This window comes from Rhinolophus sinicus, linkage group LG12, assembly GCF_036562045.2.
Source record: "Rhinolophus sinicus isolate RSC01 linkage group LG12, ASM3656204v1, whole genome shotgun sequence".
NCBI classification, from domain to species: domain Eukaryota; kingdom Metazoa; phylum Chordata; class Mammalia; order Chiroptera; family Rhinolophidae; genus Rhinolophus; species Rhinolophus sinicus.
In genome coordinates, this window is record NC_133761.1 from 63,617,123 (window position 1) to 63,739,018 (window position 121,896).

General features: G+C 41.9%; 3 protein-coding genes and 1 long non-coding RNA gene across 7 annotated transcripts; 2 read left to right on the top strand and 2 right to left on the bottom strand.

Annotated features, from left to right (window-relative positions):
- Nucleotides 1-14,643: 14,643 nt before the first annotated feature.
- On the top strand, nt 14,644-20,332 carry LOC141567882 (uncharacterized). The gene is made up of 3 exons (XR_012490825.1): nt 14,644-14,782; nt 15,098-16,692; nt 20,269-20,332. It is a non-coding gene; the product is annotated as an uncharacterized LOC141567882 (long non-coding RNA).
- Nucleotides 20,333-60,700: 40,368 nt separating this feature from the next.
- UCHL5 (ubiquitin C-terminal hydrolase L5) lies at nt 60,701-81,971 on the bottom strand. Of its 3 annotated transcripts, XM_074317049.1 has the most exons (12): nt 81,760-81,948; nt 77,756-77,954; nt 75,510-75,573; nt 74,028-74,133; nt 71,174-71,299; nt 71,031-71,092; nt 70,818-70,948; nt 69,182-69,245; nt 66,922-67,024; nt 65,950-66,060; nt 63,558-63,656; nt 60,701-61,359 (listed from the first exon to the last, which is right to left on the bottom strand). In XM_074317049.1, the coding sequence occupies exons 6-12, from the start codon at nt 71,090-71,092 to the stop codon at nt 61,315-61,317; spliced, it is 615 nt and encodes a 204-aa protein (XP_074173150.1). In that variant the 5' UTR covers nt 71,174-71,299; nt 74,028-74,133; nt 75,510-75,573; nt 77,756-77,954; nt 81,760-81,948; the 3' UTR covers nt 60,701-61,314. The 3 variants fall into 3 exon arrangements, with proteins under 3 accessions (XP_074173150.1, XP_074173149.1, XP_074173148.1); XM_074317048.1 differs by lacking the exon at nt 77,756-77,954 and having other exon boundaries at nt 65,950-66,057; nt 81,760-81,971; XM_074317047.1 differs by lacking the exon at nt 77,756-77,954 and having other exon boundaries at nt 81,760-81,971.
- Nucleotides 81,972-82,201: 230 nt separating this feature from the next.
- RO60 (Ro60, Y RNA binding protein) lies at nt 82,202-103,163 on the top strand. The gene is made up of 9 exons (XM_019745651.2): nt 82,202-82,333; nt 90,262-90,861; nt 94,524-94,744; nt 95,124-95,270; nt 95,534-95,671; nt 98,838-98,954; nt 99,909-100,022; nt 100,305-100,451; nt 101,789-103,163. Exons 2-9 carry the CDS (start codon nt 90,282-90,284, stop codon nt 101,939-101,941), a joined length of 1,617 nt encoding a protein of 538 aa, XP_019601210.2. The 5' UTR covers nt 82,202-82,333; nt 90,262-90,281; the 3' UTR covers nt 101,942-103,163.
- Nucleotides 103,164-113,602: 10,439 nt separating this feature from the next.
- GLRX2 (glutaredoxin 2) lies at nt 113,603-121,375 on the bottom strand. Of its 2 annotated transcripts, none has more exons than XM_019745782.2 (4): nt 121,229-121,375; nt 118,217-118,280; nt 115,409-115,585; nt 113,603-113,867 (listed from the first exon to the last, which is right to left on the bottom strand). In XM_019745782.2, exons 1-4 carry the CDS (start codon nt 121,303-121,305, stop codon nt 113,700-113,702), a joined length of 486 nt encoding a protein of 161 aa, XP_019601341.2. In that variant the 5' UTR covers nt 121,306-121,375; the 3' UTR covers nt 113,603-113,699. The 2 variants fall into 2 exon arrangements, with proteins under 2 accessions (XP_019601341.2, XP_074173151.1); XM_074317050.1 differs by lacking the exon at nt 121,229-121,375 and adding an exon at nt 120,815-121,198.
- Between the last annotated feature and the right edge of the window lie 521 nt (nt 121,376-121,896).

Sequence of the window (121,896 nt, forward strand, 5' to 3'; positions counted from 1 at the left end):
TCGGTGCTTTTTACACTCTCCTGGTCTAAGCTGCTACCTCTAAGCAGATGACTCCTGAACCTATAATTTTAGCAGCTGTACTTTTTCTTTGAGCTGTCATCTGAACTCCAGACCTGTATTTTCAGTTGACATATTCAACTGACATTTCAAATTCAATGAAATCATACTCCCTTCCCCTCATCTTCCAGGAGAGATACCTCAGAGTTATTCGCTTCCACATTGCAAGCAGGTCCTGAGTCACCAAATTCAAAAGGGTGTTCAGAATTCTCAAAGCAAATGCCCCTCGAAGCAAATGTTATTGTACTCAGCCTAGGAGAGGGGTCCAAAGCATGGGTTATGACATCAGACAGAGCTGAGTTTTAATCCCCACTCTGCCACTGCTGGTGTGACAGTGGGAAAATTATGCAGTCTCTCTACATCTCAGTTTTAACCCGATAACGGGGATAATAAAACCCATGCTTTAGGGCCACATGAGGACACGCTCAGGAATTACCAGTCCCGGCTCAGCTGAGTAAGTGTCTCATTATCTCTCTTTTCTAGAGGACGGTAATAGACCACGTGACTCTCTCTGCCTTCTCTCATCTTTAGTCCCTCCTCCATAATCTACACTATTCCACAATGAAGAGCTAATTGCAGTATCCTTTTCATTAAAAGCTTCCTGGGTGTTTTTTTTTCTTTCTTCTGAAAATGTTAAACTTTGGTAAACACCTCTCAGCTAAGACAAGTTCTCCTCTTGCTGGAACTGGACTGTCTTCTTACCTTTTCTCATTAAAATGATTTGTCGTAGCTTGAAGGTCTCATGTGAAATGATTAGAAAAAGATGTCTTCTCAGCATCCTCAGGGATTTTGCTGCAGATTTACAAGAGACTTGGAAGCCGTATGTTAATGAAGTCACTGCTAAATGGGGGAGATGCTGAAAGTAAGCAGAGGAGGAGATCTGATCTGATCTAACTGCTGAAAACAAAGTAAGGAACACCTGGCCCCTCACTTATTTACTGGTGAGGACATAGAGGTTGAAGAGGTCACGTGGCTGGTTCGAGGCCACACAACTGGTGAGTGGCAGAGGAGTGGCAGCTCGGTCTCCTGCCTCCCACATTCTCGCATTCATTCCTGCAAGAGCGCTTACAGAGCACTCACTTGGCACCAACTGTGCCAAGCACCGCAGGGAACCCCAGCCTGCATGAGCCAGGCTCTCTGCTCCTTCTCCTTCCATTTAATGCTGAATGTCAAGTGCCTTTGGCGACACAGACGAAGAGTTAGTTGGGAGAGACCATTTGCCTGAAGAGAGGAGATGAACAAAATTTCAAAGTCTGGATTAATATGAAGACACAAGGTGACAGGTGACATGAGTCCTCGGGGTAATACAATTAATTAGTCATCGAATATTGGTAGAAACAAATGAATATTCACACTAAGCAGAATAATAGCTCAGGGGAGGTGGAGTGAGGATAAGTGACCTGAACTGCACCTTAGCTCTTAATCTCAGGGACAAAGAAAAGACAAAAGAAGCAGTAGGGAAACAGCTTTCTACATGAAAGATTCAGGTAAAGGCTAAGAGAGGAAAGTTGTTACTGTCCACTGATCAATCAGAAGGAGGTGGAAGATTGACCTTGTGGGCCCTCTATGCCCAAGTCTTACCCCAACAGAGCCTAACTGCAATGCAACTGTATTAGAATTCCCATTAAAATCCCATTAGGTCAAAAAAAAAAAAAAAAAAAAAGTATATGAAAAGAAAAAATAAATCTCTGCGAAGACTTTGTTGAACCATTCCTGGATGTGATTCGGTGAGTTCAGCCGTCAGACAGAACGGGTGTGAGAATCTCAGTAATAACTACCTCGTTAAACTCTAAGAAACTGCGTTCCCACGTGAAATCTCAAATGAAAGGTGTTTGTCGCTCCTTGTCTCTTTGGCCGTTAGAATCTGTATAAGAACTTGGCCACTAGTTGTCATCCTGTTTGACACAGGGACCTGCACAGACCAGATTACCCAGGGTGCTTCTGGTTTCCCCAGATCCCAGATACTGAAAATTTGGGACTTGCCATTCTCATCCGTTTTCGACCTTAATCTTCTTTGGATACTATGGCTGAGTAGGCATTACATACCACCTCCTTTGTTATGATTAAATGGTCACAACAACAAAAAACAAACACCTGATCAGACCCTTGGAGCAGACCAGTCAATGTACATACATCTCTTTAAATAAAGAGGAAGTTTATGCCTGCTGCATAGCACCTGTGACATGAGAAAGTAGCTAAATACAGCAGTAAAGGTCACAAGTGTGTATTTTCTTGTGTGAATTCCTCCTTTTCCTGTCACGGCCAGGCAGATCACATACCTACCTTCTTTTCTAAGGGAACTTGCACACGAAGTGGGGGAATACACAAGACTCGGCTTCATAGAAATATTCAACGTTAATCCTTCCCTAATACAAAGAGCATGACAAATGCCCTTTGGCCAATACCTTCATTTTCCCAATGAGTCACAAAAGAGAGAGTAGGATTATCACAGCCCTCTTTGGGAAGGAAAAAAAGGTGTGTCTGGCATAAAACACGTCCACGCTGCACCCAACGTTTTCCACAATTGTAGGGATTTTTTTCAGGAGTCCATACCCCAAAGAGGTTTTCAGAAATGGAGTGTGGCACCAGTAGCCTACCGATGTCAAGTGCCATTCTGCAAGGTGCACCAAATGCAATGAATAGATTTGGGCTGTAAACCACATCCAAACAGGTCCTGGCAATATTTCTATTTTATCTTCACCCAAATCTCTGATGAAAATAAGAACTGGACAAGTGCGCATTCTTTATTTTGAGGGTGTGGAGGATCTTTGTTGTTTTGATTTTTTTGTTTAACCTGGTGCTTGGGGAAGCTCTTACGAGTTCAGCTATCAGTCAAGCTTTGGGCTGAAACAAGCTGAACTGGGCCCTCTTTCCCAACATGTTTAGTTCCTCAGATCAAGGACATCCTGTGCTTGCAAAAACTATGCACGCGTGAGAAAAGGGTACTAGAGCGTGACCACAAAGCAGACGGGGTCAATTACCATAACGCAAGGCTACCAAGTAGGTCTTTGGAGGTGACGGACCCCTACTCTCTCCTGTCTCTGGCCCTTCTCCCCACCTTGTGACACGGGTACTCTACAGGATTTGTACCAGGAGCAGTCAGACGAACGCCACCACCTTTGTTACCATGTCAACAGTTCCAGCGTGTCAACGAGACAGGCTTTCCTGCTCACCCACTGTACCACAGAGGTTTTCCCTTGTTCAACCATCTATAGTCCAGCTATGTGAACCACTCCTTCTATTAACTAAAGTTTTAAAATTCAATGTGGAATGCAGGATTCGTATAATGCAGTGAAGTCAGATGGACTGGCTTCCAATTCTGAATCCAATCTCTTTCTGACTAGCTGTGCGATGTTAGACGTCTCTGCACTTCCACTGTCTCAGCTGCAGGGCCATTCATGTCAATTCAATAAATAGTTACGAACTACCACACGGGGCTCGGCCTGGGGAGAGACAGGCAGCGTCAACATGCAGCAGCCTCGGCAAGTTGGGAGAGCCACAGAAGCCACGTAAGAAGCTGCAGAATCTCCAAGCATCGTATTCAGAGGGCTCCACGGCAAGCCGTGTACATGTCACGACTGCCCAGGGCCGGGCATAGCCTTGCTGCTGAACACCCACGGTGGACCACGCGGCCGGGGGGACTCACGCAGGATTTCCCCAGGCCTCGGGTGAGACCAGCGCCTCTCCCGCTGTGGATGTCCCCAGGCAGCTCCTGGAACCGAACTAGACGGCCCAGGAGGAACCTTGCCAGGAGCTCTTGTCAAGTTTGGAAAAACTCAGACCTGATTCCTCCTCTAGAAACCACAGCCCATTCCTCCTCTGAGCAGAAGAAAGGAAAAAAAGGGGGGCCTGTGGAAGAGGGACCTTCCGTTTCGGAGGTTAGAGAAGGAGAGAAGGAGAGACGGGAAGTGGGGAGGGCGGTGTATTCTCCCGGCAGACGGGTCCCTGGGATTCCCTCTGCCACGGGCCCACTGTGCAGCGCGAGCAGAGCAGCAACGGCAATACCGTCAGCAGTCCCACCGGGTACGAAGCCTGCTGCGCTCGCCAACCACGAGATCCCAAGTTCTATCCTGCTGTGCCTCCTTCAAAATGCCTTGCTTTGCCATTACACCCCTTTCCTCCCCCCAGGTCTTGACAGGCACCGCGGAGCTCGGTTCGCTCTAGAAGACTGGACCCGAAACCTCCCGGGGAGTCTGTGCACCCAACGCCCAGTCGTTTCAGGGCAGTTACGGGCAGTTCAGGGCCATTCAGGACTCTGCAGACAAAGTCGTATGAAATGTGCTAAGCTAATCCCACTACAGACAATGTAGATCTTCTGGCTGCAATGACTGGATTTCTGGCAGTGTTTTTACAGCCCTCATGGGTGTCACATGACCATGACCTTTTTAACTAAAGAGGCCAAAGGCCAGGCGTGAAGCAGAATCTGTCCCATGCACAGCTGAAAGCCCGGTGACAGGGCACACATTCATCGCATTATACAGTTTTGAACCCCAGTGGCAAGAGTCAAACACAAAGACCCAGACAGTCACCTGGGTTCAAATCCTAGTTTGGCCTTTGCAGGCTTTGGAACAAATTCCTTTGACACTCTTTGGTTTCCTCATCCTCCCTACTTCCCAGGACTGTTGGGAGGGTAACTGTGGTAGTCGTTAGGTAGGGCTCGTCACAAATATTCTGGTATTTTTTTTCCTTCCAACATAATAAGATTGACTTTCCCTCCTCACCTCTCCCCCACAACACATAAGGTGTGGCCATGTCACCTGATTTACTAATGAAATGTGAGCAAAAGCAGCATGTCATCTCTGAGCAGAAGCTTTAGAGGCGGCCGACAATTCTTTGTGACGTGCCCTGCTCCCTTCCTCTCTGCCCGGAGGCCAGTGGTGTTTCAGATCATGATTCAGCCGGAGTTCCAGAGTCCCCAGCTGACCTACGATGGTCATGTAGCATAACTTTGTTGCTTTTGGCTGCGGTCCTCTGGGGATAATTGTAATAGCAACATAAACTAACCCAGGCAATCTTAACAAGGGGAATATTGATGAAAACTGGTTTGGGAGTCGTGCATAAATATGCAATGGTCCATGGCTTTCCCAAGGGCCACAGTACATACACAGACATACGGTATATTTGTGGTCTCAAAACTTCACGTGCGGGAGGAGGTTGGCAGGAGTTTAGGAAAAAGAAATTCTAAGAAGCTTCCTCATGGGTACAGTAATGAAAAAAAGCTTCAGAAGTACTGATTCCAGTCCCGACTGAGAGAGCGGCATATGGATAAAAGAGCTGGCATAGAGTAAGTTACTTCCCTTTGCCTAAAAGAGACTTGGAGACGGCCACCATAAAACACGCTATGTACTTTATCTATTTCTCTGGTTTACTGTCTTTTTTCCTGGCTCCATGAAGGTAAGGCGTTTTTTTCTACTTTGTAACTTACTGAATCCCTAGTGCCTAACAGAGCACTGGTACATAGTAGGTGCCCACTAAATATTTGTTGAATCAATAGAGAAACGAGACAGAAATGACCCCAATCTTCTAAGCATCCAAGGCAAGGGCTGTAAGTCACATGCTGATGGCAACAGAACAGGCCACAGCTGGGGGACATTGGACAGGAAATTAACCCAAATCAGAGAAAGCTCCTGGGAGGAAACGATATATAAAACATGACCTGAAAAATGAGAAGTTAGACAAACAAAAAGCCAAGGGTTGGGATGGAATGAATTCAGTAAAAAGAGAATATCGCAGGCCAAAGGGATAAGAAAGGCAAAGATTGCAAACTGGCAAGCAATGAGCTGAATTTCATCAATAGGGATGTTTTATTTGGCCACGGAGTTGGCTCACATTGAAAAATCAGAATTTATATTAAAACCTGTAATTACAGTTTCTCTTTGAAAATTTGAAATAAGCCTAAAGACAGCTGATAGCTGAAAGGGATTAAGGCACATTTAAGGCATTGAAAATATTCTCTGTCTGAACCATAATGCCTAACATGGACAGCGAACATGGAGTAATGTCCAAAGCTTGGAGGCCTTGAAATGCCATTTTGAGGAGTTTGAACGTTACTGTAAGAGCAACAAAGAACCACTGAGGTGGTTTAAGCAAGCGAGTGAATCCCTCCCATTTGAGTCCAAGGGCGACAGATCACTCTGGTTGAAGTATGAAGACTGGAAGGGAGCTGCACACGACTAGAGGTTAAGTGACCAATTACAAGACAATCACAGAAATCCAGACGAGACAGGACATTGGCCTGGAGCAGGAAGGGGTGGTAAGGAAAGGAGAGACTCCAGAGGTGTCCATTCTCCACTCATCGTTAATGTTACCCTCATTTGTTTAAGGGGGCAGTCAGCCCAGGGAGACACCTCCCCAGATTCCTTTGGAGAGTCTTGTCAGTTACCCAGAACCAGTCCTGGGTACCTTTCTGCTCACTGTTAGGTAAGACCAATAAATCTACTTCTGGTCAATAAGCATGTAATACAATGCATCTACCAAGAGACAGAATTTAGTCGACATAGGACAGATACTTACCCTGCAGAGCTGTTATAAGAATTTCATGTATAGAGTACCTAACACTGTCCAAAATAGAGTCAGGCGACAAATACTAATTTTACAATAGTCTCTCTTCCTGTCCCTGATTAGAAGGAAGCATCCTTAGGTCAGAAACCAAAAATCCCACTCTTGCTTTCACACTTATTTAGTGTTAAGCTTGTGAAACGCACCTAACATGGCACACACCAAGCCCCCGGTACTTGCTGTGGCTCATACAGTGTTTAAACGTTACTCAGACACAAAGAACGCAGTGTTGGTAGCGAATGTTTTCAGACACTCAGACACACACACACACAGACACTCACACACACACACACAAGTTCCATACGGATTATTCAGGCTGATATAGCTACAGAAGAAAATGTACCAAGAGAATTAATTCTATTTTTTTTCAGCTCTCCTAGCAATTTGCACAGTTTTGACTCATAGTCACCAAGAAAGCAGAAATGAAATGTATTTTGAAGACTTTATTTTGATTAGATAATACTTTGGGTGACTATGAAGTGTGAATGAGGTAATACAGTGAAGCGGAGAAGAACAGAACCATGGACAGAAAGCACCCAGCAATATTAACTTTAGAAAGGTGTATTAATAAACCAAGGAGTGCTTTGAGTTTGAACTTTCACAATTATTTTGAGATATGAAAATCCATCACACACAATGAAACAGAATTACAATGTAAACAAACATGCTGTGAACAGTCTGTGCTTTGTCTCGCCACACTAACAGTATATGAAATCTCTGCAGTGACGGGGGAAACTGGATGAGTAACTCTCTATTGGATGGGTGGTTCTGTTCGGTGAAATTTGACCCCTTGCTGTTAACTAATTATATTTACCAGAGAAAAGCACATTAACTGAAAAAAATAAATCAACCTCTAAAAAGAAATGTGATCTTCCAAGCATGTCTGGTAAGCTGTATTTTACTCACATATGGATAGTCTTTTTCTTTCTGTCTTTCTTTTTTTGGTCTTTGGGCACAAAGATTTGACGACTTATTATTTCCAATGAATAAAACTATTCATCAACGGGAATAAATTCAATAAATAGTCACTGAGGAGCAAAATATTGGGTTAAAGAAAAAGAGCTAAGATAATTTCCTTTCCTGAGGTAATAGAATAAAAAGAAAAAACACTGAGTTAAGAACTCTTGAGGGGAAAACAAATGAAGTTGGTTGGGTTGGTCTGACATTTCTCAGAAGTTTGCTTTTGACCTCTCAAAAACAAAAGCCATGCTAGGAAAGTGAGCTAATAAAGTTCATTGTTACCGTGTGCTCCAATGTTCATTGCAGCTTTGTTTACGGTGGCCAAGACATGGAAACAACCAAAATGTCCTTCGATAGATGAATGGATGAAGAAGTTGTGGTATATATACACAATGGAATACTATTCGGCGGTAAGAAAAGATGATATAGGAACATTTGTGACAACATGGATGGATCTTGAGAGTGTAATGCTGAGCGAAATAAGTCAGACAGAAAAAGCAGAGAACCATGTGATTTCACTGATATGTGGTATATAAACCAAAAGCAACAAAAGAACAAGACAAACAAATGAGAAACAGAAACTCATAGACACAGACAATGGTTTAGTGGTGACCAGAGGGTAAGGGGGAAGGAGAGTTGGTAGATGAGGGTAAAGGGGATCAAATATATGGTGATGGAAGAACTGACTCTGGGTGATGAACACACAATGGGATTTATAGATGATGTAATACAGAATTGTACACCTGAAATCTATGTAATTTTACTAACAATTGTCACCTCAATAAATTTAATTTTAAAAAAAAGTTCATTGTTACGTGCATAGCCATGCTGTGATGTCCTTGCAGGGTTGGAAGGAAGAGCACCAGGAAGCAGGACAGCACACGGGAGCTATAAAAGCAGAGTTGAAACAAAAAGCAAGGTGATAAAGTGAAAGGAGACTCAGAGGAAGCATGACTGTCAAAGAGGCAGTGCGATCTCAGATGCTATCAAACTTGACAGGAAGGAGGTACAAGAAAAGGCCAATGGGGACGACACATGACAAACTACAATATCGAAAGAGAAGTCATATGTCCTTGTGTGACTACCTGGATGGCGCCCAGACAGGCTTAGTTGCAGCAGGACAATGCGATCACTGATTTCCTCCCTCTCTGCTTGGCAAAAGGCATGGAAGCCTTGTCTCCCATTTTGACCTGAATTCTGTGACATTCTTTTGTTTCCACCCAGTTCATTTCTGGCACTACCCACCCCACAAGTTAAGGGCTCAGGCCTCCATAAGCCTCCAGTTCATATGCCAGCCACACCTTCAGGGTCCCCAGGTCGCCTGCATGTCTGAGTAACTGGCTACAGTGTGAGGGACTCTCATGAATCATCTCAGGTTTGATAATTCACTAGGATGGCTGACAGAACTCAGCACAGTGCAATATTTACAATGGCCTTTTTATTACAACAGTTAGAGAGGACCAGCAAATGAGGACACACATAGAGCTGGGTCTGGGAGGGGCCCGAACGCACAACTTCTGTGCCTTCTCCTCACTGAATCGGGCACCCCACTCTCCTATCATATCAGTGTGTTCACCATCCTGGAAGCTCCACTAAGCTTTGGTGTCCAGAGTTTTTATTAGGGTTTTATTATGTAGGTGTACTTAATTAAATCATTGGCCATGTGACTGAACTCAATCTCCAGCCCTCCTGCCCTCCCCTGAGGTCAGGCTGGCTCAAAGTCCAACTGTCTAATCATGGGGTTGGTCTTTCTGGTGACCGGGACAGTCCCCATCCTGAAGCTATCTGGAGACCCACCATGACATGACTCATTAGCATAAACTAAGGTGTGATCTAGGGAGCCATGAATAACAAAAACCACTTCTTTCAGTTAGGAAAGTCCAAGGGTTTTAGAAGCTCCTTGGCAGGACCCAGGGACAAAGACCAAATTCTTTATTACGCAACAGATGTAATAAACTAAAAATTGCAAGTTGACACAAAACAAAAGATATTGAAGTATGAGAATGACACAGCTTTTGTGAATATACACTTCTGGAGTAAGAACACACTGCTCCTATCCCCAAGAGGGTTGGCTTAGGCAAAAGAAAAAGACAAAACTGTTTTTTCTTCAATGCACTCACTTCCTATTTCAGTGCCCTGCCATGCCCAAGGGTGACATTCAATAAACACTGTGTGTCCCCAATGTACACAGAGCTGTCATGACCAGGTCCCTGTCCTCACAAAGCTCTCAGTCTAAAGAAGATGAGAATCGTGTTAAATATGAAGTGGCACGATTAAGGTAGACGCCAAGGACATTGGGAGTTGGAGGCATAAGTATTTAATGAGAAAAATCATGAGGCTGCTGAGGAAGAGGCAGCATTTCGAAAAGGTCTTGAAGAATGAGTAGGATTTCAGTACCTCATAGAAAAGCAAGAACTTTCCTAGCTGAGTGAAGAGACACAAAAACCCAGAAGCTTGAAAACATGCTTGGTGACCCCACGGGGCTGATACAAAAGGCCCTTGGCTGTGTGTATCAGGAGATGGTGCTGGAAAGGTGATCGAGGCCATAACATGGGGGTTGGGGTGGGGAGGGGGGGCTCTAAAGTCTGTGCTGAGGAGTTTGAATGTTATTCTTCAGGCAGTGGTGAGACCCTGGAGATTTTTGCTTCACTATGCCTCAAATACCACTTCTGTAAGTCTTTCAGGAGCTCATAGACAGAAATGGAGCCAGTTAAGAGATTACTGAAATAGTCCAGATGACAAATGGTGAGGAACCACGGTCCTGAACAGTGCGGGAAAAACCACAAAAGAGAGCCAACAGGATTAAGTGATGGATCGTGGAGGCGGAAACAAGAGACCATCGATGAAGATGATTTCAAACGTCTAGCCTGCCTGGGAATATGGTGTCATCGAAAGAAACGAGGAACTGTCTTAGCCGGCTCAGGCTGCTCTGAAAACACAGAAACAATGGGCATTCATTGCTCACAGTTCTAGAGGCCTGGAAGTCCAAGATTAAGGAGCCGGCGATTCGGTTCCTGTGAGGGCCCTCTTTCTTCTTGCCATGTCTTCACATGGGGGAGAGAGGGAGAGAGGGAGAGAGGGAGAGAGGGAGAGAGGGAGAGAGGGAGAGAGGGAGAGAGGGAGAGAGGGAGGGAGGGAGGAGGGAGGGAGGGAGGGAGGGAGGGAGGGAGGGAGGGAGGGAGGGAGGGAGGGAGGGAGGGAGAAAGCAAACTTTCTGCCTTAGTAACAAATACCACCATTTATCATATTCTAGAACTTGGCACTGAAATCATCCCAAACATTTCCAATCAAGCATCTCCAAGATATAACTGACCTGCCGCCAGCCTCTTTCATTGGTGTCACTTAGTATCTCTCTCCCTTTCACTTGTCACTCAATAATATTGAGGTAAATATAATTCACGGATCTGTCACAGTATTGTATGGTTCCCTATTCTCACTCATGCGAGTCCCTGTCTAGAATGCTCCTTTTCTTTTTTAACTTTTTAAAATTTATTTTAAGTGTGTTTTCCCAGGATTCATCAGCTCCAACTCAAGTAGCCACTTCAATCTACTAGTTGCAGAGGGCGCAGCTCACAGTGGCCCATGGGGGGATCGAACCAACAACCTTGTTGTTCAGAGCACCGCGCTCTAACCAACTGAGCTAACCGGCCACCTCTAGAATGCTCTTTTTATGTCCAAATTTGTATTCTCTTAATGCAACCCATCTTTCAAGGTTCAGTTCAGGCATCATCTCTTTGTAAAATTTTGCTGGGACATATCTCACAAGCTCAACTGGAATGCCACCATAAGATACAGTGTGCCATTAAGTGGGCAGTGATTCATTCGTGTTAGTCCTTGAGTGCAGGGATTTGGTTACATTCTGGTTTCTACCTCCAACAGCTAAGACTATGTGGCCTGTCACCATACGTTTAAAGAAAACAACAACCAACAAATAGTGCATCCAGTTAATTGACTTTAAATATTCAAATAAACATTCATTAGATGAATTCGCAAAACAGCACCCCCCAGGGTTGTACCCCTCTTCCCCATAAGCTGCCCTTGTGTTTTAAAGGTCTGTGGAAAAGGGCCATGTCTAGATTGGCCAAAGAAGGCGAGAACAAAAAAATTCTACATGTAATCCCTCTCTCTCAGGAAACGTGATCTATCTTTAAAACAACCCTGTGGGCCAGTCCCAGGAGACCATAGTAGCATAGAGCATCTTCTCATGAATCACCTCATGAGTGATTCTCTACGAAGAACTTGAAAGAAGATTTGAAATGAAAACACTGGAACAGGAGAAACACAGAAGACTTCTGCGGACATGGGTCAACAAGCCAAGGATGCTGACTACTGAAAGAGATCATTCAAGTTTGGCACGAAAACATACACCAACCATGTTTCGGAAAGAGAAGAAATGGGATCAAAGGGATTAGAAGGAAAGATGATTTGGGCAGAAAAATCTAGAAGACATTAAATTAGAGAGTTCATTTGTTCAGACTGTATTGTATGTATTTTCTTAGAGAATGCAAGTGCCTAACCGCATGACTGTTTTTATTGTAGAAGCACAGCAAACGGGCTTTGTTCAGCCGTGTCTAACAAAACACGAGTGTAAATCATTCAACAAACCTGGCCAAAGGACCACTATACCAACAATTAATCAGGCTTTCCATCCCTTCTCCTTTCCAGGGGCTGAAAGCATTATGTCTAATAAATTGAAATCTGCTAAACATCTGCTAGGTCCAGAAGAATCCATTTTTTTTTTTTAAATGCCCCAAACAGAACTATTTGGCCACTTGCATTAATTTCGAACATAGCCAATCTAAAAATAGATTTTTAAAACAAGTTGTTATCAATTTTAAGAACAACACAAAGTTAACGACTCTGATCTTGGGCATAAAGGGTCCATTAATTGTACAAACTTTAAATTAGCAAACCCTCATTGTGGTTCCTGCTCAACTTCCTGTAAACAAAACATACTCAGTGCCTGTAGTAACAAATGGGTAAACAGCTTCAGAAAGGGATTCTACGGCCAAGAACCATATAAAAACCTCCATCAGTGAAAGGCTTGTTGGAATTCATGGACATTTAGAGAAAGACAAACCTCCAACCTCCGAACACATCTCCAGGTAACCCCTTCGACACTGCATTTAGAGCACACCCCCAGATGTCATTACAAGTGCTAAGGTGAGATCCAAACTAGCCATCAGCTGGATACCTCACAGTGTCTCACCCCACGTAGGGCACATTATTACAAGCACCCTATTATTGGGAGAAGATTTCTGCGAACAGACATCGCCCTCTTCTGCGCCAAAATCAGGCATTCACTCAGGCATAACCCAATAGAGTCCTTTTCTGTGACTCTCACGGAAAGTTTTAGAGCAGAGGTTGCACACAGACGACCATGGCCTGGATTCAGCCCTGGAGGTTATTTGTTTGGCAAAGAGTAAGTGAATATTTTCGAATCAACATTTTTTAATTCAAGACATTTGCACTGATAATGACAACGTTTCCCGTTGAAAAGAAATCATAGTTGCGTCAGCACTGGTACTATATTCCCCCGTGGCAACAATCCGTAGAGCTGAGTAGCTGCATTGCCTTTGGACGTGAGTTCTCTTCTTAATCACACTCCACACCCCCTTCTCACGGTCTTTTATTCCAGCTGGCTTCTTTCATTTCTGTTGCTTGCCTGGGCCCTATGACATCTGAATTTGCAATATATGTTTTCGAGCTTTGGGTGACCATCTTTTTCCCACACTTTAAAAAGATATACTATAAAAGATTCAAAGGCTTTTAAAGGATGAAAATGTCTGAGGACGAGTCATGCATTAATGGCACACCAGGAATGTAACTCATTCTGGGCTATTATGAGCATGTGATCGACTTACAGTATCTCTATTAACATTTGCAAGACCTAGGGCTGAATCGAGACGGAGGGACCCAGGCTACACAGCCACCCTCCTAGCTCCTCCCATCTCTGGTTCCCGCCCACACTGCACGGGGCCTCTTGTATGCACATGTGGACAACCCGGATTTATGTCCAAGGTCTGCTGACAAGCCATGCGTTACACAAAAGCAGCCTTGCCTCGGCCCTAGAAGTGGATGCACTGGCCAGAGGCCTGTGCTCCCTGTGGGCCCTTTGAGCAGTGAATTCCAGGAGCTGAGGTCCTTGGAACATGGCCAAGAACAGGAGGGAGGGTCTGGGTGGGCACTGCCCTTGGCCCCCTGACTTCTCACCCCACAGAAGGGAGAACTGGAGGAAGGTTAATACATCGTTTTCCAGCTTTTTGATCTTTGCCCATCTGATAGGTGAACTACTTAACCTCAGAATAGTTTTAACTAACATTTCTCTTATTGTAAATAAACTTAAGCATATTTGAGTTTACTTCTAAAGTAAATTATTCAGAAGGCCAGGACAAATATTAGGAACATAATCAAGTCTAGATTTCCGGGGACAATGGGTGGACGTGGTCATTTTTGAGATCAGCCCTGTAAAGCACGAACTATACTTCGGCCTGTAGTATCCCCCACCTCCCTCCATCGTCTTCGCATGGTTCTGTCCTTCTAGTCCTTTGGATCTCAGTTTAAACGCCACCTCCTTAGTACGGCCTTCCTGACCACCCAGTGTAAAAGAGCCACCAGTGATTTCCTGTTACTCACAGTCCCGTTTTGATGTTTCTGTTTGACGCTTATCATGTTCCAATGCTTTTCTTGTTTTTATACTAGTATATTTACTGTCTTTCTCCTCTGCTAGAATATGCTATATGAACATTCAAGGTTCCTATTTTTCCACGTACAGCTTCTAGATTTAATAGAGCAAGGAAAGAAAAAGTGAGGACGTTGGCTGCATTGTTCATGACTCGATTGCATTGCTTATTATAAACTTAAAGCAAGGACACCATGTATCTAGCTCACCACTACATCCCCAGAAAATGGAAAGTCTCTGTCATAGTGTGGGAACTCAGCTGACAGACTCTGAATCAATGATGAATGCTTCCTATGGTCATGCTTCTAGGCTCAAATTGAAGAAGTAAATTGTGCCACAGCCGGGTCTAACCGGCCTGTCACTCCAGAGCTCTGTGAACTGTTCTAGCGATTCCCTGGGCTCTGGTACATCTTTCATGCCTCCCTAATCTGGCAACAGCTTCCTAGTAACCAGAGCAAGTCGCGGAGACTAACAGCTGCACCACCGGACTCCCCAGCAGGGGCCAAGCTTAAACACAGGCTACAGGTGATGCCTCTAGTGCTGCTGGGAAGTGGGACCGCAGACAACAGAGGGACCCCACTGGGCCAGGGTCGCTGGGTGGACATTTATGTTTATGTCACCGAGGCATCCCCAGAAGGGATCTCTCTCTCAGACCATCACTTCTGCTTTTTCTTGTTTTGTTTTGTTTATAATAGTAGAAGGTAAAGAAATTTCTTGGCAGTCCATGTAAGTTGTATAAAACTACATACTCTATTCCTATTAACTTTAGAGTACTCTAAGAGTCTTAAGTCAACCCCCAATCCCCAGACCTCATAGATGGCCTTTTTACTCTTTTTCTAGTTTCCAAGTCTTGCTAAGAGTTCACAAAAGAAAAGTTCTTGCCTCTGTTCTCAAAGCTTTCACAAAACAGCCGCAGCTTCTCTGATGGAAGAAGACAAAACCCATGCTTCCCAAGCTGCTTAGGAAATTGAAAGTCCAATTCGACGGTGCGGCTCAATCTGCTACGAATTTGGAAAAAAGAAAGTCCTTCTCAGCTCAACACACTAGATGGTCGTCTCAGGCACAGAGGGATCGCGCTGCCCTGAAAATTGCCGAGGAAATAGCTTCTTCCATTTCCCTGGGTAATGAATGCGTTTGTCTTTTTCAGTCTCAGAACTGAAGACTGAAGAAAAGCAACAGCACTTGAACTTGTGTGGTATTTCACAGTTTAAAAATGAAGCTTTGTTATTTAGTGACTTAGGATACATGACTCATGTAAGATGAAGTGAGGTGGGGGGGTGGAAAACAGCATATCAAATGGATATGTATTTTTGTTCTCAAAAAGAAAGAAATGTGAGGGGTAATCTCTCGGTACAACAATACATTGCTTTGGTTCTTTATACTTTTTTATAACTAAAAAAAATGCTTCCACCATGAATATGCACTATTGTACAATTTAAAAAAACTATTTTTCAGCACCTTAACATATTTCAACAAGTGCTGACATGTTCTGTAAGTATCAATATCCTCCATCGTACAAATGACAAACTGGCTCAGGTAGCAGAGGCAATCACTTGCCCCAAAGTTCAACTCACCTGTATTTATTTTATTTGCCAACTTGTCAATGAGTCCCCCTGCCAGCTCCACACTATCAGAGAAGGAGAGATGGGGTGCAAAGAAGGCTGAAGGAAGAAGGGAAGTGGGGGCGTGTACACGTTCTATTCATGCTGTTGACAAATGGGAACTGAGTCGGGGCTCAGCGCCCATCTCAGCCTTTTCGAGAAGTCAGCTGTGTGAGGCATACAGTGTCCTGGGATCAGAATGCTCCTAGCAGTTTGCTTTTGGCGATAAAGGCTCTAACTGCTTGCTCAAACAGTAAAGGAAAGCAAAAGGAACAAACGTCACTGGCTGCTAGCTTACGGACAGCAGCCTAGGGAGAGTCATTATTTTGGCAAACATACTAGAGATAGTGTTTTATTTAGAAGTTCTGTACAGTTTAGCAATACGCAGAAGTCATGTTTCACAGGACTTCGCCAGGGGTACGTCACGTCAGTTTCGCAAATGTATCCAAATCAATAATGAATGAATCCCTCAATTTAGGTATACAATATAAAATAACCTACTTCCTTATTTTTTCTTCTGATATTTATCGAGGAGCTATAACTAGAAAAAGATGAACCTTAGCATGTTTCTTAAGCTGATTCACTTATCTATGTATCACATTCCACTACTTGCAAGGCATTTCTAAACACAAATGACAATTCTTAAGGGAAATCATGAAATTCTTTACCACTATGCTTGACGTGGACTGGGAAATCAATATGCAATAGCTACTGGCTTTGAGGAAAAGCAATCACGTTCTTTTAATCTCCTCTCTCTCTCTCTCTCTCTCTGAGAAAATATAACTCTACTAAGAATACATAACGACATCAAAACTTTGATTACCACAAAGTTTGGTAAGTATGACCCTATTCTGACTAGAATTTCCTGTATCAAATGTTTATAAAAGTGTGTGTGTGTGTGTGTGTGTGTGTGTGTGTGTGTTGAGAATGTTATGTCGGTTTCATATAAAGTATGTAAACAGACGGCCGGCTGTCTCTATTGTTAACCTATTTCACCAATGAGAGTGTTGAGGCTCAAAGTGCTTCGGTTTCCTAAGGTCAGGCACTAAGCCAGTGGGCAGGCCTGGGGGACAGAAGGGGTGAAGGTGACACTGATGTCTGGGAGGAAGAATAGACATTTTGACACCTATTTTCAGGTGGGTTCCCCCAGGAGCAGACCCTAAGGAAAGGATGCTGAGTGTTAGTGGTTTGTTTGGGAAATGATCTCAGTGAGCGGGGCCAGTGCAGTAAGTACCGAGTGAAGTCCACACAGGGTGCTTTAACGAGATTAATTCTGTAAGCGGAAATAAATTCCACCGTGGACCTCCAGGAAATGGTGGAGACCACTCCTGGACGTTTTTCACCCACAGGGGGCTGAGATATTTATTCTCCCAACTCTCTCCTCTATTAGCTGAGGGCTATTACCGCAACCGTGTACCATCCAGGCATGGGGAGGGAGAGAAAAGCCCCCATGCAGAGGTCTCAGGGGCTTGAAGTCAGAAGCCTTTGCTATAGAAGGGCTGGTGCCCATGGAACAGTAAGTGCCAAGAGAAGGGAAGGGCACAGACAGCTTCTCTACAACCAGGACAGACAAAGATAACGCATGGTATTTGGTTGTTGTTCTGTCTGCCACATCTCCATCTGGAGTGGCTCTCCATGTCCCTTTTTTCCATCAAATTGACTTTTGGCTGGAAGTAGACCAGTTTGTCTTATCGCTGATCCCATTTCATGCTTTTGTCTGACAGTTTCTCACATAATATTTTACCATGGCCCTCTAGATCCTAGATTCCCTGCCAACTGGGTATTAGATCTAAAGACTTGACTAGATTTCAACATTCTGGCAAGAATCCTTCATAGGGGTGACTGTACCTTATATCTGGTCACAAGGGGAGGCTCACCCTGTCAACATCAGGTCTGCTAATTCATCAACGGGTAAGGTCGTCAGTCACACCCAGGTTTCTCTCACACTCAGTTACACACTCAGATTCTCAATTTGCAATAAGGAATACAAATAGCCATGCTGCTGGGTTCCTATGGGAACTAATGATACAGTCAAAGCACCTGATCTACTGTGTTTCCCTGAAAATAAGACCGGGTCTTATACCGTGTTTCCCCCCAAAATAAGACTGGGTCTTATATTAATTTTTGCTCCAAAAAATGTATTAGGGCGTATTTTCAGGGGATGTCTTATTTTCTCATGTACAACCATCTATATTTATTCAAATACAGTCATGTCATCTTCTTCTGGAACATCGTCATAGAGTACTAAGTGCATCCATGTGGCCAATGATCTTAAGTGGGGCTTATTTTCGGGAAAACATGGTAATTCAGAAATCCAGTAGGGGTGACGTTACTGGAAAGTGTAATGGAAAGTGTCATGCATCTGGAATAAGTACAATGGGAGGAGAGAACACAGAACTACAGCCGAATGTGCCCTTCACGGCTTCACAGAAGGATGGAAGTCGACACTGAGTTTTGAGAACAGATTAGGGAGAATTGCCGTCTGGTGTGAGTAACAAAGGAGAACAAAAATAGTACAGAGTGCAAATGGGACTACGGTTTGGGAAACAGCATGAAAGTCAAGAAGGGAAAGCTGTGCTGTGAGGACACTGTGGGAGGGTTTGCATCATGTTACATACTTTGGGTTGTGTTTTGTAGGCAATAGGAAGTCGTCCAAGGAGAGATTTTAAGAAACATTTGACTTGTGTTTGAAGTGTACAGTGATGCCAGAGATCTTTTGTTTTCTTATCAAGATCCTCTCTCTCCTTATAAACAGCCCCTCTGGGAAGCCCTTCTTTATTTACCAATTTCAAGCATGCCATCTTTTCCCTCGTGGGCTTTGACTCATGACCAAAGTCTAGATTTCATGTGAAAGATGAAATGAAGAATGCAGGAAATTAGAGGCAGGGGGACTGGTTCAGGGTCTTCTCTCCTTGAACCAGTGTCCTCTGAGCACACGCCTTGTACCCGGCAACCGTTCCACAGCAGTAAGAAGAGAGACAAATTCGCTGCCCTCAAAGAGTTGACATGCCAGTATGGGAGACAAATAATAAATAAGTAAACATATAAATGAGGTCATTTCAAGCTGCCCCCTGAGCTATTAAGGAAACACACAGCATGATGAGATGGCAAATAGTTGGGTTGAACCTGCTATCAATGAGTTGGCCAAAGAGGCTTTGGAGGAGGTGACAGGAAAGATACTGAGAGGGTGGACCCCACAATGTTGATTAATGATTGCACGCAGGAAATAAAGGGGAAAAGTTGTTTAAGGTAATCCCAAGGTTTCTGTCTGGATGAGCAGGAGAAATAGCACCTCCTGTATCCACAGTAAATGCGCAATAGGTGTAAATTCTCTGGCAGGTGTTAGCAAATGGCAAATTCACCCTCCTCCTCTTTTTGTCAATTAAATGTTGAAATCCAGCCACACTCACTCATTTACATATTGTCTGTGGTAGCTTTCAGCCTACAACCGCAGAGCTGTGTCGTTTCTCAAGAGACTGTGCAGCCTTCAAAGCTTAAGTATTTACTATTGGCCTCTTTACAGAAAATGTTGGCTGTCACCTTCTCTATGGCATGTTGCCATAGTCTCGTGTGATATCGGTCCATTTCCTCTAGGAAGTTTCTAATAACTAGAGTGATGATCGAACTCCCCCTCCCCCTCCTCGAGTGGGTTGGAAGAAAATTCACACTCCAGTTTCATCAATACACGGGGAGTGGGGTAATTCTACTTTCTCACCCCTTGAATAAATGCGTCCAGGCACTCTGTTGGAAATGCCCATGTGAGCGATGAAGAAATAAGCAGACATGCCAACTCCACCCTCTGGCCTTGGGCCGAACTCCAAGTGAATTTTTGCATGACCAAGCAGCTTCCATTTCTCGGCTGGCCAGCTGCATAGTTCCCATGTCCCCACCCCTCCTTTCTATGCTGTAGGCTTGGTTCTAGCTGCTAATAACACTTAATGCTCCCAACAACATCTACATCAGAGAAAATGATTCCGACCAGAGAATGCTTTCCCGCCTCCCACCTTGCAGCCTCTGAAAAAAGCTCTACCTCTGTCTGCAAGTTCAGACTCGCACAGCCTTCGCTGGAGGCCAATCTGCTGACACAGTATGTCGTCTGCAAAGGCACTTGTTGCAAAGCTGAGTTCACATGTGCTCCAAGGCCAGCTGATGTTTGAAATGATATGAAGTATTTTATTTCAAAATAAGACTGTGTCCACAAGACTATCCCTGTTCCTATTTTAAGATGTGAATCTAATAAACAGAACAGGCTGCTCTACCATCATTTGCTTACCCACAACTTACCACTTGTTTGTATCTACTTTTCTGTGTTGCTATTTTAGGCCATGCTTTTAGCCACAGGATTGAGTCTCGGAGCAGGAAAATAGGGACTCAGGAAAAATAGATGATGGTTTATATTTATTCTCACAGGATGAAGACCCAAACGACCTCCTCCTGTTCAAACAGCACTCAAGGATGGTGAGCTGATTGCCAATTTTAAGTAACGTGGAAAAAAACGACGTATTTACCAGATTCTAGTCATGGTGCTCACAGTATAATCTCTCCGTTGGATAATCCCCAATTCATACATTTTAGAGCAAAATAGCTGTAGCGGTTGGTAGTCAGGTGAAAGCACACTGGGTTTGGGTGTTAAAAGACCTGGGGATGAACTATGGTGTTGTTTCTGTTCCCCGCAGGACAAGTGTAGCAGGTGCTTTCCTATGTGGAACTTGAAGGGACTCCACTGATTCCCCAAAGGACCTTCCAGTACTGAGAGTCCAGGAATCCAAAACCCGGTCTAGTTTAACCCTTTACATAACAGACGCAGAGGCTGACACATACAACGTGAACTCTAAGACAACTAAGCTAGTTACATAGGGCTAGAGCTGAGTTTGGAATCAGAGGCTGGGATATTGGTTTTAAACTGTGTGTGTGTATACAGGTGTAGGTATTCTGAAGAGCTCAAAATCATAAGAATGTACACTAATACCCTCTGCCTTGGGCCTAACTCTGAGAATTTCTGCATTTTTCGGTTCTTAGAATGGAACGGACCATAGAGATTTTCCAGTGGCATGAGGCCTAGTTAACTTATAGGTAAGACTTTCTAAGACACCCCAGCTGGAACCCCAGAGCTGGGGACACATCTTGGGCCCCAAAACTTCCAAGGGCCTGAACCACAATGTGGTTTGTACTAACTTTTCAAAACAAGTGGCATTTCTCAAATTGTCTTCCTAGCTCAATAACTTATGAAAAAAACTACTGATGAAATGCCATGTTTTGGGTTTTCTCTAATGAAATAATGGTTTTCTCAGAGTCACTAACTGCTTCGTATAACGACAGTATGGTAGCATTGTTTTAATTTTACTGAGGAACTAAGGATTGTACCAGTTGCCTTTACCTCTGAAGTCCTGGAATAGAAACTCCTGCTTGTGGAATTCCATGTTTTTTGAATAATTTTAAAATAAAATCGGACTTTCAAATAGCACTGGTGTCCACCCCGGGACCTTTCATCAAGAACCATTTAGTAAATTTGTTGTTCTGAAATGCAAATGTACTTTTACAAATTTCCATCGGTGACAAAGGAAATCCTGTCACCAAACAATAGGAATCCAGCCTATTTAACTCATGAGGCGTGGTTTGGCACTATGCATAATTAACATCAGAAATGGCACGACCCTGGAAATAAATGTTGAATCGAGAATTAATGAAACACAGTACAGACATTCATAACGTGGAAGTCCATCCATTTAAGGAGGCGTTTTAGAAAAAATATACTTGTATAAATGAAAATATTAATTATTCATTTAAAAACAGGTTGCAAACTGTTTGCACCCAATCATCCCCATTTTGTAAATCTGTGTGTGTAAAATGCTAAAAATGGATTGCATCAGAAATTTCAAGTTTGAACAGTGTTTTGCTGAGAAACAAATTTTAACATGATCTTATTTTTCTTTTTGTAACCTGGAAAAAAGTATTCCCATCTTCCTCCCTCCCCATTTCACTTCCACCCACTCGACAAAAGCCGCCATTCCCTTTGTCCTCATCAGAATTTCTATGAACTTGAAACTGTATCATTCCATTTCCTTTTGCACTTAATGTGAAAAGTTTCATGGTTCAATGGCGTTAAGAAAATGTAGGAGTCTAAAATAGATTTGTCTCTGGTTTGTTTTCCTACTTAATGAGGAAGTACGCTGTTCTGATACCATAAAAATGACTCAATGTGAATCAATTTTCAAGAAACCATAAATCGCAGATACTGTAACTTCAAAGCCCACGTTACTTCCCTGTACAGCTAGACAAGAGGAAATCTATGCACAGCCTGTCCCAATTCCTGAGCCCTGGGGCTGTTTGTACTGAAGCACCATAATTGCCTTACTTGGTTTACAGAGAATAATGCTGGGACAGCCTGCCCTGCCAGGGAGAGCCATCCGCCTGTGGCGAGGAAAAGTGTCACAGCTTTGGGCTCTTCTGTGTATCTCTACCCATGAGGGCTTTGTGATGGGTCCTGGCTTCGTATGGAGGGGAACCTGGGGGCTCACTGTGGGCCCAAGGAGGTGAGTTAGGATGAAGAGTGACATTGAACTGCATTATCATAGCGTAGGTCCTGTCCTGCTATCGCAGTAGATGCTGCGGGGTACTTGCCCAGTCCTGCCCAGACCGACGATACTGGGCGTAGGCACTTAGCTGCTGGCAGCTCACACCGCCCTGCTTCTCCAAGGCCTCTGCTGACCAGAGCCATGCCGCACAGCTCATTCTCTCCTGTCCTCCCAACGGCATCCACAAGCCCTATCTGACGCAACCTATAAAAGCACCTCAAAGAAGGCCCACTCTGCAGTGTGACCTCATGGTCCAGGACACAGCCCCACCACTCCACTGCACCCCTAGATGGGGCCAGGGCCCGACATCACCTTCGGGTACATCCATACCCAGCCCCACCCCTCTTCTCCCCTACTTCCCTCTGTCTCTGAGCTGACCCTCAGCAAATCAGAGGAACCCCATCCTGGCTCAAGCCCTGCCTTTAGGGAGCCAGGCCTAAGACACATATTTTGACTTGAAGAAATGGTTCTATTTCCTGGACAAGTATCTGGGTTGCACTGGATCTGAGACTGAGGTTTCTCTTTGGGTCTGTGTGTCGGAGCATCCCCTGCCTGTGGAGGGAGGGCTGTGGGTGGCTCACGAGTTCACTGCTGACGGTGATGACAAATCGTCCTTCTGTCTTACACACTTGAAGGGACCTGGCCTTGGAATGCCGAGCGCCAGGCTGGAGAGTCCGGCAGAGCCTCCCATCAGGACAACAGACGAGCACAGCTCTCATCACAGTGCCCCTGCGGTCACCTCCAGCAGGAATGGCTCCCGGGGGCAGACTAACTCGTGGGAAGGGGCTGGAAGTTCTTAAAGGAAAAGGTGGACGAAGATTCTGTGGCTCGTGGCAGATTTCTGAGACGCCGTGGACTGTGTGGACTCCACTCTTTGTTTATTCATTCTGCCTCTGAAAAGCACTCCCTCCTCCGAACACTGCCTCTTAACCCTACGCACCCTTCAGTGCCCCAGGGTCTTGTGCTCCATGTTCTGTGCCACCCCAAGTCCTCCTTGCCACCGAAGCGTCTCCTGCTGCCCACTTTCTACAACCCCTGTGCCAGTCTCACAGCATCTCACATCTACCGGCTTGCACTGCTCCTGACAGCTGCCCCGCACGTCCCTGGTCTCCAACGTATCTGAAAAGCCCTCGACGATCAGCACGGTGCCTTACAAAGCATCTCTCTAAATGTGCTGCACATTACAGATGCTAAGTAAATATTTATCAGTGATGTTGACGTGTATACTCATAGCTGAGCTTGCAAAATGATATGCCTTCCTGCGCATAACAGGATTTTGTGAGGTCTGCTAATTAAGATCTCTTACTGCCCTGGGAGATTACCAAATGGTCACAGGGATTGAAGAGGAGTTAGTGTTTTGTTGAAAACAGAGATACTCAAGTTCAAAGAGAGCTCAGTGCTTACAGGTAGACGCCCCTCCCCCAGGGCAAATAGAATGATCTGGTATGACAGCCTTCATCCACAAGAGATCTAAAAGGGAACTCTGTGCCCCCAAACCACAGGGCTGTTTGGGGGAGGCGGGGTAGCAGTGTCTGCAAGGGGAGGCCATCCTCCTCCATTTACAGCCTTTTTCGACTGGTTTCTGGGTCAAAAACTGTGGTCTAAGTTGCTTTTGAAGTTTTGGGATAACAAAGAGAAGGTGACAGTAGAGTTTGGTTCCCCAGCTGGATGTCCTCTGAGCCACCAGAATGGCCATTTGCCCCATGCTGTGAGAACAGGGGCGGGGGGTGGGGCTGGCATGGCAGACAGGGCCGTATGCCTGCGCCCTCAGGCTCTAGCACTGCGACCCCAGAGGACAGCCTGGGGTCTCAGTGATCAACAGGGTCCCACCTGCTTCAGGTGAATGCTGTAAGAAATGACCAGCTAGAGGTAAGCAAAGGCGGTACCCATGCCCTGGGAGAGGCCAGCATCACCTCAAAGAGCTGCTTGGAATGAAGTCCCTTATCAGAATATAAAATGGACTTCACCCTCCTCCTCCCAGATCTAACCAAGCCAGACTCCTCTCTGCCAGGAGAGAAGGAATCTTATAATTCAGCATAATTGTGTCATTTTCCTCATGGGCAGATTGCCTGGAAGCCCTACTAGATAATTTATCCAGCAGGGCTGCCTGCTAAGATCCAGTGTCATCCCTCTTATATGGGAATATAATATTTACCCATCAAGGAGGCGTTGGGTTGGGGCCCAGAAGTGCTGTCACTGACCAGTGAAGGACCTTAAAAGGGCAGGAACAGAGAAGCCCATGAGATAGATAAAATCAGAATCGTAACCAATGAAATACTCTAGCCATGTCCGAGGACGCTTAAGGCAGGCAGTAGGATTTTGTAGATATAGGTATAATGCACTCTGGAGTAGGAAAAAAATCTGAGTTCAGAGTTCTTCTGCTAAGAATGCATTTTCTCTTTTGTGTTGCATAGAGTATTCAATAGAAAATGTTATTTAAAGGCTATCCTTCGTATGTTCAAGTACTTACACCACAGACAATCAATGTCAGAGAGAAGGCAGAACATTTTAACACATGTATTTGGGGTCACAGAGAGTTAGAAACAAAAACCAAAAAAACAGAAGTCAGTAAATCAATGTTTTTTTTAAGAGTTTGAAGGCCACGTGTAGGTCAAGCCCATGATTCTATGGATGTGGCTATTTAGGAAAAGTTGCCCAAAGTAGGTAATGACAGAGCAAGGATAACAGAGTCCGCTGCCTCTGGAGACAACACATGTCCATTCCTGCAAAGGGTTTCTGCTGATGCAGACCTTTATGTGACATAACTGTTGAATTGATACATACATTTTACTTATGTCTCTTAGAGTTGTGAACGTTTTTGATATTATGTGTATAGAGTCTTCACATGCGTCCTTTTATATGGTTTATATGCCATATATCACTTGCAAAGAAATAAACATTTTCTAGCTCTACACTGTAGGATTATATGTACGACCTATATTACTATCTATATAAATAGAGGCACCCCACAAATTCACTTATTTCTGTGTCCCCCACCGCACTTGGAAGAACACTTTGCACAAATGACATACTTGATAAGTTTAATATACTAATAAGTTAGAGTTAATCCTCTCACAGATTTACTGCTCTTGGGTCTCCACCCAGGTCCCACCCACCTCCATAAATTCTGATCAAGATGAGGAAATCTGAGCTCCCTGAATGGCATGGCCATTGTCACAGCACATTAGTGGTGACACAGGAGCTAGTGTCCAGGTCTTCCTCATGCCAGGCACCATTTATCATTTGTCACTTTTGCCTCCAAAGACACTCTTGGTTATCTGTTCTTAGGAAAGTATTATCTTTGCCAACCAGATGGCAGTCTCCCCGAGGGCAGACATGACGTCTTTTTTGTTGTTACAGCTGTTCCCCCTACCTCACCATATTTACAATAACTTGTCCGTGCTATTGATTAATAAAGAATCTATAATGAGGCTTGGAGAGCATGATGGTTTTAAAAGCTTCCATGAAGAGATGGCATCTGTAATTCGCTCCTTGAGTACAGGTGGCCATAGTGACTTGCTCCTAAAGAATAGAATGCAGAGGAAGAGATACTGTGTGCTTTCTGAGGTAGATCGGAAAAGGGGATACACCTTCTGACTGGCTCTGTAACTTCTAGGACACAAGCCTTGGGTGCACCTCACCCATTTGTAAGAAGGCCACGGATATTATTTAAAATCTGACAACATCTCTAGAAGGCTAATGGTACCACTACCCCCACTTTACAAAAGAGGAAACTGAGGAATAGAGACGCGTTCCCTGAGGTCACACGTCAGAACCAGGAACGGAATCCAGTCGTGTGTGACTCTTCAGCAGATACATGTCTCTGCTAAATTGGACTTCAGACCATTCAATTAAGTTCTCTGAAGTTCAGTCTGGTCATTGGCAAGGTGAAGTGATTATAACTACTCATACCGTAGGATTTTCATGAGGACGCAACGAGCAAATAGGCAAAGTTATGCATTATAAGCTAATCTATAAATAGCATGAAATTCCACTAAATTTAGAATACTACTTTACAAAAGGCTTCCAGATTAATGTAAGTATTTAATATGGCATGATTTCTGACCTATTTGTTACAAAACTCAAAAACAAGTCCATTTCAATTATCTTTGTGCTGTGTTTAAATTAATTTGGAGGAAAATGCTACTTCTTGAAGCATGACTAAAAAGCATCTTTAGTTTTTGATGAAGGCTTTCATTATCCAAAAATCTTTTACGAGCAAGAAATAACCCAGAGTAGTAGTTTTCAAAATTTGATCTTTGGGGAACTAGAGGGTCTTCTCCCAGACCTGTTCTCTTTGTATCGATTTTTCATATCAACTACAGGAAGAAACGGTATCATACATGCATTTGTTTCTGGAGAGAAGGGTAACAGCTTTCAGTCGAGCTTCAAAAGAATTCAAGACTAAGAAAGATCAAGAGTGACTCTCCCAGAACATAGAAAGAAATGGAAGGGATGGGAAATATCTTCTCCAATCACCCAACTGACAGTTAAACCTGCCCAGCCTATGCTCCATCAGCTTCAGGAATGGTGGGCGCCCTCTCCCTGAAGCCTCCAGTCCTGTCTCCAGGGGATTCAGACGTTTGGAAAGAAAATCATTTTCCTGCCACATCATCCAACCCTTGGTCTGAATTCCTGGAATTGCCTACAATACCTGGTCCTAATGGTACCACTTGGCATTCACCACAAGGCTCAACTGTCATCCTCACCTTTAAAATGTGGGAAGTATTATGCTCTCCCCTCTTCCTAATTCTTCTTTCTCAAGAGATCCGCCTAAGAGTGCAATACACTCAGCGCATTACCAAGTCCACGTGGAGAGGACTATACTGCCCTTTATTGGCCCCAGGCATAGTAATACAACCCAAAACTTAATTTGCTTCCACAACTTTATGGATATGAACCTGGCATTCTAGCATTAGAGATATTAAAACTTACATTTCCGCCAAATGCCTCACCACTTAGATACCAAAGGAGGGAAGGAAGGAAGGAAAAGAGCTTGAGGATTGAGAGTCAGCAAAGAGAGTTCTAGATACATATGAAAATGGCCATTTATTCTCAAGTCAGAAAATGACTAGAAGGGTAATTTGGAGGGTCAGATTCAGGTTGAAAAGGGGGAAGTAAGTATCTGCATAGGATCAAATAAGAAAAACTTTTCCGTGACACAGTCAGACAGTAATTTTTAAGAAGCAATCGTCACCTGCAGCTGCCCCCTCACCCAGACACCCCCACGTATACACGCATTTTCATTCCACCACCACCATCACTTTCATAATAGAACGCAATACTGAGAAGCTTAAAGGTATCCATTTTTGTGAGTTAAAACAGTGTTTTCACTGGGAAATACAGAACAAAAGATTGCCACACTTTACGGGCAATGATATTCAACGATAACATTTATAAAATTCTGAAATAAAACTTTGGGCAATAATAGTAATACTATCTCCTACAAAAAAGTGTTTTAATTAAAAATTAATCTATCCTCTCAATTGTATCTAAATCAAACATTCTATCCTCTTTTCCCTTCTTCGTTGCATTTTTTTTCCCTTCTCTTTCCATTTCTCCGGTATTACAACAATTTTAGAAGTATGTCAAGTTCACGACCACCTCCTACTCCACATAATTCTGCCCTGTTATGTGGCAGAAAGGGATCCATGAGCCCCGGGTCCCTTTAACATTGTTTTACTAATGAATTAAATTGTGTAGTGAGCCCTGTTGCTCAAAGTGTGTTCTACAGAAATCTCAGTGGCTCATCCATTGTTTTGCACACCTGAAACTAATAAAAAAAAGAAAAAAAGAGAGAGAGACATCTCGGTGCCATTGTTCAGGGACCAGTGAGCACTAAGGCTGTCATAGTGCTCTGTGGCTGAAGCCACCTAGTGACTCGTGCAAAAAGGTTAGTGACACCAGACACTGCAGCAGCTGCCAGTTTGCCACCTCCTCTGACATCATTCAACCCACCAATATCTGATGTAGGTGTGCTTTCAATTTATTTTGAATAGGTAATATATTGACATGGTGAATAATTCAGAAGATCTGAAAGGACCTAAATCTTGTTCCAGCCACAAGTCTTCAAATAACATTTATAAAATTCTGAAAGAAAACTTTGGGCAATAATAATAACACTTTCTCCTACAAAAAAAAAGTGTTTTGTTTAAAAATTAATCTATCCTCTCAATTGTATGTAAATCCAACATTCTATCCTCTTTTCCCTTCTTCGTTGCAGGATAAAATTCTTTATCCCTGTCTTCGAATAAACTCATGTTCTGGGGCTTCCTCACAGATTTTATGCATATACAAGCAAGTACCTCCTTTTTCCTCAAATACTAGCCTTGTCCACATGCTCCTTTGCACCTTGCTTTTCTGCATTGCATTACTGGCTCTCAGACTGTGCCATGACGTAGGAAAAGCAGTACAGACTGTATCCTGGAAACCGTGTAGAGAAAGTGTTTCAGGGAGGAGGTTGTGCTCAGCTGTGTGAGGTGCTTAAGTAAGAGGAGGACAGAGAATTGACCACTGAATTTGGCCAAAAGGAGGCCATTTGTGACTTTGGCAAGACTGTTATTATACTAGGGAATGGTGAGGGCAATACCGGACTGAAGTGGATTCAAGAGAGAATGGAGCAAAGGGAATGTAGACAGCTCTGTGACACAGTCACCATACGCAGTTTCTAAGGAACTTCGCTATTAGAGGAACAGGAGAGCTGCGAGGGGGGTCACGAGAGAGATTTTTTTTAAGGTAGGATAAATTATAGCATGTTTTACGAAATTAAGAATGACCCTTGACAGCAGGAGAATTGCATGATGATGAAAAAGAGACAATTACAGGAGCACTGTCCTTCAACAGGTGAGGGGAAGGGATTCAGGGCAACCTAAGGGACGGCTGGCCTGTGATGGGCAAGCAGTCAGCCTGTCCAGTGTGACAGGACGGAAGCAAAGTGTAAGAGCACAGGGGCAGGGAACACAGAAGACGCGGTAGTGGGAGCATGGGAATGTCATCTGCCACTTGCTTCTCACTCTTAAAGTCTCGCTTTATGAGACAGTGAGGAGCGAGGGGTGGGGGTCCTCCAGTGGAGTGCTCACCCAGAGGAGAGAGAGCACAAACAGACTGGACAGCTGGGGACCCTGACGGCCCAACTGAGGCTAATGGTGAGGTTTGTGGTCATGAATTTAAAGCGAGGTCAGTTAGTATGTTTGTGTGCGTTTTCTCAAGCATGTGAATGAATATAGACTCAGGGGAAGTGTTGACTGCCCCTGGGGGTGGTGTTTCAATGGCAGTGCACACCAGGCAATGTGGCAGACGGGCTGAGATGGCCCCGAGGTCCCCGGGCCCTTCCCTGCTGGACATGCTTTCCCCTTGAGTGTGGGCAGGGCCTATGGGTAGGATGGAGCATCCCTGCCAGGATTATGTCATGTGACAAGGGTGACCAGATTTTGCAGGGCCCGCATCAGTTGACTTACAGTTCATCAAAAGGGGATTCTCCTGGGCAGGCCTGACGTATCCAGCAAGACTTCAGATTCAGATAGCCCCTCCCTGCCAGCTTCCAAGAAGCAAACCACCATGAGTTCTGTAGCTGCAAGAAATGAATCCTGTGTGTTTGGAAGAGAACACAGCCTCACCAGCATCTCGGCTGGTTGCAAGCATTCTAGGATTTAAGAAAAAGGACTCGGCGAAGGTGAGCTTGGACTCCTGAGCCTTGGAAACTGGGAGACACTAAATGGTTGTTGTTTTGAACTCCTAAGTCTGTGATCATTTGATACTGCCATGTAGAAAGCTAACACAAAGTGAGACAGAGGCAGCAGAGTGAAGGGTGTAGAGAAAACCTGATCAGAGAAGGATCACAGAAACCAAGCTGAGTACTGAGGGAAGAGGGAAGGCAAGAGGCAGTGAAATAGTGGGAGTCCACACAGGTTGGTTCAGCAGCTGGTTTTCATTGGGAAGAAATGGCCATCAGCCAAAAACAGAGTTCAGTGCAACACTACGGACATTTGTTCTCACCTTCCACTGCCGCAGTTTGCCCATGTTTGGTCTTAGCTGCAGGTCACTCTGCCTAACTCCCCAGGTGGTGTCTGGGTCTGGACAAGCCTCAGCAGGGTCTGCTTCAGCAGGTTCAGTACCGCACCTGTGTCACCTGGTCAAGAAGGGGATGGAGCTTCCCCACTCTCCCCTTTCCACCTCCTGCCACAGTCTTTGTTTTCTGCCTCCTACTGTCTCCGCCACTCCACGCCCCACCTCCTTCTCGTCTCTTCAGGGGAACCTGCCAAGGAGCTCATGTGGACCACGACACTATTTCTCATGTGAATCAACAGAACTAATTGAGGAAGTGATAGAAATACGAGCAGAGCTTTGGTCCAGCATTAAGTGAAATCAGAACACAGAGTCTCTGAGAGTTTTGTATGTGCGTCTTTCCTATGTTCCTAAACCTTAGAGGTAAATAATTAAGGGGTAATTTTGAGTCCTTGAACCTTGCATGCTTTTTCCCCTCTTGTATTTCTTTTGTGCCCATCACTTAACCTACACAAAGAGAATTCCACAACAGGGAAATCCTCCATGAACAATCACACGAGCAGATGACTACATTTTGACTTGATATATTTTTACATCTGCATTGCAAGCTTATCCAGCGATACGTATCTTGGAAATACGGTGTTTCCAAGTCTAAATGTCAAAGCAACTTCAAAAATAGCTCAGTGGAGTGTTTCCCTAAAGCAAAGCAAACAAATCCGCTCCAACTCCAACATGTCAGGGTGTGCAAAGTTGAAAACAAGGGCGGATAACTCTCCAGTAAAAACCAAAAATATTGGCAGGCCTGTAAAAGGTTTCTGATTGGCACATATTACGAGATGCTATTTTCAGCACATTCCTCCCAAATGAGGGGGCTTTCTGCAGTGGCAAAGAGCCATCCCAGATAGTCATCTGAAAGTAAATATCATGAGTAAAGACTTCCAAAAATACAAGTATAGTTTTAAAAACATGACTCCTAAAAAAAAAAAAAAAAAGTTAATTTGTATTTCACCACCACCCACAAGTAGGGATTTTCTTTATTTCCTTTTCAACTCTCAAACTTCTATCTCTCTCCAAGAATCATCATTTCCTTCACTTTAGACATGAGCCCTGACCCTTAGTGTCAGAAAGGGTCTTAAGGATCTTTTATGCCAACCTTTCATTTCACACAGGATGAATTTGGCAAATTATATGGAGGCAATAGGAGAGATACTAATAGGAAAAATACATGATGCCTTGAATCATTTGACGAAAACAATTTCATTCCTTCCTTAAAAAAGTTTTATATTTACATGAGGAAAGTGATAATGTGTGCATATAGAATAAAGCAGAGACAGCTACCTGCAAAAAGACTGACCTGAACCAAGCACCATACATAGACTGAAGGGAAGTTATTCTGGCTGGTGGAACGATGGAAGGTGATAGGATTTGGACTAGATTTGAAGAATGGATAATTTTCACTAGACCTAAGTGCAATAAAAAGTTATTGTCCATAGATGGAATACTGTTGGTAAGTACTCATAAATAGTAAAGAATATGTGTGTCCCAGGAACTCTAAAATCTGATTGGTAGAAGCAATGGGGAAAGTACCTAAGGATGGAAAGGAATAGAATGTGGCCAGGTAGAGAAATCTAATTACTTTTTCACTTTTTATTTTTGTTTTTGGGAAGGAGGGGGGATAACATTCTGTATTAAGTGAAATTTTTTGATTGGAGAAAGCAAAGAGAATAGAGATTATATATAGGAAAGCATTTGAGTCCAAAATTAATGGATGACTGAGTTTCTTGGTGTCCTAAATCAGGATTAGGACTTCCCAATGCTGAGAGTTTTAGCAGGAAGAATGTTTCTGACTGCAAGTAGACAATGCCAGCTTCAACAAATAAGTCAACTTGTTACCTCCTGAAGAAAAGAAGTCCAGAGGTAAGTACTTCCAGGATATGTTAATTCTGTGGCTTATCAATTTCACCACGGAACCTTGTTTTTCCCATGTTTCTCTATTCTGCCATCCTCACCATGTTGGGTTGAATCTCCCTTCATGTCACAAGGTGGCCTTCTCAGTTCTTGACATCATTGCAGGTACCACAGCATCCCATAGAAGAAAAGGGACGCTTTCCTCCCTGGGTCTCCTTTGCTGAATGAGGAGACCCCTCCCAGAAGTTCTCCATCTGTCTTCTCATTGGCTAGAGCTAGATCATAACTCATCTTCCCCCGCAAACCAATCTCTGACCAAGGAATAGGATTACCAAACCTAACGAGGATTTCGCCCTTGATTCACAGAGGGAGAAATGGACATGCAGACAAGGTCAGGGCTTCACCAGCACATTAAAAAGCAGGCTGGCTTTGGAGCAGGCCACTCATAGTGCTAAGTGACCCTGGCTATGAGGAAGTGACCATGGCTATTCCCTAAAAACCCTGTTTCGGGAGACAGCAAGGGCCCTCCCTCCCTAGTCAGAATAGCTCATCCACAAAGGCTGGGAGTTCCTTAGGGGACAGCAGGCTTGTTTAATAGGCAAATGTTTGCAGCTGGGGCCATGGTACCTTCACCTCTTACTCAAATCACTAGGTAGTCAGGTGCATGAAGAGATAAGAAGCAGAGGGAAGGAAGAGGTAGTTCAAGGTGCCAAGTAAAGGTTAAGAGTATGAAGAGGTAGTTCAAGGTGCCAAGTAAAGGTTAAGAGGCTTCAGAGAAGACGTTGGGAGATAAAGCAGATCTTTCTCTGCTTTCCCGGTGCTGGGTAAGAATGCCCCAGGCCCTCATTCACCAACCTTAGGTATTTGGAAGCTAGGTTCTTCCTAACTGCATGCCTCTTGCCAGTCATAAAACGGCCAATACATATATTTAAAAAATTTCTCAAGTCGATTCATTCGTTTCTCACCTTATTTCATTGCATGATGTCAGAACTTTTAATACCTCGGTGAAGCTAATGTTTTGGTGAGGGTAACTGTTGCATCTGCGTCAAGGGCATATAATCTGGGCACCAAATCAGTCTTCATAATTATATGTTGCTACATTGTCCTTTGAGTAAGGAAATGATGATAATGGTTTGTGAAACCACATCTCTCATTTTTCAGCCACTGTTTTTTACTTTACGACAAGAGGAAATGAAACACACAAACAGCATGAGTCACGGCGTTGCCACCACTTCCCTTTCGTTTTCCTGCCTGTTTGCCGGGTGGGGGCTGCACGGAAGGTCACTGCTGGACTAATTAGAGCCTCGAATCAGGCTTAGATAAAAGGACTGAGGACATATTTTGTCCTTCATTCAGCAAATGTTTATTCCACACATTATGCCGGAGAAGAAAAACATCCAAATAAGACATAGCCATGTCACCTAACTAGGCAGCTATTCAAAATGAGAAAATAAAAGTACATCTATTGGCATGGGAAGATGTCTATAGTAAATGAAAATATATACCTATCGCCACCGTTTACTTTGGGTTGTATGTAGATATCCATCCAGATATTTTCATGCATTGGTCATATACACACACAGACACGTGGGGGGGTTGGAAGTGCTATTTTAAACAAACAAAAACACTTGATTGCACTCACTTCGTCTTCTAAGGGCTGGTGGGGATGGTAGGGAGTGGTGCAGATGGTGGCCAGAATAGCACAATTCATGCCAGTAGGAGAATAAATCTCTGTACTACTCTCTTTGGCCTACACACACCAGTACAAACCCATCTTGCCTAATATTTTCATCATGCTAAAAGAAAGGTTGTAATTTTAAAACCTCAGGTAGATTACTTTTGCGTAATATATTTTAGCTTTTTTGCAACGTACATTATTTGCATAACAAAAATCTAAAAGGCTATACTTTCTACCTTCAAGGAGCTCTTCTGTAAGAGAACATATTATAGAAATAAAACCTTGCCACACGATATTATATATAGGGGGGTTAGAGGGGGGATACAGATATATATTCATGGGAGCACAGAGGAAGAAGCCACTAGCTCTGCTGGATGTACCAGAAAGACTTCCCCTAGGACGTGGCCTTTGAATTAGGTTTTAAACCAAAGTCTCTCCGAGAGAATACCATGTGTTAAAGCACCAAGGAGCCTGACCATCCAGGAGGACTGGACCTTGGATGGGCATGTATGGAGCCCCGCACAGGAAGGGGAGCAGAAGCCGTAGGAAGAAGAGGCGGGCACCGTACATGGGACCAGATAAGGAAAAGACAAGCCGTCACCACAAATGCAGACTTCATCCCAAACACAATGAAGAGTCATTGACTCTATTTTTCTTTCACCAAGAAGTAGACACAATTCTGAAAGACTTTTCACGTAAAATGTTTGTAAACGTAGCACCGAGAAGATCCGTCTGGAGCTCTGTCCATAACCCAAAGTCCTTGACCCTTCAGACTAATTCTTGCAGATTAGAGCTGTACGTCCAAAGTGGGTTCCCAGACTGGGGTCCACTGGGAATAAATTGCTCACCAGGGTGAGAAGCAATAAAAGAAGTAAGTATGATGTGGGGAATTTTGTGTAAAACTAAGTCTATGCTCCTTTTCTTTACGTGTTTGATGTCTTTCATTAGCAAAAATAAATAAATAAATAAAAATTTAAAAAATGATAATTCTATATCGGTGCCCCCTGATTTTTTTTTTTCTTTCAGTTTTTCATCCATGAAAGGAAGCTTAAGTTTAGGGAAACACTAGTGTCACTGGACATTGAACATAGCCAGAAGAAAGGAAAACAAGCAGAGCAAAAACACAGGATAAAGCAAGAGAGAAATCCGAGTTAGAGGAAATGCAAATGGTCAAGAGAAAGCGTGGAGGTAAAAGAGAAACAAAGTTGAATAAAAAGCAAAGCATTTGTTCTGTGCAAGGGTGGAATACATCTTTGATTTTAAAACAGACAATAGTATATCCTTCTTTTAAATTTTTCATGCCAAACCTCTAGTTTACATGTTTGTATTTTTAGGAGAACCAGTTGGGGCCTGAAATAAAGGTGCGTGCATAAATTTCTTTTATGAGAACTGTGCCATCTGCATAGCTGGCCATAAGGAAAACTTGTACCAAGGGAATCTTTATTCTCCCAGTTTTTGTGGCGTTTATTTTAATGCTGAACCCCGCCTGCCCCGCCAATAGACTGTGCTGACAAATCTAGAAAGGAAGGAATTAGGACCATGTTCTGGCTTGTGGAATAGAGAGGAATTGCAGGGTATTTGCTGGACGTTTTACCTGACAATTCACTTTCCCTTCACGTGATCACTTTTCAGTGTTGTTCTGATCCCCACCCTGTAGTCAGTTCACTTTGTTCCTAGTTTATTTCCTGAGTGGTTGTATCCTCTCTGCCTCTAGCTACAAACTCCTTCGGGGCTGTCTGTTCCTGCAGGGCACTCCTGCCCACAGATCCATTGGAGGTTGTTTACTGACTTCTTCCCACAGAGAGCAATAAAGAAAATGACCTTAGTCCCATAATCCTCAACTCTGATTAATAGACTGAGGTCTCCCATTAGTGGTTTTAATTTCAATCCCATCAATCAATCGTGTTTTGGTAGGATATCTCAAAGCTAAACATCATAAAGTGAGATTTAATGTTAACTTACGGCTATACAAATGGAACGAGCCTTTTCATATTTCACTTTCCATTTGAGCTAGAGCATAATAAAAAATTAAATCCATCTGCCTCTATCATCAGCATGGTATGTTTAGTTAGAGACAAGAAGAACAGAAATCAGAAGGGTAGATTGGAAGACAGGTTTGAAAATAAACATAGATATTCAACTCAGACTTCACCTTATACAGAGCAAACATTTGTGCTTTGCAAAATCCACTGAATGTGTTTGTTTCCTTATAAATAAAAAAAGAGAAGGATAAAATTTAAAGCTGTGCATGAAAGATTTAGAAACGTTCGTTTTTTGCCAGGTAAGAAAATATTTCGAGTGTATGTCACTATTTTATTTTCTTCTTCTCAATTATTTTTAATATACAAACAACTTGTAAACATATTTGCATCATCAATAGTTTAAAAAGTTCGTAAGTATTGTTAGCAAAATATGTAAATCCCTGCTCATTTCTATTATGTCTTCTCTACTCTCCTACCGAAAAATAACTTCAGCAAGAGTTGTGTGTAGTCTTTCTCTCTGGGGTATATTTTAAGCGGCTAACAATGAATCCAATTTCTCAGTAATTCAGAGCATGTATCAGACAGATACATAAATTAAGCCTAGAGGCCTGCATTGAAAAAAAATCCCACTACCACCACCTCTTAGTTTAGGATTAACAATAACCACCATTTAGCGAATACTTACTATGCAGCAGGAATTGTGCTAAAAACACTACATATATCTACATACATATGTAAATACAGACACATATAATTTTGTTTATTCGTTATAATGACACTACGATCCCATACGACAGGTAAGGAAACTGAGACTTACTGGATGGAGACACTTTAATAAGAGGCAAAGCCAGAAATGAAATCTAGGTCTGTGTAAATTCCATAGACAGTAGCCTGGATAACCGTAAAACAAGCAGGCAGCCAGGAAGCCCTAAAAATCATGATCAATCAACTCAAAATGACACCCACCACTGTCTGACAACCGTACTATAAATTCTCTCATGAGAAAACATTCCCTCTCTTTGAAAGAACTATTCCGTACATCCTCAACACCTGACACATAGAAGCTGCTCAATAAATGTTTAGTAATAATAATAATAACAAACACTAAGATAACACCATACTCCAAGGGCTTTTCTAACCTTTATATACTTTAGCTCACTTCATTCTCACAACAAACCTAAGAGGTAGTTACTATTAGCATCCCCATTTTACAAATGAGGAAACCGAGGCACAAACCAGTTAGGACACTGGTCCTGGGTCACACAGAATTAGACTTCAAACCCAGGCAGTCTTGTGCCATAGTTCCATAGTCTGTCGCCTAAATAGAGGGATGCATGAGGTCCAATGATTTTTGGCAACATAAATGAAATTGTATCATTGCCTTGTGTAGACCCTTCAGGCACGCCCCCAATGTAGGTAGGATAAAAATGTTAACGTCTTTGCTCAGCCTGTAAGGTCTTGTGTGATCTCCTACTGTGTCTTTTGCCTCACACATTAGGCCCCTCACTCTCTTCCATCTGACACAACAGATTTGATTCAGTACTTTTCCAGTTTGGGCCCTTCACACCTGCTATGCCGCTGCTTCTCCCTGAAGACTCATCTCTATACTCTGTTTTCCGTTTCAGGTGTATAAAACAATGTAATAGAGTTAGGCATTTATACCCCTCACAAATTGATAATCCCCCTCCCCTAATCTACTACCCTTCTGATATAGTATGTAGCTGTTCCTGTTCCACTGACTGTTCCTTATGCTGTCCTCCACCTCCTGTGACTATATATGTATTAAATTGTAGTTGACATTCAGTATTGTTCAGCTTCGGCTTCAGGTGTACACGGCCGTGGTCAGGCATCTACACCATCCTCATCACTATACTCTTTGTTCCTACCCATCATTCAAGACTCTACCTAAACATAACTGCATGTGCGAGAGCTTCTGTGATGTGGCAATATTACCCGGAGGTCCACTCTTGTTATAAACCCGACAGCATTGAAAATGACTTCCAACTGTGTCTGTGTGTGTGTGCATGTAACTCTTTCTCTTTATTACCCTGTAAATTTGATAAGGTCAAAAAGAAAGACTTTTTTTTTCCTGTTTGTCCTGTATTAGGTACTTGATAAAAGTTGTTGAAAACAGCAGTGAATAGATGGATGAATGAATGAACAGCTTAGTCAAAAACAGAATTCACAATGAATTCTCATAATAATGCATGGGCTGTGGGAAGATTTAAATTTAAGGCTGCTCAATGGCCATCTTCCCAAGTCACATGGAAGAAACCTCTTCATATTACAAGAAAAAGAGACGGAGGTGCTAACAGAAACAGATATAAACAGAAATGAGAAACAGAGAGAGACAAACCTCTAATGGCATTTGAACCCTTGCACCCAGCGATGCCTGGTCAGCCACAGCCCAGGCAGGTGAGCTACCAAGTATTTCTTTTTGACACAATTGACTTGGGAAGGCCTTCCTGTTCCTTGCAGGCACGGGCCCTGATTCACACATCTACCAACCAACCAATTAACATTTCTAATACTTGAAAGCACAAGGCTTTGATGAGACCTGTCTCAAGATTTACCGATCACTGAAAGGTGGTCTGCTTGGCTCAGGCTTCTGGTGGGCTTCCACACAATGTATACAAACAGAAAATACTCTCCTGATTATCAAGTCATAGCACGCCATACAAAGGCTAGGAAAGAAGCAAAAAAAAAGACGAAAAAAAACAGGAAGGAACCGCCCCCTTCTACACAAGCTCTTCTGTCCATTTTCCAGGGCTGCTGTTACAGGTGGGGATCGGTGTGAACACCCACCAGGTTCCTGGATGCCCAAGTGACAACACCATCAGCTCAGGCCTGGCTTCCTTGAGAGAAGCATGACTCCAGGGGCCGCTGTCTGTGTCAGCCCAAGCCTGGGTTACCACTATTTTCAACCTTGAGAACAGATAATCCTAGCATCATCTGACTCTCTGGTAGCTCTCATGACAGTGAAGATTTCACATCTGTTTGTGTGATGGAACAGAGTGGGGCGTCACCTCCCGAGGTGTTTATCTTTCTTGTTCCACAGTGTTCCTCGGTGGTTTAGGAGAACGGGCAAAACCCATGCAGACAGAACAGAGAAGTTAAGTGAGCCTCTGAGTGGTTTTTTGTTTGTTTGTTTTTTTAACTTATAGCATAAAACCCAGTCTGAAAGCGAAGGTTGGGCTCATCTACAAGTGTGGGCTTTTGACATAGAATTCTGGTGTATGTTTTTTTTTAACGTATTTTGTTGTTGTTGCACGACCTTGGTTTTTCACAGAGAAAAAGGACTCAAGTACTATTAAGTGCCGACAGGGAGCATGTACTGTAAGGCAGGGGCTGCTGCTTTTGCCAGTGAAAAACGACAGAGGTTAGATCAGCTGTGCAAATCCACACAACTTTGTAACCACACGCTTTCTCTAGGATCCCCTGTGCGGCTACTGCTTCCAGAACCTCCGCACTACCTTCCAGTCTTGGGTATCTCCAGTCAGCTTTTTCTCCCTTTTTTGTACATAATTTAAAATCTTTATTACTCTGCATGAACTCTTTACCCTACACGTAGCCCCTTTCTTCTTTCTGGAAGATTCTTCATCTTTCTCTTCCAATTCTTTGATAGGATGTTTTAGCAAACATTTTGAATTCCCAAGACCTCTTCTTTTGTTCTCTGAATTGTCTCTCTCGGGCACCCCTCATTCCTCCTGCAGGGACACTTCATAGAATTTGCATTTCTCTTCTGTTCCTTGCACTATATTCCCTCAGGGACACGCTGTCTATTTTCCACTGGCGATGGCGTGTTACGTCAAATGCACGGTGATCCCCTCTTTTTTGTTCCTATTTGAGTATAAGATTCCAATAAGCCAGCTGAAGGTTTCGTTCCCACGGATGAAGCTTTTCCAATGGACTCGATTTGCTTTAGTGTCATAATTGAGTGAACAAGACATTACGCTGGTGTCCCTAAGCGGCACCATTTGCAGGTCATTTGTGTGGGTGGAGGGGATGCCGTCCAGCTGATTTAGAGAAGAAACATCTGATCTTCCGACTGAGGCTTGGCGGAAGTTGGGCCAGCGTGATGCTGGTGGCAGCCCTTGACTCTTTCTTTCATAGCCAGACCTCCATCCCTTGTTGACAAGCCCTGTCTGCTGAACCTGACGTCTCTGAGCTCTGGCCCTGTCTGGATTCCGCCAAGCAAATCCGCTTCCTTCTTATTCCTTTCTTTCCCAAGACTCTCTGGGCTTCAGCTTTCCTGCTCCATCGGGGGAAAACTCTATTCACTATCCACCTTGTAGAATTCTGTTGATCTCTCTCTCTTCCTATGGCACGTCTCTCATTCCCTCCTGTAAATGTGTACAAATTTACTTTTGTGATTGTTTTACTACAGGATCGGGGGAGAAGTGATCACTGCTGGTTTCCGACACAGAAGTCTCATTCAAGTTCCTGGGTACAGTCAGGGGGTCCAGGCTGCCTTTGGAATTCCAATTTACATAGGCCAATAAATTCTATTTTGTTTGACTAGTGTGAGCTGGGTTTCTGTCACCTAAAAAGACACCTAACACAAAGTTTCACATCACCACCTTACACCCACAATCATCCCTCTGAAGACTCAATTTCCAGCATCTTTTTTTCCTCTGAAAATAAAGGCAAGAGCCATTCTATTCTACCCTCATCCAGACTTTCTCCCACCATTTCTCCACCCTCCTCAAGCTATTTTCCTTATAACACCTGATATTTTTAGTTCGCCAGTGCCCATGTTCACTCATAAAGCAGTACTTTACAATTTTACAGCAAATATTTGCCACTTTCTGACATACCCCAGTTTCTATTCAACAGACAAGTCCCGGTGTGCTGCATTTTCTTTGACTTAACAATGTGTCTGTATGCAGACAGGACTTTAGACCATGAAACTGCAACCACAGGCAATGATAGCAATGTCCTCAAAGCCTGACATGTTTCCTAATTAGGAGAAAAGAGCCTCCCTGGTGCTAAATTTGCAAACCTAAATCTGCGGAGGCAGCCAGTACCACAAGCTTCATGAAAACAGTGAAGGGAAGTCAGCCCTAGGACAATTAATTACGGGAGTGCCTGATAAATAAGCATCTTGAAGACTCCATGGGACTGGCTTTCATGCCACCTTAAACTTGTTCCAAGAATCCTGGTGACAAGGCTAGTGCACAAACATATTCGTTTTGCAGTTAGTTCTACAGTAACAGTATTCTGCCAATGAAAAGCCTGTGACCTGGGTCATAAAGCTAGCCAAGCTGATGTTCCACCAGGCTGTTAACTGCTGACATTTTCACAGGTGCTCAAGAGGTGTGAACGTGGGGGCTAAACTAGAACCATAAGTGGGACACACACAGTGGTGTCCCTTTGGTAGTCAGTAGGGAAGCTTTATGGCTTATAAATAAAGTGTGATTTGTACCCTATTTTTATAAGCAATTCTCAGTTACAGAATCACAGGATATTAGAATCAGGAAGCACACAACAGATCTTGAAACTGAGGCTCAGGGAGATAGAGTGACTCAGGTAAAATTTCACAGCTCGTGAGTGACAGCCCAGGAGCAGACCTGAGCTGCCTCTGCAATGGGTCTGCAGCCACCTCACTACTTTCCTAAAGTGTTCATTCACCATATCCCGTCGGTTTGCTCCAACCTCTGGCTGTGGTTTGGTGGCAAAAGCACTAAATCTAGGGTTTGAGGACCTAGATTTAAGTCCTGGCCTTGACATTCTCTAGATTAGGGATCTTGGTCAAATCATACAAGGTTTCTGAGCTCCCTTTTTCATACCTTCCTCTTTTCTTCCATCTCACTGGTCTGTTACAGAATTAAATGAAGTGACCCATAAAACACTTTGTAAACTATAAATCATTCTTGCAGATACAAGGTATGCCCACTGTAACCAAAGTATAATAGTGGTTAAAAGGAAAACAGACGTCATCATCCGTAACTATTCCTTTCTCAGCATAGCACCAAGCTAATTTTTCCACAGGAACTTTTTTCCAGAGAATCCTACCCACACATGGTTTACATCCCGAAGGACGAGAAAGGAACAGACTTCTGGCGCTTACGTTAAGTCAGAGTATTTTGCCTATTAAATAAAGCCACGGTGAATTTGGGAGATGGTGTCATGTAGGATGCTTTGGGCTGCCAGGAAGCCCTTACTCACAGTGTCTGAAACAACTCCAGCTTCGGTTTGTCTCAGCTCAGCGTCTCTGCAGGACTCTTGGATCTGACCTTCTCTGCATACTGGCTCCATCCTCAGATGGCTGCAGCATTTCCAGGTGTCACGTTCTGACAGGAGGAAGTGCAGAGGTTAAAAAGGTCTGCTTCAGCAACGTCACCCACTGAAAACTAAAAGAAGCTTTTCCAGAAGCCCCCAGCAGACAGTTTCTCCTTCCTTCTCTTTGGCCTGAAATGGCTACCATGGACCTACTACGAATGACTTCAGATAATCAGAATGCTTTTGCCTGAGATGGAGCTGGAACCATCCTTTCCTTATGAGTAGGCTGCATGGTGGATGGGTAGACACTCAAGCAACATTTGGAAGGAGAGATTCAGAGAACCCTGATGTGATACCTTTCTCACTGTTTTGCATCTTTGTCACTAGGTCTGCCTCGCTGGCAGCAATTACTAATAAAGGTGATCGCCCTGGTTGCGAGCAGCAGAGGGGAAACCGCCTGTGGATACCAGTTCAGTCCCCAGCTTGTCAATTCTAGAACAGTGGGGTGTACCTAGAAATTATATCAGTTTGAGTTTTGCCTGCTTTCTGTTTCTCAGTTGTATAGCACCTTGCTGTTGTGTGAGGCTGAGAAGCCATGCTGGGAAACAGAACGGCAAGTTATAAATAATTATGGTAAGTGTGATGGAGAAAACAGATTTTTGGAAATCTAGAAATAAGAGCAGCATCCGTTATGAAGGTGAGAAAAATCATTACCTGAGATAGAGATAATGATCTCAGAGGGACCCACGAAAGACATAGGGCTATGACCGAGCGCGTGAAGAAAGTCAAGGAAAAAGCGGGAAATCAAAAAGCAAGGTTGGCAGGACAGACCAATTGGAGAATAAAAGACATTCACATTCCAAACAAGTTTAAAGAAACTGGGAAAGACAAAGGAACACACTGGGGAGCTGGAGGTGGCCCCTGGGTTGCCAATCTGTGGCTGTTAGGACAGGAACAGAGGAAAAGCATTGGAAGATATCTGATTTCTAAAACCCAAATGTGGAGACATTTCCAAATATCTGAAGTTTAATCGTTTTTCTGTTCCTAAAACAGTTCCATCCTTTATTTGAAAAAAGAAAATAAATAAAAATGTCCCTATGTTCAAAGCCAATTCCATTTGTCGAAACAATTTGGCATCCATAAGTGCATGAAGACAGGACAAACACACCTCAATCTAATTTTGGCTGGTGAAAACTCTTAACCACGTTTGGTGGTATGAACACACGCGCGCTTGCAAGCTCAATGCAAACACCAGCAGTAGCTTTGATTTGTTTCTATGGTTTCAAGGTGACGCCTGTGTTGTAGCTGCAGCTGACAGTGATACCTCCTGCGGAAACTCTGGTTCCAACACCCTCCTTCTCCATTAAGAAACACTATCACAAAACCAGCAAATCTGATTTTCTGAGTGTTTTTCTTTTTAAATCACTACTTTAAGAAGATAACTCCTTTAAATGCTTGCTATTTTTTTGATTCTGATCTAGAGAGGAGAGTTTGGGTTCGGTTGATGAAATATCTAAGTGACAAAGGGAAGAAATGTGAGTTTTAAGTGTCAAGAATAAAGCACTAGGCCTCCTCTTTTATTATCTGGCTGATTCTCTTGGCTCAATACTTATCATCCCTAATAGTACTTAATGAGGTTTCAATGAGCCAGCGCCAATCTTCTGTTTGGATGCTATTTTGCTATGGAAACCACTCACTTTGGTCAGCGAAAAACATTTAAACGGGACACTAGATGTATTAAATAAATGAGGCTGTGCCTAAGTAATTTAAGAAGTCACAATCAAAGTTAGATGTATTCATTATGATGAGGGTAGCCAGGGGAAAAAGGATTTCTGAATTCTAGACCCACCACGTCCTGACATCATACATTTGTGAGAGACATTTGCAGAACGGATCCACTACAAAAATATACACTTTACTCTACAGGGCTTTGACTGAAAACTCCTGAGAGTCCCATCCTTATGGGGTGGGTTGAATGAATGTCCACGAAAAATCCATGTCCATTCAGAACTTTGGAACGTCACCCGACTTGGCACGAAGGTCTTTGCAGATGTAACTAGTTAAGATGCAATCATACTAAAGTAGGGTATTAGGGCCCTAAATCCAATCACTGGTGACCTTATAGGAAAAGGACAGACACACTGGGAAGAAGGCCAGGTGACAACGGAGGCAAACAGTGCCCGGATACGCCTATAAGCCAAGGAACACCCAGAATACCAGCAGCTAAGAGAAGCTAAGAGAGGGGCATGAAACACGTTCTCCCTCACAGCCTCTGGGAGGAACCAACCCTACCTACTCCTTCATCTCAGCCTTCTGGCCTCCAGAACCACGACAGAATAAATTCCTAGTGTTCTAAGCCACCTGCCTGTGGTGTTTTGTGACAGTGGCCCTAGGAAACTGATGCACCGTATAGAGGGCTGAGCCAGGTCCATGCCATAAGGACTCCCTCTGCCCACGTTTCGAAGGCCTAGACTAAACGGGGGCTCTTTTCTCTTCACCGACATCTTACCTTAGCCATCAAGGTCTTCTACCCTCACAGAAGAATGACCAGCCCAAAGAAAACAGTGTCTTCCTACAGGCTTGTGTCCAGCCAGCCTAGCAATCCATCCTCGCCACTGAATTCCACACTGACCCTTAAGAAGAGCTAGAGCATCGCTTTGAAGCCGGAAGCTCCCCCAATCCCATGGCCTTCCTAGGATATCGGCTGCACGGGAATTCAGAGAAAGCGGCAATTTAAAGAGCAGTGCAAATCAAAGAAAGGGTTCTTAATTTAGTTTCTCCCCACACTCATCTCTCTGAATACTAATAGTCCATGAGCTTCACCCTCTCAAGTGGCATGACTGGGAGAAGTGTTGCGGTGCCCTTCAGGTTGGACTAGGTCCAAGGGACACTTCTGTCTGGGTGGGTGGTACCCATGTTCAATTGCAGTCTAATTCCAAACATACTAACCCTCATCGTCAGCATGCCACGTGCTGTGCTCGGTAATGGGAAATCAACGATGATCAAAACATGAACTCCGGCCTCACTCAAGGGACCAGTAAGATGCATTTAATTGTTTTATTGGTGTTAAGAGCAGAGCACTGAAACCTAAGGGGAAACTTGCCAAAGGAGGTGATATTCTGAAAAAGTTTTTCAAGCTTGGCATTATTGTCATTTGGGGCTGGATAATTCCTTGGGGGTGGGGGGGTTCCTGCCCCCGTAGGATGGTTAGCAGCGTCTGTAGCCCCTATGTACTGGAAGCTGGCAGTGCCCCCGCCCCTCCACCATCATGGCAATCAAAATATCTTCAACCCAAAAAAGACAAAAAAAAAACAAACACAAAACTCCTGTGCTGGGATGGAGCAAATTTTCCCCAACACTGAGGACCACTTTTCTAGAAGAGATAGGTGATGGTGGTCAAAAGATACAGTTAGCAATTCGTAGGCTGCAGATAAAACAAATGACCTGAGTTGTTTAGATGGGAGTAATTGAAGTAAAAGTATCTCAACTTGATCAAATGAATCCCTGTTTTCAGTTGTGAGTATCCCTGGGTAAAGATGTAAGGTTTCCCAACCCTCAGTTTTCTAATCTTAGAAATCTGTCCAGTGAATCTCAAAAAAAAAAAAAAAATAATTCTCTAATGTTTAAATATATGAAATAACCAACATATTAACAGCAGTCTTTAGGAGTTGAGACAATGGAAAAACACTGTTTATATTTTCTACATTTTGAAAGTTTTTCTAATGGGCTACTACTACTTTTTAAAATAAGGGAACTCTATCTTTGTTTAAATCCATCGTAGTGATGCTACAGTCACAAAAATGTCCCCATTCCAAGGATACACCTTGATACCACTGATTATTTTCCTAAACTATCGAAGATGCCCAATTGATTTACACGTTTTGAAAGAGCTGTCAGAAAACCAAAAACTTGGTGCTGGCCTGAAAACTTTATTTTTCAGTTTACATCACTGAGGCTTGTGGGACCATTAGGCTCCTCCTTCAGATCTGAAAGCCTCTTCCTCAGGACTAAAGCCTTCAGGGGACACAGCACCTTCCCGGTCGCTGTCACTGCCTAATCCTCATGCGTGTGACTGGGGGCGTTCAGAGACTCCCATCTTCCTGCACTGACCTCACACCACCGCTGAAAACGGGTCACGTTTTGGAGTTAAAGTGGCCCAGATAAAATTCTAATTGTGCCACTCACTTTCGAGCTGTATGAACTGGGATAATCCCCTAAACCAAAGTTAATTTCATGTCCTCACACATAAGATGAGAATTATCATACTGACCTCACACATTAGCATAAGGAGTCAAACGAGATAAAGACATAAAAGGTCTACAAGGCGCCTGGGACAGAAGTACTCCATCCACGTAAGCTCAATTCTTATTATGAAAACTTTCTACTTCCCATCAGAAAACAGCTCGGGCTGCACCTACGTGTATGATGCCAACCACAGATGAAAATTTAAAAACTCATTCCGTCATTCGGGAGTCTACGAAGGACGACTTTCAATTAGATTCACTGCGCACTTGCTACATGCTATCACCTCTAATGCTGAGTGCCTGGACCTGGAGGTTATTTCTGTCTGTTTTACAGGTGAAGAACCTGGGGCTCAGGGAGGCTCAGTGCCTTGTTTAAGGCCACACAGCAATGAGAAAGTCATGACTCTGACCCAGCTTCACCTCCCTCCAAAGCCTGTGATTTTACCACTGCACCATTCCGTTTTCATTTTTACTCTGTGATTCATCTACGAGAGACGAGACACTGGTTGCCCCCTAACTACTTCTCCGGTCCAGAAACAGCGGTTGCTGGAACACAGGTTGCTACAGAAGCTTGGATGAGAGAGCAGACACGAGTGGGAAAACATGACAATCTATATCTGTGGTTAGTACTATCGCTGACACCATGTGCAGACACCAGGCCACCCGTTCAGCCCTGGAGGTAGCAGCCTGTAAACGGGGTACTCACTCTGCTGATAACTGCAGTAAAACATATAGGGTGCAGAAGATACATGACCCGATGTGAAAATGTTAACGATGACCCTGCCGGTAAGGGTGGTGGCATGAAAATGCCACGTGGTGATCATGACTCAGTAGAACTTGCTCCACAAGACGGCCCGGAGCGTAGGCGGAGGAAGGCAGAGGGAACTCACAGATGACTCCCTCATTTAACTGTTGGTGTCTAGTAAGGGAACAGGTAAGTCAGGAGCAAAGATGTGAGTGCGTTTTGGGTCGTGATGGCTTTGAGATTACAGAAGAACATTTAGATGGAGGTGGTGACTAGGTGGTTGGACAGGAACGTGGGAGAGAAGCCAGACCTTGGGAGTCTGCATAGAACCTGTGAGAATGGAGGAGACTGACACAGAAAATAGAACATCGTGAGAGGGGAGAAACAATGTGCTTTTCCTTAAAAGTCATAGAATCTTTTTTTTGCCTCCGTGTCATGCTAACAGAATTAAAGCCTTGCTACGTGCTTATTATGTGTGTGGGAGAGAACTGAGTGTAGATGATAATTCAGGGAAGATGGGTGGATGGGAGCAGGGGTGGGGGGAGGCAGAGTGCAAGTACAGCAGGACATCTCATGTATGATTCTCCCAGCACCTCATGCAGGAGCCTGGATTCTTCCTGGATACAAGTGTAGGCATCCTGTTGTTGCTGGGAAATCGGCTTTCAGACTCCATGGGAAATAGGTTGACCTGTTTCTGAAGAGGGCTCACCCTTGTGTGGGGGCAGAATATGAGAGAACAGAGACAGGGCCCAGGCACGCTGTGGGAAGGACAGATAAGCTGAAAACCATGAGTCAGAAGACAACTAAGTCATAACTCAACTCTGGCCGAGAGAGGTCACCCGAAAGACACAGATGGAGACATCAGTGGACAAGAGTGTCCTCCAGTTGGGGAAGAACCCAGAGGGGAGGGAGAAAATGGGGAAAATGGTACAGGCGTATGTAACAGCCACACTACCTGTTTCACAGTTTTGTTGTGTGACTTTGTGAAAACACTGTAAAAAGACATTTGGAGAGACTGCCTGAGGGGCTATTAGTCAATAACCAAAATGGAGTCTCTCTCAATTTCTCTTTAAATAACTAGAAGAGGCAGAAAAAGTGAAATGTGTTTCAAGAGTAAGAGCAAGCTGATGTCAGAATCTTAGAGGGTTTGACACCAAGTACCAGGGCTGAGTGCAAACAATTCCAGCTTAGCTCCTGGTACAGTCTGGTCACTTCCTGGTGAGTTCCTGGTACACCCTGGTCACTTCCTGAAACAGAGATGGCCTGAGAAAGAGGAGTCCTATTCTAATCCATCCATGATTCTGACACCCACAGAAACGGCGGAAGTCTGCTACCTTTCGGGGAGAGCTCTGGACTCCATGAGGTCAGAATGAATCTCCCCATTGCCTGCCTTATTTCCTTCCCCCCACTCCTCCCCCACCAACTAAGTGAGTTTCTTCATCTCACCATCTTTCTACAACCAGGCAATCCAGGAAAATCCAGGAATTAACTTGGCAGGAAGGAGTGGGAAATTGGTAGTGACCGAGTACTTTCTGAAAGGGGAAGCCCCAGAAAACTGACGTCACCATGAACGGAAAAGTATGCTAGGAACAAGCACACCTTGGACGTTACACGCTTCCCATGACATGCTCTCTCAAAACACCAAAGAAGCAGACAATACAGGTAGAAGAATGACCAAGCAATAATTGGAAAAAGTTTTACACCAGGAGAAACCCTGCTAGAAGCTGTTTCTTGGTCTGGTGTTGCCTATAACTGCTATCAACTCAATATGAAAGGCTGCTAGTGGGGTGGGGGGAAGGGGCGTGTGTGTGTGCGTGCACGTGTGCGTGTGCGTATGTGGGGAGGGGAGGGGAGGGGAGGGGAGGGGAGGGGAGAGAGACTGGAGTTTGTTTAGGAAACGCTGGATTTGTGATGTCTGTAAGACCTCCAATTGGAGATAATTCCTTAACAGTTGGATGTATAAGTTTGGAGTTGGGGATCTGAGACAGAGATATAAATGGGGGTGTCATTGGCAAATAAATACGCAAAGCTGTGAGTGAACATGAGATCACCAAGGCAGTGAGTTAGAGAGAGTTGGGAAGGGGAATAAGGACTGAGCCTTGGGGAATTCCTACCTCCAGTGTCCAGGAAAAAGGAAAAACCTGCAAAGGAGAATGAGTTGCTAGTGGGGTAAGAAAATCCTGGAAGCCACAGAAAGAAAACTTGCCAAGGCAGTAGGAGTAATGAACCATGGCAAATACTACTGATGGGTCAGGCAATATGAGGACAAAGATTGAGCCCTGGAATTAGCATCATGAAGGTCACCAGTGAACTTGAAGAGAGAGGTTTCCGTGTGGTGATGGCCAATACCAGTTGGTATGGTTTGAAGAGAAAAGGCAAGGGGAAAAGTGTTGACAGTGAGTACGGACAATGCATTTCAGGAGGTTTGCTACAAAGGGGAGCAAAGAAATTCAGGGAAGTCAAGGACTCAAGATGCTTTTTTTTTTTTTTTGAAAGCTAGTTGGAATGGTCCAGTAGAAAGTGAAAAAAAAAATGATGATGCAGGAGAAAGAGGAAAGAATTGCTGGAATGCATCCTGGAGTAGACAAGAGAGGAAGTATGCAATGCACAAGCAGAGAAACTGGCTTCACATAGGAAGACAGGTGGTAACAGGTAGGAAGGCAGAGGGAGGTACTAATGCTTTTAAGTAAGTAGATGCAGTGGCGGGAGCCTATGTGTCACGCGGGGTCTCAGCTCCTGCTCCCGGCACAAGAACGCAGGACATGGTGAGGCCAAAAAGGAACAACAACAGAACCACAGATAGGGGAGTCATACCACTATATTCTCGATGGCGGCTGGTCCAAACACAAAAGCAAACATCTGCCAGTACCCCAACAGGGGGTCTTCCTGCACCCGTCTCTCTGGTGGCCGGGCAAGACACAGGAAGTAGGATCCACACAATCCGCAATCCGCCATCCACGCTCGCTAACCCCACTTGCTGGCCGCAATTCACCGTCCGTTTCTCTGCCAACCAACCAACCCCCCCACAGCAGTAGCCACAGCAGTTCTATTAATGGCTAATGGCTAACTGGTAACAGCTGATGGCCACGCAGCCATAGTGGAAGGCCATCTGATTACAGCTGATGGCCATCTACGACCCGAGCGAACACCTTTCCACATGAGGCCGCGAGCCTGCAACCTGCTCTCTGGGACTCTGTCCCCACACTATGAAAGCTTTCTTCTGAGTGGTTCCATTTCTCAATAGAGGAGGATGTGTGATCATCAGCTGAGCATAGGAGACAGGTTGAGGTTTCAGTAAACGGGAGAACATCTCCCATAATCATCTAGAATAAGAGACGGAATGGCCTGGGACTGGGCAGAACGCTCACCGGCAGCAGGAAAGGCCCTTCTGAGGCCAGTGACCAGAATTTCAAGTGAGACCAGGTGATGTGGTTGAGTATTTTTTCGCCAGCTTCTGATTCAGCGGATGAGGTGCAGGTTCGGCTTTGGACTTAACCAGGATGTAGTTTTGCCGAGAGAATAACACCAAGAGAAGGGCAAAGAAATTAAACAGTATATGCAAGAGAGGGTCTGTACCATGAAATTTAGGCTGAGAAAAGAGAGAATAAGGATATCAGAAAAGGTGGGACAGTCGAAAAGTGGTGGAACCAGTGGAAATGAGGGCTCCAGTATCCGACACTCAGTATGTTTTCAATAAACATTTATTAAATGCCATTAGCTTTAGGCCATCCAAATCAGTATTACTAATGGAGTAAACTGATGGGGAGAAGCATTAGAAATATAATTTCAGCTGCCTGGGAAACTAACATTTCTTAATATCTAAAATGCCACTACAAGCGAATAGGAAAAATATTAACACATCCACAGAAAAATGGGCTAAATACATGACAGGTATTTCACTAGCAAAGAAATCCAAATGGCCATTAAACACACAAAAGAGAAACTCCACTAGTAATCAGGGGGCACTGAAACGCAAAGTACACTGCTACTGCAGAGATAAGCACTACAGATATTTTGATGCTTTTGTTGAAATTACTATCATTTTTTTAAAAAAATAATTAGGGACTGCTAGTAAACCCTGACAGCTTTTACACGTACAGAAGAACAGAGGGGAGCTCCATGGTTTAGTAACGCTTTCCTGGTAGTGGACTAAATTTCCTGCCTACAACAACAACAAAAATGGATGAAATGAACCAAGTACCAACAAGATAATAAGGAATTCCAGGCCAAAGAATAAAAAAAATCTTCAGGAGAGAAGAGCACATGTATCATGCAGGTGTCATGGGGGTTCTCAGCTCCCGCTCCCCACATAAGAACACAGGACACACCCACGGAGCCATAGATAGGGGAGTCATACCACTATAGTCTCGCTGGCGGCTGGATTGGAGACACAGGAGGCAGGAGCCACACAATCCGCAACCTCAAGTCAGCTTCTCTGCCAACCAACCTCACTTGCTGACTGCAATCCCCGTCTCTCTGCAATCCGCTGTGCTAATTGCAATTCGCACTTGCCAGCCCCTATTCGCTGCTGGCGTAGCCACCGCAGTTATATTAGTGGCCAATGGCTCACTGGTTACAGCCAACGGCCAACTAGCCACAGCTGATGGCCATCTACTACCTGAGCCAGCACCTTTCCACGTGAAGCCGAGAGCGTGGAAACTGCACTCCTGGCTCTGTCTCCACAGGATTACACACTAATAAGGAGAACCATACTCACATCGGCCCCCGCACCAGCCGGCAGACCAGGTGTGCATAACCTCCAGTCTTCAATATTCGTGAAGGTGATTCCAAACTTGCCGAGCCTTTGGGCACCTGGCGTAAGCAATGTACACCTTCTCTGGAGGCCTTAATCTTCATCCCAGGCCTCAAGATATTCCTACAAAGAAGTTTTCAAGAACAACGGGATAAGGAACACACAACACAGACACACACGCAACTTGAGGAAGAACTAACAGAAACCACAAAGACCAAAAACAGACCCAGTAGGACTTCAGATATTGGAATTATCACTTATTAGGTGGCAGCATAAACATATTATCAAAGACCAATAAAAGCCAACGTTACTCACGGCGTAGAGACAAAAATCCCAAACAAGACCCAGTCCTGCACTGCACAATGCAGCGTGTCCAGCAACGCCAGGCCGCATATAAGACGCTGGTCCCATAAGATTATAACGGAGCTGAAAATTCCTATTGCCCAGTGCCATCCCGGCTGCCCTGCCCTGAGGTGAAGCCGCAGCTGTTCTGACGTGCAAACGGCCTCAGACCTTGTGAAATAAATGCCCCAGCCCACGTGACGTGACGTGACGCCCCAGCAGATGTGATGTGGGGCCCCAGCCGTCTGAGGAGGTGGCAGCTGCTATGATGTGACCAGAGGCCCAGTGGGGTCTTCCCAGCCCTCCTAAGCCCCTGCCACAGGTGAGGTCCCAGAGTAACGCTTTCCTCACCTGTGCGCGGTGATGCTGGTATAAACCAGCCACTGAGCTGCGGGTCGTAGGAAAGCACCGGCGCATGCAATTAGGTACCGTCCGTGATACTCATAATGGTACCAAACTGCTGTGTTACGGGTTTATGGGTTTGCTACACTATACTTTGTATCCTTAGTGTACAGCGCACTCTTCCTACTGGTAAAAAAAGAAAAAAAATGTTTTCTGTAAAACAGTAGCCTTGCTACGCTGGCAGCAGCCTCATCCATCTGTCTCCTGATTGTATCCGTTTCTCTTGCTCTTGCTTTAATGTCGTGTTTTGTTATAAATTTAGTGTCGCCTGTTCAGTGTTTATAAAGTGTACAGTAGTGTGCCGTACTCTTAAAGTTGAGAGAAAAATATCTGTTGCTCTCTCTGTCTCTCAGATGAGTGAAAACCCAAAGTGCCAGCATGTCAGGGAAAATGGAATCACCTATATTTGGGGACGTGAAGGCTGTCTCTGCGTGTTTGGTGAGTATGCTTCACTGCTTCCTTTAGCTGCTTGGCCCTGTTGGCATTAGCGTGGTGACTTCTGGGCCATCGTCATGTCCAACGGGCTGGGCACCGTTGGTCTCATTCTAGGGACTTTCTACAGCTGTCCTCTGTTATGTGTTGACCTTAGGATTTAACTTCCAGAGCAATCTTAGTTCCCTGATTGCCAGTTCCTGGGAAGCACCTCCCTAGCCCCAAATGCTGATAGAATTTAAAAGTTGCAATTGCTACATATGTATCATGAACCTAAACTGAAAACAACCATCGTCTCTCTTTTCTCCCCTTTTTTCCTTCTCCTAAAAAAAAAAAAAAAAAAAAAAAAAATACTGAATTTGAAAAAAGAAGTTGATAGGAATGATGACACTGTGACAATGAAATATAACAATAAGTATCTCAAGTGGAAATTGATTCTCATAAACATTAGTGCAAACTTCATAAGCATTGTTACTACATATGGGGTAAACGAGAGTCATTTTAGGCTGTTCTGTCGAAATGCGCTAGTAACAGTTACTTACCATCAGGTTGTCCCTGCTCCGCGGGGAAGTTATGACCAGGGAATATTGTAATCCCACAAGATTAAAACCCAGCCCCACCCTGTCTTTTCATCCATGTGTCCCCAACACAACATTGAGCCTAGCCTGACTCAGAGTAGATGCTTCGTAAATACATTTTGAATGAATGAATGAGTGAATGAATGAATGAACGAACGAACAAGCAGGTACTCAAGGCTAACTTCAGTCTTGTCTCTTGTATCATAATACTGTGTTTCCCCAAATACAATACCTAACCGGACAATCAGCTCTAATGCGTCTTTTGGAACAAAGCTTAATATAAGACCTGATCTTATTTTACTATAAGACTGGGTCAATATAATATATGATATGGTATGGTATGATATGATATGATAAATATATCAGGTCTTACATTAATTTTTGCTCCAAAAGGCACATTAGAGCTGATTGTCCAGCTAGGTCTTATTTTCGGGGAAACAGGGTACTATCATGTATTTATAATAGGGCCTCTATCCTGACATTTACTGATGGTAGAATATGTCATTCAAATATTTTTAAATGGTAATTCTATCACAAATCCCCAGAATTGTCTACATTTATTTAAAGATGTATCAGAAAGGGGTTGATTTTCCCTTTTGTGAATACATTTGGAAAGAAGCTACAAAGATTGACTAGATGTCAAACTGGAGCTGCTGTGTCAGAATACATAGTTCCTACTAGTTTATACTCTTACACTATCTCACCGGTTAAAATGAGCCAAAAGATGGCTCTAAGGTAATAATATAAACTAGATTTATAAGGTTGCCAGTAGGGTGGGGAGTCCCAACATTTAGGGATGAAAGCTTAGGAGAGAGGTAACCAAACTTTTTCTAAACATCAGGTGTGTTTTTAAGAAGAGAAAGAAAAGAAAAACTTGTAATAAGCCTGATTTCTTCTGTGTAGCACTCAAGCGTGAGAGAGAGTAAGAGACAGCCAGAAGTGTGTGTGTCTAATACAATGAAGCCTTAATAGAGTGATATTTGTTTTAAGGGTTAGTCGTATAAACAGATGTGGAAGCCATCTGTTTGCTCTGTAAGTGCTACTTGAAACTTATAACAAAGTCCAAAGTACATTTCAGCAGATAATAGAATACAGGCCAACATCACCAACAAGTAGTAGCAGGGCTCTAGAATCCCTGGTCTCCTAAATCCACACCCAGTAATCTGCCCTCCAACATACTGCACTGAGGGGTTACAATTTCAGAATAAAACAATATGCAGAAAGTTCCATGTCCCCACTGTGAGGTTGTGTTCACCAACTTCAGGAAAGCTCGTTGGCAAGAATGTACCGTTCTTAGAATGCTAGTCCAGACTACCAGGTACGTAGAGTGAGCATATTACTCACAGAAGATGCAACGAAGCCACTCCAGACAACACCCCATTGTTTTGGATCACAAATGTTAATTCCTGTAAATTCTGGCGTGAGTTCTGAAAGAGGAACTGTATCACCCAAGGTAAAACTACTGCAGTAACAAACCTGTGTGGCCCAAGAGAAGAACTGCCCCCATTACAGTAAGTGGGCAGGGCATGCCAAAGTGGTGAAGTCGGTGCCGGCTATTTCAGTGCGATTTTAGGAAAGGTCACCGTGGCAATATTAGAATGGAAAGAGTGGTTCCTCATACACTGCTGTTGCAGAGGTTATAGGGAATAGTCCCTTTCTCTGGAGACAGGTTAAAAAATTAAGGAGCCTGTGCAAATGTCATTAAGAAGCCAGATTAGAATACAACTGAAAACCAAATGCGTGGAAACTTAAATTACAATGTATTTCAAAACACTTGTTGCCATAGGAAGGGAAGTAGGAAAATGTCAACCAGAAAAGTGATGATTATGTTGTTTAAAACATCACGGTGTCTCCAGAAATTGGAGAAGGATGCAGTCAGCCTTTTGACCAAGGTCGGGTGTAGTGTATCAGGGAGACTCGGTTGGTGTCTACTGTGGCCAAACATGTCCCAGGCTCTCGCAGCCAGTATCTCTACAAAACAAATAATTTCCTTTGGACCAGTGCCATTGGCAGCCAACCTTTTGGCCTTAATTTGGTTTCCTTGGTAAATTTACCTACCAGGGAGAGAAAGTATCGATAGGCTGATAGGAATGTCTGGTCCGCTTGGCAGTTGTAATTGCAAAGTAAATTAATAAATTGTCTTTCAGGCATACATAAGTCTCCTGCGAGTTTTATTAAGTTGTCTTAGTGCCCTTATCACCTTCAGAAAGTGTACTCTCTATGCCTCAAATCACCAGCTTAAAGGGCAGGCTTGGACCTTGGTCACCGCACTGGGAGACACAGCCTGGGAGGCCCAAGCTGGGCAGACTGCCTGTCTCTCATCACAATCGTGACAACCCTAGCCCACAGCGAGGCACTGGGCCCCACAGCTCGTGGTTACCACTCACTCTGTACGTTCCCTAATCACTCAACAAAGGTCATCGATGTCTGCTACCAAGTTCTAATAAATCCAGAGAGCGTTTTCTCAGGTGACAGATGCCACTGTATGATTCTGCCCATAATGCAACTTTCACCTCTAAGAATGGAGGTCAGAGAAGAGAAAGGGGAGGATCATAGGGAGGGAGGGAGAGAGAGAGGGAGAGGGAACGGAAAGGAAGTGAAGGGAAGGGAGAACGAGTGAATTCAGGAGTCGGTTGCCTTGAGTCTGAATCGTGCTCTAGTACTCACTCGCTGTGTGAAGTTGAGCAAGTTACTTACTATCTTAGTGCTTTAATGTCCACATCTGAAAAATGGGGATAACAGGATCGACTTCATGTCTTGTGAGGACTAGAGTTAAGAAGCAACAATACTTAGGAGGCTACCTGGCACCCGGAGAATGGTTTTGCATTTTATTCCTAGTCAATTTTGTAACAGGTTGTACTTTTGCATATTGCTATCCAAACTGGAAAAATCCCTAAAACCAGTTTCCTCAGTGCAGAAAATAAATCACAGGGACCACTGATTATGAAAACAATATAAATATTAAAATTACAAATGAGGCTACGCTTGTTAAATTTTAATGTGCACGGGAATCAACTGGGCATCTTGTCAAAATACAGATTCTGAGTTCATTGGTCTGGGGGAAGAAGATTCTGCATTTCTGACAAGTTCCCATGTAGTGCTGAGGACCACACTCTGAGTTGGCAGGTGTTTGACTCCAAGGGAAAAATTAACTAGGAGGTAGAAAGTAAAATAAAATGACATGTAAAAGGCTAGGACAATGGCCAGCAATACTGGCCAGCCTCGTAATCAGCAGTATTATTGTTGCTAGGAAAGCATTATAGGAATGCCATAGATTGCTCAACAAACACATAACTCAAAAATATGTTATACGTGTGTGTGTATGTATATGTAGATATAAAAACTGCATTTGTTTGTTTTTTCTTAGCTGCATTTAGAGAGCATCTTATTGAGAGAAATCCTACCAGTACTTCTGTTATAAAAATAATTGCCTAATTTATTGATATGGTTTATTTATTGTTTAGAATAAAAAATATATTCTGGCCGGAAAAAATTCAATCTTCTCAGAAACCTATAAATGTCAAAGGGAAAATTCCTCACCTCAACCTTCCATTTCTAAGCCGCTAGACTAGTAACTGGTAAGAATTTTGTGTGCTACTTCCAAATATTTTTCTATTCTCATTGATAGATTTTTCTTCAGAAAATGGATTCATATTACACCACTATAATGCAACTTTCCTTTCCCTCAAAAATGTATCACGACATCCTTCCATGTTATTAATAATACACAGAAATTCATCTCATTCTTTCCAGGGAGTGCACAGTATTCCAACATTATTTGCCTATTATGTAACTTATTTGCCCATTCCCTGTTGCCGTTTTTAGGTTGTCTCTTGTTATTTGCTATTAAAATTAATCCCATGATGAATTTTCTTATACACGTCTTTATATAGTTGTGTGACTATATCTGTAATGTGGCTTTGGAAGTGAACCTGTTGTGAAGGAAATGTACCATCTAAATGTTGAGAATCGCCAGATTGCCTTCCAGAGAGGCTTCCAGTGGTCCATGAGCCAGACCCCTTATGTCCACATGTACATTTTTTTTCCTCACTGTATTTGCTCTTTTCTCTAAAATAAACCTGTAGTGCTTAGGTGAAAAGGAAAGCTTGTTTTAGTGTAGAAGAATGCCATAATGTGTGATTGAGTGGATCTGCTCTCAGCACCCCTTCCGACCCCTCCTCCTAGAATGCCTGCCTTGGCGAGACTAGAAGGCTCACAACTGATTTCCCAAATTCTAGTGCAGAAAAGCTAATGTAAGCTTTGAAAGTCAAGAATAAGGCCCAAGCCATCTGCCCACTGCTGGAGCTATTCTGAGTGGCACGCCTAGCTGTGGAGGGGTTGACTGTGCAATGCAGTGTAGAGTCACCAGGTGCCAACAGAGCTGGGGCGGGCTCACTCCTAGAACATGACTGCAGCATCTTCTAACCTCAGTAATTCCAACGTTGGATCCCAGACTGTCCCCTGCTGGGCCAGTACTGTACCTTTGGTTGGGAGTCACTTTTGGGGACCCAAACTTGAGCTCACCCCTGCAAACCTTCCACTGACTTTCTAAGGAGCTAAGTAGTTTGAAAATGCCCAGTATTAGTCCCCATTCCTCTTAAAATAGCTAGAGTGGTTTGTTTCCTGTAAGTTGTCAGTAATAGAAAAACAATTAATTGCATTATCATCAACTAAAAATAATTTATACTACATAAATCTTTTTCAGATGACATGCAATACTAACCAAGATGTGTGTAAAATACGGGAAAAGGATCACTGAATATATAAGAATGTTAACGTAGTCCTTCCTGCTGGTAGATATATAGGTGATAGAAATTTTCTTTCTGCTATTCTTCCTTAAATTTAAGGGAAAATCTTAAAAGCCATTTGTTTTCCTCAAGAAAAACAAAACCTTCCTACAAAAAAATTTCTGAATGTATCTTGACATTTAGGCAACTAACAGGATTAAGTAAAGGTATTAGTCTGAATAACACTGTTAACACACAGAAATATGTCTCAGGGTCTAAATAGGGGAGCAAGTCCCCGAGTTCACGACCTCAGAACAAATATGTCTATTCTAGTGGCACAGTCAGGGTGACAGCTCTTTGCTGGAAAGGGCAGCTGTCTTGGGAACTAAACATATGAGGTGAGACTAGCCAGGGCCACAGCTGCTGGCAAGCTTTCTTTGTTTATAGTAACCGAAATGTATCCCTTAGAATTGGCTGGCTATTTGAAGAGGCCTAAGACCGAATGGAAAGGCCTTTGCCTGCCCAATCAACCATTGAATGAGAATTTAGAAAGGGCAAAAGTGAAATGACCAAAGGAGATTTTCTTTTAAATCCTCCTTTTTTTTAACTTTCCACATAACTAACATTTATACATATATTTCTCGATTACTCTTTATTCCCCTATTCTCTCTACCCACTGGCATCATGAGTTAGGACCCAGTAAGGACAATTCGTATTTCTTTATTCACTGGCATAAAGTATCACGATAGGTCACACTGCATTTGCAACCATCAAAGAAGATAACCATTCTTAAGTTATGGAAATTCTTATCAAGGAATTTTATTAGAATTAGATTAACAAGGAATCGAACAAATCCTTACACCTACTTACACATTAGTTTCATAGCTATTTTTAAATGTCATATGATCCTAGTTACTCTTATTAAAAGCATCTTTCAATACCAAGTTTTAAATTTTGATGAACACTAATTTTGGATTGTTTATATGTATTGCCTTCTGTAACCTAAAATAATATACCTTCCTGAGACAATTCTACAATACATAAATAAATAACCCCAAAAAACCTTTGCTGCCACCAAGTCACAAAGATACTCACCCATGTTTTCCCATAAAAAGCTCTAGTGATTACATTTAGGTCTATGATCCATCTCAAATTCATTTTTGTGAGGTGGGGGGGTCATGATTCATTTTTTCTCACATGGATGCTTCTCTGTTTTAGTGCCATTTGTTGAAAAGACTTTCTCTGTTGGATTGCTTTGCTACCTTTGTCAAAAATCAAGTGACCACAGAAATGTGTATTTGTTTTTACGCTCTCTCTTCTAGACCACTGACTTATGCCAGTGTCATGGTCTTAATTGCTGGATATTCCTTACTACAATACTCCCTGTATTGCTTTAAAAAACTTAAGCCTCTATAAAAGAGGATACAGAAATTGAAATAAATGAATGGGATCAAGATGAGCCTAAAATAATTCTTACGAAACCATTTTTAAAATTGTATCATGGCTTTGAAAACACTCCATAATTACTATCATCCCCAGAACAAGATATACTTACCCACAAACAAATGAAAAACTACAAATGCTTCTGTATTACCTTCACCTGAAATTATACATGAAAAATAATTCACTAATTTTTCTATTCAATTTCCGACCGGGTTTTCTGACATTATGTAATACCACAATGTAGTAAGCTTAAAGACAATCCTTAAAAAAAACTTCATGTGTTTGAAGATAGATGGGTACAGTCTCCCTACATATGTTTAAACTTTTCCATAATACAATGCTGAAAAGTCATGTACCAATTTTAGAAATGTGCCTTAAAAAAAAAAGACTTCCTTTATAAAAAGTTTTATAAAACTTCCTTTAAAATTTAACTTGGAAAAGATTAGGAGCAAGACTACAATGTTATTTGTATAAAATAAAAAACAAAGCAATTCCCTAAAGCAATGTAAAAAACTCCACTGTGGGCAAACTGTATATGGCTCTTAGAAACTACTGGACAGGACTAATTTTGTTCAAATTGGCATGTAAGGATCCTCCACCATTACCATCCTTTTTTAAAAAAGCAGATAACCCTGAATTGTCAAACACCTCATTTTTTACAAAGATACAGCTTAACAGCTTAAAAAACTGAGAGTAAGACCAAAAATCTTTAAGATGTGTTCTTTGCCTGAAATTTTGCTTTGAAAATAATATGCCTTCCTGAGACAATTCTACAATACATAAATAAATAACCCCAAACACTTCAAGAAAGTTTGTGAAAATAAAATTGGGATGTTTATTACTTTTTCTACTGGCAGCAGTGAAAATCACTAGAAACTGTACTTTTGTCCTTTTCAAATGCTTTTCATTAAAATCATACTTTTTCAAATAATTGGTATGGGAGATAAAATTCAGTTTTAAAACCCTCAAAATATTTAGCTATCAAACACAGAAATACTGATTTTTTTTTCATTAGATCATGATGGAAAGAAACAAGAGGTCCAGTTTAATCAAGATCTGACATTTATACATTTTAAGCATTTAACTGAGCTATGAGATCGAAAGATTAATTGTAACAGTTACAGATAGAGACTATCATTTGTGCATTTTCTAGGTTCATTACGGTACTTCTATGTCCTCAGATCCAATGTCACACAATGGCGTTTGGGCAGGCACTCTTAGCATCCTTTTATTTAATAGGCACTACATGCAATTGATGCAGTAGGGAAGGTGTATGAGTCCATGCACTACAGACAAGACAGACGGGTACTGCTGCCAAACGTGCAGAGTCAAGAGGGTGTTGCTCAAAGTTCTTCAAACTTAATGTTTCCATGAAAATAAGTGCAGAAGCAGAAGTGTGAACATATCCCAAAGCATCTTCTTCATTTGGTTTCCTGTGCCTTCTTTGCATTCTGTTTTTCCTTTGCCTAGAAATTAAAGATAGTGTGCTATAAAATCTTGAAAGTCTGTTTTAGATCATATTAAAATAAAATGTCAGAGGGTATTCTTAAGCTAAAAGGCTTAAAATGCATTGTTTGTAAGATTTCTAGAGTTTGCAACGGACTATTCCTGGACAATTATGAATGTCTACTCTGTCCTCCACAAAAAAAAAAAATCATGTTTGGTTTGTAGTTCTTTCTTATCTAAAGTTGAAATGTATTATTATAAAATAATTATTTTAAAATACACCATTATCCAGACCATAAAGTCATATTCATAAAGACTTCAAAACAACATATTTACATGTGCCTACTTCTCATTAAAACGGAGTTTAAGAAAAATCCTATGTTTCTGCATATTTGAATAAATGAGTTGAACCTAATATCACAGTACTAGAATAGCTTATTTATCATTATCATGAGTCGCTTCAGAGAGAAGACGTGCCTTATTCATGGCTACAGACATTAACAGAGAGCCTGGAATATAGCTGCAGCTAGATAAATGATGAATAATTAAAACGTTTCAAAAATTTTAACCAAATAATCAATCTGAAGTCCCTTCATTATCTAGGGAGATGCCAAATATCGCACATGTACAAGAAATAAACGTATTGCAATATTAAATGTGCAATATTAACAATCCAGGAACCGTCTGGAGAAACAGGCAGAAGCCAGCACAGATGCAAACACACGGGCAGGCTGATGGGCATCCCCCCAACACTGGGCGTTCAGATACTGCCACCTTGTGTCCAAAACAGCGCAAGCTAAGGAAGTACGTTTCTAACAGAAGCCAAAGCTGTTGTTCTCCGGGCTTTGTTCCAAGTCTGGGGACATACTATCATGAAAATCAAACAAGAACTGTCCTTTTCCTAATTTGCAAAAAAAATTCACAGACCAATTTTAAAGCAAAATGTACATATATACATTTAAAATTTCTCTAATAACATATGACTGGTCACTAATATTTACCTGTACATAAAACCTAATCTATATGATGTAGCACAACAGTCTACGTTATTATTTTGTTTATTGTTTTTAGTACAGAAATATGTTGTAGTGTTTTCTACAAAGAACATCATAGCTACTCTGCTAACAGAGCAATTTTGAGGATCACAGGACCCTAACTGTTAATCTAAAATTTTAAGAATCGGTTTCCTTTCTTGGACTTTGTAATTCTAATGCCCTAAGATGCATGAATAAAAAACCCTAGATGCAAAAGAGAAGATTTAGCAGCGTTGTGCAATAGTTTTTTCATATTTAATAGTAAAAGTTGCAGCACACATTTCAGGATCCAGGCAATAAGGTATACACGAGACATTAACTCACATTTCACATTATTTGGAGTACATGCTGATATGAAACAGCTGGGTTGAAATGTATCTTTGCTTCATAAACTTTCAAATTAATGAGAAAAATATACCTACCATGTATTCTGGTCTTTCACTTAATTGTCCAAAATTTTGTTTGCCTAGTACTATTCTCTCAAAGTGTTTCTCAGAATGGGGTACACAGACCAGCTGCATTAGAACTGGGGAGGGGGGGACTTATTAAATATTCCTGCCCCCATAACAGAATTACTGGGGAGGGGCCAGGTAACATGTACTTTAAAGTGAATCCAGGGATGGTCACTTTCAGAAACACTGATTTACAGTATAAACTTAAAAACTAATCTAATCTAAATGCTTTTCATTCATCCAATAACTATTTTAAGTGCCTCATGTCAAAGGAAAAATATCTTAGAATTTTTCACTAACCTATGTTAGTTTTCCCTCAGTGGAAAGAATACTAGCTTAGCAATAAGAAAACCTATTTCTTAGTCTTGGCTATATTTTTTTTCTCCCTTCAATGTCCACCTAGCACTAAATTCTATGATTATTCAAATTTTTGTTAAATAAGGAAAAAAAATCTATTACATCAATTGTTAACATTAAAATTTGTTTTTACAGAAAAGAAAATGTTTTCGATGTTATTCTAACACAACACAACCTGAGTTGTGACACGGGATCCTTGAAGACTAAAGCAGTATTGGACTAAACTAACACTCATCTAGAATATGAAACAATAGGTAAAAGCAAACACATAAAAATAAAAAAGCTTCAACCAATTTTACCTCGAGTATCAAGCCAGAAAACAGTCTGTTTGGGGGAATCTAAATGCTACTTACGTACTCACCAACAAAGCCTTACCTTTTCTACCAGCGGTATTAACTGCTGGTGTTCGGCTAACGTCTTTAATAACTCCATGATGAAGGGCAGGTAATTATGCTTCCTTCTGATGTTTTCAATCTGAAAAAAAGCAAACATCAAACCACACTAACTACATTTCCACCAAGTTTCTGACATTTTAATTTTGCATCCAACTCAAAATAGAAATGGAAGAAAACCCCCATTCTCAAAAGAAAAATAAAATGAAATAATGAGATTCAGTTTGTACTGAGAATAAAGACTAATACAATAATACACGTGCAGAGCACCTTGGGTGTGGCTTCCTAGTACTCTGGGCTCAGCAGATAACAGAGGCTTTTCAAAGTCTAGTCTAAGATTATTTATGAAAACTGAACTTGCTTAGGCAAGTGAATTTACAACCAACAGGATAAATCGGCACTTTCACTGCTTACTAGAACTATAATCAGGAATAGCCTATTGAGACCAGCTTTATTTTGTGATCAAGAATAATCTTACTTTAAATGGTTTTTATCATAGGGGGTAGACTGTAGAGGGAGAAATGTGTTTTAATGGAAAACTCTGCATTGTCTAGAGCTCAACCTCCCGAGTTACGTGATTCCAGCCTTTTACTGCCCTGAGCTATGTGATGTTTTGTCTGGCAGAGATCATCCCCTTCTCCCACACACACAAAAACCAGTTTCCGTCTTTTGTGAATTCAACATTCCTTTACTTCATATAAATTTGAGCTGCTTTGATTTCTCATTTGAACTAGTTGTGACATTTTCCAGATTCCTTCAATTCATTAAGAAATCAAACAAATTCTTAATACATATTCATTTCATATCAAAATGAGGATCATTTTATCTTTTTCTGACCAAATGATTCTTAAACAATGTACCAGGGAAAGATTCTGAAAACCTAGTTTGTGTCTTATTTTAGGCAAATATTAAAAATCAATTAGGTAATAACCCCTGCATAAGAGTATATAAATGACAGGTAGTTGTTTTTTTATATCACATAAAATGAAAGGTAAATATTCAAACTTTCATCCCTTACTTTCTTGTCTCCTTGAACTTGGCTCCCTTTTCCCTGCCTGGAATACTCTGGAGCCAGCCCCTGCCACTTCCACCTGAAGAAATCCTGCTAGTCCAAGGTCCATTATTTTACTTAACAATCACTGGTGGCTGTTAAGTGTGATGCAAAGCACTGTAGTGAGCAACGAAAAGAAAAAGGACACTCCTTGCCTTCCACTGAGCTTTAAATAAAGAACAACGCTTTTTCTACACACACATGACAAATGACATAAGTACCATTTCCCAAGCCATACAAAATTCAAAGTTCCCTTCACTCTTTGCGCTCTCTCTGAGGAAAGCTTATCAGAGACAGACTCCAAGTGAAGGAGATTGATATTATTAAAGATAGGCTTGCTTTATATTGGACTGAATTATACAAATGTTTGACATAATTAAATAAAAAAAAACTTTAACCTCAATAATTGGAAAGCAGAATAAAACAAACTCATTTGTGTATCACATTGGTAAGAGAACCACACCATGAGAAATTTTTTTCAGATGAATTTAAAAACAGTAATTTGTTCATTTAAAATGGGATATAACCTAAGGAAAAAATGAAGAAGAAAACTTTCAATTGTTATTAACAATGCTGGTGTTGTACTGAACCTTTTTTATACATACACACACACACACACACACACACACGTGCACAAGCATTCTACATACAGCATAAGGCATATAAATATTAATCATACATACATGTGCTATACCTATGTAGCATTAAGCAAGTAATTATGTTACTGTTGCTAGGAACCAGTGTTTTCAGCTGAAAAGATGCAAATGCCCTTTAACCTACAATTAAGTATTAACATGAATTCACATTGAATTTTCTCTTCAAAAATAAAACAAGAAACAGACAAAAATGTATCTCTTAGTGGCCATGTCATAATTCTGACAGGCCTGGGAATTATGACTCCTCAGCGTCACTGAGTACCCTGGGCTCACCACTTCCCACCAGCAGGACTCAGGCTTCTCGAAAAAATGGCTGATTCTGAGTCTGAAGCACAAAATGTACAAATGGGTCCGAAACATCTTGTCATCTAGAAAGCAATTGGAAGCTACCAGAGATGAAGAGTCATGTCAGGACTCAGGAGACGGCTTGAAGCGCCTCCTAATGGCCAAAGGTGGGATAACTGGAGCATCACAACTGCAGTGAACCCGAAAAAACAAAAAGGACAAAGAAACCTCACTAGTTACCTTTGCAGGGTGCCAGAGAATCAACTCATTATTCTGAAAACTAGTCAATAATGGGAGAAAAACAATCAAGCATTCGACATATCTTCATGTCAAAATATACAACTCTACATTAAAACATTAAAGGAGCAAATGAAAAAAAATACCTTATATCTTTTTAATTTCTGTACTTCTTCTTCAATAAGCATCTGATTTTTGGCAACTTCTGACTGAATAGCACTTAACATATTACCCTGATCTGTATCCATGGGTTCCTCCTTAGGGGAAAGAAAAAAATAACACACCCTAGTAATTGAGGTTTAAGTCAAGGATATTTCAAATTGATAAACATAGTACAATTCTTTTCCAATTTTACCCTTAATATGGTGACAAATACCAGCCTAATAACTGTGATATTAAAGGATAAAAGCTGTAGGCAGTACCTTCCATATTTCTACATTTTATAACAATACATATGTTTACCTAAAAACAATCTACAGTGTAATATACTGTATTGCTATAATCTTTGGTTCAGCTGTAAAATAACTTTGCTTAAAAATACTCTTAAGAAAATGTGATCAAAGAAATGTAAAAAAGGTCTTTGGGTCTATTACTAATTCTCTTCTCTAGTCACATTTACTATAGAAAGATAATCAGTCATAAAGACTAGTAAAGAGTATAGGTGAATCTGAATGTACCCAATTAATTCTGTGAGAAATATATTCTAACTTGCTTAATTATATAATATAATGAAATTACAGTAAAGAGTTGATTACTAACACTTACTTAGTGTTTACTATTTGTCACTGTTCAATGTGGTTTAACATACACTATCTCACTTAATCCTCACAAAAACCTTGTAAGGTAAACATTATTATCCTCATTTCACATGAAGAAACTGAAGCACAAAGAAATATACTCAAATTCTTGCATCCGCTAAATGACAAAGCCAGGGGCTGAATCTAGGCAGCCTGACTCCAGAATATGTTTTCTTAAAACACCGCTCAGGACACTAGATTAAATCTATATATATACTTTTTTAAAAAAAAAAGCAAGGAAGGGAAAGAAGGAGAGAAAGAAAAGCAAATACTTTCCCTGAGAATAACTAGGAACTCTTCACTTAAAAACATGCCACAAACCTCAGCCAGCTGTCTTTGTAACTCTGCTATCTTCTGTTCATATATCATTTTTCTGTCAGATACAATGGCCATTAAGTTAAATCGAATTTCACCTTCACTGTACCTAAAAAGAAAAATTAAAAAAAAAAAAAGAAGTTTGTAAGGTAATGAAGAACTGTAACACTATTACAATTAAAGTAATCGACTGTGATTACTCATGATTCTCTGGGAGATCCAAGTGAATGGGGAGAGATCCCGTGGTTCATAGATTGGAAGACTCGACATCGTACAATGCCAGTTCTCCTCTAATTGAGGTAAATGTTTGACACAATTCCTATCAAACCCCAGCAAGAATTTTTGTAGCTATAGACAAGATTATACTCAAATGTATATGTAGGAAGGCAGGGCAACTAGTAGAGCTAAAACAATTGTTTTTAGACCTTAGACATCTTTACTGTCTTTGGATCAATTTCTTGTGAGAGTGTTTTCATCAGATACTTTACACCACGTCGTAATAGCTACAACAATTTTGAAGGAATGGCATGAAGTCGGAGGCGTCGGTCTACCTAATGGGAAGACCTACAGCTGCAGTGATCAGGACCGCGTGGTCTGGCAGCGGGCAGACCGAGAGATCAATGGAACGGAACAGTAAACCCAGAAACAGACCCACACGAAGATGCCCAGCAGGCCTTTTGCAAGGGGGCAGGACCGACTCAGTGAGGGAGGACAGCCTTTCGACAAAGGGTGCAGAGCAGTTGGACATTCAGAGGCAAAAAAGCCCCAAAAAACCTTGACTTAACTTCACACCATATATAAAAATTAACAAAATAAGTCACAGACTTAAATGTAAAATGTTTAACTATAAACCCTATAGGAAAAGACAGTAGAAAGATCTTTGGGATCTAAGGCTAGGCAAAGAATTCTTAGATTTGACACTACAGATACGATTCCTGGTGGGAAAGTTTGATAAATGGTTGGACTGCATTGGGAGTAAGAGATTCTGCTCTGCAGAAGACCAGTTGGGAGGATGAACAAATGGGCTACAGACTGGAAGAGAATAACTGCAGGCAATGTGTCTGATTAGGGGCTAGCAGCATCTAGAATTTGTGAAGAACTTCAAGGTTCCACAGTCAAAAAAAAAAAAAAATCCAATTACAAAACAGGCAAAAGGCATGAAAAGATTTTCAACATGATTTGTCATTATGGAAATGAGGATTAAAATCACAATGAAATATCACTACCCATGTATCACAATGGTGAAAATGAAAAACGGACAAAACCAAACGCTAGCAATAATGTGAGAAACTGGATCACTCACACATTGCTGGTGGGAATGTAAAATGGTACAGTCACTCTGGAAAAGAGTTTGCTAGTTTCTTAAAAAATTAAACATGCATTTACCATACGACTCAGCAATGGTACCCCTGGGCATTTATCCCAAAGAAATGAAAACTTATGTTCCCACAAAAATCTGTACCCAAGTGTCTACTGCAGCTTTATTCGTGATAAGCCCAAATTGGAAATAATCCAAATGTCTTTCAATGGGGGAAATGGGCTAAAAAAAAAAAAAAAAAAAAAAAAAGGTATATCCACACCACAGACTATTACCCATTGACAGAAAAGAAGAATGAACGACTGATGCACTTAACAACCTAGAAAAATCTCCAGAAACTTAACAACCTAGAAAAATCACCAGAATTATGCTGAGTGAAAGAAGCCAATCCAAAAAGGTAACATACTATATGATTCAATTTATGTAACATTCTGTAAATGACAAAAATTATAGAACTAGGCATGAAAGATGGGGGAGGAGGGATGGCAGGGTGACCTTTGTGTCTCTAAAAGAGCCACATGAGGAATCTTCATGGCGACGGAATTATCCCTTATCTTGACAGCATCAAGGCCGATACCCTGACTGAAACACTGTTACCACTGCAGGCTAAGGGGTACACAAGACTTCTGTATTTTTTTTAATAACTGAATGTGAATATAACTACCTTAAAAAGTTTAATAAAATAATATATGCTCAGAAACAAAGCTCTACAAAGTCACTGTACAAAATATCTAACTTAGTGGAGGTCTGCATGTTTAACTTCCATAAAAATGAGATGACCTCTTACTTTGTAGAATTTAGAGATTTCCTGAAATACATTTCCTGAACACAACTACCCGATCGAAAGCAGATGTTCAATAAGCATTGCTAGAATGAAAATGAAATAAAAGGTGTTAAAAGTGTTTAAGAGCCAGAGCGTTGTGCCCGTGAAACGAGCTGAGAACTTACTTCTGGATCCTCTTCTCAATGACTGGCCTCACTGCGCCAATCCAGTCGTCCTGATTGCATGCGCCTACAAAACAACGTGAAAGCATTGAAAGCAAATACAGTCAACACTGACATTATTTCAAAAGTTTGGTCAAAAATCTCTCTTTTTTTATACACATTTTAGGAAATTCAGGATGGTAAACATCCTTTTAGCACTGCTATGTTCAGCTTCAATTATTTTCTGAGTAATAACATGAGGAAAGAGCACAACCTAATTTACTCTGCCACGTTATTTCGTCACTTAGCAATTACTGAACAGATGTTTGAGAAGGCAATGAATTAGGGAGTTCTATCATTAAAACTCGCAACTCTGAGAAATAAGGATAACTACCTTCCTTTTACAGATGACAAAACTGACCACTAAGAAAAACCAGCAGCCACGTTAGTGGAAAAATAAGGATTTAATCCTTATCTGCAAGACTTCCCACCACCGTAACTATAGAATAAAAAACTGAAATCTACACATAAAGCAAAAGCAATTTTATCCAATTGTTTTAATCTTCTTTTTCACCGTAAGTTTTAGCATAGCCACCAGCTGTACAGTAAAACTGGCTGTTCTCTCTCCTCTCTTACTTCCTTTATATTTGATGGTTCTAATGAATTAATGGCTGACCGGACAGAGCCAACAGAGAAAATGCAGAAATTAGATCAATCACTAAACTAGACAAAATCAACTTCTACAGAACTGAAGAAATATTCTATTCCTTTTCTATAACAGACATAGAAAAATAAATATTTGTAAATTTAGAGATAAGATGTAAATCTGTGTTAGATAAAAAAATCATTGGTTCTATAGTCAAAAAGTATAAACAAAATGAAACTATGATAACTTTTTTTAATGTGAAAGTATAAAGTTTTATGAACAACAGATAACATTCAGATAACATTAGATTCAATAAAATTAAAACAGGTTTTGTTGGACTTAAAAATGGACTTAATAAACAACAAAAAAAGAAAACTTAATGAGATAACAATAAGGAGTTAAGATTCTTTTATAGACCTATTAATTTCAGTACTATGTAAGAACCACCCATTGCACCCTCACCCTCAGAAACCATTTATCATTTTTGCTTACGGTTAGAAACAGGGTGGGATGAAGACAAATCTAACCTTTGGCACAAAGGACAGCACATTAATGTGCTACTGAAAGAGCAACTTTGAAGAAAAATATTTTTGTAGATGGTTCAACACTGAATTAAAGTGATTCTGAATGATCCAATTTCAATGAAAATATTTTAGTACAATATAAGAAATGCTTACTCTCGCTTATCAGTAGGTTAAAAATGGCAATAATAACTTCAGTTCACTAGATGAAGTAGTTTTTAAATGTTAACTGGAGAATTAAAAAAAATTATGTCATCGATGGATTAAACATTCTTTTCTCTTAGCAAGAAAGGTTCCAATTGAACTAGTCAATACACCCTTCCTCTCTGTTGATTTCCTAAGTACTGAAGAGCGTAAAGCCTTCTTGATATTTACTGCCTTGCAGCCCTCTTCCCCTTCAAAATCTAAGCTGCACTGCGGCTAAAGCAGAGGTGAAAACTCAATCTCTTTTCCCTTCTCAAAAGTGAAGTACCAGGAACAGGAATCGGATTACCTAAATCAATCGGTCCTTCTCTTAATCCATCTAATTCATACAGTCTCCCATTAACAGGGACATAACTGACAAAGTGAAATGCATCTTCTTCTTTTGCTGATGTCTTTGCATCAAATTCAAACATCTGCTGTCTGCAGTGAAGAAAAAAAAAAATCGTGAGACACAAACAAGCAAAGAAAGAAACAGGGTTTCCGTAAAATAAAGTCTCTTTACCTGGCAAAGCTGTTGTGTACTTGTCGGATCACGTCCGAATTGCTCAGTGCCAAACCTTTCATCTGAAATAAGTTTTTAGAGCAGCCCATTAAAATAAGAACAACACAAATAGGGCATTTTAGGAATACTTAGACTGTACTCACAGCTGCATCAAAGCTTTGTGAAAATTCTTTAAACTCTGCTAAAGTCTCCCCTAAGTGGACGTCTTGGTGGGTGCAGTTCAGCAACACACTGACTATGGCTTGAGTAGCACACGCATTATTAATCACCTATAAAATACAACAGCAAAAACATCCGTTTGTGTAAAAGATGCAGCTTTTACCTGGTGACAGTGACCCCCAGAATATGAAGAACGTTAATAGTTTGCCCATTTTATTTCACACAGACTTAGCATAACCATGTTTAATTTCCATTCTAACCGAGTTTCAGGAATTTGCTGAAAATTCTGGACGGGAAGATGTTAGGAAACCAAATATGTGAAATGAACTCAAGAGTATCGGTGAGAACAATCCAGGTAGGGTAACAAGACCCATCTTTCCTGACATAAAACAAGGCTGGGTAAACCAACAGAAGATGCCTCGCCTTCCGTTCACTTCCTCCGAAACCCGTTTCTAGCTGTCTGACTTCGACCCGCGTTCCAGCACCCAGCCAAGCTCCAACTCACTCACCTGTGTCTCTCCGAGAAATTATCCTACAACTCCTAAAATAGTGTTTACCTTCATCTGAATTCCTAAAAAAGGGTTCAAACTGTCCACATACAGTTTCAACTCAATTATACAGTCTTTATACTGTCATCATCTAACTGTTAGGTGTTTATTTAACAGATCATGTGGGCGTTACAGTCTAGTCAAGAGGTGGCATTTAGGTGGCACTTAGTACGTGCCAGGTACTTTTTTTCTAGGCATTTCACATGTATTAATTCTTGTTGTCCTCTCAACAGCCTATGAAGAAGGAGAAGTATTATCGTGCTCCTTTCCATTTGTGGAGGCTGAGGTACCAAGAGGTTAAGCCACTGCCCACAGGGCAGAGCCAGCAGACGCAGGCACCTGGTTCTGGAACTCACGCACTTAGCCGCCATGCCAGACTGGTTCTGTGCACACACGTGGCCTGTCCAGCAGGATTATAACCTCTATGGACAAGGGCCCCGCCCACAGTGCCTGCGGCACCCACACAGCGTCGCAAGCACAGAGCTGGGAAGAACCTCAGGTGACCCGAGTGAACACCAGCAAAATCAACTGTAGAGTGGAACTAAACTTGCTAAATGACCGAAAAAATACAGCTTCGTCCTATTGCTATATTTTGTTACTATACTGTAATTAAGTACCATTTTCTAATTGCAGTCTTTCCCTAAAATGCTAATTCAATTACGATTTTACAATGTGGTCAGTTATCTATTTATAGCCTTCCTGATTTCAGAAGGAAAACTTTCAACTGTCTCCCTCTTTAATTCCTGTATTCCTCTACTTTTCAGGTTGCCAGAGGCTTGTGAACGTCCACCAGATTCTTACGTTTAACTACAGTAGGTTTGAAAAACCTTGATAATCCTGTTTTCTCCACTAGAAAACACTCTCTTACACCCAATTCTCAAACAAATATGATGATACACCACACTTCCGTAATTCCTCTCTTCTAGTATTTTGTACTTAAAACTGTCTCATAATTGATGAATTAGGGGAAAGTAACAGATCTAGAATCCGATCAATATTGTTGCTCTTTTAAAAAGTAATTCTCTGATCAGAATCACAGTTCTTTAGTACATTTGGGTGAAAATTTTTGTTTAAAGGAGACTTCATAAAGGTAGTCACTCAAACTTTGTTGAGACGGTGCTCCCTTATCTTGGGCCAGAATTATCTCGGGTGAAATTATCTGGGGATGGGTTGGTAGGAGGAAAGTTAGATGTTAAAATTCATAGTCATTCACACATTCTTCCAAAGTCACGGCACATTAAGGAGAGACTATGTACCCAACACTAGGCTAATGCGAAGACATCACCGAACATTCCTATGATCTAAGGACTTCAACTCTATCATCCATAACTTTTTTACAATGAATAGAAAATAACTCCTTCCCAACTCATCAAATTGTACACATTGAATATGTGACATCGGTGTCTACTGATTATATTTCTGTCAAGTTAGGTCCCTAAATGGGCCTGGCCCCTTCCCACCCGACGCCACCTCCCCCTTGCTGTTGAGAGGACAATCTGTATCCTTTCCCTGGGATGGACCATGACTGTAACTATGACAGCTTTTGGTGAAGTCTATGAGTTTTTCTAGCAAATTACAGAACGTGCGGGTGGTCTTGGGGGTCCGTGAACTCTGTAGTTGGTGTTCGAACTGACGGTGGCATCAGATTGTTTTCAAACTTCGTACTATGGCTTTCATTTCACTCTAGGCAGCCCTTATCACCTCTGTAATTTTACATTTCACTGATGAATAGTAATCTCTTCCACTAAACTCTAAGCACCGTGAGGGCAGGGATCACGACTGTTATCATTCCCCAGGCAGCCAGCACAGTATCTGGCCCATTGCGGGCACTCCCTCATTCTTTCCTGAAGGACTGAACAGACGACGTCAGACAGACCCTGGACCACTGCAACACGACCCGAAGCAAGTACGTCGGACCTTAGCTTTGTCCTCAGTGAAGTGGTAACTGGACAGTGATGCTGGGTAGAGACGCTTTACCAAACTGTCCTTCCTGGATGCTTGTGCACAGACTGTAATTACCAGAAGACAATTTATTTTCTCAGTGTTTTATTAATGATCCACAGACATGCACACCTCAAATTAGAGTGTATGATCGGCAGAAGACAGCCAGTATTATTGCCTCCCGAAATTGATGCAATTCTTTGGGGAATCTCAACCATTTTAAAGAGTGTAAAGGGGTCTTAAGAGAAAAAGTTGGAGGATGGCTACATTAAGGACACATAGGTACAAGAATCCTGTTTGTAAGAAAGACTGCTCTCAAGACTTCAGCGTACCCACCCAAGGACCGTACCTGCTTAGCAAAAAATATCGTGTCAAGTCTGGAGTCCTGAACCACCGAGCCTGCTGGTTCTTCTCCTGGCTGCCACTTGAAAAGAAAAATTAACCCGTGAACTGGCCTACAAAATAAAATACAAATTAGTGACACCAAACCCTGCTTCTTTTATAACACACTGTCAGTATGGTAAAGTTTAGTCAGCCACTTAACACATACAATGCAAATAAAGTAAATTTGAAGTTTTTTAAAGGTTTCTATTGCTTTTTAGCCACTAGAATGTTGCCTAAGGCAAAGGTAACAAAACTCAAAATCACATCAGTTGAAACAGAATTATAATGAAAGGTTTGTTCTCAGATCTGTGGAGTATTCATTTCTACCTTGTATCACCTCACTTAAAAAAAAAGGAACACAGCAAAACGAGAAGCTGCTAACCCCATACTGAAGTCCAGTAGGTACGAATCAAGTTCACCGAGGGTGTTTAAGGATCTATGGCTGACAGCGTACATGTTATAAAATACAGGGAGTCACCTTCATGTGATTATTGGATTCATGAACAATCGTCAAACTACAGCAGGAACGGATACTGGTCTGTAATGAAGTCATCCACTTCCCTACAGGAACTGCTGCTGCCCTTGAGGCAGAAAATCACCCCTCTAGATGCTCTCCAGGCTCCTCCACAACTCCCTTCCTTGCAACAAACATCATTCCTATCCTTTAAAAACAGTTCAGGTGACGCATCTTTAATTCACCTTCCCTGATCAGTCAGCTAGAGCTGGTCTCTCATTCCATCCAAAATGCTTGCACTTTGGGGGGGTGGGGGAGGGGGAGCAAACGACCCCATTCTTACTGCTCCCTTCTTCCTATTAAGAACATGAGCCATATCCCAACTGTCCCCGTTTCCCTGTGAATAGCCTACTCTGTCCCCACCCCAAGAACTCTCCCAGCAGTCAAAGCTCCTCTAGCCCCCCATTTGCACGACAGGGTGAGGCTTGGCAGCGGTAAGGAGAGGCTCAGAGAGGTCACTCTAGTCAGGGTGGGGAGAAGAAGCTACTTTCTTGGCGTCTACATTTGGAATCTGAACTGTAACCTCCCCAGCAGCGATAGGATAATGCACAGACATGTTCTGTTTCACTATTAATATACATTATCTATTATTATGCTTTTGCAGACTGACCTCGTATTCATGTCTTTTATGTTAAAATGTGTCCCATGTTCTAATCCTATCGATCAGTAAGTGAATGCTGTAAAAAATCAACCAGTTAGTACTTTGTTGATATGGAATCACAGGGACATAGTTTTTAATCCCTTGTAAGTTACTTATTTATGAGTCTCAGGTTCGTGATTATCAAATGAGAATAATAATACCGATCTTGCCAGGACTGAAACAAGCTTTGAAGGACATAATGTATTCAGCCTACGGTAATCCAAGTAAAACAAACACACAAAAGTTCGCTTTAGTATAGACATTATTTTTACCACAACTAAAACTATACTTACTTTAATTTTTCAAAATTCTCGGGCTCTAAACTCCATATTTCTTCTACCTGGGCTCCTCGGCAACCTAAAATAAGAAATCCTTTCTTCAGAATACAAAATACATACCTTTACCTTTAAATATTAACTAAAAGAAATGCATATTTAGGAGCAATAAGACAGGACAAATTAAAATGGTAAAAGTTCAGAACCAAATCCCATTGTTTTCTTTACTATTTTCTAAGTATTTACAATGGGAATATATTACTTTTATAATTTTAAAAAGTTTCAAAAGTTTTTCACTGAAACGCCACCCCATGACTGCTCCTTCTTGGTTTTTATCAATCTCTGGCTCTTTTTTCATTCACTATTTTGATTCAACTGCTAAGCTTCCCCAGCTCTGCGCTCAGCCCTCTTTTCTCTTATTGCACTTTTTAAAAATAGTATTAAGTAACTACCACTTAACAGTGACTTTTGTATCACATATTTACTCTGACCTTTTTCCTAAATCCCTATTTTTTATTTTCAACTACCCCCAAACATGCTCTTCCTCTAGGACATTGGTTCTCAACCAGGATGATTTTTTGCTCCCCACCCCAGGGAACATTACACAATATCTGGAGACATTTTTACTGTCACTATTGTCCCCCTGGGGGGCAGTGGGCTATGGCATCTAGTGGGTAGAGGCCAGAGATGCTCAACATCCTACAAGGGACAGAACCTGACAACAAAGACTTATCTGGTCCAAAATGTCAACAGCCAAGGCTGAGACACCAGTAAGTGTCTCCCGTAGGACGTGTCACAGCAATGGTGTGCTGGTTAAGAGCGTGGCCTCCAAACTGCCGGGGTGTGAATCCTGGCACCTCTGTTTACTAGCTGCATGATCATTTAACCTCTCCGTTCCCCATACTTACAGAGTTGTTATAAGGAATAAGTGACATAATTTATTATGTATGAGCTACATTTAATACAGTGCCTGGCACGCTCTAAGTGTTCACTAAATGTTAGCTATATTATCGCAATGCAAAAAAAAGCTACATTTACTAGTGCCTTCTACGTGTGAAGTGCTTTAAAAGCATTTTCTTTAATCCCAGTAAGGCAAGTATTACATGGAACAGGGTTAGGATGCTAAGTGGCTTGCTTAAATTCACTACAGCTAGTACATGCCAAGAAACTAACTAAAACCCACGTCCAGTTCCAACGTCTGGGCACTTTCTAATATTCCAGATTATGTTCAAGTGAGAACTAGAGAAGCCTGCAGACCACCTGCAGAAACCAATGGTTAAAAAAGAAAAACGTCCAGCGGCCAGATAGCTCAGTTGGTTAGAGCACGAGCTCTGAACAACGGGGTTGCTGGTTCGATTCCTACATGGGCCAGTGAGCTGCGCCCTCCACAACTAGATTGAGGGCAGCGAGCTGCCACGGGGCTTCTGGAGGGGCGTCTGGATGGCTCAAATGGTTAGAGGGCGAGCTCTCAAAAAGCAAGGTTGTCCGTTCAATTCCCGCATGGGATGGTAGGCTGTGCCCCCTGAAACTAACGATTGAAAACAGTGACTGGAGTTGGAGCTGAGCTGCGCTCTCCACAGCTATATTGAGGGATGACGACTTGGAGCTGATGGGCCCTGGAGAAACACACTGTTCCCCCAATAAAATAAAATTTTAAATGGAAAGAAAAAAGTTGGGTGAACCAACTATGTGACTTTGGGCATGTCAGTTGGCTCTGCTCAGCAAATATCTATGAAGTGCCCCACCCACTCTGCTATTAGAGATATACGTACAAGGAGAGTTACTACATAGTTTGTAATAGAGAAGAACTAGAAACAACCTGCGGTTGTTGCTAGGTTGCTAGACACAAACACATAGTAAGTTGGGCAAAAAACCTTGTAAACGTGACCCTGTACCTATGAGTGCAGGAAAGGGCACAGAGGGGCACTTATGCCATTGCTAACAGGGGTTCCGGCTATTGGAAATCAATCGTAAAAAGGCCAGATGTTAAAACATGGTACATATCATAACCAAACCACAGAAGTCCACAGGATAACAGTGCCCCAAAATCTTTTGCACGGGTGGAATTTCAAGTGGTGACACTGTTTAAACAACCCTATGTTAAACACATACTCATCTCTTTGTTCAGGGAAAACAAGGTATGTACTCAACTCTTAGCATCTCGCTTTATACCTGCACAATAGCTAATGATCCCCGAGTGTACATTCAATGTCCAGTAAATACATGGCACAGGGGAAAGAGAAACAAGCAATGATTCAAGAGACCTGGGTTCTGGCCTCAGCGCTGCCTTTCCAGTTCTTATCCTTCGTGTTAAGAAAACACGGGGCTGGCCCAAGTCCGCCCCATCTGCCTCAGCTCGCCGGCCAGAGCCGTGGTGGATGCTGGGACTCTGCTCACTTCCTGCTGGGGGCCCAGGTGGACTCTGTGCGCTCAGTAACACAGCCGCCGTACCTGGGTGAATGCCTTAAACCAAGAGGAGCAAGGTCAGAACAAAAAGTGAAGGGGGAAAGCCACCTGGCTTTTTAACGTAAGCACGAGAGAGATGAAAGCGACCTGGTACAAAGGGCCCAGGAGAGCAGATCAATCGGACCAGCTGAAGGAATGGCATGTTTGGTGTGGGAAGCATGGATTTTGTTGACAGGCCGTCCTCAATGGGCTGCTCCTTTTTCTGCCTGTCTCCTGAGAGGAATTCCCAGATTGGTTCGGAACCACCTTTTCAAGGATGTTAGTAAATGGACTGGGGAGTGTCTGTCTCTGTGGCAGAGGGAAAGACTACGTGCTGCCCATGAAACTGCAGGCTTGCCAGCAGCCTCTTTACTCATAGAAAATTGGGAGCTCGTCCAGTTCAGGGCCCCTCAGCTATGACAGACTCGCATGTGCAGCATCCACCTGGGTCCCCCCTCCACTGCCATGAATTGGAGGACACGGGAACCAAGACAAACGTGAATCTCCTGGCTGCTGTCTTTTGTGCCACAAGGAATTCAACCCCTCCTCTCTAAAGGAACACTTGTCTGCCAGCGTCCATAAAACAGTGGCAGGCGAACTCGTTAGCTGGCAAGCAGGGTAAAATCTAACACTTCATCATTCTTAGTAGATGCTGGACACTGTCAAATGCTTTTTATACCTATGGAGATAACTGTATGGTTTTTCTTCTTTAGTTTGTTAATATGGTCAATTATATTGAATTTTGAATGTTAAACCAACCCTAAATTTGAGGTATAAACCCCATTCAGTCATGACACAGTGTCCGTTTAATATATTACTGGATTTGATTTGCTAAAATTTTGTTCAGAACGTTTGCATCTAGGTTGATGATAGCTATAGGACTGCAATTTCCTTTTCTTGTAATGTTTTTGTCTTGTTTGAATATTAGGATAATGCTGGCCCTCAGAGAGTAAGTTGGGAAGTATTCCTTCTCCAATTTGGGGGGAAAAGTTGTGTAGAATTGGCATTACCTATTCCTTAAATATTGAATAGAATTTACCAGTGGCTAGAGTTGTCTCTGTGAAAAGACTTTAAATTACAATTCAATAAATGTAAGGCTATACTGGTTATTTCCTCTTGAGTGAGCTTTGGTAATTTGTGGCTTTAAAGGAAATTGTATATTTCCACTAATTGTCAAATGTATTGGCATATAGATGTTTAGTCTATTCCCTTATTATTCTTTTGATATCTGTGGAACCTGTAGTGGCATCATCTCTCTTATTCCTGATATTGTTTGTGTCTCTTGTCCTTTTTCTGATCAGTCTGGCTAGAGATAAACCCAATTTACTGATCTTTGAGAAACCGACTTTTGGTTTCATTTTCTCCACTATTTTTCTCTTTTCTGTTTGTCTGATTTGAACTGTGATCTTTATTATTTCATCTTTTTATTTTAGGTTTAATTTGCTCTTCTTTTTCCAGTTTCTTAAAGTGAATGCTGGGGTTATCGATTTGTTGTAGGAAAAAGAAAGGAAATCCAGTCCCTTTTACTCCATCTTGGCTGGAAGCAAAAATTCAGTGTTTTCGTTTGTTTGTTTGTTTGTTTGTTTGTTTGTTTTTTTAAAGGAGGGCATAGCTCACAGAGGCCTGAGTGGGGATAGAACCGGCAACCTTGGTATTATCAACAGCACGCTCTATCCAACTGAGCTAAACAGCCAACCCACAGCTTCTATTTTTAATTGGTAGACTATCAGAGTTTTGGTACACTTATGAATTAGGTATGTACCATACCAATTCAAAGTATAGTTCTGCTCCATCAGTTTCTTAATAAGAACTTTGCTTTTACCATGATGTTACAGTCCACCAAAATGTGTATTTATATACTCACTGAATCCACAAATAATGTCTCCTCCAATGAAGAAACTTTTAAAATAAATTTAAAATAGCATTCAGAATCCAATAAGATGTTTCACTTTTGAAAAAATGAATTTCCAAAAGTTTTTTAAATCCATGAACTGGATGAGAAAAATAAAATGGGAATGGTTGGAATGAACTTATTTTCTCTCTGAAGCATCTGATGATGATATATAACTACCATCATGTAACTTTTTGCAAAGTTCTTCTTCTAATGGAACCAACCCATTAACAGCTATTGCTTCACTTTCATTTGCGCAGGTGCAAAAGGTGTGTTTACATATCACTCTCTTATGCATGACTTCAGTGTACGTCCAAAACTGAGCCCATTTTCTTGTTCATCAAGCTTGTTCTCTTGTACTTCACAGGCCACCCAGGCTAGAATCCACGGAGTCATTTTCACATTTTTCCTTACATCCAGTTAGCAGCCGTCCAGTGGATTTAAATACAGCAAAAGTACTGCATCTACCTCCTCTCTTTAACCCACGACTTTATGTCAAGCCAATCATTTCAGACTTCAGCCATTGTAATTCTTCTAGCTTCTCACTTCATTCCAATCCACTGTGCACACTACACATAGTAAACCCTTTCTGATTATAAAAACGTCATGTCAGCATTCAAATATCTTTGGCAGTTCAGTCCCCAGTGACTACAGGACAATCCAAACTTCTCATACACAACATGGCACACAATCCGGCCTCAGTTTAGCTTTCAGCTTCCCATTCAAATACTCCTCCAGTCTGTCACATGACGTTTTAGTCACTACGAGCTGTTCCTTAAGCCACATGCTCTAACATCACTGCTGCTCCTTCTTGCTTCTGCCTGTGCTCTCCCACTGCCTGTGTCCGTGTAACATCCTGTACGTCCTTTGACATAGCAATCAATACACCCAATTATAGTTTGTCAGTTCCCTGGAACAGCAGTCATGGTTGAAGCACAGTAACAATTCCCAAATCTTACCAGTGTGCCTGAGATATAGCAGTAGGTAAAAATATAACTCTTGGTAAGTCGTAGTCCAAATATTCAGCTACGTGCAACAGACACTACCTTTATCGGCGTTTAATTTTGGTCAGGAGTACAAGTTTCAACATAATAACCACCATTAATAATATTTGAGGAAATGTAACAGATAAACTTACTGCACAAAACAGAGGCTGGGAGCCGGAGGGAAAGGAACAAGGATAAAAAGTGCAATGTGGTGGTTGTTCTAGGATGGCGAACAATGCAGCCGAAAGAAGTTAGGAGGCAAGCATATGGCCTCTAGACTGCAGCGCTGGCTCAAGAAAACACCCTTCCCCGGAAGACAAAAATGAGCAGGACTAGCGAAGTGGCCCGGGGGTCCCACGCAGTGTGCGCGCGTGGACGCCCACAGGGCTCCTCACACTCAAGCTGCTCCGCTTTGAAGAACTAGACTCTCGGGCTCCGGGGCGGCTGGGGCCTGGACTCCCCGCCCTAGACAAGGCGCACCCTGGCGTTTCCTGCAGCGCTGCCGGCCTGACACCTGCGCCTGGGCGCACCTGCCCGGCGTGGAGCGCGCTGCGCACAGAAGCGGCGGCGGAAAGGCAGAGACCGACGCCGAAGGGGTTGGGGGTGGAGGGGGGACGAGGACTCAGGTCGGCGAAGCGAACCACTGAGCGCGAAATCCTGAACCTGCGGCCGCGCACAGACACACACACACACACACACACACACACGCACACGCACACGATCCCGCCCGCGTGGTGCGGCTCTCACAATCACAGCGGAAACGCGAGCGTCCGGGGCGCGAAAGCGGGTGGGAGCCCTGCATTTCCCTGTCCCCGAGTCCCTCCCGGTCTCTGGAGTCGCCCGCCTTCCGACGCGGGGCGGCGGTGGCCGCAGGGAACCCCCCTCCATACCCAGCCAGGGCCTCCTCCGTGATCCCCCGGCCCGTGACGGTCCCCTGGGCGCTCACCGAATCCTTTAATGAGCTCGGTGAAGACCCCGGGGTCGCTTTCCATGAGGCACCACTCCCCGGCATTGCCCGTCATGGCCCCGGCCACACACCGCCCCGCTCCACTTGGGACTCTGGCCGCCCCCGGCACCCGCGGCCGCCGGCCACTGATCTCCGCAAACCCGCCGCTGAGCACGTCAACCTCACGTCACCCGCCAACTTCCCGACAGCCTCCGAGCGCCGCCCCCCAGCTGCCCCCCCGCAGCGCAACAGAGCGCGGGAGGACGCTCTAGCCAACGAAGAAGCAACGAAACTCCTCCACAGCTGCGCCGCACGCGTAGCTGATGCGGAAGGGGCGGGCCCCGGGCGGAAGGGGCGGGGCTTAGGGCGCGAGAGGAGGTGACATCCGGGACCCTCGCCAGTCCGGAGCGACGGCGGGGCCAGACGAGAGGGGCGGGGCTCATTCCCGCGAACCGAACCTGGCGGTCCCGGAGGTGGAGTCGAAGCGGTCCGTTCTTCCTCTTGTGGTTGCCCCACGCTGCGCAGGGCTGCTCCCCGTGGCGCTGCGGGTCGGAGGCTCGGCGGCCACGCACAGGTGAGGAAACGGCGGGAGGCCGGCGGGGGCTCTTTGTGCGGTCTGAGCGGCCCCGGGGACTCGCAGCTTCGGACTGGTCCTCCATGTCTCTCCGCATCCCCGTGGCCGAGGCCGAGCAGACGCTTGGCCAAGCCGTCCTGCTGCCCCTCCCGCCTCCGCGCCGTGCCCAGGCCGGCGAGCGGGCCGGCATCGCTGTGGGGACATCCTCGCTCGGCCGCCCTGCGCGTGGGCCCTTCCCGGAGTGCGGGCCGCTCGCTCCCGCTGGCCTGGCCGCGCTCCCCGGAGCCTGGCGTCGGGAGGGCCTGCTTTCCTCCTCCTCTTTCTCTTGCTCCTTCCGCGGCCTCCGTGCCGAGAGGCGCTGCCCGGCATCGGGGGCTCGGGAGTGAGGGTCTTTGTGGGAAGACGAGGCGAGTTTACCCGAGAGGGAATGACGCGGGCGGGGAGAGCGCTGTGCCGGCGAGCGCGGGGACGGCAGGCGGGTGCAAGGGAATAGGTTGAAAAACGTACTCCTGTAAAAGCGTCTGCGATGGTCCTTAGACCAAATGGTGAGTTAAACCAAAAATGGCTCCGTTCACGAAATCACCCTCCTTCAGCTGCAGGCTCTTGCGGAGTCTGAATATATTCATGCATCAGTCCTTAAACCTCTTGAGTTCCAAAAAAGGGACTTTGGCTTCCAGAAAAAGAAAAAGAAAAAGGCTGTAGTGGATAAAACTGTGATCCCTTGCTTCTCAAAGAGGTGACCGGTGTGTGCCCTGGAGGTGTAAGGCGAGTTGTGCGACGGACTGTGAAGCCGCAACATCACCTTGATAAATTTTAGTTAGAGACAACCATACGACAGCTTTTGTGTTAAAACGAGCATAGCTGTATTATGGAGTGGAAGCCAAAATTTGTATTAAGTGTTTGATTAAAAAGAAGAATTGAAACTTTCTTGGTTTGTCCCTGGGAGAGTCTGCCCTCCAGCAGAGGAGGCTTTAGTTCACTTTCTGTCCTGTTAAGTGTACTTACCGGTAACTGGGAAAGTTTGTGATGCACGGGGTTCTAGCCTTAGGTCCTTCGGAGCCATACCTAGAGTGTCATCTGAGCCCAATGCTGCTGGTCGTCTTTTGGGGTGTCTTTGAATCTGTAATACTGCTGTGAACGTGAAAGTTTTCTGTGCTACAGAAATACATCAAAACTAACATGTATTTAGTGACCAACTAACATGGTGTTCATTGTAGAAAGACCAAACTGAAAATTTAGCTCTGGAAGTAATCAGAAAGGGGGGGGGGGGTTACAATTTCTTTAATTTTGTTAACATTTAATCCTAAGAGTTCACATAAAAATTCAGATTTCTGGCTCTTTGAGAAAACTGACAGGATCTCGCAATACTAGGCCCATACCACACAGCAACCAGTTGTTTGAAGGTGCAAGCCTGCTGATGGTGTGCTGTCATTTTTACCACCGTTCCTCGCCACTTTTTATTCCATCACACGCGCCTGGATCCACTCATGGTTATTACCAGTCTGAAGGGTACAGTTATTTGAATGTCTGGTCCCATTTTTTGCGGTATTGATTCTTTTAAACTGTCTTGCATGCTGTCATCGATGTCAGTAAGCCTTGACTTCATTAAAAAACGAATAAGCTACCACCTTGTTTGACCTCCTGGGTAAAAGATAGCATTTTCAGATAACAAATGATCAAGAGATTTCGGAAAGATACTCATCTGTGTGTATTCAAGAAAAATGTAGGACTTCTTAAAAATAATGTATTGTTAGTACTGTTAAAAGATAGTATAAATGATCTCGTTCTAATTGAATGCAAAGCAGAAAAAAGTGTTATTCCATATTATCTATTACTAGCATTCACTGATTTGCATTCAGAGTTAAGAAAGAAGTAGACAGTGTTTACAGTATCCACAACCAATTTCAAACTGTGGCCATGCTTTTAATAATATTCAGATCTGTTTAATTTCTTCCCAAAATTTTAACTTGTAATAGTTTAGCTGTATTAAATTTTTTGGAATGGTGTGCTTTAAGAGCGCTGGGTAAGTCGGGCTATCCCAAAGAAGAAGTAACTGTCTTTTTTTGTTGTGAATCTGGATGTACAACACTTGAGCAGTGGATTAACTGATGACCAGGCTCTGACCTCACTTGCTGCCCAGCTGCCTCTAAAGCACTGCCCATGGAGTTAAAGCTAAAGGAGAAAGATCGTGGCAGTTGGGGAAGAAGAAACCAAGGTCCTATATATGCTGGTGTGTTATCTCGAATTGCTTTCTAAAGACAAATATAAAAAAATGTAGGTTTTAATATCATGTAAATGCTTATTCATTTAAGTAACTTGCCAAATATATTTCACCTAACCAATTTTTAATTTTCATTTTTTAATAACATTTTTGAGGTAGTATTCACATATTATGAAATTCACTATTCTAATGTATCAATTTCAGTGGGATTTTTTTGGACATTCACAGAGTTGTGTAACCCTTGTATCTAATTTCAGAACATTTTCGTTACCCCAAAAAGAAACCCTTTACCACTTTGGAGAACATCTGGCGGTTCTTGAAAAAGATTAAATGCATAGTTACTATATGATCCTTCATTTCACATTCCCTCTAGCAGTGTATGAGGTTCTAGTTTCTCCAAATTCTCACCGGCACAGATTATTGTCATTTTAAGGGAAGCCATCTTATTGGGTATAGAGTTGTATCTCATTGAAGTTTTGGTTTTCACTGCCCTGGTGATTGTGAGATCTGACATATTTTTTTGTGTTTATTAACCATTTGTATATCTTCTTTGAAGAAATGCCTATTCATATGCTTTGCCTATTTTTTTTGGGGGGGTTATGTATCATTTTATTATTGAGTTCTGAGTTCTTTATATATTCTATATATAAGTTCCTTATATGTATGATTTGCAAATATTTTGTCCCATTTCATGTGATGTCTTTTCACTTTCTAGGTGTGCTATCCTTTGAAATACAAGTTTTCAATTTTGATGAAGTCCAATTAATTTTTTTCTTTTGTCACTTGTACCTTTGGTATCTGCGTTTTGAGACCAATTCTCTGAGACCAACTCAGTGTCCTGTAGTTCATTTCAACTCAATTCCAGAGTTAACGTCAGATCCTACAAGTTTTTTATAAAGGGCAGGATCCAACAAGGCTGCCCTTACCTGAGACACCAGCTGCAAGTAGGGTCTCCAGTCTGCCCACTTCTGCCGGCCAACTGCAAATTCAGGGCTGCCCCAAACCCCTCACTGTCAGTAGAATGACTCACATAACTCACTGAAAACACTGTCCTTAAACAGTTTTGTCATATGGGATACAACTCAGGAACAGCCAGATGGCAAAGTTTGGAGGCAAGGGAGGGAGGGATCCCCTGTTTGGAATCGCTGCCAACGAGGAAGCTCCACTGAACTCAGGTCCATCCAGAGTGTGTTTGGGGTCTCATCACCCAGCACGACTGTTAAGTCATTGGCCCTGTGGCTGAGTATAAGCCTCCTGGGAGGTTGATCTCCCCAGAAGTCCAGCCCTCTAGCAAGCACTGGTCTTTCAGGTGACCAAGCCCTACCCTGAAGCTATGTAGAGGCCCACAGTGAGTGTCCTCATTAGCATAAGAAAGACTTTTCAGGAAATTCTAGAGTCTTTATAAGCTCTGCTGAGAATCCTTGACAAAGACCAGATACTCTGTATTATACGACTGTGTTTTACTACCTAGCCAGTTTTTTAAAGTTAATTTATTTATCAGCACTCAGTGACAAGAGGCACTTGGAACATGCTGTCATTTTGTTTTTCATATTTCACTTGACAAATTTGAGTGGTAAATTTACACAAGTAGAGAGGTGTAGTTTGATCTGTTCCACTGTCTTATGTTACACCCCGGAAGGTATGAGCATATGAAAAGCTGAGCAGTTCTGCAGAAATACTGGAAGGGTATGTCCTCATGGCCACCATTAATATAACATGCGAAGGGAAGATTTCATTGATACAGCTATGCATACATAGCTAACTTCACTTCTTTTAATAAGGATTACATTAAGGGAGTTCTCTCTGAGGCATCCTCCCTAGATTTCAAAGTTCATTTTGTGGCTTGTTTGACAGAAGATACTTGAATACCGAATATTAAATATATTAGAAAAACTACAGAGAAATACTTTTCTCTTTGAAAGGGAGGGGATTTTGAGGTTTGGATTGAGCCCTTCGAATCTCTCCACTTGGGCCTTGGTTCAGGAAAGCTGGTGGAGTAGAATAATCTGATACTGAATGTCATTTTTATACTATTCATTCTAACAAGTGTAACTAATAAGCAGTAAGAGCTGAATTGAAGTATCACCAGAGCGTGTTTTTGTAAAAGCTAAAGGACAGACTGGCAATGTCAAATATAGTACAAAGATCAATACAGTGCAAAGATCAAAATAATATAGAACTTTCTACTGGAATTAGCAGTTAAGGTGTCGATCTTTGCAAAGCCTGTCAATCTTTCCAGAGCTGTCTGGATTGAAAGGCAGAGGTAAATGCCATATTGCAAAGGGGGTGGGAATAAATCGGAGATGAGCGCCATCCACTGTGCTGCACTCAGCAGCTGTAAATCAGTCCCCAGTGACTCATGATGTGACTGACCGTTACTTCCAAAGCCACCTGAGACTCGCCTGCACTAACATAAGCCACTTTCTAGCAGAGCTCTGTTTCCAGTAGTGACACTTAGTTTCCAGCACAGTTCAAATCACTGTCCGGCTCAGTCACATTCCAAGTGTTAGGCTCTTTCTAATTCCATGCACTTACCCCACACCGTCAACCATCATATGTTCCCCTCTGTGACCCCGTCTCATTGCTCCCTGACCTCCCAGGCTCCCCCATGTCAGGAAGTCCCTCAGTCTCCGTATTCCTCTCCTTCAAACCTGTCTTCACCCGTAACCTTCGCCCTTAGTGAAGGTGATACCTCTTGCTGTCCACGGGCCAGCCTCAACCTGGATGCTCTACAGTCGTTCTGTCCCATCTCTTCCAGGGCTCCATCCCTCAGGTTTGTGCTTCCTCTGCTGGCTCTTTCAACCTCCAGGCCCTCTCACCTAAAAAGGTAAAAAGATTTTTCCGCTAGCGCCCACACCCTCTTCCCTTCCTGGTAAAGCTGTGCTTCTGTGAGAGTGGTTTACCTGGGAAGTCTCTTCCTCAGTGAACCCCTCCTGAGCTCACCGTAATCACGCTGTTTCTTGCAGCACTACGCAGTTGCCGGTCCTCCTCAGTCCTGTTGGCTAAATCCGGTGGTCATTTTCCAGCCTTATTTTGCTTGATCTCTGCACATTTGACATTACCGCCATTCACTTCTCGAAATCCTCTTCCCTGTGGTCCATAATACCACGCATTCCTGGTTTCAAGTCTGTGTGCCCTGCCTTCTCTCCTCCTTTAAAGGGCCCTTTCTCCCTAGCGCCTTGTTTGTTTGTTTTTCAATTATAGTTGACATTCGATGTTATATTCGTTTTGGGTGTCCAGCATAGTGGTGAGACATTTATATGGTTTATGAAGTGATCACCCCACTAAGTTTAGTACCCACCTGGCACTAAACTTATCCCTTCCCCTTTTGCACTCAGCCCTCTCCCCCTATCCAGCAACCATCAGTTTGTTCTCTATATGTATGAGTCTGTTTCTGTTTTGTTGGTTAATTTTGTTCTTTAGATTCCACATATAAGTGAGATCGTATGGTATTTGTCTTTCTCTCTGGCTTATTTCACTTAACATAGTACCCTGTAGGTCCATCCATGTTGTCACAAATGGTCAGATTTCATTTTTATGGTTGAGTAATACTCCACTGTGTTTATGGACCATATCTTTTTTCCAGTTGTCTATTGCTGGGCACTCAGGTTGCTTCCATGTCTTGCCTATTGCCTATTGTAAATAATGCTGCAGGGAACATAGAGGTTCATATGTCTTTTCAAATTAGTGTTTTGGATTACTTCAGATAAATACCCAGAAGTGGAATTGCTGGGTCATAAGGTAGTTTTTTGAGGACACTCCGTACTGTTTTCCATAGTGGCTACACCAATTTGCAATTCCATTAATAGTGCACGGAGGTTCCCTTTTCTCCACATTCTCGCCAGCACTTGTTTGTTGATTTATTGATGATGGTCATTCTGACCGTGTAAGGCAGTATCTGATTGTGGTTTTATTTGCATTTCTCTGGTGATGGGTGATGTTGAGCATCTTTTCATGTCTATTGGCCATGTGTATTGTCCTCTTTCCTCCTTACCTCTTAATTGTTAACTTTCACCAGGAATTCCATCCTTAACCTTCCCACACAACATACAAACACGCTCAAACTTGTGTCACTTTCAAAACAAAAATTCTTTTACCTTGTGTTCCTCTTTAAACTACTACCTTATCTGTTAACATTTCTTTACAGCTGTGCCAGTATACTCAGTTCCTTTTCTAAAATCTAAAGACACAGAGGAAATTTCAGAAACCCCTTTCTGGAATGCCTTCCCCCAGACTTTATTTACCAGTTTTTCAGTATATCTTCTCTGCGCACATCTCCCTGAATTATTGAAACAGCATTATTTTATCCTCCTCTGTTTACTCACGGTTCTTTTCTTTTAGAGTACTTAATTACAGTTTGCTTTGTATTTTGTACTTCGACCTCACCAAATAGAATGTGATTTCCCTGAGGGCGGGAAAGAAAACGTTAATCTTTTTAATGGAATAGAAATCTCCTTTATGCCTTCCACACAGTATGCAGTAAGTGCTGGTTGAGGTTTTGTTGGTTGTGTTGTGTTGCGTTGCGTTGCTTGTCCTGGGGAGAAGCCCAGTGCGCTGTGCAGACAGGACCCTTGAGCACCTAGAGAAACAGCTACCCTGTGTGGTGAGAGCCGCAGTGGACTGAGGAGGAGGGGGCACTGCTGGCTCCGGTAGGAGGAGAAAGGGGACATTGTTGCCAGACAGCCAGTTCTAGTAGCTTGAGCGCTTATGGAAGGAGGAAAGTGTGGGTAGTTATAGATGATGATCTATAAATGAGCACAGTGGATCGGATATTAGGATGCTCTGAACTACAGGTAACAGAAAACGTGTAAGTGGCTTAAACAATAAGTGTGCGTTTATGTATATAAGGAAACTTGTAAGTAAGGCCGCTCCGGACAGTCCGATGATACCAAAGGATCCAATTCCTTCTACGTGTATTTGTGTTCTCTTCTGCCATCCTTATAAATTAGTGTGTCTTAAACTGGCTGCTGTGTGGCTCAAGATAGCTGCCACCACCAGGCGTCACTGGCAAATGAATGTCTCAAGCCAAAATGGGAAATGCTTCTTAAGCCCAAGCCCCCTTTTCAGAGGGAAGGAAACCTCAGAAGTATTCCCAACAGATGTATCATGTCACCCTGGCTGGATTGTGCTCCGTGCGTGATGCCTGTACCAGTCACGTGGCGTGAGAGATGAGCGCGTCACCCGGTAACTTGTGATAAGTGCCAATGCTTAGGCCTCATGTCACTGAAATAAGAAAGAAACTGGGGGCAGGGCTTCGGACCCACCATCCTGTGTTTTAACTAGCTCTTTCAGTAATGCTGATGCGCAGAGTTAGAGACCCACTGGCTTAGAGCAGCCAAAAAGCGGGGGGAAAGCCTGGCCTCCCCGAAGGACATAAGGACGGGGATACACAGCCGAAAATGTCTGCAGTTTCTCAGGGAGTGAGGTCTTTTGGTGTCAGCTTTTGCTCCCGGCTTCGCTCCCCTTTGTTCTCTGTCTGGGCCTCCAGACCCCGTGCTGAGTTGCCTGCTGGTTCTCTGGAGCCACAAGCTGTACATCAGAGATGCGCCTTCTTAGTTGTCGCTTCCGATTCTCATACTGCTATTCCTGAGCTAAACTGGTTTTGAATTAAAAGATTTCATGGCAGATTTCAGTAAGCCTAAATGAATGTTTTCCTCTTATAATTTTACTGGATCAATCTAGCTTGTGACATTTTGCTTTTTGACAGGTTGCCTGAAAGACAGAAAAATGGCGGACTCCGTAAACCAAATGCGCCCGCTGAATGAGAAGCAGGTAGCCAATTCCGAGGGTGGGTATGTCTGGCAGGTCACTGACATGAATCGCCTGCACCGCTTCCTGTGCTTCGGTTCTGAAGGTGGGACTTACTATATCAAAGAGCAGAAGTTGGGCCTTGAGAATGCCGAAGCTCTAATTAGGTTGATTGAAGATGGCAGAGGCTGCGAAGTGATCCAGGAGATAAAGGCATTCAGTCAGGAAGGCAGGGCCGCCAAGCAGGAGCCCCTGCTGTTCGCACTGGCCATCTGTTCCCAGTGCTCTGACATCAGCACGAAGCAAGCAGCATTTAAAGCTGTGGCGGAAGTGTGTCGCATTCCTACACATCTCTTTACTTTCATCCAATTTAAGAAAGATCTGAAGGAGAGCATGAAATGTGGCATGTGGGGCCGTGCCCTCCGCAAGGCTGTAGCAGACTGGTACAATGAGAAAAGCGGCATGGCCCTCGCTCTGGCAGTTACAAAATATAAGCAAAGGAATGGCTGGTCTCACAAAGATCTGTTAAGATTGTCACATCTTAAACCCTCCAGTGAAGGTAAGCATAACGTCTTTGAGGGGGAAGGGGGTGCAGATATCCAGCAAATAGCACATTTTTATCTGACATAGACATTGTATAATGTTTTCCAGAAGTAACCATTCATTCTCAAAACACACAAATTCAAATATAGTTAATGCCAACCTGAATTAAACACCTACCACAGGGAATCCAGACATTAATAGTCAATAATCAAATGACAGATTTATAGGTTAATATTCTACGTCTTATTAGTAAAATGTCAGCCAGCTAGAAGCTTGTCCACGTGACTGGACGGCGAAGGCATCCTGGATGTGATTCAAGGAGCAGTAAGCAAAACAGCCCCTCGCCAGTAGTTCCCAGTAGCCAGGCTCTGGCCCCTGTCATTTTCTTCCCGCCCTGTCTTTCTAGGATAATATTCCATGGAACCTAAAGGCCACCGGAAATAGTGCTGAATTTCCCAGTTCTAGATGGTAATTGTGTTTAAGCAGGCAGCCAGGGACATGGTAACTTGGGGCGGTTTTTCTGAGTCTATGGGAAGAGACTTTTGAGAAGTTAGTTGGAGCTGCAATAAAAACTTAGTCCTTCTTACAAGGAAATAAAAACTTTTGGTCAAGAATAATTTGTGTTAACTTCCACAAAAGTCAACATGTGCGAAAATTGACACCCTTTTTTGTTTTTAACACCAGAAGTGAAATTTGAAAAGACAGCCACTCAGATGGGTTCAAATTTCAGTTCTGCCCATTACTTTGTATCCTGAGGCCAAGTAACTTAACCTCCCTCAGTTTTTGTATCTTCATCTATTACAAAAGGGGGACAGGAAATAACCTTCCTTGTGACTAATGGTGATCTGTATGTTAACAGAGCATGCCCAGTTCCTGACATGCAGCCTCCAGGAGGCCAGTGCTGGTGCTCCCCTTTCTCCACATCTGTTGTACAATGATACCTTCATTCACACACTCTTCTCAGCAATTCCTGATTTATCATTTATTTTACTATAAATAGACTTTCAGATGAAATTTAAGCAGTACATTATTGCAAATATTTATATACACAAACATTTATAGTTTGGTTTTTTTATTAGAAATTATATGCTTGTTTTAAAATACAGCTGGCTAATACAGAAAAACATAGTGCAGAACGTTGGAGTCCTGCCGTTCAGAAGAAATTTCAGTATGTGATATGTTGAATATAACTCCAGATTTTTCCTAAACACATAGTATTATGTTTATTGTTTGGTTTTTTGTTTTTGTTTTTAATATGCCTTCCTTTGTTTCAGTTAAAAGCATATTGATATGTTTTCAGATAAGAAATAGTTGCATATATACCATTGTATGAACAAACTATAACTTACTTAGCTAATCTCTTACTGATGATGGTTAAGTTAGCTTCCAGTTTCTTATACTATTACAAAAATACTGCAGTGAAAAAACTTGAGTAGTGTGAATATTTCTATAATGGTAAATTCACAAAGAGTTTATGAAAGTGGCCAGTTTCCCCACATTTGAACACTGACAGTTACTAGTGTGTTTTAATCTTTGCCAATAGGATAGGTGAAAATCTATAACTATTTGAATTTGTGTTTGGGGGCAAAAGCTCATTTTTGGTGTGCTTACTGATGATGTGTATTTTCTTGTGGATTATATTGTGTCTTCACCTTCTTATCCATTGAGTTACTGTTCTTTATCATATTGACTATAGTCACCATTCATTCATTCATTCATTCATTCATTCAGCAAGTGTTTATCGAGCACCTGCTATGGCCGGATACTGTTCTAAGCACTTGTGAGATACATAGTACAGGAATTAATAATTTACTACTGTATATATTGTTTGCATTTTTCCCCTTTTTTCTTTGTCTTTCTTTTTTGGCAGGGGAATGGGATTGTGGCACCCTGAAGTTTGTAATTTTAATGCATTCAAACTTATCTGTGTTTTTCTTCATAGATTTTTGTTTTGTTAGATTTATAAAGTCCTTTTTCAACCTAAAGTCATTAAAATATTTACCAATGGTTTTTCTTTCTAACATATTCTTACTTTAATTTTTTACTTTTAAATCTTTGATCCATTATGAGAAGAATGCAGGGATCCAGCTTTATTTTTCTATTGAGACGCTACATGGTGGTGTAGACCTAAGTTCTGGTTCTAATTGAAAAAATTTCTGAATCTGTACGCAGTTATTCTGGGTTTTGAATTTTTGGCCTATAAAATTAGTTGATGTTTCCTAAACTTACTTCCACACAAAGAATTCTTTTAATTCTAAATTTTTGAGGACAGAGCTCATACTTTAAATCTTGTAATAACAGCAACAGTACATATAGGCATAGAAGATTCCTAGGCTTCTCAAGAGTGAAAAGAATTTGGAAACCAACTAAGTTACCAAATGAGTAATATTTTAATACCTTAACTGTTATGCATACTTGAAATAGGTAAAACACGTCAAAATGCGATTCAATTGATCAGGTACTTATTGTGTGTCTACTATGTGGACAGCATAATTCTAGAACTTGGGTAGTATAAAAATAATACGGACTACCTTTAAGAAGTTTTATATTAGTTAGAGAAACAAAATAGGATACATGCTCACATGAAATATTGAATCATTTAAGACTGTAAGGTTTTGTACTAAAATCTGAAAGATAGCAAGAGTCACATTAGCAGTTTATGCATCTTGATGTTAACTTTTGATCAAATTTTTAAAATAACATTTTAGAAATAGCACATAAGTTCACTCTGCCTTAAAGATGTATTTTATTTGGCCTGCATAGTATTTTAGAGGAAAAATGAATTCTTTGCCAGCATCACATGAAATAAGTAAGAAGACATCACATAAAAATTCATATTCTGGTTTCTTTTAAATATGTATCTTTTTGACAGCACTAAGCAGATACTTCGCTAAAACGTTTGTCAGGGCATACTCTCCAGTTCACCAGTCCTCACCACTCTCTGTTACGGCACATGGTCTGTTTCATTAACTTATTTTACTCACCTTCCCCCATAGACTTTTAAATCTGATTGTTCTCCCCTCTCCCCCTTTTTGCAGAAGCGGACAGCGAGGCCTATTAGACCAGTCACACAGCCATTTAGTGGCAGAGTGTGGGCTAGAACACAGATTTCCTCAGTCCCCCAATCTCTTTTAACTATTAAAAGAAATTGTAGACAAACATATTATTTTTCTTGTTTTTAATTTGGCCTGTAATACTTTCTGAACCATGTAAAACAAAAAAATTATAAATTACCTACCTACCTGGCCACTTCCACTTATCTCTGCTATTCATAAATACAAGCTTGTTTATCAGCTAAAAGGGACAATTGAATGTAAGATTGAGATACATCTGTGCTGTTGTGAAATATTCTGAGATTTCCTAATATAGGCACTGTCTACCAGAGTTTCTAATGCTGGTGGCTCAAAAAGAAAAAAAAAAGCTCTGATGATAAAATGATTTAGGACACAGTTTTTACCTCCATCGTTTTGTATGGAGTGAAAACAGTGATGATGAAATAAGCACAATCGGTTGACTCCATTTGCTTAACTGTGTATCCCGGAAAGCAGCTTTGCCATTTAAAGAAGTTAACACCTGCTTATCTACTTAATCCTGTCATACAATGCATTCTCAGTAAACATGTTTTATCTTTTACGTGCTGAGCCTACATACCTTTTTCAATTCTTTATTTTGTTAAAGGACTTGCTATTGTGACCAAATATATTACAAAGGGCTGGAAAGAGGTCCATGAATTATATAAAGAAAAAGCACTTTCTGTGGAGACTGAAAAGTTACTAAAGTATCTGGAGGCTGTAGAGAAAGTGAAGCGCACAAGAGATGAACTGGAAGTGATCCATCTGATAGAGGAGCACAGATTGGTGAGGGAACATCTTCTAACAAATCACTTGAAGTCTAAAGAGGTAAGTAAATTATAATATGTTACAGCATGTGGTTAAACATGGGTCATTGATGACAGGTATTAAAAGGGTAAACTTAGGGTAAGTACATATTAATTCTTTGTAAGAAAAATTTTAAATATATCTTGAAATTAATTTGTTTTTTTAACACCTAACAAGATTCCCAGATCTAGTTGTCATTCAGTAAGTGTTAAATACCAACACTTATTTGATAAACCTGTTAGTTTATTTGATAAACCTTTGACCAATTCGCACAAATTTTTATTAAGATATCCTAAACCCCAAAAGAAAGCCCTGGAGAATATATTATTCATATTACCATTGAAATTGTTGTTACACTGATTCATAATTCCTTCTGTTTCTGCCTGTGTTATTGCGATAGGTATGGAAGGCTTTGTTACAAGAAATGCCTCTTACTGCATTACTAAGGAATCTAGGAAAGATGACGGCTAATTCAGTGCTTGAACCAGGAAATTCAGAAGTATCTTTAGTATGTGAAAAACTGTGTAATGATAAACTGTTGAAAAAGGTAAGCATTACTACCTTCCTTGGCTACTAGTAATTGAAAAAATTGGCTCCTAGATTTTGGGTATGCTGTCAGCACAGCTTTTAGGTGTCCCGAGACTTTTCTCATACCAGATTGCATTTTGACTCTGAAAATAAGATTAATATGTCAATTTTCTATTTTTTCTTTGTAAAATTTGTTAGCTACAGTAACAAATATCTGGGACACATAATTACTGCTTTTCATTTGAATTTTGCATTTACTTTCTGTCTGTGTCTTGTTTCCAGGCTCGTATACATCCATTTCATGTTTTAAATGCATTAGAAACTTACAAAACAGGTCATGGGCTCAGAGGAAAACTAAAGTGGCGCCCTGATGAAGAAATTTTGAAAGCTTTGGATGCTGCTTTTTACAAAACATTTAAGGTGATTTTTTTATTTAGAAAAACAAAAACAAATGACTTAGTTAGGACTTGATATTTCCTGTAAAAACACATTTTAAAGATGTTAATAGCTTAACAATTTTGCTTAGCTGTTCATTTGCTTTTCCTTAGTTCATGTGAAGGTAAGTATATAATTGACATTGTAAATTTATGACCAAAGTATTTCTCCATATCTTTGAGGAACAGTTCATTATCCTAAGATCATTTGATAGGTTTTAAATTAGCAAATTTAAAGTTCTGCGTTACTGTGAAGTCCTTTAACTTGGTCCTCTGTCCCCCTTTTTTCCTATTAATCAGTAGTGGATCTCCTATGTCTTGATAGGAAGCAGTTTTAGGAATGGAAGTCCTACATCTGGCCATAAGTTAAATTTGGGGTTTTAAACATTTCTTGACATTTAACAAAATACTGGCAAACAAATTCAGCAGCAAATAGAAGGGAATATACAAGGGAGATTTATCCTCAGCAATGATGGTTCAGTCCATGCTGATCAGTATAACACATCACAGTAATAGAGTGGGCAGCCACGTGATCATCGCGATGCAGAGAAAGCATTTGACAAAATTCAATACACTGTCATGATTTAAAAACAAAACTAGAAATAGAAGTGAACTTCCGCAGCATCATAAAGGCCATACATAACAAACCCACAGCTGTCATTGTACTCAGTGGTGAGAAATTGAAATCTTTCCCCCTAAGATCAGGAACAAGATAAGAATGCACACCTTTTCCACTTCAGTTCCACATAGTACTAAAAATTCTCAAGGTTAGGCATGAAAAAGAAATAAAAGGCATCCAAATTGGGAAGGAAGAAAAATTATCTCTGTTCTCAGATAGCATGATCTTACATATAAAAAACCTGGAAGAATCTACAAGGAACTACTAGGGCTAACAAATTCAGTCAGCAAAGTTATAGGATATAAAATTAACAGGAAAAAATCAATAGTATTTCTGTATGCTAGCCCTGAACAATTTAAAAGCTAAGCTAAGAAAATGTTTCCATTTAAAATAGCATCAAAAAAATAAAAAATTTAGAAATAAATTTAACTATGGAGTTGCAAGACTTACACATTGAAAACTACAAAATGCTGCTGAAAGAAACTTCAGACATAAATAAACGGGAAGATACCCCATGTTCGCAGTGTGGGAGAATTAATGTTGTGAAGATGACCGCACTACCCAAAGCAATCTGCAGATACTACAATGCAATCCCTATGGCATGTTCTATAGAAACAGTGAAATCCATTCTAAAACAAGGAACTGCAAATAACGAAACCAATGTTCAAAAAGAACAAAGTTCAAAGACCCACACACACTTAGGAATTTCAAAACTTAACTACAAAACTGCGGTAATCAGAACAGTGTGGTCCTGGCATAAAGACCGATGAAAGACAACACAGAGCGTAGAAATAAACTCACATGTATGGCTGATTGATTTTTTTTTCTTTTTTAAATATATTTTCAGTTATAATTGACATACAATATTAGTTTCAGGTGTGCAACATAGTGATTAGACATATAACTTACAAAGTGATCACCCCAATAAGCCTAATACCCATCTGACACCATATATAGTTATTACACTATTATTTACTATATTCCCTATGCTGTACTTTACATGGTTGATTGATTTTTGACTGGTGTCAAAACAGTTCAGCGGGGAAAAGACAGTATTCAAATGGTGTTGGGGAAACTGGATATCCACATGCAAAAAAATAAAGGTGTACCATTAACGTTACACCATCTACAGAAACTGACTCAAAGTGGGTCAATGACTTATATGTAAGAGCTAAAACTGTATAGAATATTAAACTGTTAGAAGAAAACAGAGTAACAGCTACATGACATTGGACTTGGCAATAGAGTCTTAGATATGACACCAAAAGCACAGGCAACAAAAGAAAAAGATAAATTAGACTTCATCAAAATTTAAATCTTTTGTGCATTAAAGGATACCATCAAGGGTATGAAAAGACAACCTACAGGATAGGAGAAAGTATTCGCAGATCATACATCTGATTGGGGTTTAATATCCAGAACATATATAAAGAGCTCCTACAACTCTAAAAATATAAACAACCCAATTCAAAAAAGGGCAAAGTACCTGAAAAGACATTTCTGCAAAGAAGATATACATGGCCAATAAGCACATAAAAAGATGCTCAATGTCATTAGTCATCAGCTGGAAAAAAGCATATCAAAACCATAATGAGACAGCACTTGACACCTAGTTGGAGGACTCATCAAAAAAGGGGGCCGACAAGCAAGAAATTTGACAACCTATTGTGTTGCTGGTGGGAATGTAAGTGGTGCAGCCTCTGTGGAAAAACTTTTCTCATAAGTTAAACACAATTACCTTACCATCCAGCAATCCCACCTCCTATGTGTATATACAAAAGAATTGAAAATGGACTCAGATACTTGCACACAAATGTTTGTAGGAGCATTAGTCACAGTAGCCAAAAGGTAGAAACCACCCAAGTGTTCATCAGCAGATGAATGGATAAAACATGGTATATACAAAGGAACGGAATTAGAAACATGTTCCAACATGGATGAACCTTGAAAACTCTATGCTAAGTAAAATAAGCCAGACACAAAAAGACAAGTATATGACTTCACTTACATGCGGTATCTTGAATAGGCAGATTCAAAGATGGAAAGTAAAGTAGAAATTGCCAGGGGCTAGAAGGAGAGGGGAATGGGGAGTTGTTATTGACGGGTAGGTTTCCTATTTGGGATGATGAAAACGTTCTGGAAATAGATAGTGGTGGTTACGTTGTGGATGTACTTAATGCCTGAATTGTACACTTGAAAATGACTTAAAGTAAATTTTACTTATATTTTACCACAAAAAACGATTTCTTTATAGAATTTCCCAGTTTACTTCATGAGAAAAAAATATTTTAAAAACAGGAGGGTGTTAACTTCTTTAAATAAAATTATTAAATAGACTGTGTTATTTCCTTTGTTTTAAATCTAGTAAAAGCTAAGCATTTTTAACTACTTGTCAATTAATTGGTAAATCAAAAATCCGGCCTTTTATCAGAGAATTTTTCAAAAGTAAGATAAGTAAATCTTATTTGTTAGACATTTAATCTACTTAAAATTTATGTGATTGCTTCTAATGATTGTTTTGTTCCTTCTTCAGACAATTGAGCCAACTGGGAAGCGTTTCTTGCTGGCTGTTGATGTCAGTGCTTCTATGAACCAAAGAGTTTTGGGCAGCGTCCTCAATGCCAGCACAGTTGCCGCAGCAATGTGTATGGTGAGAAGCTTTGCCACCTAAACACCGTGTTTACGGGGTTAGGTCAAACGAGAAAGTTACGTATGAGCAGGGATTAGGTTTGCACTTGTTTTTGTCATGTTGATTTAGTTAGCACATTTTCCTTTCATTTACATATCATTTCCTATCTAAAGACAATCAAAAGTAAAGTTTTAAGTCATGTATATACACACACACACAAATATATATATAAAATACTTAAGTATACTTATATAGTTATATATTCTTATGTACTTAGGTATATATAGTATTGTAGGTATACTGAAAAGCATACCTACAGATTAGTCAGAATAGAACTTTTAATTTTACAACCAAACATTAAATATTCATAGTATTTTTGAGGAAGTAGATAGTGTTTAGAGAAATTATTAATAAATATAGAAGGTAAAAGATCAGGAACTAGTAACAACAGTCAGGAGATGTCTAGCCTGAGCGCCACTGACTAGCAAATGAATCATAGACAAGGAGCTTTTCAGCTTTCCTCTGTGGCTTTATTCCTGTGTAATGAACTGAGAATGAATACTCTATTTGCTTCAAAGGATTGTTGTAAAAACCAGTTTCTTTGTAAGAGTTTGTAGAAGTATTTTGAAAGCTATACGACTGTTACTAAGGAGTCCACAACGCAATCCTATAAGTTTAGAGCTGAAATAAGCATCATGGTATGTGTCCTTTAAAGATAAAGTTTCCGAATATATGGTGATGGAAGAACTGACTCTGGGTGATGAACACACAATGGGATTTATAGATGATGTAATACAGAATTGTACACCTGAAATCTATGTAATTTTACTAACAATTGTCACCCCAATAAATTTAATTAAAAAAAAATAAATAAATAAATAAATAAAGATAAAGTTTCATGTATTTCAACATACTATATGTATTTCCCCCGATTCTGCTGAAAATTACTACCATTTCTACCATTGAATTTTTCAGGTTGTCACACGGACCGAAAAAGATTCTCATGTAGTTGCTTTTTCAGATGAAATGGTACCATGTCCAGTAACTACAGATATGACTTTACAACAGGTCTTAATGGCTATGGTTCAGGTAAGAAACTATTTTATTAAGTTTACTTAACATTGTGTATTAATTGTATTATTGATGTTAGGCCTGATATTAATGAATTTGTGAGAGCAAGTTGTTTCATCTCCATTTTCTCATGAGCACAAAATCAAAAACTATATCTACAAGCTTTGGGAAGAGTTGTATATCGGCTCTGAACACTATGATAACATAAACATAATACTTGTAAGTATTTAATTATTTCAAACCTCGCAGTATGGCGAGGGCACTTTCTCTTACTCTTAGTTGTGTTTCGTTCTGAGTTAGATCCCGGCGGGTGGAACTGATTGCTCTGTTCCTATAACCTGGGCTCTGAGGACAGACACCGCTGCTGATGTTTTCATTGTACTCACGGACAACGAGACCTTCGCCGGGAGCGTCCATCCTGCTGTGGCTCTGAGGCAGTACCGAGAGGTGAACGATTCTCATGTTCCTCCTCACCCCAGATAGACTCGCTTCTCAGACACTCGCTGCTTTTCAAAAAAAAAAAAAGACACTGCAGGTAGTACCTTTGTATAGGAGCATACAACACTAGTACTGGACTCAGCAGTACTTGAAATAAGAAAGGATTGGTTGCACATACACAGTTTACTTCCGCCGGTTCCAATTCTATACGTTACTAACAGTATCCTTTGTAAACAGTATTTTTTATAACAATCAACATTTATTTTAGCTTAACTATAAATTTTTTAATGATTCATTGTGGTCCTTGAAAGATTGAAGTATCATTGATGAGTTTTGTTAAAGGACTACATAAAGTAAAAGCAAAGCTCTAATGTATTTTTTAAGTTTTATGGATATTTCTGTGTTCTAATCAGTGCTCTCCAGTTGAGCTTTCTGAAAAGCTGGAAAGGTGCTTTGTCCTCACTCTCCAGTATGGATGGCAGCCACTAGTCATGTGGGGCCAGTGAGCACTTGAATTGTGGCTCGTCTGACTGGCAGGAGAAGTAGAAGAGCAGTGGTTCTCAAAGTGTGGTTTCCCTACAGCAGCCTTAGCATTACCTTGGACCTCGTTAGAAATGCAGATTCCGGGACTCCTAGGAGACCTGCCGATGGAGTTACAGCAGCCTGGGTTCTGGGTCCTGGCTCTTGCTCTTTCACTAACTGTGGACCTGAGCAAATTAGGTCACTGAGACATGTTATTATATGTTAGAGCGTTAGTAGTACTGCTTACCCGTTAGGGTTGTTACAATTACAGCGGGTAACTTACTGACAGACCCCATTATGGTATCTGACATAGTGCACACTCAGTGATGTTGTTTCATCTCAAAAACTGAGCTGTTTAACAAATCATAGCTGTAGAGAACAAGTTCTTACATGTGACATATTATACATAGCAAAGTCATAGACCAAAAATTAAGTGAACTATTTCCTTACGTTTATGCGCGTGCACACACACGCCTAGTATTTGATATGTTAGTAAAAAATGTCTGATGCCCTTGAATATCCTGACAGATTTCATAAGTACAAAGTCCCTAGGCTGCTCAGGAATATTCTGTGGCCCACAGAACGAGTAATACAGAGTAGAGAAGCAGCAATTTCAGGTAGGTTGTTTACACAGTTTTATTTTCTAGTCGTCTGAAGATCATAGTCTAGCCCTAAAAGATTAACAAATTTTATGGAGAGAAAAAAACATTGACTTTGCAACAAAAATCTGTCATAGATGGAATTTAAAGTGTTTTCATTTTGGAGGTTATTTGCTTTGGCTTACATAAAATTTTTTAAATGTGTCTTTTGATCTTTTCCAACAGAAAATGGATATCCCAGCTAAATTGATTGTTTGTGGAATGACGTCAAATGGTTTCACCATTGCAGATCCAGATGACAGAGGCATGCTGGATATGTGTGGCTTTGATACTGGAGCTCTGGATGTAATTCGAAATTTCACATTAGATGTGATTTAAAGCACCACCATCATCTGAGAGGTCCCTTGCCATTAGTGATCTCATTAAAAATATGCAGCTACTTCCCAGCTAAGCTTAACCCAGTGAAAGATGATAAGATGATGGCATAGTATGTGCATAGTGGAAAGTTACCTTACCAAAAAAAAAAAAGAAAAGAAGATAAGCCCAAAGTTCTTTCTGTCTACTAACCTAGCTCCTGGGAAATAGCTTCAGAATACACTGTAGCTCCATGTACTAGAGAACTTCCTGTTGATAGACACTGTAAAATAGTCTAACAGTTTTGCTTTGGTGAATAATCACATTTGTACTTAAAAGAAGTAAGAGCCAAAAGTGTAAGTAATTCCATATCATGTCACTTGTTTGAGAAGTGCTTACGGTTTTCTTAAACATTTTCATTGGGAAAGGGATAGCTTCGATAATGTCCACATACTCTGAAATGCACTGGACCATGTAACTGTGATGGAATATGAAACTCATCTGTAAACTTTTATACTGGGGGGTAAAACACAGAAACTAAGACATTTGCTTAAATTCTGAATGAGTTTTTACAAATTCCTGTAAGACTTTTCTAAGGTCACATAAATAGCAGCTTTCTTATTCAGTACAAAAGAAACTGTTTCTTGTGTTTTATTTACACTTGTAGAATTGTTACCGTTAACCAGAAACATAATGGAAACCCCTGAAAAGGGACTCTAATGTGAGTGTCCGCTGAGGAAGTCTCTGGTTTGCTTTTTTTGTTTGTTTTGGTGTATTTTATTGCTGTGAGTTAGGAGCATGACTTGACAGTTTCCTCAGAATTATAGCAAGAGAGCCACATGTACTCACTTTCCTTTTTTCGTACTCTTAAATGAAGACAACATAAAATGTTTCAAGCGTTTAATTCCCCCACTCATAATCTGAAAATGTGACAATTAAAATCTCAACTATAACCTTAAGTTGAGCTTTTTCTTTACTTTAAAATGAATATTGTTCTTATTTTAACTATTTTTTTAGCCAACTGTAAATGGGTTTTAGATATTTTCTAATTGTAAACATGTCAGTGGCCTAGTTCTTTGTCCCTTATTGGCAAAACATTGTTTTTTGACAGAGTGAAAAAAAAATAATAAAAATACAAACTAGGTCTTTGAAAGGCAATTTTTGAGTAACGAATTACCACTAACCAGTCTGTAAGAAAGTATTTTTTTTCTATTTTATTTGTGTTATTAAACGTCTTTTCATTACACTGAAGTGCATTATTTTCTTGAGCAGATGCCCCTTTGTGGGAGGTTTAACCTGTTGAAATGCCAATATCTTTGCTTATAATTATATCATGGTTGTCTAAGCTTACACATAAAACTTCAAATTTTATGTATTGTTCTTTAAATATTAATTAAGAATTTACTGGGGATTTATAAGTCCATTCTTACTTATTTGAAAAGGCAAATTAGTAAATGTAAATTATAGCCTTTTACTTGCTTGGGATTTAGAGGTTTTGTTTTGCGCGGAAGAGGGACTTTAGTAATGTTAGAATTTGTGTAGGTAACGTCTTCTCTTTTGTGGGAAATTTGGGCTCTGGGAGTGACAAGAAAATCTTCCTTTCAGACTTATTTGACACGTTAAGGTAGCTCTGATGTGTAGCCTTCAAGGCAACTGGTAGCAATTTGTAAATGTTGTGTTTCACCTCAGATTGTTTTGGTCAGCAAAGCTAACAGCAGCGTTTCCTACCCCCACCCACCCCCAAAAAACACATTGCTTCTGATGGCATTTTGGTTTTTTAACTAGCAAACATCAGATTTCATGTGTTAGCTACAATTTTTTTTTTACCTATTAGCTACTCTTGACACATTAAAATACTATGTTCAGGTTGAATTTAATGTTTAAAGAACATAGTAGAATTGTGTACTAGTTACTGAATTCTTTAAGTTAAATACAAGATCTTAATTAAAAATTATAAAATCTAACTTTTTACTCTTTAATTGAAATTAAGTGAAATATAGTATATATTTCAGTTATGTACTGTTTCTATAGTGTTTTTAGACAGATATTCTTGAGCGAATATTAAATCCATCGAAGTAAGATTAGATGTAACCTTTTTGAAGAATTTAGGTGGGTCAAATGGATTAGGGTAAGATTTAAGAAAGGAGGAAAAAAACTAAACGAACCACCACAGAAGGTATCCTGGAATTTTAGAGCTGAAAGAAAACCTTAGAAATTTAAAAGGTGATTTTTTTTTTTTTTTTTTCCAGTTTGGGTTAGGGATCCGAGGTCCGAGAGTGTGGCTTTGGAGCGCTGGATCTAGAAATCGTGGTCTCTTCATTCCCATTCCAGTACGCATGTATCCACTAAATGGGGAAGACATTGACTCACAAGAGTAGGGAACAAACTAGAATTATTCAAAACTTTTATCTCTTAGGTATTAGGAATTAACGTATATACATGATGGCTTTAGGAGCAGAAAAACATAGAAATTGTAAATATGTATACTTTTGTAGTTCATAGTAATCCTAAAGCACAAGGTCTTAACCCGTGTTACTATATAACATAGTCCTATAGAAAAATTTGAAAACTTGACCTCATTATGAATAAAATGTACTCAAGTGTAAAGAAGTTTTATTTTCTGAATTAACTTTTAGGATTACTGCTGCGTTAGTATTTAGGGAAATGTTGCTTTAAAAACACAATCCTAAGAAAAATAAACTTTATTTCCTAGAAAATATGTAAATATTTTCAGGATATAGTTGTAATTAGAAAAAAAGAAAAAGAAAAAAACTCCTACCCTTCCTTGATAGTTGAAATTTATTACTAATTAATACTGTTATATATTATTTAGTTTAGTAACTGTTTTCTGGAAATATTAGTGAGGAAGATGCTAGTAAATGGAATTTAGCGTTACCTCTCTGGAATCTCTTGGTTTATCTAATTTACTGTGGAACAGTAGCAGCCAGTTCACCCCATGTGATTCAGTTTTGCTATCTTTTCAAAGTAACATACCTGATGTTTGGATCATGGAAGAATCAGCAATTCAGTATCTGTGTAAAAGTACAAACTGGGAGGCGGGCTTGCAATGCAAATTAGGACTGTTTCTTAATTAAAAACATTCTTAATAGGATATGTGTTTTGAAAGACAAAGTGTTTTAGGAAAACAGCACAATAGGGTCAGTAGCTTTTTTAAAACACTCCTGAGTGGAAAAATGTGGAAGAAAATTTTTCACAGTGAAGGTGAGTATTGACTAAGAAGTGACTATTCTCTGTTCAAGAGAAAGAAGGAATATACTCCACATCCCCTTAGGTGGTCCTGGAAAAACAAACTCATACTCTGAGGAGATGCTATTAACATTCGCTTAATCTTTTAAAATAACAGGTAAATTGCAAATGATAGAATGCCATTTTATCAGGCTTTTTTTCTCATTTTCTGGGATTTTGCAAAAACAATATAAAATTATTTTGGAAATTTAAGGCAGAGTTCCTGAATAAATTTGAGGATCTGACCAGTGAGAAACCTCTTTAAAAGCACAATAAAGCTAAATCTAAATAATTAAAGGGAAATGATGATCGTCGATCGGACCTAATTTAATTTTACCTAAAGATTGCACCCACAAGTACAAACTTGGTAAGTGATGCCCTTACAGTAACTGATCAAAAATGAGAAATTCTACACTTGTATACCACAGGTTTGGGGTGACTTGTTAAGGCAGTATCCTCTCTAGAGAAATGTCATGCAGCCTCAGTGTAAACAGCACAAGGAAGAATTAGAAAATCAAAAAGGTGAGCGAAGCTATGAAATCTGTTGTATTTGCTGTATTGATTTTATTCACTATCCCCCTATTTGCTAACCTCTTATTTGTTGGAAGATGACTTTATCCCTCTTATTTTTCTTTTAAAACTCCTGACATTTTTGTCTTCTGCTTTTTGTAGTCCTGCTCTACCAGGGTACTCGAATGAGTGGCAGGAAAGTCACCCATGGTTAGGTTTGGGATGAATCTTTGCAGATTGCTTTTTGTTCCGTATAGATTTAAGATCATATTTTTTCCAATTATTAATGGGCAGGCCTCGTGGAACAGTAATTGAATTGACATATTCTCTCCCCAAAGCAAGGTACATTGTATACCTTTTGTATTAGGTGTTTGCAGGAGTTTTGAGGCCTTTGAAGATCAGTTATTCAGCCCTTGTTTGCAATTATAGATGCACCTAGCTCTTAGAAAACGCACTCTTCAAAAAATAACACTTTCAGAAACTAGCGTGTCTCAATGCTCATATTTCCGTAATTATAAAGGCCACTATCAAAATCTTTGGTCTACTAAGTACCGCACTGACCTTACATATATATACATGGCTTGTAGCAGAAAAGGTCTTGTCAATAACCAACCGTTCTCACATTCAACATTTTTTTAAATTGGTGAGCTTTTTATTTTCTTTTGAAAAATGAGGAAGTTAATTTTTTTAATCCTATGGTAATATTTTTCAAGTAACTAACAATGTAGTTGAGCTACTGTTTGAATAAAATTATAAAGATATTTTCCTAAACCCTGGAAATACCAAGTTGTATTGGAAATTGGTAGAAAGAAAACAAACTAGAGAAATTACAAAATTACTGAAATTAAGGTGATAATTTTCAATGAGGATGAGATTTTTAAATACAATGAAAATATACAAAAGCTGTTTCTGAGCCTAAAGAGATTTTTCCTTTCAGTTTTGCCACCACTATGGGTCATATTAACTTTATGAACACAAGTGATAGTATTTAATTTTAAAATGTATCTCAATTTCTATACTTTTAGAAGTTAATCTATGCTTGCACAAAAGAAATAGTAAGTTAGCTACGTTTCTGCTGGTTTCACTTAATGAACACTTAGATTGTTAAGGGTAGTGAATGGGGTGAAAGCCTTGCTATTTTCTGTATCATCACTTATAATCGATGGATATTGTATTGCTACAAACACTATTGAAACTTCTGTTTCAATTACTTGTTAGGCTTTATTTGCAATGTAAACTGTTTAGAATCCATATGCAGACAAATTGAATTTAAATTATACATTTAATGAGTAGTAGCCAAGAAAAAATGTTTTTGTTGCACTATTATTCTAAATATGGACTATATGTAATGTGGTATGGTGTAACTAGACATAACTTTATAGTGCATTTGAGTGATACTTTCTTCCTTTTATTGCCAGCTTCTGGTAATGAAGAAATTCTCCAAAGGGATGAGATATATGAAATCATTTTTTTTTAATTAGTTGGGGGAGAGGTGTTATCTAGTTCTAAATGTCCATTTGCTTTGTATGAAGGCTTTGATTCCCATAATTGACCACTTGATGGATATTTGAATTACACACAATAATAATGCCTGCATAAAATAAGATTTAAGTATGCAAGAGCCTTAAAGTGAAAAACATGATCTTTCTGACTGCCTTAAAATACGACTAGTTCTCCAACCCAGGCATAAAGTTCCTTTCCATAGGGTCTGTTCATTAAGTAATGCCTTAATAGTGTTAGTTTCTTGAGTGAGAACTCAAAGCGTCTTTTAGAGCTTTCACTTTTACATAAAGAATGGGAATTTAACTATTAAGTTTTAAAACCTTACTGTACATTACTATTTGAAGCACCCACTAACAGGATAAACATGACTGTTAACATCAGTAATATTTGTGAAAGTTTGAGGGTTTTTTAATTGTTTTGTATAACAAATTATCCAAGAAACTGGACTTTATGTAACTAACTCCAAAGACCAAGTTGTATCTTTAAACACTAGGAATGAAAAATACAGTTACACAGTTCCAAAAAATTGTTAATTTTTTAAGGGAATTTTTCAAGACAAAAGGCAAATATTTTGTTTGAAGCCTACAAGTAAATTCATTCAGAAAAGTGACTGTAATTGTGAAATATTGCAACTATTGCAATCAATATAAAGTATCCAGACCAGTGATTTGTTTAATTACATTCACATTTTGTACATTCAATTTGCTTTTCAAAGCAGGAATCTTTTATAAAACTGAAAGAGAACTTTAAATTGTAAAGCTGGTGCTTAAAAGTATATAAAGTTTGATAACAAGTTTCATTTCAAAAGAAAAGGCCCTCATGGGGGTGGAGGGGTCCTAGGTCTGTTGATAAACTCATTGATGCTTTGTTTAGTCTTCCAAGTTTTCACTGTAAATAAAATACCTAACAATGTAATTTTGCTGTTTTCTGATAGAAAATGGAAGAAATACTAATGTATGAAATTTATTACATGACAAAACAGTTTTCACCGATACTGTGAAATCTTGACTTCCCCTCCTTTCTATCCTTGCAAAATGCCATACGGAATAAATCATTTTAGACATGGAACACAGGTGGGCACTCTGAACTGTTTCTGGTCAATTGTATTATTGTAGAAATTGATAGAAGTACCAAATAAACTATGCACATCAAACAATTGTCTTTATTTCTTTAAAGAGATAAGAATTTTAAGGCTCTAATATGCTTTATAAAATCTTAGACTCTTAGTAATCTATTGTATTTGAATACGGTGAAAATAAGGTTTTGGAAATTAAATTGGGCTTATAATGCCTCTATATACTACTGTATGTAACTATTATTTATTTAAAATATATGTGGTTGGGATATTTTTCCAATGGATTTCAATTATAGGATCAAAACAACTGGATTTAATTGAAGTGCACATTATTGAGAGTTTTAAAAACAGGATTCTGTGAAAATAAATCTCAGATTTACCTTTGGGAAAAGTTTACAGCAAAAGTCAACTATGCAAATAAAAACATTTTGTTTCAGTGCCAGTTTGCAGACATTTCTATCTGAATTCCCATAAAATTTTTCTGAAAAGTTCCAAGATCAGAGCTGGAAGTTATGCAGAAGAGTAAGAGCACATTACATGAGCATATACCCACCAAAACTTGGAACATTCGGTTGATTTTATAGTTCTTTGTTTAAACGTGACAGTCAACAGTTGTGGAAAAAGGAAGACTGCAAACTGTACATTCATAGATGAAGAAAATTTGACTTTAAAAGATGTTGCTTATATGACATTTTTTAATATACATTAGTAAACAATAAAATCCAGATACATTTAAACAAAACACCCTTTCTCCCCCTCGACTTTTAAGCTTTCCAATTAGATATTTTGACAATTTGAGTATAAACTGATTAGTGATAAAATGAGAAAACAAATGGCCCACTTAATATTAATGGGCTCCAGGAAACACTTTATCTTTCAGATCTTAACATGAAAAATAAAAGAGGATTGAAAAAAACCCTTTTAAACTGGTTCCTCGCCATTCTTTCTAGCCTACGATTCTGGAAAAAGCTGTTGAAACAACGCACACCTAGCTTTTCTTAGATTTTGTACTTTTATCCAGCTGTAAGGTATGTTTTTGGGGACTGACTGTCTCCCTAAAATTTGTATGTTGAAACCCTAACCTCCAATATGATTGCATTTGAAGATCCGGCCTTTGCAAGGAATTAGATCTTAGGCAACGTGATGGATTATGCCTTTATAGGAAGAGCTGTGAGAGCGCGCTTCTGCCCCTGGCGTGTGAAGACAGCAAGGAGACGGCCGCCTGCAAACCGGCAAGAGGGTCCTCACCAGGAGCCCAATCAGCCGCCACTCCATCTCAGACTTCTCAGGCTGCAGAAATGCGAGAACAAGTGTTTGACGGCATCGCAGCTCGAGCTAAGACCTCCGGGAAGGGAGGAGAAATGGAACCCCCCCCCCCAATAAGGTTGTGGCGGGGACCTTGACAAGCCCTGATGGGTCCACGAGAAAACCACACAGTAGCCCCCCCCCCCCCAATCCGCGGTTTCAGTTACCGATGGGCGACTGGTCGGAAAACACTAAATGGCCAGTCGCGGGCGTTGTGAGTCGCGTGCTGAAGCCTCGCGTGGGCTTGCTCTGTGCGCGGGGAGGTCCGTAGGCGGGAGGCAGCCCTGCCGCTGCTCACGTAGTGGCCGCCTCGGGTGTCGGAGGGAGAGGTGGCGCCCCACGCCTTGTGCTGGCGCCCCGTCTTACCTCCTGGAGGCCCCAAAGCACAGGGCAGTGGTGCTGGCCTTCCGGGCCCGCCGCCGCGGAGGCGCCGCCAGGGGCCGCGGTGAGTCCGGTACGTGCGGCTCGTGAGACGGGCCGTGTTCACATGACACGACAGACCGGTCCCAGGAGCGGTGTCACACACGGGTGTCTGTCCACCCTGTCAGACGTATTAGAATAAAGCCGTGGGCCTGGTCCTGCGGCCTCGGGCTCCCACGGGCTCTCACCGAGGCTCCGCTGGGAGGACGGCCTCCCATCGCCCAGGGGGAGCTGGTTCGCACAGGGTCACGCAGGTTTGCAAGCACGGGTGGCAAGGCGAGCAGAGCTAGGAAGGAAGGAGAGGAGAGTCGGGGGTCCGCTGAGTTGCTGCGGCGCTGGGGTGCGGAGCGCCGGCATCAGGCCGGCTGGGGAGCCGTCCCGGAGGCCAGGCTTCTCGCGCCCCGTCGGGGGCCAGTGCAGGCGCCGCTGTCCCCGGTCAGCCGAGGCCCGAGCTCTGATCTGACGCTGGAGACCCGGTGCGGTGGCCCCATCCGCAGCCGATGAAGCGCCCAGGTGGTCACGCTCCATCGCCCCTGTGTCTGGTTACCTGGGTGGGGCGATCATCGGTACGCCTGGCACGAGTGCTCTGGCAGGACCGCCACTTAGTGGCTGACACAGAATGACCAGAGTCCGTTTGTGTTCATAACGAATGCTCTGTGCAAGTCTGTGGTTGTAACTGTCCTGTTGTGCATCTCTTCCTGTGCCTCATTTATAAATTAAACTTAATGTAAGAAAAGCACCGACTATATAGGGCTCAATGCTACCTGCGGCCTCAGGTGTTACCTGGGGGTCTTGGAACATATCCCTGAGGACAAGTGGGGACTACGGTACGTATTTCTGAGCCATTGTAACTATAATAGCCGTTATATACCACGTGTCTGCTCTCCACTGAGCACCACGCTGTGATTTACGCCATCTCCATTTCTCAGATGTTAAAGGAAGACAGTATTACCGCCTTTTATGAAACGGAACTTACAGTTCGGAAAGATGACGTCACCTACCTACTAGTCATACCTGCCAAATATGACTCATGAAATGAACACGTCTCTGTCTTGATCTGATAGGTGTATCACTGTAAGTACCAGTTACAATTTGTTTTCACTGAGGGTGGAGTTCTGTGTGTCTACCTCCCCAAATCCCTCCCTTGAACCTGACTTTGTAATAGCCCTGCATAACCAGTTAACACGTTGCGTACCGATCACGAGAATCTTCCTTTTTTTCTGAGCCATGCGTTAAGGACAGATAACGAGAATTCTCATTTTTACTGTTGACTCTTTTTACTTTGCACATTTTATTGAATTATTTGTGTTTCATTAATAACAAAGGAAGCTGCTTTCTGCAGTATCACACCAGGAGGGATTACTAACATCATAGGTGAGTAAATCCTAAAAAATTCCATAGAAAAATGATAAATGACATAGAAGCATTTACGCTTTAAAGAGAAGAGTGCATTTTAAAGTAGTTTCTTTTAAAAACCTGCCGGAACAGAGGGGTATGAGGGATTTAAACCCCGCCATATGCAACGTGTTAAAACAAGTTCTTCACAGAATGGTATGTCTTGTTAGCAGGGCACCCACTCAATCCCACATTGTTTCCATAGTTCAGCCACCCACTGGAGGTCGTTTGTCACCTGCATTGCTGACCCACTGGCTGTATATGGGAGGCTCCCGGGAACTCCTCCCTGGGTTTAATTAATTAGCTGGAGCAGCTCGAAAAACTCAGAGCAACATTTTACTTAATAGATTACCGATTTATTAGAAAAGGATATACCTCGGGAAGAGATGCACAGGGTGAGGAGTGGGGAAAGGACGTGTTGCTTCCACGCCTCTCCAGGCACCACTCTTACCAAACAGGAAGCTCTCAGAACCGTGTCTTTTTGGGTTTTTATAGAGGCTCCATTACAAAGGCGTGTTAGATGAACTAGGGCATTGCTGGGCGTTAGTGGTTGCAGTCAATCTCCAGTTCTTTCTCAGGACATAATGCAAAATAAAGGACACTCCATGCTCTGTTCTATTCATGTTATAACTTACCATGAGAATGAAATAGCCCAAATTCTTGTTTTATCAAGGTCTCCTGATGACAGTTTAAGAAGTGCATGTAGAAAGCGTCATTGATGGCAAGTAGCCAAAAAGGCCACCAGCCTTTACCTGCAGGAGTATCCCAAGATTCCTTGGTCCATTTTGACCACAAAGCAGAAGCCCTCCACTTCTCTTAAAGTACATATTCCTCCCTCTAAAGTTTCTCTTTTCCAGCAACTGGTAAACTGCCTATGTGAGTGTGGGATCATCTAGTAAAATGCTTCTTAGACACAATATTAACTCAAGTACATTTCTGAATTGTTTCCAAAGTTCATCCTCATACAAAACTGAAATATTCCTTTTTAATTTCTGTTGACGAGCTACACAAAATGAAAGGCTTTTATAGAAGGGGTGAGAAAAAAGTTTAGAGCAGGGGTGGTTTCAGGCGGGGTCACCTTTCTTTGGGGGAAGCTGGGGGCTTCAGGTGGATCTCCTCACTTGACCAGGAAATCCCAGACCGACTGGTTAAAATTCCATTCCTGAGAGAGGCTGAACCTGCATTTAGGTTAAGTATTAGGTCTCGGTCTGGTGATGTTTGGTGAGGTTGCCGTAGCATAAGTGACTCCATTTTGGGCCTGAGGTCTCTCTTTTTCACACTGCTCGTAGGTGCAGTTTCTGTTCTTTGGAAAAACTAAGTCATTAAGTGACTGATTTGGTTTCTCTGAAATAAGTTTCATTCCATCGTACAAATGTAATATACTTCTCTCAGTCTACTTCTCAAAGTGTGAAGTGTTGCCACAGTATAACACTAGGACATAGCCCTACCAAGTTCACAGTTATATCAGTGAAAGCCTCACGTTTCAAAGAGAAATCACACATCAGTCCAAACCACTAAAAGCTGCAAAAGGTAAGGGGTTGACTCCCGAATAGTATACGTAATAAAGAATCCCAGATGTTTACCTTCTAGCTCTTGGTGGTAAAATGTATATATAAATTCCTAGTAAGACACATTCTTCCCTAATCTTTTGATATAACTCCACCCCTTCAGTTTTTTTGTTTTGTTTTGTTTTTTAAGATTTTTTAGTGGGGAAGGGGAACAGGACTTTGTTGGGGAGCAGTGTATACTTCCAGGACTTTTTTCCCAAGTCAAGTTGTTGTCCTTTCAATCTTAGTTGTGGAGGGTGCCGTTCAGTTTCAAGTTGTTGTCTTTTCAGTCTTAGTTGTGGAGGGCGCAGCTCAGCTCCAGGTCCAGTTGCCATTGCTAGTTGCAGGGGGCACAGCCCACCATCTCTTGTGTGAGTGAAACCGGCAACCTTGTGGTTGAGAGGACGCACTCCAACCAGCTGAGCCATCCAGGAACTCAGCGGCAGCTCAGCTCAAGGTGCCGTGTTCAATCTTAGTTGCAGGGGACGCTGCCCACCATCCCTTGTGGGACTCAAGGAATTGAACTGGCAACCTTGTGGTTGAGAGCCCACTGGCCCATGTGGGAATCGAACCGGCAGCTTTCGGAGTTAGGAGCATGGAGCTCTAACCGCCTGAGCCACCGGGCCGGCCTCACCCCTTCAGTTTTAAATATCCCTTTTTCTCAAGAATGAGGAGGCAGGAAGATGAGGTTTCCACAGCGATTTATTGTTCATTGTTTTTACGATGTTTTCATGAAGATCATTCACATACTTAAAGATCCTCAAACATTCAAAAGGCACCATCAGGCATTATCACTTTGAATAACTGGCATTTTACTATCACTAAAATTCGCGTTACTTTTCTTTAAATAACACTGACGAACCAATGGCAGCAATTTCCCTTCTTCGTGAAGCCTATGAGTGTCAGTTGCACCTCCAATAAAAGTTCCATTGACAAATATTCTCGGCACCTGTGGGATAAACAAAGATTAAATGTCACCCTTGTGTCAGAAGTGGAAGACCATTTGACATAATACCCAATGCTCACACTCGGGGTACGTTTATGGGCCAAGCACCATGCTAAAGTCCCTCACAAAGTACCTATTTGAGTCTTCACATCCCTTGAGTTAGGTACCGTTTTGAGCCTTATTTTGGAGGGCAATGAAGCACAGGCACTTGCCCAAGATCAAAGTGATAGTAAATAACAGAGCTGGGATTTAAATCCAAGACAATCTGACCCTCAAGTCCTTCCTCCAAATCACGATAGCATATAAAAGGGAAAATAAAACAGTCTGTAATTATCAATAACGTTTAAGTGTCTTACGGTTGTTTACTAAAGGGGAAAAGAATACTCTGAACTTCTGTGCTCATAAAAACAAGAAGGAAAATGGCCCCATGGTGTATTTTTCTGAGAATGCATATTATGGAAAAATCCACAAATGTCAAGAATCTAAAACCATGGGGCACTAAAGTGGTCCCGTCGGCACAGTAACTGAACACTGAGCCCTGGTCTGTACCGTCCAGGTGAGAGGAGGTACAGGAGACTCGTAGACAAGCAGTCACGCCAACACCAGTGCCCCACCCGTCCCAGTCACACGCACGCACACACACACACATGCACAGCAAGAATAAAAATCAAAGGAATGAACTCTGCTGTTTCCTAGTCTATAATCCAGTTCCCGGATTGTCGTGTCCTGCATTACAGAAGTTGTGGAAAGCAAGGAGGGCGGCGCAGGGTTAAGAACTACAGTAGCCAAGAATAGAGTGCAAGCGAGGCCAAGGGACTCCAGCCTCAAAGGACTGAGCCCCGAATCAGGCCAATGCATAGCTTTTATTGATTAGCAAATGAGGAAGTAAAGCTTGTTAATCTCAAGATCTGTGAGTCTCACACATTCTACTAGGAAATTGATTCAAACCAATCACCCTTGCCTGCAGGCAGCAGAACCGTAAGTTTCAGGATGTCTTAGAAATTGTTGTATGTACCTCCCCAAGGGACAAAACCTTTATGCATATGAATAGATGGAGAGCTGATGTTATCACATCATTGAATCTCTTCCCAAGCAGGATGTGAGAATGAATGTTGCCAGAGGCAGAAGCTCTCCTTAGCCGGGGGTAGATGGGGGTCTGTGCCCACCTGTATCAATCCCACGAGTTCTCCAGATGGCCCCCACGTGACTGTGCCTGGCTTAGGTTGCTCCTTCCTTGAGGAATCTTACCCGTCATTGACTAACCAGCCACCCTTTGGGGCCAAACAGGGAGACATAAGGTCTAAGCATAAAGGTGAAGCCAAGTCCCTGAAAGGATCCGTCTCACAGACTCTCCTTTCTTTAGGAGCAGGTACGAGGGGACAGACGGGTAGGCTGCTGCGTGGCAAGACCGGATCTGCCATTTCTTTACCAACACAAGCCTCTCAACAGAATGTCTGGCTCCCTGTTGCTAACACGAGGGTGTGGACTGTAGTGGCCCAGGTCACCAGCTATGTGGGGGAAAGCCCCGCAGAGAATACACTCACGGTTCTTTCACCGGTCATTCTGTAAAGAGCGTCTTGGAACTGGCTCCCGTATTCCAGCGTGTCCAGTTCCACCACTTTGCAGTTAACATTGATGTCATGGAAAAGCTTCTTTGCCATTGTACAGTAAGAACAAGACGTTTTCGAGAAAATCACCACACAATTATCAGAAATTGTTTCCTGAAGTCAAACAAACAGACAACAAAGAATCACTATAATTCCAGACATTACCTTTTGGAAGGAAATCATGATACAGTGGAAAAAGGGTATGGATTTGGGGGGTTCTCATGATTCAGGGCTCAAACTAAGTCTCCATCATCCATTTTCTCATCGGTAGGTTGAGGGTAATGTTATTCATTTCTTTCTTTTTTCTTTTTTTCAATGTTATTCATTTCCAAGGAATATTATTAGGAAAAAAGGATGTGACAGCTGGAAAGTGTGGGCATGGAGTAATCATGATTGTAGCCAGTTCATATACAGCAAACACTGCCGTGCACCAGACACAAAGCTCAACATTGTACTTTCACGTGCTCATTTCAACCTCACTGCAGCCCTGAGACAGGTCCTACTACGACCTCCACCTCACAGATGAGCAAAGTGAGGCAGAGAAAGGTAAATAACTTATTCACAGTCCACTAGCTAATAAGTGGCAGACCTGGGATTTGACCCCAGGCAAGTCTGGTTCTGCTGTCCAGGCACGTACTCCTGTCTGTTACACTGCTTCTCAAAGAGTCCGGAGGTACCCAGGACTTATCTCCCCTTCCTTAACGTTCAGTGGTGAGGACTGACGTGTGATTTCTCTTTAAAATGTAAGGCTTTCACTGATCCAGGTAGAAACCACAGCTTACTGTATATCTTTATAGTAAAAAAACAAAACCCTGTCTTTACTGTATTGATAAGTTATGCTTATATTGTTGATCCTGGAAAACCTACTTCCAGAAATCCTTATTAAATGAATCATTTGGAGGCAGAGGTCAGAAACTATATTTTTAAAAACATTCCCAGATGACTCTCATGGGATCAGCCTGGTTTGGAAACTACTCCCCAGGCCTTGGATCACAAAAACCATGAGACTTTGTCAGGCATCTGCATTGCCTATGGAATCGGTTCTGTTTTGTTTTTTTCGTTTCTAAGTATATGAATATCCAGGTCCTTCAAGAGATTCTGAATGTGTAGGTGTAGGACCCAGGCATCCGTTTAGGTTGTTCTTATGTGGGTCGTAACCAACACCTTCAATATGAAGGCCAAAAGTCAGAAAGCAGGGTCCCCAGGCAAAGTGATTCAGAGGCTACATCCACCTGGGGTGCCAGAAGCCTTCTCAGTCCCAGTCCAGCAGTCTGCAAGTTGGTCTGCTGTTACGCTTTCTCTTCTGTTTACTCATAATATTGAGTATAGAAGTCTATCTCGGAGAGCCAGCCATATGAGAGACGCATTAACAAACCCATTTTATAGATGAGAAAACTGAGGCCAAGTAGTTCCCAATACTGGGATTTGATCCCACCTGTGCCAACACCAAAGCCAGTGCTCTTTCCTCCACCGTGCTACCTCAGGATATAGGCACACAGAGGCTCACTGAGAGGGACGTGAGCATCCTGGGTGCTGACAGGTAGTACAAACACTGATGAAGAGATTCCAAAGTGCGTGGAAACTCAAGAGGACAGTGGCAAAGGTTCTTGAACCTTCCTTCTCACCTTTTCTCAAGCTCATCCCTGCTATACAGTTCATGATTTTGGATTCTTGTCTTAAAAAGATTCAATTCCCTCATACTGGGTTTCTAGCATTGCTGTTACACTCAAGAGCTGTCAGTAAATAGTTTTTTGCACCAAATAAAGGCAGAAATGTTCTGTGTGTGTGGTAGGGTTGGTGGTGAGGAACACAGAAAGAAAAACATGACTGTGTCTTGTAGGCTGTGAGGGAACAAGAGAAATTTCCTGAGGCAGAATTAACTGGGCTTTGTGGGGGTGGACAGGGAAACAAGAGTAAAACAGTAGAACACAGCAGTGCACAGAATCCCTGAGAAGATAGTTTATAGATTAACTATCGTGTCCTAGGTTCTGTGTTAGGGAACAAAGCTGTTGTTATACAGCTTCCGAGGCCAAAATCAAATAGTACCCCTGGCTAAGGGAAGCCTGACCTGTGGGCATGATGGAAAGAAACAGCCAACATCACAGACCCCGCTGAGAAGGAGTGAAGACTCCAGTAAGAGTAAATCTCAGGGGCGGATGGGTGGCTCAGTTGGTTAGAGCACGAGCTCTGGGCAATGGGGCTGCAGGTTCGAATCCCACATGGGCCAGCGAGCTGCACCCTCCGCAACTGGAATGAAGTCAATGAGCTGCCGTTCAGCTCCGGGGTGGCCCAATGGCTCAGTTGGTTGGAGTGCGTCCTCTCAACCACAAGGTTGCTGGTTTGACTCCTCGACTCCCACAAGGGATGGTGGGCTGTACCCCCTGCAACTAACAACAGCAACTGGACCTGGAGCTGAGCTGCGCCCTCCACAACTAAGATGGAAAGGACAACAACTTTGACTTGGAAAAAGTCCCGGAAGTACACACTGTTCCCCAATAAAGTCCTATTCCCCTTCCCCAATAAAATGTAAAGGAAAAAAAGAGTAAATGTCATAAATTCTGACTACCAAAATGGATTGTTTTGTCACATGGATTATTTTGACAGTAAATATTAAAATAGATTTTTAGTAATTCATTTGCTGAACTATGTCAGATTGGATATTGAATAAGTATATTCAATGCAGAAGACGTTTCTTTTTCCACACAGGAGAGTTTCTTTTTTTCCTGCGTTTTCTTTATCACTCACTTGGATCTGATTCACAGGAGGAGGTGCTGGCTTCCCCAAAGATGACGACATGCTGTTCCCCATCCTAAAAGGAATTTATAAAGGTAAGCCAGTTTATTAAATATTAAAAATAACATACCAAATGCGATCAGTTTGAAGAAAACCTTATATGCAAATATATATTCAAACATATGTAGAAGAAAAAAAGTGTCCTTATCAGTACAAAAATATCAGTTTACAAAGTATCTTACTAAACACTTGGTTTACTAAAACCAAAAGGGCCTTTGTGCTTTTCTAACTAACCTCCCAATGGCCTTAATTATTTGATAAGAACACATTTACTGTGTTTAAACCCTGGCACCAATTTCAAACACACTGTCCTAATGATTGGCCCCCATGACCATTTTCTTATAAAAACATGCCAAAACTCCACGAACAGGTGATGAAACAGAAAATCTACCAGAGTCAAAGATTTTACAGATATTTAATTATAAGATTGTACGCCTGAAATTTATTAGTAACATTAAAGAATGTTATTAATACATTTCATTAATTTTTTAAATTAAAAAAATTTAAGGTTTTAAAAGTGGGGAAAAAGGATTTTAAAGAAACTAAAGTATCTCAGTCACAATGATCCATAGCTCCAAGTTTCCCAATCAGTAAAGTGGGAACAATAGCCATTCCCACCTCAAAGAGTTTTGTGAAGGTTAAATGAATTGATATACATAAAGAACAGTGCCTTGAACACCGCAAATGTTCAATAACATTTGACATTATTACTATTATATCCTGATTACAGAGACCCTCATTATCCCAGTATTTATTATTCAAAATCAAGCCACTGGTAGCTTGTACAAAGAGGTATTGTTAACAGGAAAAGGTCCACTAAAACAATCGACCAGTTTAATATCATAAAATCTCGCTGCCCATCCCTAGAACCTTTCCCCACTGACTTCCTTTCTTGATCAGTCAAGTCCTACAGCATGTTTGGAACAGTATCAAACAAACATCAGGATGCAAACTAATTGCAAGGTGGAGTTACAGTCCTTGCAAACAGATTGCAAGATAAAAGAGGGTTCAAAACGAATTACTCAAACATCTAGGGATTGAGAGAGTAAGAAAAAGGATTGAAGCTTCAAATATTTCAGAAAATAGTCTCCTTATGATTATGGTGCAAACTCAAGTTTTGATAGAAAACTTTCTCCCTCCAAACGCTGAAAGCACTTAAAATTTAAATGTTGTAATGTCGTTCAATATAAAAGCAATCGCCTTTTTATAATGTTTAGATTCCTTTTTAAAAAGGTACCCACCAAAACTTTTTTTGTTTTTTACTGTATGGCATGAAACTTTAGTACTGGTTTAAGAATCCACTTTAAATGGCTTTTTACATGTTGTCCTTGGATGATGAACACAGGGAACAAAGCTGTTGTTATACAGCTTCCGAGGCCGAAATCAAACAGTACCTCTGGCTGAGGGAAGCCTGACCTGTGGGCATGCCTGCCTGCTTAGGATAAAGAAGCTGTGACAAACATTACCTTTGATAATAAGGAAGAAGAGTTAGACACAAACCACTGCAAGGGAACATTGTAACTCCCCAATGTTTACAATCTATTGTTTCTTGCTTCCCAGTAGTTGAGCAAGGAAACCTTTAAAACAAAAAGGGCCTGTGTGCTTTTCTCAGAAAGGGGCTGGGAGAAGCAAGCTAGCCAACTTAGCAGACATTCCGCTTTAAGCAAAAAGCAGGATGAGTGCCTGAAGCCTAAACCAGAAAAGAAAGGAGGTTAATCTGTGCTGGCCTGGACCTTAGGAGGTGCCTGTGAATAAATCAGCAATGTATTTGGTTGTCAACCAAGAAAATGAGCCCTTTTCATCCCAAGTCCAGCGTTTATTTGTCGTCCGTCAACCCTCTGCTACAATGTTCACTGTTGAAGCAGCAGTTCCAGTGGAACTTTGGTAAGAGAATGTTTTCCTGGGTGGTGAGAGCAGGTGGGGGGTGCATTCTGAAATGTCACCCCCTTCCCAGACAAATGAAAGAGGACGTTTCTGGAAGGGACCTTTCTCCTTAATTCTAGTTGAGCTTTGCAAAGCTATCACCTATTGAGGAACAGAACATCAACGGACAAGTCAGTGTGCACAATAACGCTTTCACCTCACGGTGATGAAGCACCCACTAGTCAAAGCCACGTGAATGAAGCACCTACTACGTGCTAAGCCGGCAAAATGCTAAATGCGCCAGGGAGACACACAGTTAGAAAAACACACCGTAGGGGCTTTTGTGACCTGTTAGCCACATAGTTAGACCATTTGATTAGCACTTTCCGGAGGGGTTGCCTAGCTTAGCATAGGAAGTTCACGAGTTTCTAGCATCTTGCAAAACTGGTAGGAGTTACCAGATCGTGTGGGTCGGGAGAGCCCCGCAGGCAGGCGAGACGCACAGCGGCCCGCACACATGTGCGAGCCGGCGGGACAGCCCGGCCCGTGGGGCGGGCACAGCATCAGCCCCGCAGCGGTCTTCCGTGCGGGCCCGGTCACCGCGCGGTACTGGAACCGGAGCGGCGCAGGGAAAGCACTGTCCTCGGTGTCGCCAGAGGCGACCTCAACATGCAAAAGCCACAGTACCTGTCAAGGACGTGGCCCCTCGGGAGGAAGCGCCCCCTTCCCTTCTGCCCGGGCTGCCAGAGCAGCCAATAAACCCGCAGAACTCGCGATTGCATTGGAATTTCAGTCACACCGCGACTGTCGTCTGAGTGTGTCCCCTGCAATATTGGGGGTCTACTTAAACAACTCTTCGCTGTGAATCTGAAATCCCAATTTACTGAGGCATCTTGTATTTTATCTGGCAATCATGGGGACTGCGACACGACCCCAGTATTTTTAACCAGAGTCACAGGATCCTTCGGTCGCACAACCGCCCTGGGCACCGTCCTCTCCTGCCGTTTCGGGGCCTCGGCTTGATGGGGCTCGGGCCCCACGCGGCGCCGGAGGAAGAGGCTCGAGGCCTCTGCGCCCCGCCGAGCCCACCCTCGCCGGTACCTGAAGGCCGCCCCGCCGCTCCGGTTCGCGCCCCGGGCGAGACGCGTCCCCGCCAGCGCCGCGCGGCGCCAGTGCATGGCGTGCGCACCCGGCCGCAGCCAACTGGGATGAGGCGGGCCGTCGTCCCGGAAGGCCCGCCCCGGCCGGCAGGCCCCGCCCACTGCCTCCGGTCACGCCCCCGCGCGCCCGACCACGCCCCCGCACGCCCGACCACGCCTCCGCCGCCCGACCACGCCCCCGCACGCCCGACCACGCCTCCGCCGCCCGACCACGCCCCCGCACGCCCGACCACGCCTCCGCCGCCCGACCACGCCCCCGCACGCCCGACCACGCCTCCGCCGCCCGACCACGCCTCCGCACGCCTGGTAAGCCCTCTGCTTGCCGGCCTAAGCCAACCTGGCAACTGCCCTCTTGGTGTTTTCATGCAAAGCCAGATTCCTGGCGACTTCTGTCATGAGCACCAAGTATTTACAAAGGTCCGAATGTCACCATCTGCAGCTCAAGATGAGTTCTCCGCCAGACAGCTCCCTGGGGTGTCTCCACTCACACCCAAGCCTGGAGCATTTGAGTTTCTTTCCGGATTAGGGTGCTTATAAAGGCTCACAGGGGGTGGAACGGTGGCCAGTATTCTGGCAAAACGGGCGACGGAAAACAGAAAAAAAGGAAAG

Bases quoted from the DNA above. Each gene is read 5' to 3' on its own strand.
- GLRX2 (XM_074317050.1), bottom strand. From the start codon at position 120,909: ATGCAATCGCGAGTTCTGCGGGTTTATTGGCTGCTCTGGCAGCCCGGG. The intron at 115,586-118,216 runs GTGAGTGATAAA...GTTTGACTTCAG, and splicing joins CTCCTGTGAATCAGATCCAA to GAAACAATTTCTGATAATTG. The intron at 113,868-115,408 runs GTGAGTGTATTC...TTTATCCCACAG, and splicing joins GAATGACCGGTGAAAGAACC to GTGCCGAGAATATTTGTCAA.
- RO60 (XM_019745651.2), top strand. From the start codon at position 90,282: ATGGCGGACTCCGTAAACCAAATGCGCCCGCTGAATGAGAAGCAGGTA. The intron at 98,955-99,908 runs GTGAGAAGCTTT...TGAATTTTTCAG, and splicing joins TTGCCGCAGCAATGTGTATG to GTTGTCACACGGACCGAAAA. The intron at 100,023-100,304 runs GTAAGAAACTAT...GTTCTGAGTTAG, and splicing joins TCTTAATGGCTATGGTTCAG to ATCCCGGCGGGTGGAACTGA.
- UCHL5 (XM_074317047.1), bottom strand. From the start codon at position 81,835: ATGACGGGCAATGCCGGGGAGTGGTGCCTCATGGAAAGCGACCCCGGG. The intron at 69,246-70,817 runs GTAATCCGATTC...GTTGTTTTGTAG, and splicing joins AGAAGGACCGATTGATTTAG to GCGCATGCAATCAGGACGAC. The intron at 61,360-63,557 runs GTAAGGCTTTGT...TTTAATTTCTAG, and splicing joins TAATACCGCTGGTAGAAAAG to GCAAAGGAAAAACAGAATGC.